At 37.8% G+C, this 108,842-nt stretch overlaps 3 protein-coding genes across 3 annotated transcripts; 1 reads left to right on the forward strand and 2 right to left on the reverse strand.

Annotated features, from left to right (window-relative positions):
• Nucleotides 1-31,680: 31,680 nt before the first annotated feature.
• LOC121388913 (DDB1- and CUL4-associated factor 11-like) lies at nucleotides 31,681-60,951 on the reverse strand. Its single transcript, XM_041520451.1, has 18 exons — nucleotides 60,820-60,951; nucleotides 58,234-58,421; nucleotides 54,190-54,278; nucleotides 52,429-52,460; nucleotides 50,486-50,581; nucleotides 49,153-49,217; nucleotides 48,241-48,341; nucleotides 47,698-47,800; nucleotides 46,724-46,767; nucleotides 45,826-45,949; nucleotides 44,429-44,486; nucleotides 43,227-43,319; nucleotides 42,172-42,264; nucleotides 39,206-39,295; nucleotides 38,783-38,846; nucleotides 36,778-36,930; nucleotides 35,169-35,275; nucleotides 31,681-32,417 (listed from the first exon to the last, which is right to left on the reverse strand). Exons 2-18 carry the CDS (start codon nucleotides 58,359-58,361, stop codon nucleotides 32,247-32,249), a joined length of 1,611 nt encoding a protein of 536 aa, XP_041376385.1. The 5' UTR covers nucleotides 58,362-58,421; nucleotides 60,820-60,951; the 3' UTR covers nucleotides 31,681-32,246.
• A 58-nt stretch (nucleotides 60,952-61,009) lies between these two features.
• Nucleotides 61,010-64,275, forward strand: LOC121388471 (elongation factor G, mitochondrial-like). Its single transcript, XM_041519820.1, has one exon. The coding sequence runs from the start codon at nucleotides 61,024-61,026 to the stop codon at nucleotides 63,259-63,261; it is 2,238 nt and encodes a 745-aa protein (XP_041375754.1). The 5' UTR covers nucleotides 61,010-61,023; the 3' UTR covers nucleotides 63,262-64,275.
• A 10,203-nt stretch (nucleotides 64,276-74,478) lies between these two features.
• On the reverse strand, nucleotides 74,479-106,552 carry LOC121389556 (ran-binding protein 9-like). Its single transcript, XM_041521227.1, has 12 exons — nucleotides 106,352-106,552; nucleotides 99,283-99,394; nucleotides 89,125-89,177; nucleotides 88,154-88,321; nucleotides 87,841-87,863; nucleotides 85,420-85,521; nucleotides 83,625-83,707; nucleotides 82,289-82,401; nucleotides 79,320-79,895; nucleotides 78,164-78,315; nucleotides 76,724-76,835; nucleotides 74,479-75,068 (listed from the first exon to the last, which is right to left on the reverse strand). The coding sequence occupies exons 1-12, from the start codon at nucleotides 106,533-106,535 to the stop codon at nucleotides 74,938-74,940; spliced, it is 1,809 nt and encodes a 602-aa protein (XP_041377161.1). The 5' UTR covers nucleotides 106,536-106,552; the 3' UTR covers nucleotides 74,479-74,937.
• Nucleotides 106,553-108,842: the final 2,290 nt, after the last annotated feature.

Consider the following 108,842-nt stretch of genomic DNA (forward strand, 5'->3'; position numbering starts at 1 on the left):
TTTGAGTCCATACAAAGATACAGGGAACGTACCATGGCACCCATCAAACACCCATCCTATATAAATACAGTATTGAATTTTAAAAAGTTACTTTTTTGTTTAACGACACCACTAAAGCACATTGATTTATTAATCATCCGCTATTTGGATGTCAAACATTTGGTAATTTAACATATAGTCTTAGAAAGGAAACCCGCTACATTTTTCCATTGTCAGCAAGGGATCTTTTATATGTACTATATCATAGACTGGATAGCACATACCACGGCCTTTGATATACCAATCGTTGTGCACTAGCTGAAACGAGAAATAGCCCAATGGACTCACCGACGGGGATCGATCCCAAACCGACTGCGCAACAAGCGAGCGCTTTACTGCTGGTCTACTATACGTCCAACCCGTAAATTTATAAAATGCCCGTGGTTCCGTACCGCCATGCCCCCGTCTTGTTATGGTCAGGTTGTGTTTCTAACACGAATTCATACAGCTGCTCGCTGTCGTAACTGATATAAACAAAAATATAAAAAATAATGAATCTTAGTTCTTACCAAATATATCGGACCATGATATTTCTGGAACATGTTCAACGTGATTCACCATTAGTCGATCAAAACTGATTGAAAGCCTGGCCAGATTTTTCCTGTAAAATATATATATTTTTTTTTTAAAGAACTAACAAACAACCAACCACAAAACAAAGCAAAGTAAAAGTGAAAACGCTACCATCATATGCTGTTGTTGTTGAAATTTTTAACATGCTCCTATACCACTAAGGTTTCGAGCATGTCTATCCCAAGTCCCGTCTCTGGATACCAGGGACTCGACTTGGACAGAAAATTTAAAGGACAATTTTGAATTTTAATCTAAATCCATAAAAAATAAAAGGACCAATTTAAACTTATACAAAATCAAAAAAGAATTTTTAATCGCATTCCTAAATATTATTTATTATATTATATGAACTCTAGTCTATAATTATTTTAGTCGCAATTTGATCGGGCTGTCTAATAAAAAATATTTTAACTTAATTTTATCAATTTACTTGCCCTATATCCGGGGGAAGAAAGGTATTGGTGGCATTGCTCTCAGGAAGGCCTTGCATAATATTTATTTTGAATTATATTTAATTTATTAAGAGGGTCCTCAATCATATCAGTAACCTTGGCGTGGGGGGGGGGGGGCGGCAGAAAATGGGTGGGGGGGACCGCCCTCGGACATACCTAACACTACCTAGGCCTAATCGCCTACGCTTTAGCGCCAAAACCCCTAACTTCCGGTGCCAGCCCCACCCCCTACACAAGGAACCTGACCCCCCCCCCCCCAGCCTCAGTGCCCTCCAGTCTCGATTTTCCTCTTCTTACATTATCCATTGCCGCCTTGTCCAAAGATTTATAAATTCTCCCAATTTTACTTCGTCTGGTGAGCCGATGTGAGTGAAACGTATTTGCCGATCCAGAAGTCCCGAGGCGCCTCTCTGTTGAACTCGAGAACATGAAGGTTACATCATTCAAAAGACGCTGTGACCCTTTAATGTATAAAAACCAAACGAGGGGGCAAAGAACAGGAGAACATTCAGTCTCCCCCGTCGGCATAGGAGCAGCGCACCGCCCTATCAAATTAAAATTTCATTTTATTTCAATATTAAAAATATACTCTTCAAAAGAAGAAACGCAAAACCACATTGTCGTAACATTTGGAGAATTGATTTAATTATTGAATGGTGAGTCCGATAATTACCAAATGTTGCAGGATTGTTCACAATTCACTCTAGTCCATTGTGAGTAAGTGATAGGATACACCACCAAGGTCAAGGTCATCTGGAGTCAATACCGGGTGTGGCCTCCGCGTGTGTTGACAACTGCCTGGCACCGCCTGCCCATTGAAGCAACCAGAGTACGGATGACGTCCCGGGGGATGGTGGCCCAAGGCTGCTGCCAGCTCGGGCAGGGTCTGGGGCTGTGGTTGTCGCTGTCGGAGGCGTCGGTCCAACTCGTCCCATAGATGCTCAATTGGGTTCAAATCCGGTGATATCGATGGCCAAGGAAGGACATTAATGTTGTTGTTCTGTAGGAAAGCCGTTGTGAGACGTGCTGTGCGAGGCCTGGCGTTGTCATGTTGGAACACTGCGTTGGCGTTGGCCATAACTGGAACGATGTGTGGCCGGAGGATCTGGTCAATGTAGCCCTGTGCATTCAGGTTGCCCTGCACGTGGACCAGGTCAGTTCTGCCAGTGTGTGAGATGGCTGCCCACACCATGACACTACACCCGCCGAATCTGTCCACTTCCTGCACGCAGTTTGCCGCATAACGTTCACCACGACGCCTATACACGCGACATCTTCCATCATGACGTCGGAGCAGAAATCGGGACTCGTCACTGAACCACACCTGTCTCCATCGCAGTTGAGGCCATTGTCGATGAATCTGGCACCACTGCAGTCGGAGTCGACGGTGTTGTGGTGTTAAGATAACACCTCGAACTGGACGTCTGGCACGAATTCCTACCTCACGTAGGCGGTTCCGTACGGTCTGGTCGGATATCCTGCGCAAACCTGGTATTGCTGCGGCTGTGGAGGTGGCAGTAGTCAATCGTTCCCGAAGGTGGCGTACCCGGATGTAGCGGTCCTGCCCGGGGGTAGTGACCCGTGGTCGACCGGATCTAGGGAGGTCACGTGTTGATCCATGGTGCTGGTAACGGTCCCACAGTCTGGAGATGGTGCTTGGGGACACATGGAATGCCCTGGCAACGGCCGTTCTGGATTCGCCTGCGTCTAGTCGGCCGATGGCATTGTTTCTCTGCGGTTCACTGAGACGTGGCATGTCCTGGATTGTCAACTGTCGGCCAGATACAGAGGCCAGGCAAGCGAACACCCTGCACTTTTATACTGTCGGTGTTCATGTTGCACGTGCAGACAACGCACGTGCAATGGTGACATGGTTTGCACGTGGCTGCGTTTTTGCGAATATTCACATTTTGGAACTTTATTGTACAGTAGCTGCGTTTTATCGAATGTAACCGTGGGAATGTGTTTGGGACATGCAATGACCTTATATTCACAAAGCATGAACCGGTAGGAAACATAAAATCGGAGTTATAAATCATTTGTACCCTTTTGCGATTCTTTTTTTGAAGAGTATATATAAGAAAACAAACATATTAAAAGACGAGCACGCTAGTAACCTAAACTAATAATTTAAAAACAAAAACATCAAATTAAAAATTCTATCGTTATATACAATATATGAAGCAGTCGCCGATTGGGAAAAATGTTACACCAGATAACATCTCCCACCCCCCCCCCCCCCGCCCACCCCCCCAACCCCCACCACCCCCCAGTCATGCAATCTGGGCTGTTTGTCCAGGACAGTGGGTTAGTTGGTTAATTAGAGAGAAGAAGAAGGTGTACTGGCCTTACACCTACCCACTGAGTCTGGGTGGGATCCGGTACCGAGCTGCGAACCCTATACCTATCAGCCTGTAGTCCGATGGCTTAGCCACTGAGCCACCGAGAACGGTACGGCCATCAAGTGCGATTATTATTTTTATTGTTTCAAACATGGAAGGTCAATTTGCAACTCAAATGATTTTACTGTGACCAGTGATGATGATAATCATATTGATGGTAATAAAACACCGAGCTCATAAAACATTACGGTTCAGGTACGTTCTCCTGGACACACAACTGACCTACTTAGACAGCGTATTCATGAGAAATGATATTGACTTCGACCGTGCGAAGAAACAAATGCCATCCTGACGTAGCAGACACTCCTCATGGTCAACGTCCACAGGTGTCATTTTATGTGCACTCCCCCCCCCCCCCCCGGGCGGGATGTAGTAGCGTAAAGCGTTAACTTGATGCGCAGTCGGTCTGGTGTAACAAAGGCCGTGGTATGTACTATGCTGTATGTGAGATGGTGCATATAAAAGATCCCTTGCTGCTAATCGAAAAGCGTAGTCCATGAAGTGGCGATATCGGGTTTCCTCTCTCAATATCTGTGTGGTCCTTAACCATATGTCTGACGCCATATAACCGTAAATAAAATGTGTTGGGCGAGTCGTTAAATAAAAACATTTACTTCTTTCTCACTAACCACTAACAACTAACCCAGACAGCCCAGATAGCTGAGGTGTGTGCCCAGGACAGCGTGCTTGAACCTTAATTGGATATAAGCACGAAAATAAGTTGAAATGAAATGGATGATCGCTTCGTGGAATGGGGCCCAGGACATTGGATTCTTCTAAAGCAGAAGACAATGGTTAAATTTCCCTGAACAAATTAAAACTCCAATATTATGCATATTTCTTATTTATTTTCTGACATTCAGACCATGTCAGAATTTTGTAACGCGCATGACTATTCCATCCATTATTACTGAATAAACACACACAAACTCCAACCAGGACTCGAACACCCATAGTCGAGAAATTGGGAAATAGGTCTACATTGTTTAACTCACAGAGCCAGTACGTAGCGATTAAAGCGATTTGGGATCGATCCCCGTTGGAGGGCCCATTGGGCTTTTTCTCGTTCCAGCCAGTGTACCATGACTGGTATATCAAAGGCCGTGGTATGTGTTATCCTGTCTATGGGATGGTGCATATAAAAGATCCCTTGTTACTCATGGAAAAATGTAGCGGGTTTCCTCTCTAAGACTATATGTCAGAATTTCCAAATGTTTGACATCCAATAGCTGATGATTAAAAATCAATGTGCTCTAGTGGTGTCTTTAGTACAGTCCCCTCGAAAAAAACCTTTAAACTGTGTATGAAAGAAAGTTACGACCCTGTAGGTAGGACTAGTCGATAAATTGGGCAATAGGTGTACATTGTTTAACTCAAGGAGCTGGTACACAGCCCAGTGTTAAAGCGGTCTGGGATCGATCCCCGTTGGAGGGCCCATTTGGGCTATTTCTCGTTCCAGCCAATGCACCACGACTGGTTTATCAAAGGCCGAGGTGTGTGCTAACCTGTCTGTGGGATGATGCATACACATGCATACACATTTAAAACGTCTCTTGCTACCAATGGAAAAAAAAGTAGTGGGTTTCCTCTCTAAGACTATATATGTAAAAATTACCAAATGTTTGACATACAATAGTCGATGATTAATATTATAAATCAATGTGCTCTAGTGGTGTCGTTAAACAAAATAAACTTGTAACTTTTGTTCAGCTCATATTGTTTGATCTTGAATTGTTGTACAACAAAAGACGATAAACATTAACGGCCGAATGTAGAAAACCTGTTTTAGACTTACACGCGTGTAACGACCGGAGTGTTCGAAAAATCGTGAAAAGGCGTACAAAATAATCGTCCAAAGTCCACTTCCGCAGTAACCGAGTGACTATACAGTGACTACATAAATTTACTATGCTTAAAGAAATGGTTTTATTTAACAACGCACTCAACACATTGTATTTACGGTTATATGGCGTCAGACATATGGTTAAGGACCACACAGATATTCAGAGAGGAAACCCGCTGTTGCCACTTTATGGGCTACTCTTTTCGATTAGCAGCATGGGATCTTTTATATGCACCATCCCACAGACAGGGTAGTACATACCACGGCCTTTGTTATACCAGTCGTGGTGCACTGGCTGGAACGAGAAATAGCCCAATCAGCTCACCGACGGGGATCGATCCTAGACCGACCGCGCATCGAGCGAGTGCTGGAACACTGGGCTACGTCCCGCTCCTTACTATTCTTAAACACCTGCGTTTGAGAAAAACAGGCTTCGTATTTTCGGCCCTAAGTATTTCAAACTGAAGCATAGTCAAATGAACAGGGCCCCGTTTCACGAAGCAATCTTAGCGCTGAGATCACCTTAGGTGAATAAGGTAGCTACGATCGCTTCGTAAAACGGGGTCCTGCTCTGGTAGACTTGCATCTTAGACCTAAAGTTCGCTAGAACGTGAACATTAAAGAAATTTCATTGCTTTATCTCTAGATTGACGAAATACCCTGGCTAGAAAAAAATGTCCTGGCCATTGGCTGTTCTATTTTCTAAACAAATAATCAACCTTTAGATCGACAATACCCAGCCCGTTGGCTGGAAAATAAAACAATTGGTGGCACATATCATTAAAATGGTTCTAGGGGTTTCTAGAGTACGCACATTGTTTATGCTGTACCCCTGTCTAAAAACCTAGGTTTATAATATTAATGTCAATAGTTTGTTTTGTTTAACCACACTACTAAAGCGCATTAATCATCGGCTATTGGATGTCGAACATTTGGTAAGTTTGATTCGTAGTCATCAGAGAAAACCCGCTACATTTTTCCTAACGCAGCAAGGGATCTTTTATACACACTTTCCCACAGACAGGAAACCACATACCAAGGCCTTTGACCAGTTGTGGTGCACTGGTTCCAACGAGAGAGAGAAAACAATATCCAGTCAGTTGAATGGATCCTCCAAGGTGGTTTGATCCTGCGACACAAACACCTCACGCGAGCACTCAACCGACTGAGCTAAACCCTACTCGTTTATAATGAGAAAGACAACCAAAATGACACCAGATGTACAAAACTGAATATTCTAAGCAATAAACTGCAATAAATTAATAAGGAATAACAGTTTAAGCTATGGCAGAATGCATCTAACCTAGAATAGCTGTAGATGACCAAAAAAACCCCCACGAAAAAACGAAAAAAAACAAAACACACAAAAAAATAAGAAAGAAAAAGAAAAAAGAGAAAAAAAGAGAAGAGAATTCTTCAGGTAGATAAAAAGAACATAAAAAGAAATGAAAATTCGGGTGTGGTTGAGGGCATCCAGAGGCGGATCTAGAGTGGGGATGGCAATTATAATTTTATTATATATTATTTTTCATTTTTACGATCCCTTCCAAACCTTCCCAAAAGTTCCCTTGCCATTCCGTCTCATGTCATTGGGCCCTCTAAGTGGATTTTCTGGATCCACCACTGGCATCTGCCCTCCTCTAGTTACGACCCTGATTTAGTCCAACTGTTTCACACCTACCTAAAAATAATGAATAACACATTTTCGATTCTTCACTGTCACATATGTGAACTGCAATGTAAAATTAACATATATAATATTCTATGTAACATTTACATGTATAACATTCTGTATGCATTTGTCTTTACATAATAATATAGCATTTAATATGTGAAATTTACAAAAATAACATTTTGTATGTGAAATGTAGATGTATAATATTCTATATTTAACATTTACATGTATAACATTCTGTATGTTAAATTTAGATACTAGTATATAATATTCTATATGTAAAATGTGCATTTATAATATACATATATATGAAAAATTTCAGTCGCGGATCCAAGGGGGGTGTCACAGGGGTCCCGTGATTTGGTAAAGAAATAAGGAAGGAAAAAAGAAAGAAAGAAATGTTTTATTTAACGACGCACTCAACACATTTTATTTACAGTTATATGGCGTCAGACATATGGTCAAGGACCACACAGATTTTGAGAGGAAACCCACTGTCGCCACTATATGGGCTACTCTTCCGATTAGCAGCAAGGGATCTTTTATTTGCGCTTCCCACAGGCAGGATAGCACAAACCATGGCCTTTGTTGAACCAGTTATGGATCACTGGTCGGTGCAAGTGGTTTACACCTACCCATTGAGCCTTGCGGAGCACTCACTCAGGGTTTGGAGTCGGTATCTGGATTAAAAATCCCATGCCTCGACTGGGGTCCGAACCCAGTACCTACTAGCCTGTAGACCGATGGCCTACCACGACGCCACCGAGGCCGGTCTAATAACTAAATGTTCATTGTTTCTTGTGACGTGTAAATATTATACCTTAAATTACATCCTTCACTTTAAAAAAAACAAAAAACAATAATGTTTAGGTTTTTTTTTAAAGAAGGATCATTACTGCAGGCCCGTAGCCAATGGAGGGTCGAGGGGTCGGTCGATCCCCCCCCCCCCTCCCCTTACCGGTAACAGTTTTTTTCCCCAATATGCCCCCGGTGCCTCACTATAAGCCTAAACGACCCCACCCCTCTCAAAATCCTGGCTACAGGCCTGTACTGTACCTGTACGCTGTTGTGCATTACCTTTGTTCCCCACTGGGCGCCAATCAAAAGGGAGGGTGCTGGGGTGTGCATTTTAACGGCATTTCGACATTTTCCGTTAAGTTACGAAAATAGCCGGACACGTTACCACAATAAAAACGTCAACAATCCCTTAACGTGATGTGACGTCAACAATGCGTTGACGTTGTTTTAATATGCTTATTGACATCAAAGCGATTCTACGTACTTTATTCTGACTGTTGTGTTAACTTCAGAAATGTGCAAACAAAATCGCTGTTTGTCATTTAATAGTCATATTTATATTAAATGGGTATAAATGTAAACTATTTGTCCATGGATTTAATACTACCTATGACGACAGCTAACTACTGTAATGTTCTGTTGCAATGTTTTCTACAAGTGTCGAGTGGATATATCAATAGAGGCAAGTGTTTGATTCATGATTGTTTGTTTGTTTGTTTGATTGTTTATCAGGACCGTTGAACTCGGAGTTGGAGATACTAGATCATAGACAGCGAGCTGCGTTCCACATGGTCTGTGTGTGTATGTGTGTGTATGGGCGTACTATACTAGATCGTAGACACCGAGCTGCGTTCCACATTGTCTGTGTGTGTATGTGTGTGTATGGGCGTACTATACTAGATCGTAGACAGCGAGCTGCGTTCCACATTGTCTGTGTGTGTATGTGTGTGTATGGGCGTACTATACTAGATCGTAGACACCGAGCTGCGTTCCACATTGTCTGTGTGTGTATGTGTGTGTATGGGCGTACTATACTAGATCGTAGACACCGAGCTGCGTTCCACATTGTCTGTGTGTGTATGTGTGTGTATGGGCGTACTATACTAGATCGTAGACAGCGAGCTGCGTTCCACATTGTCTGTGTGTGTATGTGTGTGTATGGGCGTACTATACTACATCGTAGACACCGAGCTGCGTTCCACATTGTCTGTGTGTGTATGTGTGTGTATGGGCGTACTATACTAGATCGTAGACACCGAGCTGCGTTCCACATTGTCTGTGTGTGTATGTGTGTGTATGGGCGTACTATACTAGATCGTAGACACCGAGCTGCGTTCCACATTGTCTGTGTGTGTATGTGTGTGAATGGGCGTACTATACTAGATCGTAGACACCGAGCTGCGTTCCACATTGTCTGTGTGTGTATGTGTGTGTATGGGCGTACTATACTAGATCGTAGACACCGAGCTGCGTTCCACATTGTCTGTGTGTGTATGTGTGTGTATGGGCGTACTATACTAGATCGTAGACACCGAGCTGCGTTCCACATTGTCTGTGTGTGTATGTGTGTGAATGGGCGTACTATACTAGATCGTAGACACCGAGCTGCGTTCCACATTGTCTGTGTGTGTATGGGCGTACTATACTAGATCGTAGACACCGAGCTGCGTTCCACATTGTCTGTGTGTGTATGTGTGTGTATGGGCGTACTATACTAGATCGTAGACACCGAGCTGCGTTCCACATTGTCTGTGTGTGTATGTGTGTGTATGGGCGTACTATACTAGATCGTAGACAGCGAGCTGCGTTCCACATTGTCTGTGTGTGTATGTGTGTGTATGGGCGTACTATACTAGATCGTAGACAGCGAGCTGCGTTCCACATTGTCTGTGTGTGTATGTGTGTGAATGGGCGTACTATACTAGATCGTAGACATCGAGCTGCGTTCCACATTGTCTGTGTGTGTATGTGTGTGTATGGGCGTACTATACTAGATCGTAGACAGCGAGCTGCGTTCCACATTGTCTGTGTGTGTATGTGTGTGTATGGGCGTACTATACTAGATCGTAGACATCGAGCTGCGTTCCACATTGTGTGTGTGTGTGTGTGTGTGTGTGTGTGTGTGTGTGTGTGTGTATGGGCGTACTATACTAGATCGTAGACGTCGAGCTGCGTTCCACGTTGTGTGTGTATGGGCGTACTATACTTGATCGTAGACATCGAGCTGTGTTCCATATTGTCTGTGTGTGTATGGGCGTGCTATACTAGATCATAGACAGCGAGCTGCGTTCCACATTGTGTGTGTGTGTGTGTGTGTGTGGGCGTACTATACTAGATCGTAGACATCGAGCTGCGTTCCACATTGTGTGTGTGTGTGTGTGTGTGCGTGTGTGTGTGTGTGTGTGTATGGGTGTACTATACTAGATCATAAACATCGAGCTGCGTTCCACATTGTCTGTGTGTGTATGGGGTACTATACTACATGATAGACATCGAGCTGTGTTCCACGTTGTCTGTGTGTGTGTGTGTGTGTGTGTGTGTGTGTGTGTGTGTGTGTGTGTATGTGTGTGTGTGTGGGCGTACTATACTAGATGATAGACATCGAGCTGTGTTCCACATTGATAAAGGTCATTGCGATCTTGGCACACGTCCAGAGGAAACCTCCACGTAAATCAGCTGCAATTGTCGATCCTGGGCCGACTTCACCGAGTCTTCTTTGGACCTCGTCTCACAAATTCTTTATTGGATTCAAATCGGAACTAGAGGCAGACAATGGCATGGTTCGAGTGTTGTGCTGCCGAATGAGGTACCTAATGAATGTGAACACGGACATTGTCTTGTCCTGCTGAAACATGCGGTTTTGATGACGGACAAAACATGGCACAATGTGAGGTATTAGGACAGGTGCTTGTCTCTTGTAGCTATCTGTGCCACACACCTGCCATTCCCCATCAGCTTCTAGCTGTGGGATTAGTCTGACCACTTTGGGGAGTGTTCAGTAGTTACTTCTGGCATTGTTAAGAGGCACTTGTAACTACCTACTATGCACCCCTACTACCGGCGGTCGTTAGTTAGTGCCGTGGGTCAGACCAGTTTTATTAGCGGCAGAGGACGAGGATGCCAAGTGAGTGCAGTGAAATACACAGAGACTGCGCCCGTGGAGGAAGTTGAGACAGGTAGACGATGGTATGGACAGCTCGGAAGACAAGAGTCGAAGGAAACTGACAGAAAGGGTCGAAACAGTTTGAAATCGTGAGAGAAACTGGAAAGTTTTTTTTTTTATATTAAGATAATGAGAATGATAGGCAGAGGGTGATAAATGAGAAAGATGAATGAATGTGTGAGCCAGCTCTGACGGGATTCGAACCACTGTCGTCATCTTGACTGTCTAGCAGCGTATCCACTAGACCATGGAGCTCACTAATGTATTAGGAATTGGTTGGTATCCCCGGAGAACAGTGTCCCATTATTCTGCACACTGGTCCAACTTTCTGGATGAGCCATGATGTATGCTCTGGCCACCCCACGGATCAGACACTCTCTCCATTATACAGGCGTCTGACTAACGTTCGCCCCTCTATCGCAAGACTCTGGCTGTCACCCGCCGTGGAAATACAGTGCCGACTTTCACCGGGGAAGACGACGGTTCTCCATTGCTGATGACGCCAACGATTGACGAGGTATAACCATCATTTCAATCGTTCCTTGATGCGCGGTCGGTCTGAGATCGATCCCCGTCGGTGGGCCTATTGGACTAAATATTTCTCGTTCCAGCCAGTGCACCAGGACTGGTATATAAAAGACCGTGGTATGTGTTATCCTGTCTGTGGGATGGTGCATATAAAAGATCCCTTGCTACTAATGGGAAAATGTAGCGGGTTTCCTCTCTAAGACTAAGTCAAAATTACCACGTTTGACATACAATAGCCGATGATTATTAAATCAATGTGCTCTAGTGGTGTCGTTAAATAAAACAAGCTTTAGTTCCTGCCGACGACGGGTTGTAAGGATGGTTCTCCAAGCAGGACAATGACAACAGAGGTGGTTGGCGGCCAACTGATGTCGGACAGTGTGGGCAATAATGGGTCGTTGATGACTTCCAAAATGGTTTGACGAACTCTCCCACTCGCTCTGGAGAATCGTTCCGCAGATGTTCACGCAGAATAAACCGATCTTGTCGAGGTATTATGACTCGAGGATGACCGATGTGCAGACGGTCGCAGGTGCTGTTGGTGGTATAAATATTGCTCCGATATTGCAGACGGTAACCGGCGTCGGCTGTTTAGTGGTTAAGCCATCGGACATAGGCTGGTAGGTAATGGGTTCGTATCCCAGTATCGGATCCGACCTAGAGTGAGTTTTAATGACTTAATGGGTAGGTGTAAGACCACTACACCTTCTTTTCTCTCAGTAACAACTAACCACTGACCTTCTTTCAAGGACAGACATCCCAGAAAGCTGAGGTTTGTGCCCAAGATAGCGTGCTTGTACCTTAATTGGATATAAGCACGAAAAAGAATGAATGAATGCAGACGGTAGATGATTCTGACTTCGACTCTACACGCATATAAAAATAAAATAATATGGACTCTACTGTAAATGGGTTAAATTAATAAATAATAATTTTTACAAAATATTGTCAACATTGAAATGTTAACATACCCAGATGTTGTTTGAATCTACAACCGCAGTGCCGCACAGCCGCTGTCTTTACACACTCCAGACGACACAGCAGGCGAGAGTAGGTCTTGGACGAGTTAAGAAAGTTGTCAAACGTGGCACTGTCCGTGTCTTCACATGTGTCTTCTCCAGAACTGAAGGATTTGTACGGCAATGGAAGAAATTTATACTGAAATAAGAGAATGAACTGAATGATTTGTACAGCAATGGAGAAACATGTACTGAAATAAGAGGATGAACTGAATTATTTGTACGGCAATCGAAGACACTTGTACTAAAATAAGATGAACTGAATTATTTGTACAGCAATCGAAGAAACTTGTACTAAACTAAGAGGATGAACTGAATGATTTGTACGGCAATGGAAGAAACTTGTACTGAAATAAAAGAATTAACTGAATGATTTGTACGGCAATAGAAGAAAATTGTACTGAAAGCAGAGGGTGGTTATTAAACAAAACCCGACCACGGGATCATGACATTCTGACTTGGACGTCTCGGTACATCTGAAAGCAGTGTTTTGTGCCACTATTTCTCATGAACGACCAGCATGATTAATAAACCCATGGACTCTGGACGAGATATTTGACTAGAGACATTCAAGGAGTAAATGTCACCACGACAAGACAGGTTGACAGATGTAATGAAGTGATACGAAGATAGATGACCCCCGACGTTGGCGATTCCGCATACAAAGGCGTCGCTGCTGACCAAACGACGGAAGCTCGCCATACTGGGGACTCTACGTCGACACAGGGTAGCTCACCCACACCAGGGACCCTAAGTGGACACAGGGTAGATCATCCACACCAGAGACCTTAAGTGGACACAGGGTAGCTCATCCACACCAGAGACCCTAAGTGGACACAGGGTAGCTCATCCACACCAGATACCCTAAGTGGACACAGGGTAGCTCGTCCACACCAGATACACTAAGTGGACGCAGGGTAGCTCATCCACACCAGATACCCTAAGTGGACACATGGTAGCTCATCCACAACAGGGACCCTAAGTGGACACAGAGTAGCTCACAACACCAGAGACCCGAAGTGGACACAGAGTAGCTCACCACACCAGAGACTCTACGTGGACACAGGGTATCTCACTTACACCAGAGACCCTAAGTGGACACAGAATAGCTCATCACACCAGAGATCCTAAGTGGACACAGGGTAGCTCACTCACACCAGAGACCCTAAGTGGACACAGAGTAGCTCACCACACCAGACACCCTAAGTGGACGCAGGGTAGCTCACCCACACCAGAGACTCTACGTGGACACAGGGTAGCTCACCCACACCAGGGACCCTAAGTGAACACAGGGTAGCTCACCCACACCAGGGACCCTAAGTGAACACAGGGTAGCTCACCCACACCAGGGACTCTACGTAGACACAGGGTAGCTCGCCACACCAGAGACTCTACGTGGACACAGAATAGCTCATCACACCAGAGACCCTAAGTGGACACAGAATAGCTCATCACACCAGAGATCCTAAGTGGACACAGGGTAGCTCACTCACACCAGAGACCCTAAGTGGACACAGAGTAGCTCACCACACCAGACACCCTAAGTGGACGCAGGGTAGCTCACCCACACCAGAGACTCTACGTGGACACAGGGTAGCTCACCCACACCAGGGACCCTAAGTGGACACAGGGTAGCTCACCCTCTCCACTGCAGTACCCTAAAATATTCCAAATAAAATGTGGTGAGTGGACGTTGAGCCTTGTGCTACACTCCCCGTAATACGCGCCTGCATTATGTAATATAGTAGCGGAACACACAGTCAATTTAGGGGCGGGGCGTAGCCCAGTATTAAAGTGCTCGCTTTGATGCGCGGTCGGTCTGGGCTATTGGGCTAATTCTCGCTCCAACCAGAGCACCACGACTGGTAAATCAAAGGCCGTGGTATGTGCTATTCTGTCTGTGGGAGAGCCCTTGCTACCAATGTAAAAATGTAGCGGGTTTTCTTTCTAAGACTATATGTCAAAATTACCAAATGTTTGACATCCAATAGCCGATGATTAATAAATCAATGTGCTCTAGCGGTGTCGTTAAACAAAATAAACTTTAAACTCACAGTAGATTTGGTCATCTTGATTTCAGTGAAGGTCCCCGGTGCTATGTTCATCTTCTGCTCCATTGATCCCGAGAAGTCAGGCTCGTGGATAAACACCTAGAACCGAACAACACCGCAGGGATCATTGTTAGTTTGTTACCAGTCTTCCCTTCATTCCATAGCCCTCCCATAGCAAACATAAAACACCAGTAAATATGAACACGTCTGTGTCCAATGTAGTTTGACGATTCGTTCCTTGGACACTCACACACACACACACACACACACACACACACACACACGCACAAAAACCCCCCCCCCAAAAAAAAAAAACACAAAAGTGGAGACAAAATTTAGAAAAGTTAAAAAAACCAGGCTCATACATAGCCACACAACTGCCAGTGCCCGACAATCACCAAAGCGACAGAGAGTAGGACACACGCCAATCAGGCATACCAGTCGTAGATCAAAGACTTTTTCACCTGGCGAAAAGGTGAATATAATATTGTTTCTTTGTGTGTGCGTGTGTTTCATTTTTTAATTAACGTTATAAACAACACATACTAATTGTGGAAGTAATGAAAATGTGCTATTTGTGATTTAACCATACTCCCAAACACATTCACACTTAATTATATGATAAAGGTCTAGCACTTGACACATTTACAATGTTGCTATGTTGAATGTTTTGGTTCATATTACATAATTACATATTTAAAAAAAGAAGATTTTTATGTAATAGGTTACACACACACACACACACACACACACACACACACACACACACACACAGAGATTATAAATATATATATACTTAACTCCAAAAGAAACGCGAATACGTAGATTGGAGGTTTTGAGTGCACTCATTGAAATACGTCCCAAAGTTCTTAAAATAATCGTTTCTATGAAAAACTTAAACAATTCGTAAAGATGAGATTTCATGTTATTGACATGTTAAAAATCGAGGTCGCATTGTCATTTGAAATGTCAAGGCCATGGCGCTTCTTCAATGGCGTCACATGCCACTCAAACATGTCCACTAATAGCGGGTGTGTCCGCCATTGCTGGCCATGACCGCCGCACACCTCCTACCCATGGAGAGGAAGAGGTTCCTGATGAAGGCCCTGGGCACGTTGTTGTAGGTGTCCACGACGGCCTGGCGGAGCTGTGCTGTGTCACCACGGGAGCAGGGCGTTGGTTCATCATGCGCTGAACCTCGTCCACACAAGTGCTCGATGGGGTTCAGATCCGGGCTTAAAGCTGGCCAGTCCATTGTGATGATTGTTGTGCTGTGCCAGGAATGCACACGTGTGTGGCCTGGCGTTGTCGTGCTGGTAAACCATCTGACGGTGACCCGCAAAAACACCACCACGTGAGCACTTCGATGTAGCGCTGTGCTGGTGATGACAGGTTGTACACGACGTCCCCCAGGAATGGCACCCCACAGCATGACGGAAGGCCCTCCCCAACGGTATCACCTCGACGCCTCCACACCCTCATACACCGTCGGCCCTATCTAAGCAGTAGCGGCTTTCGTCGGAGAAGACGATGTTCTGCCACTGTCGGTTCCGCCACTGTCGAGGCAGAACAGCCCAGTTGTGTCGTGCAAGGCGGTGTCGCTGTGTGAGACGTTGTCCAATGTACGGTCGACGACAGTTCAGATGGATGGCGATCAGACGACGTCGTACCGTGGTGTAGGAAACGGGGCGGTTCCCACTGTCTGCCGGGCTGTTGTGGTGGCTGGTACGAACCGATCACGCATGTGACGGACGATGTAACGGTCCTGGCGCTGTGACGTCAACGGCCGCTACGTGGACGGTCGACGACGTTGTTGTTCTGTAGAAATCGGTCTTGAGACGGTAGATGTCGAGACATGGACACCGAAAGCACGTGCAACCTGCCTGGCATCCATTCCGGCCTCCAAATAAAGCTCTATGTCTGGAATCAGCGTTAAGTCGTGGCATCGTTGTATCGCTACTCGTAAAATGAGTTGAACATTGCATACCCACCTGGTAGTGTTTCACGCATCTTTCATGATCCACCCATTCCAGATCGACAATTTCAGCACACGTCACACTCGTTTTTTTCATGCGTTATGTGGAATTGGATACGCTAACAAGATGGCTATTGAACTTATCGATTTGTACATAGTTTATTCAAATGTGGGTTTTTTTAATATTTTAAAATTTTCGCGTTTCTTTTGGAGTTAAGCATATATATATATAATGTACACACACACACACACACACACAGAGACGTGTGCTGTGTGTGTGTATGTACACACACACACACAGACGTGTGTTGTGTGTGTGTGTGTGTGTGTGTGTGTGTGTGCTACTTTTACGAGTTTAAGATTCGTGTGATTTAATTATAGACATGCAGATGTTGCTACTGAGCATAAAATGTCGCCAGATTATCTTTTAAACCACAAAAATTTAATAAACCAATTTATTTTATAACAAAACATGATTTATTCAATTAAATTTTTAAGTAAAATTATTAGAAAATTCCCCCGTGGCTTTTTGAAAATTCGCAGTTGAGGAATGTATTAAAACCTTAAAAATAACCATTAAAATGTCTGATATGTATGATGTATTACATTTAACACCTTAAAAATAACCATTAAAACGTTTATTTGCTGGTGCAAATGTATATTATTCAAAAACATTTACATGCTTTATGTACAATATTAATATGAGAGACGTGTAGTACACGGACAAGCAACTTGTTTTAATGTTCATTTTTTATTTTATTATTATTAATTTTTTTTTTTTTTAATCGAGTAACTCGAAAATGATCGATGTAAAGGTATCTGACGTCAAACATAGGATTGTTGTGGTATTAGAGCGGGAATCTTTGACTACCGTGTGGTGGGCTGCGATTGCCAGAAAATTACATAGCTTGGTCTCTGACTAGCCAGGGCTGAATATCTGTCCAAACGTCCGTCTAGTCCTCTACAGTCAGAGTACTCGGGCTAATATAATAGCCGTTACATTTGTACCGTTTTATTAATTAAATATACCAGTATACATGTTGATATTAAGCAATAATGTGCATTAAATATCGTTGAATATGCATACCAGTCTACATTAAATTAAGAGTATTTTAACATGCCCCTATACCACTAAGGTTTCAGGCATGTCCATCTAGGATCCGGTTTAAAAGCCTTGCCCAACCATCCCTTTAAACACCCGTGCTTATGGGTGGATGGGTGGGTGGCATCGTAAATTCAGCCCACAGTGTTTAAGGAAGAACACATACTGAAGCCAAACAAGGTGTCTGGAATATATAGGCTAATATTAGTAGCCCATATTCCAGACATTTTGTTAACGCTGTTTCAAAAACCCACCACCAGTCCTTCATATGTCGCTACCGTGGTAAACTCGCTCTGTTGCAGGTTGGCAATAACGTCCAGACTGTCATCTTTTCCCACACGAAATGCACGGACTGTCCCTTCGTCCGAGAAACTGTTGAAGGTGAAGCACTGCTTATTAATTCTCTGCCAGTCCGAGGATGAGTTCAAGTTAGAGTCTCCAGCTTGGCTCCACACGATGAATTCCCCCGGGTTAATAGCGTTCCGGAAGTCTGGACTTGGTTGGTCCGTCGTTGGGGTGCTGGCGTTTAGAACTCCAAACACTCGGTTGAAATGTTTCGCCAGATAAAAGTGAGACCATTCTGTGGAACGATTAATTTTGCTTTTGTAAAAGGGATTTGAATTGCAGAGTGTAACGGCAGGAAAATCCATTTCGTCGTAGCGGTTTAGACTGATGAGTGTTTTGAACGGATAGGTTTTGTACTTGGTGTAGTATTGGACAACTACAATCGCAAGGGATCCGGACATCACAAACACCAGCAAGCCCCATATTAAACTGGGGAAAAAAAACCCAGAAAAGAAAACAAAAAGTCATAAAGTGTGTTTTGTTTAACGACACCACTAGGACACCTTGATTTATTGATCATCGGGTATTGGATGTCAAACATTTGGTAATATTGACTCGTAGTCTTCAGAGGAAACCCAGTATATATTTCTATTAGTAGCAAAAGATTTTTTATATGTGCATTTTCCCACACATAGGACAGCAAATACCACGGCCTTTGATGATCAAAGTTTGATATATTACCAAATATTTGACATCCACTAGTTGATGATTAATAAATCAATGTGCTGTAGTGGTGTCGTTAAACAAAACAAACTTTTTTCCTCTCAGACTGTCAAAATTACCAAACGTTTGACATCCAATAGCCGATGATAATAAATCAATATGCTCTAGTGGTATCGTTAAACAAAACAAATATGTATGGTATGTACTGTATTGCCTTGTTCTATCAAGAGTAGCAAATTTTAATTAAGCATCTCAAACGAGAGCTCTACCCACTGAGCTAGATCCCATGTTTCCATTATCAGCAAGCGAGCTTTAATATGCACTTTCCCGGAGACAGGAAAACACATACCACGGCCTTTGACAGTTGTGGTGCACTGGGTGGAACGAGAAAAAAATTCATTTGAATGGATCCACCGAGGTGATTCGATCCTGCGACGCAACCACCTCGGGCCTCTCAGGTTAGAGAGACCGCTATGTGATATATGTAGTATTTCACGGCCATATCGCATATTTAAATTATTATTATGTAACTGACAAAGCCATTGGCACACTGAAACTCGAATCTCTGCCAAACCCAGAATCAATTGCTGCAGACTGGAAAAAAAGAGGAATATATGTTTAAAGACACCTCGGCACATTTTAAACTACAGTTCTTTGGTGTCTAGCGTATATATTGGGATCTTATAGTATAACATTATTAAAGGGACATTCCTGAGTTTGCTGCATTGCAAGATGTTTCCGACTAATAAAATATTTCTACGATTAAACTTACATATTAAATATATTTTCTTGTTTAAAATATCAGTGTCTGTATATTCAATGTGTTTCTGGTCGTCTTAATATTTGTAAGAAGCCCAAACCGGATTTTGTCTTCAAATAATTTCGTACGTACGAAAAAATATATTTTAGGAAATAAAATCAAATTTAACCTAGTAGAAATATTAGAACGATTAAAATCACGTTTAACATACAGCCACTAATATTTTATGCAGAAGAATATATTTGATATGTAATTACAATCGTTAAAACGTCTTTGTTAGTCGATAATATCGTAACAATTGCAGCAAACTTAGGAATGTCCCTTTTAAAGATACCTTGCTACTAATTTTTGAGTTCGCCGATAACACATATTTCACATAGTAACTACTAATACACACACTACGGGAAGAAACCCGACAGCACCCACTTTCAATAATGTTCCGGTTAAATACGTAGGTGCTGAAGGGTTTTATTCCTGTAGTGTGTGTATATTGGTGGTAACTACATGAAATATATTTATCAGCGAACTGGAAAATGATCATTGTAAAGGTATTTAGCGTCAAACATAGGCTTATTGTTGTATTAGAGCAGGAATCTTTGTCTACCGTGTGGTAGGCAGCCATTCCGTGTTTTTGCTATAGATATATATCTGGCTGAGAGAGCGATCATAACCGTTCAAACGTCCGTCTAGCTCTCGAACGACAGAGTAGTCGGGCTACCAGGGCCGTAGCTAGCGGGGGGGGGGGGGGGGGGGAAGGGAGGCAGTTGCCCCCTCCCAGAAAAAATCCGGAAAGCATTATAGAAACTTATAGAAAATTATCTTCTTAACTGTTTAAGGAGTTTTAGACTATTAACTACTCAGTTGCCCACCCCCCACCCACCCCCCCCCACCCCAAACAAAAAATCTTAGCTACGGCCCTGGCTACGTTCCGCCCTTGTACAAGACATAATCTGAAGGATGTTTTCACAAGGCCGTGACTGCTCTCATGAACTACTGTCAAATGATTTGTCTACAGGAGGAAGCCGTCTACAAAGACTGGTTTGACAATGTTATACCTGCACAAGACAGAACTCGATGAATGAATGAATAAATGAATGATTAACGACACCCCAGCACGAAAAATACATCGGCTATTGGGTGTCAAACTATGGTAATGCAAATAAATAAAGTGATGATCAACATCAATATAAAAATTCAAGACTTAAACAAAAACAGTGTAAAGAACTGTGCAAAAACACAAATATCACAGAATTTTACGGATACTGAATCTTACTCAAAACTTAAATTTTGTGCTGTATTGGCCATTCTCAAAGAGAATGTTACACCCCTGCACCACGGTGAGGTTACAGCACACGCAGGGGCAGAACTCGATGAATACTTTGACAACAGTGATGGCTTACACTCGTGAATCACTGTAAACACAGTAATGAAGGAAGGAAATGCTTTATTTAACGACGCACTCAACACATTTTACTTACGGTTATATGGCGTCGGACATATTAAGAACCACACATAATATATTGAGAGAGGAAACCCGCTGTCGCCACTTCATGGACTACTCTTTTTCGATTAACAGCAAGAGATCTTTTATATGCACTATCCCACAGACATGATAACACATACCACGGCCTCTGATATACCAGTCGTGGTGCACTGACTAGAGCGAGAAATAGCCCAATGGGCCCACCGACGGTGATCGATCCTAGACCGACTGCGCATCAAGCGAACGCTTTACCACTGGGCTACGTCCCGCTCTTACACAGTAGTGAGTCCAAGTGTTCGCGACTGTTGAGTATACCCTGCCATACGAGTGGCACCCATCATGGGTACAACTAAGATGGCAAGTCCGTGTGTTCTGTGTGAGTAAGCTACAAGATTGTTTTGAAAAAATGAAGAAAACTTATGCACAAAATCAAAATAGGGTATAGAATATGATGTCATTTTAGTATACATAAAATCAAAATGGGGTATAGCATCAGATATCATTAAATAGTATATTCAGATAGCCAAAAAACAAAACGTTGTAATGTTTAATTTAACGACACCCCCCCCCCCCCCCCAAAAAAAAAAAAAAAAAGGAAAAAAAGGACCCCCAAAACCCCAACCAAAAAACCCCCACCAAACAAACCAACCAAAAAACCCCAAAACAACCCACAACAACCCCCCTCCCCCCAAAAAAAATAAATAAAATAAAATAAAATCCCCCAACAAAACCAAATTAAACTAGCACACAAAAAAACCTGCACTACTAGGGTCACATTAACGGTGGTGGGGGTGCAGTATAAACGGAAACAGGTCACAGTGACGTATTTCTTCTACAGCTACACAAACAAAGGGAAGTTTTAAACTAAAGGGACACTTTTCATTTACTTCGGGGGGAGAAACTGTCCCTTGTTTCTCCTAAGTACGACTCTGTTAAGCAGCATTCATTTTACATTAAAACAAAAAATAATAATAAAATTGTCGTACAACTTACCGTTTAGCTAAACATTTTTTGTCACTTTGAATACTACTACATCCATGTAGTGACGTCTCACTCAGAAAGTCCGCCCATATTTTAGAAATACTTTTACCCGGCATTACAGTTTATATATATTTTTTTGCATACACTGTAAAACGATAAAACAACTAAGCAACAGAGAGTTACGCCCGCTGAAGAAAAAATTACTGAATATATGTATGCCTTTTATGATGTTATCTACTGTAGCAGGAACGTTTCAACACAATACTAGGGACGACGGGAGAGTTGGTGGGTTTTTTTTCCCCATACCAAGAATTCAAGAAATTAAATAAATATGAAATTATTTCCAGCAAACTTAACAGTCCCGTACCCGAACCCCGCACTTAACAATCTTTAGATAGGAGAGAAAAACTTATAATTCGAATGTCTCACCACACCCCCACATTTACGAATTAAATTATGATTAACTGCAACAATAATGTTATTCATCAAACAGGGATCAGCCATATTTGCAATCCCATTCACGATTTGTTTACAAGAGCTAGTAAGCATTAAAACGTTTTATGCGAAATCGATTTCCGATCATTCGGCAGTAGACAATCAAAACACAGTTGCTATGGTTCCAGGGAAAGTTGAAGGTAAAGACTTCACATCCATTAGCTGGGCAGCCACCAATCCAAACATTCCACTGTTTAGATAAATAATTCTTCATAGTCAAATCAGTTACGTGGGCCCAGATATCAAACACTATAAATTGTCTATTATACATCAAATCGAACATAATGGCATCGTTGATTAAAGGCGCAAACCCTAGTTTTAACCCGTAAAAAATGGACACTAAGTTTAGTTAATTAAAAACCTGTAACTCATTTGGATAAAATTACAACAGAGTGAGAGACGAGTATGTGAAGTTAAAACGGAAAATATCCTTAAAAATCGAATTGATAAACTTCTCAGACGCACGTGCGTTTTTAAAAATATGAAAAATGCGTTTTTTTGGTATTAGAAACACCAGGATGACCAGAAACACTTCATTTCTACGGAATTGTATAATCTAAAGAATAAAATATAAGTAATATTTGATTTCAGTGATCATAAACGGTTCTGATAGTGAAAAATATGCTGTAGTGTTTAAAAACTAGGGTCTGTCCCTTTAACTGCGTCTTTAACAAACGGAATATTCCTCTCAAACAGAACACTATTTGTCAACGTTGACCTGTTCATGCGGCTAACGTGTGCAGGTCTGCTTTATATTAGGTTCATCTCGTGGCATGACGTTTCTTACACACCCGATGGTGAGAACACCATGCGTTATTTTTGATAATGCATAGTTGTTTACACACGTACGTGTATTCGGGTACGGGTAAAGTTTTAACGTGCATATATGCCACGAGAGCTTCACGCACGCCTATCACGGGCTTAATCTCTGACTTTCGCCAGTGACTAAGTCCGGGACAGGATGGGGGGGGGGGGGGGGGGGGGGGAGAGTGGGTAAGTTTGAAGTGGGCAGAATTTGGGGGGGAGGGGGTTTACGATTTCAACATCTCCATTTAGTCTTTTTATCACTTTTGGCTTCACTTGCTTTGAACTTGAAAATCATCATACAAACACAACCCAAAAGGCTTCAAAACACTGGCCAAGGTATTTATTGTCGACCTACTGCCCATGCAAACCAGGATATCAAGGTGGCTAGGTATGTATTACAGTCAACTCTCGTTATAACGGCCATGTTGGTACCACACAGGTCTTGCCGTTGTAACGATCGTAGAGTTAGCTCTCTTAGTATGACAAGTGGTTTGGCAATCATGTGTAACACTAATAAATAATAAAGTAATGAAACAAACAAAACAAAAAACAAACAAACAATTGTTGTTATACATCTTGAGCGTGTTTAGGATGATTTTCTTTAATAAGAGTCACTTCTCTTTTTTCACTTATCGAAATTTGCGTGTGGCGTCGTGTCACGGGTGGGTGTGATATTTTCTCCCAATAAACAGCGCATTAAAACATTTCATGAAGCCAAAAGTGATAAAATGACTAAATGGAGATGTTGAAATCGTAAACCCCCTCCCCCCCAGACTAAGTGACTTAGTCTCTCTGGCTTCAATATACTTTTGTTACGGTCCCTAACTTCTAATTAACAAAAAGAGACTTGACAGGAACAACTCAACTCTGCATCAAGATATTAACAACAATACAAGTTGTTTAAAAAATCTCTACCTTGCACATCAAGCGCTGTGCGATCAGCCGTATACTAATCCGGTTGGTGTCAATCGTCTCTGGTCCGCATGCGGCCCGGTTCGGCTCAGTTTGGCAGCATATCAAAATGGGAATACAAGTTACAGGTTGCACTATACCAATTAATTTCCGGCTGGGTCGAAGTTCGAGGTGTACCGAACTTTTGATAGAGAAGTTAACACCACAAGTCCTGTGATTGGTTATAAATGTGAGTGTGTTGGTTGTAAAAAAAATTAGTTTCATCTGGGCTAAAAATGTATGCAATTTTATTTGATGTAGTACCACCGTGTCAAGTAGCCTTGTGCTTGGAACATGTATGGGGTACCTGTAAAAAAAAGTACTAAAATTTTGTGCGAAACTAGGGGTGTTGCAGAAACATCTGGTTATACCGAAAATGAGCCATGAAAGGTACCATTTTCTGCAGTTAATACTTTGAGGTAGGGGTTGTAGTACTGATATTTATGGGTCACAATTTGGTTGATATATTGCATATAGTGTTTTTAAACGCAAACGTTAACATGGTCGCCTATGGGATTTGAATTGGTATAGTCCAACCTACAGCTTTTTTTAGAGCAAGGGTCTTGCAAATTAGCAGTTATACATTTGTTAGAAGATTTGTATGCCGTTATAAAGATCAAGAAATGCATTAAAACAACACGCTTGTTGTCGCAAATTACTGCCGGTACCGGAAAACATTGTTTCACTATGTGCATTCATGAATAAATACTGTTTGTATCTTTTATATTACTACTGTCTTCCTTTGGTCTTTTCCAAACCTTGTTCTGTAACGTCAATTTGGATGAAGCCAAAGTCAACTGCCCATTTAGTCTTTTTGAGGGGGGTGGGGGGTCAGAATCAAGACTAAGTGACTTAGTCTCTCTGGCTTCAATATACTTTTGTTACGGTCCCTAACCAGGTCACCACTGCCATACATCCAATGAAAAACTACACGATGGAAATCGATTACATTGTGACGTATAGTTAACCGGACAATCATGGGTCTGTGACGCGTAAGTTAGCTACAAGTGCAACAGCTGTAAATACTTTTAGTCGAAAAAGATGTTAAAATTTGCTTAAAACCTGGTTTTTGAGGATATATAAGAAATATAATAATACATTCGTGTTCGTTATATACCATTTGAGATAAAAAAAAAAAAAAAGGGCATCCAACTGCCACTCATGTATTATTCTCTATATAACTGGTACAACAGGCCTCGATGGTGTTGTGGATAAGCCATCGGACTATAGGCTGGTAGGTACAGGGTTCGCAGCCCAGTACAGGCTCCCACCCAGAGCGAGCTTTAACCGTAAACGACTCAGTGGGTAGGTGTAAGACCACTACACCAGATTCAGAAAAAATATCAGATATCTTATCCAGTCATACTTTGTACAGATCAAGTGCAAAGACCTGCAAATTAATTTTAGAAAAGCGTCATGGTGTATTATACGTCAACTGAATTTTTTTTTTTTAACTGCATTGAGATAAATCGTTTATATATTTTTTATTTCATGTTAAATATTTATTTTAAATGTGTTTTAATGTAATATTTGTATATTTTATTTCTGTCGATTATTGATATTTTATTGTCTAGCATACTCTATATAGAGTGGCTCAGTGCTATTTTAGATTTCATTGTGTTTAGTGATGTTTTATGTTTTACCGGAGGTGAGACTTTAATAAACAATGTGTTTGTCTGTCTGTCTGTCTTGTCTCAATGCTGGGGTGTCGTTAAACATCTATTCTAGTCTTGTCTCAAATTCCTTACAACCAAAGGAATGGAAATGCATTTATTTAACAACACCTCAACGCATGTTACGGTACTTCAACACTTCATAAATAAAATTTTTTAATCCCTCCCCCCTCCCAAAAAAAAAAAAAATAATAATAATAACCCAGGTACGGCGGAAGCCAATAACTATTGGGGGGGGGGGGGGGGGACGGGGGGATAACAGATCGAGGGCGCAAAGCTAAATTTCTATGGGGGTTCGAGGGGTATTCTACTCGTAAAATTGGGAAAACTAGATGTCCTGAAATACAATCTACAAGTAAACTTCATCTCTGCCTTAAGATTTACTACCAAGAATATTTTTTATTTAGAATTATTTGGAGGGGGTAGATCCCCCCCCCCCCCCCCAGCCCCGCTGCTCCACCGTGCCTGAAAAAAGAAAGAAAACAAGCAAAACCCAATGGTATTAGGCATCATTATTTATTGAACTCATCTGCAGGAAATGCAGTTGGCACACAAATTCTGGAGTACTTGTTATTTCAAGGAGCGCATCTAAGTTGGATATTTGGAAAGGTATAAATTATTATATTTCTTACATATATTAAAACAAATTAAGCATCATTTTATTTCCACTACCACTTATTTAGGACAGTTGCTCTTGCACTTAACTTATACGACATAGGCAACAATCGGTTTATATTTCTTACATATATTAAAACAAATTAAGCATCATTTTATTTCCACTACCACTTATTTAGGACAGTTGCTCTTGCACTTAACTTATACGACATAGGCAACAATCGGTTTGAGTAGTTTTAATTTCAATGGGCCGTTTGGCTTTCACATATATACAGATGGCGGGACGTAGCCCAGTGGTAAAGTGCTCGCTCGATGTGCTGTCGGTCTGGGATCGATCCCCGTCGGTAGCCCCATTTGGCTATTTCCTATTCCAGCCAGTGCACCACGACTGGTATATCAAAGGCCGTGGTAAGTACTACTTTTTCTGTGGGCTGGTGCATATAAAAGATATCTAGCCACTAATGGAAAAAAAATGTAGCAGGTTTTCTCTCTGAAAGTATATATCAAAATTACCAAATGTTTGACATCAAGTAACCAATGATTAATAAATCAATGTGCTCTAGTGGTGTCGTTAGACAAAACAAACTTCTTCTTTGACATCTACATATAGGTCACCGTCATGGAGCAGCCAATCGGATGTGTTTAACACAGCTTATGCTGGGCACGTTGTGTGAAATAAATCTGACATGTTCTTCGAAATAAATGTGTAAGAAATTATATTTTGACTTGAAGTGTTAAACGTTTTGTTTGCCAAAGGACCACTTATTCGAATATGTGGTGCGAGTAACCAACCAGTGCAGTAATGGAGCAGACAGTTTAGTTCAAAGCACATCTCTTACATATATATATATATGAATGGCTGAATGTAAAATGTGTTTCTGATCGTCCTAGTGCTTGTACTATAGTCCGTCCCACAGGGAACACCTTTTTTCATACTATGGAATTCACTACAAGTTATTGATATCGGAGTCGATTGATTTATAAATTGCACACAAAAATAGTATATTGTGGTTATTTCCAAAACACTTTTGTTTTTCTTCTTACGTCAAACCAAATTGAAATTATTTATGAAAAACATGTTTATAGAATGATGGGACGAACTATAGATTTAAACTTCCTATTATATATTATTTTTATATGTACAAGGCAGGCTGCTTTTTACCCGAATTAAACGAAAATGCCCGAATCTGGACAACATTATTTATTCATATTAGCATTACTACCAAACAACTATATAGGGTAGCAAACGAATCACTGAACATTTTTATAATTCATTTTGCAGGTAGAATGATGGAAATACATGGTAAAACGTTCTCAGGTTAGCACATTTTACACAAATATCTCTATCATTTTTGCCCAAATTTGAAGTTTTGCTCCAGCACCTGGGGGAGGGGGGCAGATGTACCCCCTGCCACCGTATCGTGTACTCTTATGGTGGAAGGCTACACCAGTTATTAAGATTTACGAGTTATTTTAAATGAACTAATACAGATGCTATAATATCTACATGTATTTGAAGGTAGTGCCAATATTCCTGTGAACAATTTTTGTGCATTCGAGATTACAGATTCATGGAATTGGTCAAAAACGTCTGACTGCTGATTTAAATCAGTTTGAATAAAAATTATACAAACAGAAATGTAAAAATCACTAATACTTCCGATTATTACATATTAAATAATAATACAGTTCATAGCTGGCTGTATGTACATTGGGGAAAATCCACAAATAAAACATGAATAAATCACTGTACATTATCTACAGCTAGTGTAGCCAAAGTACTCTGACTGAAGAGAGCTAGACGGACATAATGAGAGCGTATAACCTTCCAAATGTCCGTCTAGCTCTCTTAGTCAGAGTACTCGGGCTACAGGTATTAGCCAATAAAAGCAGATCTATTATACATTTATATGTGTATAACAGATAGTTAAGTACCACATAATTGTAGTGACAACTTATATTACAGTACACATTCATGACACAAAGGAACAGCAAATTCACTTGTTGTTTTTAAAACACCTATATTATTTTATTCAAAACTCGGCTATTTCGATGTGAAAACCCTGATGTACTTTAATTCCAAGAATAGTATAATTCTGTCTGCACCACAAAGAAATGCAACCATAATACATGCATTTATAAACATGGAAACTACCAGACTGATACATATCACCAGGTATCACCAGATTTACCTAACATTTTGAAATACTGTCCATTTTAGACACTCCACAATTGTGTTTTTTCCCCGGATGTCCTTTGATGTTTCCGTAACACATAGTTATAATTTATATTGTCCAACAGCAGCAGAGCTTCATAGTTCCTTGGAGCTGTTCCAGTAATGATCACTTGCAGCTAGGGTCACCACGAGTACTCGAGTCCAGCAAGACTCGAGTCCATTCACATGACTCGAGTATCCATGCTAGGAAGAGCACTCTCATTTAATTATAAATTTTTATATCATTTTACCATACAAGGTATATGCTTGTAGCCAGTTACATTATAGGGCTATGCAAATGTGTGGCATTCAATACAATGGCATGATTTGGCATCCATGTTCAGCAGTGGAATTAAAATACCTATAACGCTATTTTACTTTATCATCCATTAAAGGCTTTTGTAGGAGAGATCACTGGCACTATAATTTGCGATATCTCCTGCGATTTAATCTTGATTGGTCAAATTTTAATCACAAGACAATGTTTTGTTACATCACTGTATTTGTTTCAGCGCTAAACCTACCATTAGCGACGTCACACCACTGCTGTTCTGATAGTTAACGAGTCTACCGCTGACATTCAACCCACATTACTAACATTGTTTATAACTGTCGCAAATGAAAAGAATGATAATGGATGATAAAAAGAATACCCCCCTCGTGTCTTGTGATATAATTTATCAGCACTCGTTGATAAAGGTATAAAGTCCTCGGCAAGCCTCGGATTTCATACTTTTATCAACTCGTGCTGATAAATTGTGATATCACAAGACACTCGGGGAGTATCCTCTATATATTTCTTATTCTGATTATCATCTAGTGTAAGTGTCGGGTACTCAGGTCACGGTCGAGTTTGACCCTCAAGTACTCGAGTCCAATATTTTGGACTCATTGGAGGCCGTACTTGCAACTTACAATTCCAGTCTGCAAAAACTCTTTTGTTACAGAGTGGGTTTTACAAAACAAATCTGTTCATTTTAAAAATGGTACTTGGAAGGAAGGAAATGGTTTATTTAACGATGCACTCAACACATTTTATTTACGGTTATATGGCGTCAGACATATGGTTAAGTACCACACAGATATAGAGAGAGGAAACCCGCTGTCGCCACTTCACGGGCTACTCTTTTTGAGTAGCAGCAAGGGATCTTTTATATGCACCATCCCATAGACAGGAAAGCACATACCACAGCCTTTGATGTACCAGTCGTGGTGCACTGGCTGGAGCAAGAAATAAATTGTTGGTTGGGTACTGAGATTGGCCCTAGAATTAGGATACACAATGGTCTAAAATAATGGCCCCCATTCAGAACACAGGCAACATATCAGCCGAAACCATCTCGTAAGTTTTTGGACGGAGAATAGGGAAACATTTCGGAAAAACAGCAGAAAAACCCGGAAACAATGTACAGATGATTAAAAATATGTAAAAAAACTTTCATATGTGTTGTTATAAATGCTTGGATTGGTTCAAATAATATCATGTGACTTAAAAAGAAAATGGCATTCATAACACCATGATTCACAATTGCTCACTACTCTTTGACAATGCTCAGAAAACACAATAGATAATTCCATCTGTTTTCTTTAAATCAAATTAAAAAAAAAAAAAAATTCTTTATTTGTTAATGTTCAGTTAGCAAATGTTATTGTTTAAAACTTTATATTATTAATGTATGAATGAATGTGACAATTACCGCATTTGGCTACTGACGGAAAATGCCAAACAGCAGAATGGGAATCCCCTTATTCAATGTATTAATTTCCCGAAAAGTCTGATTGTTACTTCATGGTATTTTATTTATGGTTATATGGATATAAAAATGGAAGTGGTAGTATTTTATATTGATGAAATATTTATATAGTCAGAATTTAAAAAATTGACTTTGACAATTTTTAATGTTGACTCTACACACTGATGTATGAACAGCTCTGTGCTAGCACTGTTCATACAGTGTTTAAAATGGTTTTGTGCTTCTTACTTCCATTTATTATCCACATAGTTCAAGATATACAGGGAAATATAACTAGTATGACACACGTGTCATAATGATTTCATGTGCACAACGAATGATGTAATTTTGTGAAGTGATGTCATAACTTAATGCGGCTTCCCCAGTCTTAGCTCTGTGTAATTGCTCACCAAAATGACGTCATTTTGGAAAATGGCAGCATTTTGTCTTCTCCTTTTGGTTACGTTTGAAGTGTTTTGATAGTCAGCCTATTCATAAAACAAAATTATTATGGATAATAAAAAAATTATTACATTTCCTTGTGAATCATACCGATTTACAAAAAATCGTGTCAGGATTCATGCATTACCCTTGTTCTCACTCGGACAATACAAGAAGTCGTCATTTTGTAAAATCAGTATGACACACAAGCTTGAATAACAATCTCTATGAATGTCAAAAATTATTATGTTCAGTTCTTAAATGGGGAGGACAAAATTTTATTTAAACAAAGCGTGCAAAAAGAAAAATAACAAAAAATAAATAATTACAGTGCCTCCTCCAAGTAATCAACTGTAGAACAGTCGCTGACTGAAGGTAGCGTCTCAGTGTAATAACATGTACAACACACAAACTTTGACAGCTTCAATTCAAGACACTGTGGATATTCCTCTTCATTAAAAGTGTACATATGTGAGGCCCAATTTCCATTAACGCAATTCCGTGCATGTTTTATCATGTGTGTTTCTGCAAGTGGAAATATGCATTTCCATATCTGCGTTTCCACAAGCAGATTACTATACAAAATTTTACGTTGTCAGAGTGTACTTTTAAGCCAAAAGTAAATGCTTCACGTTAGGATGTCAGCGCTCTGAAAAACTTGCACGCAGAACAATTGTTCATCCATCGACTTTTTTTCAGTGCACTGAATCGCGTATATGGTAATGGTACTATGGAAATGCATTGTATTGATAAACTCGCATGCGAAATCGCATTGATGGAAAATGGACCTAAGGTTGTGAGCTACATAAATCACATTTATTATTCAGTTATCTTCCTCTGAGACCAAGAGATATGTACACAGGAAGTGACTTCATTTCAAGACGCTATGAACATCTTATTCATAACAAATGTATTTACAAAATTACTCTACATTTATCACACAATTGTCACTGAATTATCTCCCCTATATTCAAGATATACACAGGAAGAGGCTTCATTTCAAGATGTTATCGACATCTTATTCATAACAAGTGTATTTACAAAATTACTCTTATTCATAACAAGTGTATTTACAAAATTACTCTACATTTATCACACAACTGTCACTGAGTTATCTCCCCTATATCCAAGATATATACAGGAAGTGGCTTCATTTCAAGACACTATGGACATCTTATTCATAACAAGTGTATTTACAAAATTACTCTTATTCATAACAAGTGTATTTTCAAAATTACTCAACATTTATCACACAACTGTCACTGAGTTATCTCCCCTATATCCAAGATATATACAGGAAGTGGCTTCATTTCAAGACACTATGGACATCTTATTCATAACAAGTGTATTTACAAAATTACTCTACATTTATCACACAAATTGGCACTGAGTTATCTGCCCTGGGAGACAACTCTAGTAAAAGTTGTTATCTGACAGCGCGTGTTTGCTGTGACGGAGTTGTCCTCAGTCGAACAGTCCCCGGAGATTCCTTCCAGCCGACATTCTCCGTTTTAGACGACTACTTCGACGCAATTGTGTTTTGGGATCATCTTCCAGGTCGCCACCACAACACATCTCAACATTGTCACTCATCTGCAGTTCCTCATAGTCCCATCGACCAATGGTACCATCCCACTGTAACAAGATATACACAAAATCCTGACAAGAGTTTCGTAAAATCAGTATGATTCACAAGTGAGTGTAATAATTTCTTTATTATCCACATTATTCCAAATATTATTTTCATGAATAACAAGTGGAACCATGTCAAAAAGTGTTTACACTGAAGAAGCCACGTTAAGTTATGACGTCGCTTCACAAAATTATGTCGCTTCACAAAATTATGTCATTCGCTGTGCATGTAAAATTATTATGACACACATGGGTCATACTGGTTATATTTCCCTGAATATCTTGAACTATGTGGATAATAATACCATTTATGACTCATGGAAACAAATAATATGAACTCATTGAAAATGCATCAACAGTTTTGTATGTTTTTCTCTGCAGACTTTTATATGGATTTTTCCATGCACAAACAACACGCATCAAAACACAGTAATAAATTACTGGCTGAAAATAGAGGTGGAAGGAGCACTGGCCCCAACAAACAGTGACGATTATGCATCAGTCCCCCGAGTTAAATGGCCAATTAATATATAACCTGGTATATTTTTCCATTAGTAGCAAGGGATCTTTTATGTACACCATCTCATAGACAGGATAGCACATACCACAGCCTTTGATATACCAGTCATGGTGCACTGGCTGGAATGATTCAAAGCACAGGGTCCGAGTTCTAGGGTTGAGTGACAAAGGGCTGATTTATGGGCTAACAAGATTGGTCAGGGACTGGATTATCACCCACTTCAGTGAGTACTTGCCCATACAAATAAAATAACATACAGTTAAAGTCTGGTGTCTGCCAAGTCTTCAAGGTGCAATTAATATTTTTAGTCAAATATTGTAGTGGATATTCAAGGAGGTACTCATCAGTGTGTTATATTTCATAAAATGGATACTCATGACAGTGTCACGTTTAGTGAAGTCATGTTTAGTGGATATTAACAGAGGTACTAGTGAGGGTGTTATGTTTAGTGGGTATTAACAGAGGTACTCATGAGGGTGTTATATTTAGTGGATATTAACAGAGGTACTAATGAGGGTGTTATGTTTAGTGGATATTAACAGAGGTACTCATGAGGGTGTTATGTTTAGTGGATATTAACAGAGGTACTCATGTATGTTTAGTGGATATTAACAGAGGTACTAGTGAGGGTGTTATGTTTAGTGGATATTAACAGAGGTACTAGTGAGGGTGTTATGTTTAGTGGATATTAACAGAGGTACTAGTGAGGGTGTTATGTTTAGTGGATATTAACAGAGGTACTCATGAGGGTGTTATGTTTAGTGGATATTAACAGAGGTACTAGTGAGGGTGTTATGTTTAGTGGATATTAACAGAGGTACTAGTGAGGGTGTTATGTTTAGTGGATATTAACAGAGGTACTAGTGAGGGTGTTATGTTTAGTGGGTATTAACAGAGGTACTAGTGAGGGTGTTATGTTTAGTGGATATTAACAGAGGTACTCATGAGGGTGTTATATTTAGTGGATATTAACAGAGGTACTAATGAGGGTGTTATGTTTAGTGGATATTAACAGAGGTACTCATGAGGGTGTTATGTTTAGTGGATATTAACAGAGGTACTCATGTATGTTTAGTGGATATTAACAGAGGTACTAGTGAGGGTGTTATGTTTAGTGGATATTAACAGAGGTACTAGTGAGGGTGTTATGTTTAGTGGATATTAACAGAGGTACTAGTGAGGGTGTTATGTTTAGTGGATATTAACAGAGGTACTCGTGAGGGTGTTATGTTTAGTGGATATTAACAGAGGTACTAGTGAGGGTGTTATGTTTAGTGGATATTAACAGAGGTACTAGTGAGGGTGTTATGTTTAGTGGATATTAACAGAGGTACTAATGAGGGTGTTATGTTTAGTGGATATTAACAGAGGTACCCATGAGGGTGTTATGTTTAGTGGATATTAACAGAGGTACTAGTGAGGGTGTTATGTTTAGTGGATATTAACAGAGGTACTAGTGAGGGTGTTATGTTTAGTGGATATTAACATAGGTACTAGTGAGGGTGTTATGTTTAGTGGATATTAACAGAGGTACTAGTGAGGGTGTTATGTTTAGTGGATATTAACAGAGGTACTCGTGAGGGTGTTATGTTTAGTGGATATTAACAGAGGTACTCGTGAGGGTGTTATGTTTAGTGGATATTAACAGAGGTACTCGTGAGGGTGTTATGTTTAGTGGATATTAACAGAGGTACTAGTGAGGGTGTTATGTTTAGTGGATATTAACAGAGGTACTAGTGAGGGTGTTATGTTTAGTGGATATTAACAGAGGTACTAGTGAGGGTGTTATGTTTAGTGGATATTAACACAGGTACTAGTGAGGGTGTTATGTTTAGTGGATATTAACACAGGTACTCATGAGGGTGTTATATTTAGTGGATATTCATGGAGGTACTCATGAGGGAGTTATTTTCAGAGAAGTGAATACTCACGGAGGTACTCATGAGGGTGTTATGTTTAGTGAAGTGAATACTCACGGAGGCACTCATGTGGGTGCTATGTTTAGTGAAGTGAATACTCACGGAGGCACTCATGTGGGTGCTATGTTTAGTGAAGTGAATACTCACGGAGGCACTCATGTGGGTGTTATGTTTAGTGAAGTGAATACTCACGGAGGCACTCATACGGGTGTTATGTTTAGTGAAGTGAATACTCACAGAGGTACTCATGAGGGTGTTGTGTTTAGTGGATTCTCATAATGAGGGTATTATGTTTAGTGTTTTGTGGATACTCACGGAGGTACTCATAAGCGAGTTGTCGAACGGATGCCATGACACATCTCGGACACATGCTTGGTGGCCTTCCAGCTTCTTGACAATCTTCCCGCTCAGCAGGTCGTAAACTGAAGAAGAAAAACATTCAAGTACGCTTTGTCATATCTTAACAGACCGCACGTGCCACAATATTATTACCATCAAACAAGGATTGGATCATGTCATACACATGTAGTTGAGAAAAAGGAAGGAACCGTTTTATTTAATGACACACTCAACACATTTTATTTATGGCTATATGGCGTCGGATATATGGTTAAGGACCACACAGATATTGAGGGAGGAAACCTGCTGTCACCACTTCATGGGTTACTCCTTTTGATTGGCAGCATCCGATAGACAGGATAGCACATACCACAGCCTTTGATGTACCAGTCATGGTGCACTGGCTGGAATGAGAAACAGCCCAGACCGACCGAACATCAAGAGAACGCTTTGCCACTGGGCGACATCTTGCCCGTAGTTGAGAAAGGTTTATTATTATTTAAAACTAAGCTATTGTATTTATAAGCTCCCATCCCCTTCTATATTCACCCAGGCCCATTGCTACTGCCCATGCACAATACAACTACCTCAGTTACTCAACCTTCACATTGTTAACAAATATACAATGTCATGTATCTAAATAAACTTAAGTTAATTTTTTTTAAAGGAAAATAACAAATATGTTTTATTTAGTATGAAATCTGTCCCCTAAAAAAAACCCATACGGTATCCCCTTATTGTAAGAGAATAAGATTACATTTTGTGTTCTATCATATTTATAAGAAAGAAAGAAATGTTTTATTTAACGATGCACTCAACACATTTTATTTATGGTTATATGGCGTCAGACATATGATTAAGGACCACACAAATTTTGAGAGGAAACCCACTGTCGCCACTACATGGGCTACTCTTCCGATTAGCAGCAAGGGATCTTTTATTTGCACTTCCCACAGGCAGGATAGCACAAACCATGGCCTTTGTTGAACCAGTTATTGATCACTGGTCGGTGCAAGTGGTTTACACCTACCCATTGAGCCTTGCGGAGCACTCACTCAGGGTTTGGAGTCGATATCTGGATTAAAAATCCCATGCCTCGACTGGGATCCGAACCCAGTACCTACTGGCCTGTAGACCGATGGCCTACCACGATGCCACCGAGGCCGGTCTATCATATGTATAAATGCACAAACCATAACCGTAATAATATCCAAAAATTCCTTTAAATAATTATTATTTTCTTTTGAAGATGGTAGATCACATTTAAAACCATAAAAATATCATAATTTTGTATGGTATGGTATAGGGATTAACATGCACATTCAGAGGAAGCTGTTTTGGTGCATGCCTGTCATGGGCACAGGTGCCAGCCTTGGCCAGCTCCTCTGTGCAGGACAGGAAAGGTTGGGGTGGGTGGGGGAAGGGACCACCTGCACTGGCAGGTGCAAGAGAGCAGCAGCAACCCGACTGGGATTAGTAGCAGGCAGAGGTAATTTTGTATGAGATGAAGCCTCCTATATAGCTTCAGTCCTTCTACTTAAAATATCATTCCTACGTGCCAAGAGTATTGAACTAATGAACTTACTGACAACGCATCCCGTGGCACAGCCACTGTAGATGTACCTCTGTCCAGTGGTGAACTGCGGGGAGAAGCGACACCGCACCAACGTGTGCAACACACAGTGGCCTTTGTACGTCATCACCGACGTGTCTCCACTCATCTTAGACTTCCGCGACACTGCAAAACAAATCACACTTCAATATCGGCTACATCACGGTTAATAGATATGTAGGCCAGAAAAATCACAGCATACATGTATATCATCACCAGTATCTATAATAAACCCATAAAAGAATACATGAAAAAAAATTAATGAATGAATGTATTACTGAGTAAATGAATGAAAAAATGAAAGAATGAATGAATGAATGAATGAAGAAAAATAAGACCCATTAGTTATTTGGTATCAAAGGTGAATGAAGAACTGAATCATACCAGTCAGTAGCTTAAATGTCTGTAAACAGTTAAATGAATAAGTTAAAGTTTGTTTTGTTTAACAACACCACTAGAGCACATTGATTTATTAATCATCGGCTATTGGATGTCAAATCTTGGTAATTCTGACATAGTCTTAAAGGCATATTGTCACAGACCACTGACCTATTTAATGGTCTAACAAAGTATTAACTGAACAAACATTATTTGATTTGTGCCTAAATGTACTTTATTCAACCATCTTCATAACCACCATACTCCATTTATTAATTATATTTTGTAAAAATAATTGAATTATGGTAATGGTCCATAATTCAAAAACTAAAATTGCCGAGGGGGTTGACATGCATTTCATTCCATCATGGTTCAGTTAAAGTGATGCGATAGCTAGATTTGGTTTCCAACAATTAATGTAATTTTTATTTATTACCCATTTTTAGAGAAATAAGGTCCTTAAATCCATGACAGTATGCCTTTAAGAGGGAAACTCGCTATTATTTTCCTTTAGTAGCAAGGGATTTTTCATATGCACCATCCCACAGACAGGATAGCAGATATCACGGCCTTTGATATACCAGTCGTGGTGCACTGGCTGGAATGAGAAATAGCCTAACTGACCCACCGACGGAGATTGATCCCAAACTGACTGTGCATCAAACAAACACTTTACCACTGGGCTACGTCCCACCCTACCACAAATGAGTATAGCATTCAGTTCTATTTGAATGCAGTCTGACCAAAAAGGTAAATGGTTTTGAAAAACTTTTAACTACATAATTTAAAAATATTAATACATATTAGGACCATTGAAACAGATTTGATGACTTGACTGTAAACATACATGTATTTAATATATTACAGGCTAACAAAGTCAGTCGAGATTTCCAATGGGCATATTACTATAAATCACAAAACGTTAGAGCATAACATTTTAGCGAAATTATTGAGGCCATGCAAGACACTCATGTTTAATGATCCTAAATTTAAAGAGATGTTCTGTCATCACATCCGTTTCAGTGGTCCAAATAGGAATTAATATTTTTATATTATTTAGTTAAAGTTTTTCAAAACCATTTACCTTTTTGGTCAGACTGCATTGAAATAAAACTGAATGCTATAATCATTTGTGGTAGGACGGGACATAGCCCAGTGGTAAAGTGCTTGTTTGATGCGCGATCGGTTTGGGATCGATCCTCGTCGGTGGGTGCAATGGGCTATTTCTCATTCCAGCCAATGCATCTCGACTGGTATATCAAAGGCTGTTGTATGTGCTATCCTGTCTGTGGGATGGTGCATATAAAAGATCCCTTGCTACTAATGGAAAAAATGTAATGGCTACATGCTATTGGTTAAACCAAAAGGCTAGCAAATAACAATTTTCTACTAAATGTAAGTTGTCTGTAAGCTGCATGACGTCAAAATTGATCAAATTTATTATTTCAGCCGATCCAAAACTGAAACTTAATTTTGTTTTAATGTCTGATATGTCGATATCACTAACATTTAATGTTGCTAGCACGTCACTTATTTGTGTTTCACTATAATTTTAAAATCACTAATATTTTATGATTTACAGCATATAAATTGTACTAACTTTTCCTTGGAACTTGTTGCCATCGGTAATCCCATCTCTGATTAGATACAGCTTTTTTTGTCGCCTACAACAAAATAAAAATATTGTCTAGTTATATTTCAAATAGTTCTGGTATTCACAAGGGAGACTTACAGGTGAAACAAATGACTCTTAAAACCTCTGTATTATTACTATAAAAGCACATTGAATACATGCCTAGGAGTTTTCCTGATTACCTGAAACCTGGGCCAAGTTCTAACAGACTGAGCAGAAAAACATCTGCAACTGCTTCATGGTCATGTCGGGAAGCAATCAGATACTAATAGTTTGAGAATGTTAGCGAAACTTTAGCTAGCTGAACTTGGGGCTGTTTACAGCTTAAAACATTTCTTTCTTTTCTATAAACCGATCTACACCTCTTGCCATGGACTTAAAAAAACATACCTCAACTGCATCTTTTGTCGAAAAGACCCGCACGTCCCAAAGTTTAATGGTCTGATCCTTAGAATTAGACACGAGGTATCTTGCATCCCTCTGTAAAGAGAAAACAGCAATGATTCCATGCATGCTGATGTCAGTGGATCAAATCCCATCAGGGGCTATGTCACACATTCACCATCTTTAAGTTATCTCTTTCTCATCTATAGCTCAATACATCTGAGTTAATGACCTTGTAAATTATCCTGAAAATCTATTTTGACTGTTGGTAGAGTACTCGTCTGAGATGATTGGGTTGTAGGATCAAATCTCGTCAACAGACCCATTAGGTTTTTCCTGTTTGTGGGAAAGTGTATATAAAACATCCGTTGTTGCTAACAGAAAAACGTAGTAGAGCTCTGAAGACCACGTGTCAGATAATCAAATGTCCGACATCCAACAGCTGATGATTAATCAATGTGCTCTAATGGTGCCATTAAACAAAACAAACCTTGAACTATTTTGACTTGTTTAACTACACAAAAGTAATGTTTAGCAACACCCCAGCACGTGGTTTAACCAGTGTCACACTCACTGATGTAGTAGTGAAAGAAATGTTTTATTTAACGACGCACTCAACATATTTTATTTACGGTTATATGGCGTCAGACATATGGTTAAGGACCACACAGTTTTTGAGAGGAAACCCGCTGTCGCCACTACATGGGCTACTCTTTCCGATTAGCAGCAAGGGATCTTTTATTTGCGCTTCCCACAGGAAGGATAGCACAAACCATGGCCTTTGTGGAACCAGTTATGGATCACTGGTAGGTGCAAGTGGTTTACACCTACCCATTGAGCCTTGCGGAGCACTCACTCAGGGTTTGGAATCAGTATCTGGATTAAAAATCCCATGCCTCAACTGGGATCCGAACCCAGTACCTACCAGCCTGTAGACCGATGGCCTAACCATGACGCCACCGAGGCCGGTGACCTAGTAGTGAAGCCACTGATTTAATGCTAGAAAGTACTGGGTTCGCATCCCAGTACTGGCTTCCACCCAAAGTGAATTTTAATTACTCCATGGGAAGCTGTAACATTACACTGTGTCACTAACCAGTAACAACTATACATTATCCCCTGTCCTGGACAGGAAGGAAATGTTTTATTTAATGACACACTAAACACATTTTATTGACAGTTATATGGCGTCGGACATAAGGTTAAGAACCACACATACATGTATACTGAGACAGGAAACTTGCTGTCGCTACTTCATGGGCTACTCTTTTCGATTAGCAGCAAGGGATCTTTTATATGCACCATCCCATAGACAGGATAGCACATACTATGGCCTTTGATGTACCAATCGTGGTGCATTGGCTGAAGCGAGAAATAGCCCAATGGGCCCACTGATGGGGATCTATCCCCAACCGACCGTGCATCAAGCGTGCGCTTTACTACTGGGCTACGTCTCGCCCCTGTCCGGGACAGACAGCCAAGTTTCATCTATAGGGATTAAACTAAAGGATTCGTTACCTAAACCAATTTTGAAAGTTTTTTTGCCATAGACAAAAAGCCCATCTATGGCAATTGTGAGCCTGTGCACATTAATATGAAACCAGTAACTTTTGATAGAAACAAAATAAGAAATAAAAAATAAAAGCGGTTCAACTGATGGCTATAATCTTTATCCAGCAGCAAAGACTGGAGAAAACTGAGTGTTTTCTCTTTTATAGATACATTACCTGTCCTCAACAAGTGCACCTTCCCTCCACGCAAGTGGTCTGGTCCGAACATCCCAACAGCCAATGGGATGGCCTAAAATTATTCACTGTATTCTCCCTGCGTGGAGGGGGGGAGGTGCATTTGTTGAGGACAGGTAATGTTAAAAAGAAAACTGCCATTGGTAAAGACCCTGCTCTACAGCAATTCATACTGTAGCTATGACAGTTGTTCATAGATGCCAACCTTTACTGTAAGACTGTGGACAAAAATCCATAAGAAATCCATGGCATAAGCGAGCTGCAAAAGGACGGGGAACTGATGATTTTAAATTCAAGGCAACATGAAAATGAAAATCGAAACTATTAACAAGTACAGTTTAGATTAGCGCACATATATCTGCTAGGTGGCACCTCTCGTCCAAAATAAATACGACAAAATGGCCGTTTCCCGAGCTGCAAAAGGACGGGGAACAGATGATTTTAAATTCAAGGCAACATGAAAATGAAAATTGAGACAAAATGGCCATTTCCCGATTCACGAAAGGACAACGAAAATCACGAAGGATCACGAAGGATGGCTTACTAAGATCATAACGAGTCATGTAAAAATAATAAAAAAAACCCACCTGAAAATGCGTGTTACCCGTAAGGAATTTGTCCTACACCCGTAAGACTGTCAAATGCTAAAAAATCTGTACGTCTTACGGGTGATCCGTAAGAGCTGACATGTATGGTTGTTGTCAGTGCTGAGATTAAGTTCAATAGCCTGCTGATCTAAAGAGCTGACATGTATGGTTGTTGTCAGTGCTGAGATTAAGTTCAATAGCCTGCTGATCTAAAGTCTGACTATGATGACTGTAAACACCATACTCTTTTATATAGCCAGGCGGGATGTAGGCCAGTGGTAAAGTGCTCGCTCAATGCGCGGTCGGTCTGGGATCGATCCCGTCGGTGGGCCCATTGGGCTATTTCTCGTTCCAGCCAATACACCACGACTGGTATATCAAAGGTCATGGTATGTACTACTCTATCTGTGGGATGATGCATATAAAAGATCCCTTGCTGCTAATCGGAAAGAGTAGCCCATAAAATGGCGACAACGGGTTTCCTCTCTCAATATCTGTTTGTCCTTAACCATATGTCTGACGCCATATAACTGTAAATAAAATGTGTCGAGTGTGTCGTTAAATAAAACATTTCCTTTTATATAGCAACAGAACATCACATACCATAATGTTTAATCATTGGAATAAAAAGAATACGTACCTTGGAATCAATAAATGTGACACCATCATGGTGCCCGGCCATTACGCCTACTGGAACCGGGTTAGACTCCTGTAATGTGCGTCGATCCCAAACCTATAAAAACCCCAAGCATTTTGAGAGTACAGCGAAAGAAATTTTCATGTCTTCTAAGTTCAAGGGCCATTATTCTATATGATTTTATTGTTTAGATTTCCATTTTCGTACATCCGAAGTGTTCCTGGTCATCCTGGTGTTTCTAATATCACAAAATGTATCTTTCATATTTTAAAAAAAACACATGCATCTGAGAAGTAATCGTTATGGAGTCTTGAGTACCAGTCTATTTTTACGGGTATTTTACTGTGTCGAAGTCACAGACTCTTCTTTCACTCTGTTGTAACTTTATCCAAATGTGCCACAGGTTTGTAGATTAAGCAAGGTTGAAACTTAGTGTCCCATTTTCACAGGCTGAAACTATTGTCTGCGCCTTTAATCTGATTTACAGTAAAGCAGGGGCCCTATTTTCGAAGCCATCTTAGTGCTACAGGTTGTGACGTCACTACAGCGCACGCCATAGCGACATCATAGCTTACGATGACTTCACGATTTCGTAGGCTAAGATAGCTTCGAAAATATGGGCCCAGGGCTTCTAGAATTCTTATAAAATCCACTAGCCATGGGATCAATGATTTAAAAATATTACTTGCCACAATTAAAAATTCACTAGCCCTACTTTACTTTAACTTAATACAATTTTACTAAATAATAGTAATAATCAGATATGTCACCTAAAGAAGGAGATAGAGCTTAAAAACACTAACATTGGGTGTTGGGGTGGAGGCAGAATATTCATACTTACAAAATAGACAAAACTGCAACATTTGACCCAAAAAGATTCACTAGCCATCAGGCATGGCAATAGCAGTTATTTACTAGCCCAGCATTGAATATCACTAGCCATGGGAGTAGGGCTACCACAATCTAGAAGCCCTGTACTAGCCCAGCATTGAATATCACTAGCCATGGGAGTGGGGCTACCATAATCTAGAAGCCCTGAGTAAACTGAGGAGCAATACCTTGACGAGTCCATCGTCTCCTCCACTGAAGAGGATCTGGGAGCTGTCGTCGGCGAACGACACAGCATTGACGTCGTCATCGTGGCACTCAATCTGCAAATACAGTGTACAACCTGAATACAAACATTCACTCTCACTCAGTGATACTGCACTTTCACAATGACACGCTGGGGTACAAAATAAGATTTATTTCTATTGGCCTTGTGGACTAGTCATAAGCGTATGAGAGATGTGGGGGGGGGGGGGGGGGGGGAGGGGAAACTGGTTTAGAGCAAATCCTCAAATTCAGGCAAAACAAACGGAGATATTCGGGCAAAATAAACTTAGCTAAAACATTTTCACCATGTATTTCCATCATTGTACTGACAATATTATTTGTAATCCATGTAACAATGTGTAGTAATTCGTTTCAACACTGTATAGCTGTTTTGTGGTAATGGTAATCAGGGCTGGACTCTAGCAGTGGCCCAGGGTGTTTTGGCTACCAAATGTTTGCTCGAGCTACCAGATGTCTAAACCTGGTAGTCCACTGGGCTGCTATATATTTGTTTTACACATCCAGTTACTCTGCAATCAACATGTACAAGTGTGTATTTTCACGGTATATTTCTCATGATTTTAAAAAAACCTAAAACATTTTTAAATAAATAATAAATGAGTTTAATATTTTCTCTCATTTTCTAAAAGTATTAAAATTATGGGGCCATCTATTTTTACTGGGGGGCTACCAGATTTTATAACCTGGTAGCCCAGTTGGCTACCGCTGACAAAAGTTATGGTCAAGATCTGCAGTAATATGAAAACATTTTGTTACACAGATTGACATTTTCATTTAATTTGGCCAAAAATCAGCCTGACAAACTGTAGCAATTTGTTTAATTATATAGTTGATTTTTTAATTAATATAAAGTGAACATTGGAAAATATCTACTTGCAACCCTGACAATTGAAAAAATGGCCATGCAAAAACATATGATGGTCAGTATTACAAAAACTAATAATTATCTACGAAAAGTGACATAGAAAATTGAAAGTTATATGTAAAAAATAAATATCAGCCTCGGTCTAAATCAATATTATTTTTGTTTCGCTGGATAAATCATCATATCTGTCACATCACAGTACCATATCAGTTACTGGTTAATTAACATAATTTTATTATATTAAAAATACAGTACTATTTACTGAAAACAAAGTCCTACCCTTAATGTGCGTTGGTTGCTCTCTCTATCAAAAACATATAGGCACCGGTCATTGGCACTGTAATAAACAAACACTGTCAGCAACAAGAAAACCCCATTACAGATCACCAGGAAGGAAGGAAGGAAATGTTTTATTTAACGACGCACTCGACATATTTTATTCATGGTTATATGGCGTCGAACATATGGTTAAGGACCACACAGATATTAAGAGAAGAAACCCGCTGTGGGACAGACTGACAGACTGACAGATGGACAGACAGACCAGACAGACAGACAGACAGACATTTTATTTAGTTATATGGTGTCAGACAACACAGATATTGAGAGAGGAAACCCGCTGTCGCCACTTCATGGGCTACTCTTTCTGATTAGCAGCAAGGGTTCTTTTATATGCACCATCCCACAGACAGGATAGTAAACACCATGGCCTTTGTTACACCAGTTGTGGAGCACTGGCTGGAACAAGAAATAGCCCGATGGGCCCACTGACAAGGAACGATCCTAGCTCAATCGTGCATCAAGCGAGCGCTTTACCACTGGGCTACGTCCCACCCGAGATCACCAGGAAGTACCTATGAAGTGATCTCAGCACTAAGATCACCTTAGTGTATAAGGTAGCTATGCACTTACGGCGATCTCAGCGCTAAGATCACCTTAGTGTATAAGGTAGCTATGCACTTAGGCGATCTCAACGCTAAGATCACCTTAGAGTATAAGGTAGCTATGCACTTATGGCAATCTCAGCGCTAAGATCACCTTTTATGGTTGGTGATAAAACATATATGTATATAAGGTTGATTTACAAAGCCTGTTTTTCTTAAACACAGGTATTTAAGCATTGAAAATATATGTAGTAGACATGTTTAAAACAGCCCATAGTGTATACCACACAACAAAACTAAGCTTACAATTTATTAATTGCTAAATGGAATTATTGATAGCATTCCATAACTTCACCAGAAGTTGTTGCTAACAAGGGCCCCGTTCCATGAAAGAATCATCTAAGTTAATTGTAGTGACCTAAGATGATTTTTACGGCTGGCACAAGTAAACTTTATAGCCGTGCCACAAAGCAACCTTACGGTAATCGTAAGTGCTCCTTTAATGATTAATATCTTCTATGCGAAGAAGTATGAATTAGTTATATAATACATTGGCTTCTAACTATTTGAAACATCCACACAAGATTTCTAAATATTCTATCTCACCCGTTCATGATTTCTAAATATTTTATCTCACCATTTCACGATTTCTAAATATTTTATTTCACCCGCCCATGATATTTAGATATTTTATCTCACCCGCCCATGATTTTTAAATATTTTATCTCACCCGCCCATGATTTCTAAATATTTTATCTCACCCACCCACGATTTCTAAATATTTTATCTCACCCGCCCATGATTTCTTGGTTGTCCGATGAGAACATGAGAGAGAATATACAGAAACTGTGTTCTCCAGGGAGAAGATGGAGAGCTTCGTGGATGTCGTGTTCTCCGTAGATGTTGCATAGGTGAACTGAAATACACAATAACATGCTGCATAGGTGAACTGAAATACACAATCAACATGTTGCATAGGTGAACTGAATTACACAATAACATGTTGCATAGGTGAACTGAAATAAACAACCAACATGTTGAATAGGTGAACTGAAATACAATCAACATGTTGCACGGGTGAACTGAAATAAACAACGTTGAATAGGTGAACTGAAATGCACAATCAACATGTTGCATAGGTGAACTGAAATACACAATCAACATGTTGCACAGGTGAACTGAAATACACAATCAACATATTGAAAAGGTGAACTGAAAAAAACAATCAACATGTTGAATAAGTGAACTGAAATACACCATCAATGTGTTGCATAGGTGAACTGAAATACACAATCAACATGCCATATGCAAACGGTGTATGGAAGAAAAAAAAAAAGAGAAAAAAACAACAATTAAGCCCTTTTTAGATTGTCAATTCTGCCCAAAGCTAACAAATCAGGGTTTCTGCCTGAGGGTAAAATGAATATGGCACCACAACCAAATTTGTTTGCAGATATATATTTTTTTAAGTAGACCTTTGGACAAAATTAATAACTCTTATCATCACTATATGATTTTTTTAAACTCTAACCCTAAACCTAACCCTTTTCTTTCTGGGGGAAGATTCTATCGACTGTAGTTGCATTCAGCACACACATTGTAAATATTAAATTTCATAGCGCCATACCCAACAATTTCTTTCTGACAGAAACGCTGCATATGTAATACCTAATTCCTTTTTAATACTTACTGCAGTCCGACCAACTGGAATAAATCAGAAAGTTGCCATCAGGACTGAAAAGAAGAAAAGAAAAAGTTACAAGTATATGCTTGCTTAAATGAAGAATTAACTTGTTACATTAAGACCACCATTAGAATTAACCAATCTGCTCTAGTGGTGTCATTAAGCAAAACAAACTTTAAACTATTAGAATAGGCAGGCAGTAAGTAGTAAACATTTGGCCTGGCTGGTAAAATTTTGATTTTTAATAAACAGTAGCTTAAAATTACAAAGAACTATACAGCGCAGGCATGTGTGTGTGTGTGTGGCCTCCTACTCAAGCATTTTATCTTTTTTTCTTAATATATTAATACACTTCGCTCACTACTGACTAAGACGTGCCTTCTGTGAATCTTACAAACATTCCAAAACCTTAAACTACAGGTACTATGTAGTTTGCTAAAAACTGAGAGGTGAGAACAACATTTCACCACAAAACCACATAAAAGGCCATCAGAAATTAACGTGAACACACAAACTTTAACATTAACACTTTATATATATAAAACATGGTTTAAGCCATCATTCACCAAATGAGATTTCAAATTTAGTTACAGATTCTATGAACAATTTAGGCCAAATTGCTAATTAGTGGGATTTTGGTTAAATCATGCATATGCACATACATGCACACATAAAGTTTGTTGTGTTTAATGACATGGATGATGTCAAACATTTGGTAATTTTGACATATAGTCTTAGAGGAAACCTGCTACATTTTTTTCATTAGTAGCAAGGGATCTTTCATATGCACCATCCCACAGACAGGACAGCAAATACCACTGCCTTTGATATACCAGTCGTGGTGCACTGGCGGGGATTGATCCTTGACTGACCGTGTAACAAACAAGTGCTTTACCACTGGGCTACTTCCGCCCCCATGAACACATAAAAATACACAAACAAATGAACATACACATGTGAAAATAAACAGTGACACGAACCTAAATGCAGTGTCCAGTACACTCCAACCAACATCACGGGCTCGTATTACTTTAAACAAGCGGAATTGCTCGTTGGTCGTATCGTATATCCTTATATACTGATCTAAAAAAGGTAAAAATAATATTATTATGTAATACAAATAAAACAGTACTAAACAGGATTCAAGTGACGTCAACTTGTTCAATCTTTTCGAATGCACTGAATACTAGATGAGATAGCATTAAATTTTATTTAGGCAAGTCATTACCAGATACAGAATTTAATGAAAAAGAGTGCTGGGGAAGAATAAGTGCTAATATCAACAATGAACATCAGGCTGCATTTAAACAGGTGTTACATTGACATCTGACGGAGGAGCTGGCAAACGTTGACACCTGCGCCCATGACAGGCGTGCGCTACAACAGCTTGTTCTGAATATGCACTTAAAAACCTATGACCTGACCTGATATCTGATCACCAACAAATGAGTTTGCTAGAATGCTCTTTCTTGTTTTATGTTTTAATATGAGCTTAACCTCATCAGGTTTCTACTCTAATTTACCTTGGGAAGCAGTGAGGAAGATATCTCCTTGTAACGAGTAAGTGCCACAGAAAGCCTTCTGATGATAGGACGCCATTTTGGTCATCCGGTTTGGCAGGAACCTGAAATAGTAATACACACGTGATAAAACATAACACACTGGACCATTTTATTGTATAATCATCCATTATGCACAGAAAAATATTCCTGCTAAATAATCTTGCCAGCAGTGAATAAATAGACTGCAGAAATATTTAATAAGTGATGCATCATATCATAATTTGCGCCAAAATGTCCATTACCAGTTGTAGCAATGGAGCCAAATGTAACAGTAAATTCTATTCAACATCTTTAAGTTAGCATTTTTAAAAGGTAAAACCAGTTGATGACTAACATGGTGTCATTGTGACACTTGATAGATAGAGAAGAAACCCACTGCCACCACACCTTTAATCAGTGGCTATCATAGGTATCATAGCAGCAAGGATTCTTCTACAGGCACATTTCTTACAGACAGGATAGCACATACCACAGATCATGATATACAAATTCTTAAAACACTGATTTTAATGGGAAATATTCCATTGATTGTTTGAAACATATTTTATTGCTTTTTAAGAAGAACAAATGGATTAGGCACAAGTTATACACTTACTAGGCATTCTCCATACTTTTTTATTTTTATTGAAACATAGTGTAATATTCCATTCAGGAGCAAGAGTTCTTTTAAAAGCACATTTCCCACAAACATGAAAGGATATACCATAACCGATGAAATACTAGTTGTTAAACACTACTTTGTAATAGGAAATAGACTGACTGATCCACCAAGGAGAATCAATCCTACAACCAAGTATACATAAGGCAAGAATCCCACCAATGAGATACATATACATCGTCATTGTTAGTGTACCATATCAAACTGCGACATACTTAGAATTTATCAAACATCGATCACCATGTGTAAAGTGCTGCTGTTTGTTGAAACCAATTTCTCTCTGAAAATATATTAAATATTTACATACATTACGTATCATATGCAGAGGATTCATCACAAGTATTTTTTAATATGGGAAATATCAACTGAGTCTATGTTTATCGGTATTGGTCGAGGCTCTGCCAAGACGAATACTTAATAACTAGACGAGGTTGATATTTTACATATTAAAAAAACTGAGTAGTTAATTCTATTTATCCTATAACAGATATAAAATAACATTTTAATTAAATTTTTAGTAAATCACAGTACTAAAGTCGCTTCCATCGGTAATATGATGTCATCACGATCAGCACAAATTAGGTTGTGACACCTTACCTACAGACCTTGCAAATTTGTATACCATTATCAACCGGGTTAATACATTAAATTATCACATGGGTTTATGACATGGAAATCATGGGTAAATTATAGGATAAAAACAGATATCTTCATAAACGTATGAGATGGAGTGGGGGAGAGGGGCAACTACTCTCCCAATGCTGGAGCAAATCTTAAAATTCAGTCAAAAAAGGAATGTGACATTCGGGCAAAATGAGATGGCCTCAAACCATTTCACCGTGTATTTCCACAATTCTACTCACAATATCAGTTGTAATGCATGGATAAATGCGTAGAAATTTGTTTGCAACTCTATACAGCTGTTTCGTAGTCATGCTAATATGAATAAATGTTGTTATCCCAATTCTGGCATTTTTGTTTAATTTGTTTACCTGATTAATCATATGTAAATGTTTATCCGTGTTTGCCTGATGAGTATAAATGTTTACCTGATTAATCGTGTGTAAATGTTTGTCCATGTTTACTTGATGAGTATAAATGTTTACCTGATTAATTTGTGTGTAAATGTTTATCCATGTTTACCTGACGAGTATGTTTACCTGATTAATCATGTGTAAATGTTTGTCCATGTTTACCTGACAAGTATAAATGTTTACCTGATTAATCATGTTTGTAAATGTTTACCTGACGAGTATAAATGTTTACCTGATTAATCGTGTGTAAATGTGTCCATGTTTACATGATGAGTATAAATGTTTACCTGATTAATCGTGTGTAAATGTTTGTCCATGTTTACCTTACAAGTATAAATGTTTACCTGATTAATCATGTGTAATGTTTGTCCATGTTTACCTGACAAGTATAAATGTTTACCTGATTAATCGTGTGTAAATGTTTGTCCATGTTTACCTGACGAGTATAAATGTTTACCCGATTAACAATGTGCAAATGTTTGTCCATGTTTACCTGACAAGTATAAATGTTTACCTGATTAATCATATGTGTAATTGTGGGAATGTTGAGTCGGGAACTCTTGGGACTTCTTCCTGACTGAATCATGACTAACTGACTGATGTCATTCTCCTTAAAATAGACATTTTAAAATATTGTAAATCTTTAGCTAGATGGATTTTGAATAATGAATAGGATCTAGTTTTATAATAAAAATCTATCTTTGTCAAGTTATAGACAGGCACGGTGGGGCAAAAATTCTGAATCAAAAATATTATTGGTAGTAAATCTTAAGACAGAGATACATTTTACTTGTAGAATGCAGGAAATTGCATATCAGGACATCTAGTTTTCAAACTTTTACGGGGAGCATACCCCCCGAATCCCCTAGAAACTTTACTTTGCGCCTTTGATCTCAGTCAGCCCCCTAATGTCTACTTGCTTCCACCGTGCCTGATAAATCAATAAGAAACAGAGAGACTATGAAAATATCATGAAATTATTCACTGGCTATTGAAGGAAGGAAAAACATTTAATAAATCAGCAAACAATATTTCAAAATCTTTGGTAAATGAAAGCCACTTTTTACCAACATATCCAATTGCTCAGCCACGTCAATTAAATTTATGTAACTGGTGAATAAGTTAAATCATCATATTACTGTTTTGTACGCTTGGGGGCAACATCTCAGTAACAAAACTGCATATCTAAAAGTGGCTGGATTTCACAGGTAGCTGGGTAACACAAGAGATATCACAGGCCTATAGGGTATACATGTATTAAAACATTTACTAAATTCATAACGTAAAACTGATACTCTTGATTGTTACATACATTAGATAAGAATATAAATACTAATTGCAGGGATGTGAGAGGGGCTTACTGCTCACCTTCTTTCTTCCCAAGTCAAACAAAGGCTTTCAAATAGCATATCCTGGACTGGCCAATCACAGTGAAGCTGACGAAATCCAGTCACGGGAATGTACTACGCGTGAATACTACTTGCGATCGTGCGATACTACTTTTTTTTTGTTTTTTTTTTGTTTGTTTTTGTTTTTAGATGAAATGGAATAGTGCATTTACATGTTTCCGTGTAGCTCTCACATTTCCTGTAATTGAATTAACACTTATCATACTTACTGTTATGTTACTTGTATCTAGGTTTGGATAAGCTATCCCAGGCCTACATGACTTATTAAAACATTTACAATATTTGTAACATATTAATTAAACTGATACTCTGATTGTTATATATATTAGATAAGAAATATTATAAATATCATATGAATGTAATACTTATCATACTTACTGTGATGTTACTCATATCTGGATTTGGATAAGGTATCCCAAGCCCACACAGCTTATTAAAACACTTATATGTACAATATTTGTAACATATTAAACCAATAGTCTGATTGTTACCTATATTAGTTAAGAATATAAATATTATATGAACATAACACTTATCATACTTACTGTTATGTTACTCATATCTGGTTTTGGATAAGCTATCCCAGGTCTACATGACTTATTAAAACATTTACAATATTTGTAACATATTAATTAAATCGATACTCTTATTGTTACATATATTAGATAAGAAATATTATAAATATCATATGAATGTAATACTTATCATACTTACTGTGATGTTACTCATATCTGGATTTGGATAAGTTATCCCAAGCCCACACAGCTTATTAAAACACTTACATGTACAATATTTGTAACATATCAAATTGATACTGTGCTTGTTATATATATTAGATATGAATATAAATATCATATGAATGTAACACTTATCATACTTACTGTGATGTTACTCGTATCTGGATTTGGATAAGTTATCCCAAGCCCACACAGCTTATTAAAACACTTACATGTACAATATTTGTAACATATCAAATTGATACTGTGCTTGTTATATATATTAGATATGAATATAAATATCATATGAATGTAACACTTATCATACTTACTGTTATGTTACTCGTATCTGGATTTGGGTCAACTAAAACAGAAATATGAAAAGCCATACAAACATGAGAACCATGTGTGCATTCTGTCTGGTCTCTGGTTTAATCTAGTCACAAAGTAATCAAATTAATAATGTTCCACTGAGAAATACATATATACACAAAGAAACAAGTTAAGCAGCCCCTGTATTTTTCAGAATGACTTGTCTTACGAGGTTTGGCGTTGAAAGCCTGATAACATAACCTCGGAAAAACAAATGTATTTTGCAAGAATACATCTTTGAGAATAAGAAAACATAACAAGTGTATCCAGTTTTGAAATTTTAATCATGATTCTGAGAAGCATTCCAATATGCTGTATTTGACCCAAAAACTGAGGCACAATAAGTATGAAGGTGCAGAGTCAGAAACACAAGTCAACATCATGATTGATGATGAAAAATGTCATTTGAAGTCTACATATGACATTCATGACACAAACCATCAATAGCGGGTAAACCCACCACGTGCCCGGATGACAGCTTCCACCCTTCGTCTCATCCCTCCAGTAAGTCATCTGATCTGCTGCATGGGCAACTGCTGCCATTCTCGATGAAGAGCTGCCTCTAATTGTGCCAGAGTCTGTACAGGTGGGGTCAGTGCCTGTACTCTACGCTCCAAGATGTCCCAAGCATGCTCTAGCGGGTTTAGGTCAGGACTCATGGCCGGCCAGGGAAGGGTCGTCACAGCTTCAGTTTGGAGTAAAGCTGTTACTGCTCGGGAACGATGTGGCTTAGCGTTGTCATCCATGTACAGAGGTCTGGTGGCGAGTGGATGGTTGTCAAAATGCGGAACAACAACTGGTTGCAGTACGTTACGAATATACCAATCACCATTGACGTTGCCTTGGATGGTGACAAGATCCAGCTTACAATCATGTGACAGGCAACCCCAAACCATTACTGAACCTCCACCACACGGGGTCGTAGGTCGTATGTTCCTGGGTGTGTAGGCAGCATTTTTATGCCTCCAAACTCTCAATCGGCCATCTGTGACATGGAGCAGGAACTGGCTTTCGTCGGACCAATGGACTCTTCGCCAGGACCTCAGATTCCAACCTCTCCATGCCAAACACCATGCTAAACGGCGTCTCTCATGATGATCAGCAAGAAAGGGACGCTTGATGACCCTTCTGGCCTTCAATCCCACAAATTTCAGACGATTCCTCACTGTTCTGGCTGACATCCATCTATTGGGTAACCATTGGCTCTTCAGAACAGGAGACGTAGCAAAGGGTTGACAAAATAAAAAGTATTCAAACCAACCAAATTGTGTTATGATGTTTGAATTAGCTTTCTGAGCAAATTAAAAGTTAAAGTTTGTTTTGTTTAATGAAACCACTAGAGCACATTGATTAATTAATCATCGGCTACTGGATTAATTCTGACATTTAGTTTTAGAGAGGAATCCCACTACATTTTTCCATTAGTAGCAAGGGATCTTTTATATTTATCATCTCACAGGCAGGATAGCACATACCACAGCCTTTGATATACCAGTAATGATGCACTGACTGGAACGAGAAATTGCCCAGTGGGCCCACTGATGGGGATCGATCCTAGACTGCACATCCAACTGCACATCAAGCGAGCAAATTAGTAAAGAAATATATCTGACAAATGCAACTTTAATTTGCATTTGTTGATTTGGTAAACAATAGCTTGACCCCTTCAGGACAAATCCTGTATTAAGTGAAGTGATAAATGATGTAATTGGATGTACTACCAAGTGGAGGTCTCGATGGGCCACAGAATTCAGCATCAGAGTCGTCATCGTCCGGTGGGTCATCAGATGAGAAGATTCGTATCTGACCACTGGAAAACAGATTGAAAGAAATGTTTTATTTAACGATGCACTCAACACATTTTATTTACGGTTATATGGCGTCAGACATATGGTTAAGGACCAAACAGATTTTGAGAGGAAACCCGCTGTCGCCACTACATGGGCTACTCTTTCCGATTAGCAGCAAGGGATCTTTTATTTGTGCTTCCCACAGGCTGTCATTGTTTGGATTTTCGTGACTAATTTGGTTTAGATTATCAGTGCATATATATTAAACAAACTTTGACATTAAATACATTATTTGGTTTAGACTATCGGTGAATATATATTAAACAAACTTTCACATTAAATACATCATTTGGTTTAGACTATCAGTGCATATATATTAAACAAGGTTTTCATCATCCTATAGTCCTTTCCATATGATAGGGAACATCTTTTTTCATTCTGAGCCAACTGTTTTCTAAATTGCACATAAATTTGTAAAAAAAAAAATATTATTTTCAAAACACTTTTACTTTTCTTCTTATATCAAACCAAACTGAAATTAGTTACAAAAAACATATTTGTACGTGGATGGGACAAACTATAGAAGCTGTTCTGTTTCTAATGCTCAGACTTCATATTTCTTAATATATATATTATTTCGTAATTCCATATGTACGAAACTGTTGGTAGGTAAAATACTGTATGTACTATTACAAACAACACAATGACCAGAAACACACTGCATATAAAGACACCAGTTGATATTGTAAGATTCTAGTAATAATTAAAATACATTTCTTTCATAAGTGTAGTCATTACACTGGCTCTACAAGATGAAATACATGCCACAATCACAGGACACACATTATAGTTTTTTTTTTATAAACACAGGGTTCGAACTTAAGAATTTGTCAACCACGACATTTCTTTTAAAAATTGCTGTATATGACACGCAGGGCTCGAAACTTGCCAAAATATATGGTGGCCCAAAAACAAATATCTGGGCCACTAAAATTTCATTTTCAGTGGCCCAAACTTACTTTAGGTAGCCCAAACACGAAATATTCATATTTCAGGTTTTAAGCGAAATATTTAAGTAAGCATATGGAATGTGCTTCTAGATAGCAAAGATACCAACATATATGATAATGAAATGAAAAATTAAAAGAAAACACTGGCTTGAGCAAATTATTTACTTATCTTGTACATATTTTACAAAATATCTGAACTTACTAAAACATTTTTACATCATCAACGGAAAATTGCATGGCATGACTCATCTCCCAGGGATAGCTCACGTATAATACAAAAAACTAACTGAGCTACATAACTGTTATTCACGTTTTAGCGAAGTGTAACTGTTGTTCATGTGTCCAGTGTTTAATATAAGTATTTGTACGAAATAGATACAAATGAAGTGTGGGTAAGGTTTGTCTTATCCTGATAGAACCTAACTTCATTTGCGACAGACAGAACTGAAAAACAAATTAAAATTCCGTGGCATGCTTGCTTTTTTCCGTTGCTTCTTGCTGTGCATTTAAGAAAATAATTCCACCCGGCAGAGGACATCATGATCATGATTTTACTCCGAAAATGGTAACAATTCATTGCATTAGTAAATTCAATAGACACCAAATTAACTGGCCAATTAAAACCCCCAATTAAAACGAGATTTAAAAAACCAAAAACAAAACAGAAATCAGAACACCACAAAGCATGTAACAAAAACTAAGATGGCATTAGGGAATGTTAGGATTTGATCACGTATTCGGCCGAGATGTTCCAAATGGTTACGAACTGGATCAGAATGACTGCATTTGGTCTACATCATTGTCTATAATATAAATAAATGTTGGCAAATTATGGTAAGCCGACATGTTATACAATTATTAATAGTAGCTCATATATTATAGAAAGAAGATCGCCCAAATAATATTATTTGGGTGACTGACACCATTATTTTTCAATATTTAAGTTGCCCAAACAGAGCTTTGGTTGCATTTGGCAACCTGGCCACAGGGCGTTTTGAGCCCTGATGACACGGCCCACCGATGGAAATTTTGAGCCTGCCTACGGCAATTTTTTAAATGGTCACTTTTGCAGCAACTAAATATGACATAATCATCAACATAATTTGACAGATATAAATATTCTGAAAAGCTCGAGTTAAGTTGACAGATATAAAAACTCTCAACAGCTTGAGTCTAGAAAGAAACTTTTAAAATTATAACAAAAATAAATCTACTGTATGTATTTCAAAACAGAAAATATGTTTGCAACTGTAGCACTTTCAGATTATAGTGAATGCGAGAGACCAAACAAATGTAGACTAAAGAATTATCTGTATGTAAATAAAGATAAATAAATGTGACTTGACACTTTTTATAAAAATATGCCTAGTCATCTTCACACATTTGTGCTTAGAGATACATGTGTAGTCTTCATTCACTGTCATAGCAAAGCATGGCTTTGTAAGTTTGTGGCTTAATTAGCTAGTACAACATGGTTACAAACCTGGCTTATTGTGTGTAGAAAGTTCACTACATATACAAGCTGACATTTGTTTCATAGTGTACAAAAACCATGTCAGTGTAATATGTGCGCACACACAAACAACACACTGGTGTACCAAAGGCTGTGGTATGTCCTATCTTGCCTGTGGGATGGTGCATATAAAAGAGTATGTGATTCTAATTGAAAAGAGTAGCCAATGGAGTTGCAGCAGTGGGTTTCCTATCTCATTATTTGTGCAGTCCAATGCCAAAAATGTATAACTGTAAATAAAAATGCATACTTTTTTTTTTTTTTTAAGTTTTTTCTTTCCCACCACTGGAGTTGTGGAGCTCTATAACTAGAACAGGAAATAACACACTGGATTTACTGAAGGCAAATGATCCTAAAATTCATCACACCTCAATATGGCAGAGATTGGTCCTATGACTACATTCCGAGCTCTCTAACCCCTGAACTACATTACATTCACACCTTTAATGAGTGGTACAAAACGTCTGACAAGATACACTAGTATTGAAGGCAGATTTTGTACAAACATTGTGATAAGATACGGTAGAACTGAAGACAGATTTTATACAAACCTTCTGATAAGATACACTAGTACTGAAGACCTATTTTGTATAAACCTAATAACATATGCTAGAATTGAAAGCAGATTTTGTACAAACATTCTGATTAGATACGCTGGTATTGAAGGCAGATTTTTCTCCTATCCCTAGCTATGCAAGACAGACCCATTCCATGACGTCAGCCCATACGGAATAAATCTGTCTTGTATAGGCTATGAAGTCCTTGGTAATATATGACTTCATATTAATGCAAGTTGGTTAGTTTTAGATCAATATTCTGTTATTAAAACCTTCATTATAAAAGCTATCTTGTTAATTTGTAGTGTTACATTATAATCAACACATGAAACATAATATGATAATATTATTGTGTGGTTTATTTATAATAAAACAGTCAAATAAGGAAGTTACTTTTTCAGCCATCTTTCTTTGTTCGAGTAAAACAATAGTGTATTTATCGAATGGAGTGGAGAAAAACACTCCATCATATCTAGTCATATGGGATAGAATAAGTACATCCTCGGTGGTGGAAATTTCGACCCTGGAACTCATAAAGCCTCATCCTGGGTCGAAATTTACACCACCGAGGGTGCACTCTTTCTATCCCACATGACCACATATGATGGAGTCTATTACTACAAACCTTCTGATAAGATATGCTAGTATTGAAGACAGATCTTGTACAAACCTTCTGATAAGATACGCTAGTATTGAAGACAGATCTTGTACAAACCTTCTGATAAGATACGCTAGTATTGAAGACAGATCTTGTACAAACCTTCTGATAAGATACGCTAGTATTGAATGCAGATCTTGTACAAACCTTCTGATAAGATACGCTAGTATTGAATGCAGATCTTGTACAAACCTTCTGATAAGATACGCTAGTATTGAAGGCAGATCTTGTACAAACCTTCTGATAAGATACGCTAGTATTGAAGGCAGATCTTGGTCTCCGTCATCATCACGGTTACTCGAGTCACTGCCGTCGTGGTTTTCATTGCTTGACATTCTCCTCCGCCGGGAGTGGTTAGAACCCATCAAGAGAAATTACCATTCTTCACTCTCATTGCTTCAGCTTCATCAGTGAGAACTGGGTTCCTGTCATTGACATCAGATGAAAATTATTATTAATGATCAGGAAGTTCACTATCTTTGAATGTAGAAAGCTGTTAGAGGATGTACAACACCAAATCAAATCTCATAGACAACAATAGTAACATATGTGGTTAAAATTCCTCCCTGCTGCTTTTCATTCAACATAAACACCACAGATATAAATACTACCCCCTCACCCGTAAAGTAAATTAAAAAAAATTCAAGGTTAAGCTGCTCATTTCAGAGATAATGGGTAGAGTCTATCACTACCCTAGTTCCACATAACATTTGAGTACTTTTTATAACTGTCAACATGTATATAACAAATTAAAGGTAAGCCCACAAATTGGTGAACATTTTAAAGCTGATATTAGCATTTTCATTAATTCACATGTAATAAAAACCTAGTTAGAATGACAGATTCAGCCCTTGAAATTCAGATCATTGTGCAACAACAATTTAGTATACAAAATAATAAAGTAAATACCTGATGATGCTGATAAAAATGTCATATCAGATAATTTCACATTTTTTGCAACAGTTTTTTGTGTGGCTGCATTACTGATTGCCACTGTGAATTTCAGAGATGCACATATGCACTGAACTGACCTCAGGCAAATCTGTCAACCCAGATCTTTGCTAAATTCAAGAGAATCTCACCAAAATCTTACTGGGTAAAATAAATAAAAATACCCCCCCCCCCCCCCCCCCCCTCCCAATCATCACAATATGTCACATTACAGTGTTAAAAGAGTTTGTGCTTGCTAGGTGTAAGGCAGTTGTAGTAGGCTGCATGTAGTTGGAAGACAAGTACTGAGGACTTTTTTTTTTAGACCAGAGCATCATACAGTCAAAAGTAAATTTTTTAATACACGGGAAATTATTATTTTATATTAATTGAAATTTACACAATTGTTCACATGGTTCCATTTTTTACCTGAGGTGATAGAAATGACAGTGGAGAATTTTATTAGATCCTTTTTAGTTTTATTCATTGTATATCGTCAACATCCCTAACTGTGTTATGCTTCAAATTCCGTTCATTTTGTTTTCTCGTGAACAGTTCGCGCAATCAACATCCGATTTGTTGTCATCGGCATGTCGTTCATTTATGAGGTTTTTCTTCACAGTTCAGGAAATTTTTTATCAACAATAAAGTTCAGAAAAGTAAGTATCTAAATACAAAACTTTACAAACCCCAAAAACCATTAATTTTACTAAGTCGTTTTTGTTTATTCCTTAACATTACTAATATCGGGTCCACATGACTCGTAGAAATTGACTTAATATGGAGAAAGATGAATTAACATTCGGTGTATGTCAGATGACCTCACACGTGCCAGATCAACATGGCCAAAGCATTTAATTTTTACGATTTTTAAGACCCTTGTTGTTAGAATTTGTTTTCAATTATTACATTCGATCTGCAAAAGGTATGCTACATTTTTGTGCCTCTATTGTAGTGAATACCCGGTAGTATTCATAATCCATTCATAATAATTGTAAATAATTTTGAGTGTATAAATTGTGTTAACGCGGACGGGACCAGAAAGCTTGACAAATTGAATTTTTCCTTTAAAAAAAATATTAAACTAAGTGTTCGTCAACTGTGCATAGTTAAGAAACATATTTTTTCATGTAGTGGCCTTAAAAATGAAAAATGATGAACCGCACATGCCTGTTAATTACGATACTTTTTGCAAATGCAGGAGCCTGAACACAGTTAAAAACGTCGCACTCTTTCCTGTTTACCGGAGGGTGTTTCACTTTTGTTTACTAGAATGGATTTGTTTTACATCCACATTGTTGATTTTTTTACGTTAATTGATTGCAATCTTATTTTGTTTCACGTATCGTAGCTGGAAAATGTAGAATAATATTTCCGTAAATTTTATATCGTATTTGTGTTTTTGTCATTAGGTGAACGCAGTTTGGGACATCGATGGTAGACGGAATTGAAGAAGTGACACTCTCCACCCCAACTTCACATTGTATCAGTCCTACTAGTTTGCCATTTTAATTATAATTTAAGATTGGTGATTCAGGGTCGAACACCTCCACCCACCCCACCCCCACCCCCCACCCCCTCCAAGCAAATTTCCTTTTTTTTTCAATATATCTTCTGAATCTGGGTTTGCATGACTTGACACATTCCACATCCCAACATTTTACTGCCACAAAACTGACACGCCCTTTACACACTCGTGCTGTAAAAACTAATATCTATTGATATACCCCAAATTACAAACCCTTCCTCCCTTATAGAAACATAGTGTTCCAATGCCAGTAGTTTTATTATATTTTTTGGTCATGGTCTTGTGAACAGCATGTACAAAACCAAACAGGCTAACGTATAAGTCTTTAACTGGTGAATTATTAAATAAGTGTTTATTTCCGTTACCTACAACAGACTGGGCTTCCTAGGGAAAATTAACAATTAAATGAAAAACGAAGGACACGGTCCAGAAAAGATGGTTTTGTAGACTCTCAGTCTTTCCAAAATGTCAAAACAAGACGATAACCCAAATTTCAGATCTACTTATCTCCTCTTTAGTCGCTCTTTCGCCAGTGAACGTGACTTCCGTTTGGAATGAGGGTCGCAATCATGTTGAGACCATGTGCATGTTCTCGTTTGTTGCTTTTACGTCAGATAAAGCCATCAAGAACGATACTAGCAGCATGCTATTCTGTGAGAAAAGTAGGAGAAGTAGAAAAAGATGTCACAAAAATACGGAACATTGGCATATCCGCTCACATCGATTCTGGAAAGACTACTTTGACAGAACGTTTGCTCTTCTACTCCGGTCGTCTACACGAGATGCATGAAGTGAAAGGTAAAGATCAAGTGGGCGCAAAAATGGACTTCATGGAACTGGAACGACAGAGGGGAATTACGATCCAGTCGGCAGCAACGTACGTTCACTGGAAAGACATAAACATTAACATCATTGACACCCCGGGTCACGTGGATTTTACAGTAGAGGTTGAACGGGCATTGCGTGTTCTGGACGGTGCTGTGCTAGTGTTGTGTGCAGTTGGAGGTGTCCAATCTCAGACCTTCACAGTAAACAGACAAATGAAGAGGTATGATGTTCCGTTTATCGCGTTTATCAACAAACTCGACAGACAAGGTTCCAACCCACACCGGGTTTTGTCTCAACTAAGGTCAAAGCTGGGTCATAATGCAGCATTCATTCAGTTACCTATTGGACTTGAATCAAATCAGAAAGGCATTGTTGATCTCATTCGTCAAAAAGCTATATATTTTGAAGAACCACTGGGAATTAATATCATAGAAGATGAAATTCCCCAGGAAATGAGAGCCGAGGCAGCTGAAAGACGTCAGGAAATGATAGAACATATTGCAAATGCGGATGAACACATTGGTGAGATATTTCTAGAGGAGAAAACGCCCACAGAGGCCGACATTCTAGCTGCAGTGCGGAGGACTTGCATAAAGAGAACATTCATCCCTGTAATGATGGGTACAGCATTAAAAAACAAGGGGGTTCAGTTATTACTGGATGCAGTGGTGGACTTCATGCCTAATCCAAAAGAGGTGGCAAACTATTGTCTTGACAATTCACAGGGGATCGATAAAGCTGTCAAGGTTTTGATGGATCCAACCCGAACAGCTGATAATCCTTTTATTGGCCTGGCTTTCAAACTGGAAGCAGGCCGGTTTGGTCAGCTAACTTACATCCGTGTGTACCAGGGAGGGTTAAAAAAAGGAGACACTATTTTTAATACAAGGACACAGAAGAAGACCAAACTATCGAGACTTGTCAGAATGAACGCGGATGAGATGGAGGAGATCACCGAAGCCTTTGCGGGAGATATCTGTGCTCTGTTCGGCATCGACTGTGCTAGTGGCGACACCTTTGTCACCAAGGGAAACATGCACCTGTTGATGGAGTCCATGTTTATAGCAGAGCCAGTTATATCCATGTCGATCAAACCAGCCAAGCAGCAAGATGTTGATAATTTCTCGAAAGGAATTGCCAGATTCACAAAGGAAGATCCTACTTTCCGAATCCACTGGGACAATGACAGCAAGCAGACCATTGCATCTGGTATGGGAGAACTTCACCTGGATGTGTATTCCCAGCGACTGGAGCGTGAATACAATGCTCCTTGCGTATTAGGCAAGCCTAAAGTTGCTTTCAGAGAGTCTATGGTCGAACCTGCCGAGTTTGACTATGTCCACAAAAAGCAGACAGGAGGTCAAGGTCAGTATGGCAGAATCATTGGTGTGATGGAGCCATTGCCACCAGAAGAAAACACAAAGATTGAATTTTCAGATGAGACCGCTGGAACCAACATCCCAAAACAGTATGTTCCATCAATAGAGAAGGGTTTTCGCAAAGCATGTGAGAAAGGAGCACTGTCTGGCCATAAGGTGGCTGGTGTTAGATTCCGCCTGATGGATGGTAATCACCATCCTGTAGACTCTAGTGACTTGGCCTTCCAGACTGCTGCTGAGCTGGCCGTTAAGGAACTCTACCAGTCTGGCCAGTGGATGCTTCTCGAGCCGGTGATGCTCGTGGAAGCTACTGCACCTCTCGAGTTCCAGGGTCCTGTGATGGCAAGCTTGGCCAAGAGACACGCCATCATCACTGGGACGGATTCGGTGGAGGGCTATTTTTCAGTGTTTTGTGAGGTTCCTCTTAACGAGATGTTTGGCTACGCATCCGAACTGCGGTCGCTGACTCAGGGTAAAGGGGAGTTTACGATGGAGTACAGCCGATACTGTCCCGCCCTGCCAGAAACTCAGGAAGAACAGATTGAGCTCTTTGAACAGTCGAGGGGAGCAGGCCAGGACAAAAAGAAGAAACGAAACTGATGACATCAGCAAAATTACTTCAACGGTTATCAAGACAGTGCATTGTTATTTATGTTTTTAGTTGTTACCAATTACCTACAGAGACTTTTGTCAAATGGGGGTATTCACATATTTATGTACCAGTGTTGTCTATCAAATACGGTCAATCCTAGTTTTAAAATATGGTCCTGTGTTAGTTACAAAGTCTTTAAAAATTATTTGTCGAGTGTGCTAACAAAATGACTGAAATTTTAAATTAATACATTAACATGTACACTGTCAGCAAACTTAAATTTTGTTTTAGTCTTAAATTATGTGTGGTATACATGTTAAATCTACAAAAAAAATTGACTGGTACTTGTATGCAGTGTACAATCCAGTGTGAAGGATCGATGCACCTGTATACAGGGGCATAGTGACAGGACATACATTGGGGAGGGATCGAGGGTACAGAAAACCTCAGCTTTATAACTCATTTATGTACATGTAAATTACATTGTAATTGCACTTTATGGATGACCCAGGGTGCAGAAATGGAAAATATTTAAACAGCCCGCCAGACCAGACCAACTAAAATTTACTAGCCCGCCAGAATTTCTACTAGTCTGCCAATCTATAGAACAATATATTATTACCAATATTGTAATATACAGTGACTTCACTTCAAATGATATATATAGATATATTGACAAAACAATATTACCGTAGTAACACTTGGGAAGTGATCATCATCACGTGTCGAACAAAATAAAAAAGACAAGACCGTCGGGCTGGTAGTTGCATTTTTTAAATAGTCTGTAAGAATTTTTACTCCCATTTGGCGAGCAGGTGGGTACTTTCTGCAGCCCTGTGACCCTAATTGTAACTTTAACTTGATTGGATTTTTAATGTATAATTTAATAGATGGTTGTATACATGTGTACATACTAGTACATATACATTACATAAAGCATGTAAAAAAAATTTTTATTTAACAAAGTGTGTTACTTGTTAATGAGATTTGTGTTTTAACTGTATAAATATTTGTACTATTAATGTTTTAACTACATTTTGTTCTACATGTAGCAGTCGTCTTAACAACACGACATGCTCAAATACTGGAGGTGGGACGAAGCCCAGTGGTAAAACATTCGCCAGATGAGTTGTCGGTCTAGGATTGATCCCTGTCGGGGCCCACTGGGCTATTTCTTGTCCCAGCTAGTGCACCAGACTGGTATATCAAATGCTGTGGTATGTGCTATCCTGTCTGTGCGATGGTGCATATAAAAGATCCCTTGCTATAAATGTAGCGGGTTTCCTGTCAGACTAGGGGGTGGGGGACGTAGCCCAGTGGTAAAGTGGTCGGTCTAGGGGTCTAGGGTCTATCTGCCTCTATTGCTGGGCCCATAGGTCTATTTCTTGTTCCAGCCAGTGAATCACGACTGGTATACCAACGGTCTTGGTATATGCTATCCTGACTCTGGGATGGTGCATATAAAAGATCCCTTGCTACTAATGGAAAAATGTAGCAAAATTACCAAATGTTTGACATCCAATAGTAGATGATTAATAAATCAGTGCTCTAGTGGTATCGTTAAACAAAACAAATCTGTATGGTATGTAAGGTGTTGCCTTGTTCTATCAAGAGTAGCTTGTGTGTCAGCAGCAGGTTGTGTCTCAAACATACACTGTACAGGCTGCAAATTTAGCAGAAATCTGTCCTTTCACAAATCTAATTCAGAGATTGCTTTCTAATCCTTTTTATCGTTCCAGCGAGTGAGACTGGTTTGTCATAGACCATGGTATGTGCTATCCTGTCTGTAGGATGGTACAAGCAAGAATGTAGCAGGTTTCCCCTCTTAAGACTACGTCAAAATTACCAGATGTTTGACATCCAATAGGCGATGATTAATAAATCAATGTGCTTTAGTGTTGTAGTTAAAAAACAACAACTTTTCTTCTACTTTTCTTTCAAACTCCCCTCCCCAGGTAACATGGAGGCATTTATTTATATGTCACAAAAGTATCCAGCTTTAAAACTGTTATATAAAAGAAAAATAACACAAATTAACAAATGTATGTAGCAACTTATTTTATTACATATCACACATTCGTCACAAGTATGGTATTCTCCAATTCATTGATTCTTCAAGTAAAACACTTTAAAAAAAAGAAATCGTATTTACATTAATTACAAATGTAACACATTTTTCCTTAAAAATAAATTAACCAATTGCATTAAATGACAGTACCTTTCAACCTTACTCGTAAAGCAAACAGAAATTCTGTGATGTATTTATTGACTGCTGAATACATACTACATGACAATATTTTTTAATGATTAAGCAAAACTGATCCATGACACTAAGTCCGTCAATAACCTGAGCACATAAAGTATATCCGTAACATAGTGATACATTAACCATTTTCATTTATACATGATATATATTTTTTTATCTTTAAGGACCACAAGAATAATATATATGTAATTTAAAAAATTGCAGTTTAATTAAAAGTAATATAAATCCCAATAAATTCTTGGTGATAATGTTTACATGTTGATACTGTAGAATATGCAGAACTGGTGTACTGTGTATAGTTGGGGGCTGTTGGAGCTATAGTGGATTTAGGGAGGGAAGGGGCGCTGCACACACCCAAGTCCTATAATTATTCTTGTGTATGAAGCAGACCTGCAAATGTACCAAACGTGACATTTTAACATTGTACATTTAACATTGTAACCCCAATAAAACCTTACCAGTAATCACCCTCCCCTGTCCTCATGGAGTACTATGTAAAGCAACAAAATGGTATTTATGGTATAATATACTTTCAGATTTTGGTAACTTCAAATGAAATCAAAATAAAATAAGGTCAAGGGACTATAGGCACATTTATTGATATGCACACAAACCTAAATAAAAACTGCTATGTTTTTTCTACAATCCATTATTAAAGATATTCATCAGCTGCATAGAAACAGCAATCACTCAACATTAGCTAAATGTTAGCCAGAATGTTTTACCCACACTGCAGGTTAATCTAGGCTTGTATTATATTTTTAATGCAACAAATGTCATTACCTCACAGATGAAAGAAAGGATTAGACAACTCCAAAATCATAGTAAAACCCCTATTATATATTGCAGGAAAACTAATTTAGACTGTACTGCTCGGATTTTCATTGTATGAAAATAACTAATCTGGACATTGGCAAAATCATACTGTCCGAATTAAGAAATGTTTCAATAAACCTAGTCTATTAGTTAATAATCAATTTGAATTAAATACTTTGAAACATTTTATGGCATAATTATGTCTACATATAAAAGTTCTCAGAATGCAATTTTTTTTTCATTTCTTTCGGAAGCATCCAGCCCAGGAAATACTAATTTAAATTAATACTTTTGAGTTTTGCATTCCTGTGCGATTCTTAAACAAGGGGGAAGTCCAGCACACACACCCTTTCATCCCCTACTGCTCCTGCTTCCAATATAATGTTTATTGGTTAGTTAACAGTTTAACAATTATGAACATTTTTATTTGCGAAGCATACATTTTTATCAACTCTAAATTCTTCAGTATTTAATAAACATTCACTTTCTCGCACACACTTTTACCTAATAAATACACTCTTTGAGAGAAAAAAACAAAACATTTCTAATTTAATACAGGATTAGCAGTAAGAAGGTAAAAGTGACAAAATATACATTTAATATACAATATATTTGAGTTTCATTCATTTGAACAATATATATCAAAAGTCTGTCACGTCATAACCATAAATAATACATCTTTGCTTTATTCAATAAAGCTGACCTGCAACTAAGATGAGGTTTCGGTATTTCAATATACACATAATATGTAACATCAAAACGACACAAATCTATAGCAATCCACCTTGTACTTTCTGTTTCACTTTGTACTCCATCACCCATTATTCAAAATGCTAAATATCTTGTCAGGGGTAAGCTTTCATGCAATGACTCGCAGCTTGGGCTTATTGTTATTATTACTTAAAAAAAGAAAGAAAAAAAGAAAAGTAAATGAATTTGTAATAGGCTATGAGCAATTCAGTTTATTTAACTGAAAGGAACCCTGTAAACTGTGGGCATGAAAATGACAATTACTTTTACTATAATATTAATATTTGTAACTTTCAAATGTCAGAGACTGCGCAATGGTTTTATAATTAAAAATAATGATATCCTGACATTCATGTTCAAGTACAACAATTATATACGTAGCTCTCCTTTCTAGTTTAACAGAAATATTAAATATAGTCGAATGTTTATAAAAAGTATGTTTCTTTAATATAGTAAACATATTCCTACATCACAAAAGCATCCTGTTTAAAGTAATCACCGTAAAACTGTGATGTATATATATGCAACTCTCAGTGTGCATGTTCCAAAATAAATGCTTCATTATTTTGGTAATGCATACATGTATTGTAACGATACACAAGAATGACCAAATCCGTGTAATAAACTTCATATTACATGCACTGTAAACTAAAATTTAAATCGAATATGATATTTTCTTTTATAAAAAATCAAATGGCTGTTATTTGAACAGATACATGTAGTTGGGCCAAGTCATTCATGTGAGACTAATATAAATTTGTGACAAATGATGACTGAAACTGTTAAAAAACCCACAACGTATTCACATTAAATGAAGCTAATTAGAAATGAAAACAAACCTAATGAGTGATTGCACATTTTCCTGTGAATATGTTACTAGTATTGTATTTGAACTAACATATCAAATGAACCAAAGCAATACGAGTTGTATACACATCATATGTCGTATCAATAATGAAAGGTATCCAGTAAATATATTCGGCAACTTTGTCAGAATCGGCTCCTCTTGTAGTCGCAACACATGCAAGATTAACAAACACAATCCATTAAAAACACAGTAATATAATGTACATTCACAGTTCAAGCCTGATGAGATGCACATTGAAATATGTAAACAGCTGTGTGGATAGTAGTACATACTGTGTCCAGTTGTAACAGTCCAATATTCAGAGTATGGTATGATCAAAAAACAGGTATCACAAATTCAGTTCAATTAACTGAAAACTACTTGCACAGACCAAACTGCTATTATAGTAATTACAAATTACTTTAATAGTTACACACTTCGGCAAAACTATAATTTTAAAAAATATGCTCAACAACCTGAAAATGTCACGCTTTTCATGAAATCAAATTCTATGTACTTTTTCTGCTTTTTAAGATGCTGTCATTTCCTGTTGTCCACATGACTCAAAGTAACTCACTGTAAGTATCTTAAAAGCATGTATGTTAAAAACAATTAACTTCACAAGTCAAAAGGGATATTCTGACCTGAGGCATCACAGTATTATGGTTGTGAATGTTTTCACGGTTACTGAAAACAAACGTATCAACTTGCACACTCCAAATATTTCTCCACATTAGACCACTTCAACCCCACCCCAGCCTAAAAACAGATTTGTGTAACCAGATAATGTTCTCCGTTTTCCGTAAGTAATGAAGTTCCTTAGAAATGAAATATTTCACAAAGATGACCGGTCTGCTGAATATTAACATCTCTGGTACACTTCGCTGCTTGCATGTGCTGCAGAAATGGTGGTCTGGAGAAAACGTCCTTTGTAAATCATTGAATACAAATACAAAAGGTGTTCCAAATTGTATAAAATTGCATAGTTAGCAGTGGAATTTAATACATAATGTGGTTGTTTTACACAAACAAATCCATGCACACATAAAAAAGCAGAAGAAAAACAAGAAAAACAAAAATCCTCATAATTCGTGACCTGAGATAAAGTGCTGTGTAACATTATTCAAACTAAATTATACTGATGGAAAGGAACAAGGGAACCATGCAAATAGCTACAGAAGTTTGTTCTTGTTTAACAACACCACTACAGCACATTGATTTTTTAATCATCGGCTATTGGATGTCAAACATTTGGTCATTTTGACATAGTCTTGGAGAGGAAACCTGCTACATTTTTCCATTTGTAGCAAAGGGATCATTTATATGCACCATCCTACAGACAGGATCGTACATACCACAATCTTTGATATACCAGTCGTGATGTACAACTAGGCTACGTCCCTCCCCCAAATAGTAACAAAGAATAGTTACTGCAACCAAAACCCCCAATACATGTCATAGACGTAGTGTCCGAAGTTGACCATGTTATTTGCAGTTAGTCTGAAGCTACTCACATTAAATTCCACATTAACATGCAACCAGGCTTCCTATTGACCTGATAACCCCTACCTGATAATTCAGTGTTATCATGTCACTAGGAAATAAGTTGTGCGCATGACGGATGTTTCCTCAATTTTCAAGCATCCATTTACAGCAATAATTGTTGAACTGCATGAATAAATATAACATTTACACTTTCTATGACATCAAATTACCTCTTATTTTTCAATTCTCAATTATTCACTACCATTTGAAATTAGCCAGTGTTTTAAATTAAACATTTTGAAACAAAAAAGCAAGTAGCTTCCTGCAAAGAATGTTTACATTGGAACATCGTCCGACATCACAGTCACTAGCAGCCAGTGATGTAGATGATCTTCAGATCACACATAAACTTTTTTATTTTTCACTGAAAAAGGTACAAAAATTGTAATGTTGTGACACAACAGACTTTGAAATATAATCAATTTTTTTTATTTAAAGTTTGGAAACACATGTTTAGGCTGGCTATGCCACTCCCAAGATGTTTTCGGGCACCTGCTATTCTCCGACTTCCGGTAGTAGTTTCTACATAACACTATACCATTTTTGACTGAAACATATTACAAAAATATAACTTGAAAGGGGTTGCATGATAAAAAAAATATCAGGTAACTATGTTTTGATATCGTAGTTATTTGGCTCGGTTCAATAACAGTGTAACAAGCTCGCTGAAGCTTGCCTGTTACACTGTTATCTAAACCTCGCCAAATAACCACGATATTAAAACGTAATCACCTGATATTCTATATTTATCACTTTGTTTCAAGAGACAGGCCCCGGGACGGACATGCTCGAAATCTAGTGGTAATTGAGCATGTAAACATTATTCGCACTCACACTCAAATATAGACATTACTATGCTAAAATTAAATTATTTCCTTCCATTAGTGTGAGTGTGTATCTATATATCTATATATATATACACACACACATAGGGTGTTTCATAATATCGGTCCTTATAAGAAACTGTTTTTGCTTTATCAATTTTTAAGATATTAAACCTATTTATGCACCATCACGAAGTAGATGGAAAGTTTTACCAACATAAAATTGTGGGAAATCAACTGAAGTCATGATGTCATCAATGACGTCACTTCGTGTTGGTTTGTTTTCAAAATGGTACTGTCCAAAGACCAGTGTTGTGAAGTTGTTAAATTGTACTACCAAAGTAAATCATTAAAAACAGTGGTTAAAACGATGAAAAAGAATCATCCAGACCTAGGGCAGTTGAACACTAAACAGATCCAGAGAATTGTAAAAAGATTTGAAGACTTGGGATCAGTAGAAGACAGGCGGCACGAAAATCCTGGACGCCCAAGATCTAAGAAATGCTGAAACCGTTGAACAAGTGAAAGCTGCGAGGAAATTAATTCCAGCATTGAGAAGGAAAGGTATAAACATTGATGATATACGGTTTCAACAAGATGGGGCTACCCCCCACACAGCCGGTGATGTGACTGAATGGCTATCACAAACATTCGGGCGCAACTTCATTTCTTTCAGGACTGACCAGGACTGGCTACCACACTCGTCCCCATGACTTTTTCTCGTGGGGATATCTGAAAGATAGGATGTATAGCCCTACTCTTGCCAATACCAATGAACTGAAAGTTGCAATCAAGAGGGAGATCCGTGCCATTCACAGAGAAACGTGCGCTAATGTCATCAATAACTTTATACAGACGTAACGTCATAATTGCCCAAAATGGACGTCATGTAGAACATATTTTATGAATGGGCACTGAAACAAACATATTGGCTGTCATGACGGTAATGCCCAAGTATTATACATCAAATAAATCTTTATTATTTCTGCCATAAGGCTATGCTTTCCAATTTATTGCAGACTGATGTGTGTAGAAAATAAAACTGTACAACATAAGGTCAGATAATATGAAACACCCTGTATATATATATATATATATATATATATATATATATTGAGAGAATTACTAAGTTCCAAGTGTATGACTGTACAAAAGATCAGAGAAATTTCAGACATTAAATTTTATTAACAAAAAAATAAATATGTCATTTAGAAACCTGTTAACTGTTCGTCACTAGTCATGAGTTATTACAACACTTTTACGACTTCTGTCATAAATGTTTGCTTTTCACAGACACACTTCTACAAAGCATATACATGAAAGGTGCAGGTTTGTTTTCTCACGATGGTAATTTTCTTGATCAGTTTCCTATTTCAAATGCATCCAAGAGAAAATGCAAATTGGTAAACTGTCCATTTGACTATACATGTACAAGTACTACAACTGTCAGCCTATTTACAAGCCATGGTCCAAAATTTATAAAAATTTCAGCAGACACATCATAACATCACTCACAAATATGACCTCACTGACACTTCTCTTTTTTGCTCACATTTAACATACACACAAAAAAAACTCAGAAAAGAAGAGAGAAAAAAAAAGAAGAAAAACCCAGAAAGGTTCTGAATAACATGGTATCATCAGAAAAGGAAGGAAGGAAATGTTTTATTTAACGATGCATTCAACACATTTTATTTACGGTCATATGGCGTCAGACATATGGTTATGGACCACACAGATATTGAGAGGAAACCCACTGTCGCCACTTCATGGGCTACTCTTTTCGATTAGCAGCAAGGTATCTTTTATATGCACCATCCCACAGACAGGATAGCACATACCACAGCCTTTGATATACCAGTTGTGGAGCACTGGCTGGAACAAGAAATAGCCCAATGGGCCCACCGATGAGGGTAGATCCCAGACCAACCACACATCAAGTGAACGCTTTATTACTGGGCTACGTCACCCCCCTCATCAGAAAATGAACCAGAACCCGATTCTGTTTCAATCTCTCAAGTACAACTCGTGTGGGTATATGATTTGGTCATAGTCTAAATATATATAATGTTCAAAACACAAGTGGCACTTGGAATAGATTATGTGAAACATCAAACATGATTCCAAAGGCTAAAACACTGAAACATATACCAACTCAAAGATTCCAAAATTACAGGTTTTTATTTGGCAGTGGGTACCAGACATGAAGTACTAGCTGGGATGGTAGAAAACCTCAAATTCATTAAGTACGTTTGTTCCTGTGACCAATTGCATCACAGGCAAGTGCTCTACCATTGAGCTACATTCTGCCCCATCCCTCAACCTAAGTAACGAAGATTTTCTTTGCTGTCATTCTAAGATACAAGATGCTAACTTAGCAGTGATACTAGAACCTGCTAGTTGTTATCATTAAGATTGTCAGAGCTGCAGTTCAACTTGACTGACCAATCAGATTTCACCAACAAGACAGACATGACCTAAATGCTGACCAATCAGATTTTATGAGACCAACAGAACTATAGTTCAACTTGACTGACCAATCAGATTTCACCAACAAGACATGACCTAAATGCTGACCAATCAGATTTTAAGAGACTAACAGAACTGTATTTCAACTTGACTGACCAATCAGATTTCATCAACAAGACAGACATGACCTAAATGCTGACCAATCAGATTTCACCAATAAGGCTGACATGACCAATCAGATTTTATGAGACTAACATACCTATAGTTCAACTTGACTGACCAATCAGATTTCATGAGACCAACAGACCTCGCCTGAATGATGCAACTACAAGTGAATGAGATCACATCTGAGAGGACTATGAGTGCTGTAACTAGATTCTACGTCAATAAAACACAATGCAGTTCAATCTTATTTCTAAAACTAGCAGCTATTGAGATCAGACGGTTATGATTAGTTGCTGCCATGCTTCAAGTAGTTCTGTGTCCATCTACCTCCATTTCCACATATTTGTGTGTGTGGTTTACATGTGTATGTATGGTGTGTTAGCATTTGATTTTATGTGTGTATGTATCAGATACATTTGTATGTATATATGTAAATCTGTATGCATCTATATATACTTGTGACTGCACTTGTATGTTCGTGTTTGTATGCATGTGTTTTCATATTTATATATTGTACTTAACATTATGGATGGCACACCAGAAACGTAGGAGGCCAACATAGAATTATTTTAATTTACCTTTTTTCATGGTTACCATGGTAACAAAATGGCAATTGAAGCACCAAATTGGATAAACAAACATACAATCTTCAACTAACTTTTTTAATTGACATATTATTAAAGGTGTTATATAATGGTAGGGTACCACCAATAATAAATGACTTAATTTACAAATAGATACAAAATAAGGAGGAAAATCTTTAAATATATTGCCAACTGAACTAAAAAAATTATTATGTGAATAACAGCTTAAAATCAGATTTTTGCTAATTTTGAGTACTGGCACGCAGGTATTTGTGCATTTCATATTTTTAGATCGAGCTGACCAAACTGAAAGTGGGTACGAATCTGACGATTTCTGTGTTTTGTCTCTAGACTGTACTAGATGTGCAGGTTTCCTCTAGATTCTGTAACATGCAGTTGTCCCTATGCATATTTATGGGTTTTGTCTCTAGACTGTATTAGGTGCAGGTGTTGCTCTTCAGATTTCTTTCATTTTTCTCTAGATTTTGTCTTATGCTGATTTCTGTGTATTGCTCTCTAAATTCTGTCACATACAGGTGCTGCTATGCAGATTTCTGTGTACTGGTCTCTAAATTTTGTCACATACAGGTGCTGCTATGCAGATTTCTGTGTTTTGTCTCTAGATTGTATTATGTGCAGGTGTTGTTTTGCCAATTTCTTTCATTTCCCCTAGATTTTATCACATGTGAATAATTGTGTTTTGACTCTAGATTCTGTCACATACAGGTGACGCTATGCAGATTTTTGTGTTTTGTCTCTAGATTCTGTCACATACAGGTGACGCTATGTAGATTTTTGTGTATTGTCTCTAGATTCTGTCACATACAGGTGACGCTATGTAGATTTCTGTGTATTGTCTCTAGATTCTGTCACATACAGGTGACGCTATGTAGATTTCTGTGTATTGTCTCTAGATTCTGTCACATACAGGTGACGCTATATAGATTTCTGTGTATTGTCTCTAGATTCTGTCACATACAGGTGACGCTATGCAGATTTTTGTGTTTTGTCTCTAGATTCTGTCACATACAGGTGACGCTATGTAGATTTCTGTGTATTGTCTCTAGATTCTGTCACATACAGGTGACGCTATGTAGATTTCTGTGTATTGTCTCTAGATTCTGTCACATACAGGTGACACTATGTAGATTTCTGTGTATTGTCTCTAGATTCTGTCACATACAGGTGATGCTATGTAGATTTCTGTATTTAGTCTCTAGATTTTGTCACATACAGGCGATGCTATGCAGATTTCTTTGTTTTGTCCTAAGATTTGGTCACATACAGGTGACGCTATGTTGAATTTCTGTGTTTTGACTCTAGATTCTGTTACGTGCAGGTGTTGCAATGCAGATGTCTTGACCGTCTCCATGAAGCAATATGTCTGAGTTAGCCTAGATGTCTAATGAGTCTCTTTGTCAGTGCAGGTAGTCGGAAACACTGGTGAAAGCACAAGTCCCAATGGATTCCTTTGACATGAGCTTCATGCACTGGGTTGCATGAGCAATAGCAACTTCCAGTGGAGGTTGTTTAGGCAAACCATTGGATTCTGAAAAAGTGAACAAAACAACATTATTACAAAGAGGTCTGAAAATTTAAATGAACCAGTTATAAATGTATACTAAAGTTGAAAAAAAGAAAGAAATGTTTTATTTAACGACACACTCAACACATTTTATCTACGGTTATATTGCGTCAGACATATGGTTAAGGACCACACAGATATGGAGAGAGAAAATCCACTGAAAATTTAAATGAACCAGTGATAAATGTATACTAAAGTTGAAAAAAAGAAAGAAATGTTTTATTTAACGACGCACTCAACACATTTTATCTACGGTTATATGGCGTCAGACATATGGTTAAGGACCACACAGATATGGAGAGAGGAAATTCACTTTCTGTTAAGAAACCAACTACAGTCGACCTTCGATAACTCAAACTTCGATCTTTCGTAAACGTCGATCTCTCGAAGTGAAACGGCGGTCCCGGCCGAACTGCTATACAAACTAGTAATAACAGACTTCGAACACTCAAACTTCGAACATTCGAAAAACTCTATCTCTCAAAGTAATTTTGTGGTCCCACCATAAAAAAAAAGAAGGGATATTGGACTTCCAAAACTCGAAGTTTGTGGAGTGACTGAGCCTTTTAACTGTACCGGTAATACTTTAAAGAAAAATGAATTGTCACCCAAGCCAAGCGTGAGTGCCCCGACTGGTCTCGGCTATCGATGATACACACGGTAATTACAGAATAATAGATCGCCGACTATGCGGAACGAAATGATCCTACATGCCTGCATTGGGTTGTCGGTGTTTGTACACGGCAGCGGGCCTCATTACACAAAGTACGGATAGTCTTGTAATCTTCAAAGAACTGTTGTAATAACAATTAACGCTGTTTCTTTGCAGAACCGTGAACATTCGGAAGAAATGCTGCTTAATCTGTGCAAGATTACAGACACAGTAATGAAAGACGACTTTTTAAGCAAGTGTGCCAAACAATCTCTAATTACAAAAAATTTCGGATAGTTCTGCTCTTTGTGCTTTGTGATTTGAGAGCTATAAATTATTTTGTACTGTTGTGAATGTTTTATATGTAAAAAAAGAGTACATAACCTAGTGCTATTTGGCATACAGCGTTTTGATTTGTTATGTTATGTCTCGCTATGTTAGTGAGGGTTTTTAAAATGATTTTTGTGATTTACAATAATTTTGCTATTTATATTCTGTATTTTTTATTTGATAAACAAACGTACTTAGTGCTAATCGACATTCAGTATTTTAATTTATTACAACGTTACGTTCCGCCTTGTTTTGACATTTGAAAAATATATCAACTTTAATTTATCGCTTACTTCCGGTTATATGTAAGTACGTGCTTTCAGTTTTCGTTTTTTTTTTTTTTACTTTACTGTCAATTAATACAATAAAAGTACATATAGATGTACGTCAAATTGATCGGATTTATCTCATTTCCGTTAATATTTACTTAGTTTTATCATATACACAGAAGAAAGGTGCTAACATCCGATATCAACGAAATGATAATACTGCAATGCAGTTTCACTTTGAGGTCTGCTGTACGAATTTCGAACACTCGAACTCCCTGAAACTCAAACTATTTCGTCGTCCCCTTCAACTTCGAGTTAACGAAGTTTGACTGTAGATGACTTTATAGTTGATGCACGTCCCGACTCACCTAAAATGGCACTATTTAAGGCTGCACATACTGACTCTCTTTGAACTGGCTGTAGCTGGTAACCCACCGGACTTGACCACGGGTCGGAGTACGCCAGTAAACTGAATGCATCCTGGTAAACAAGTGGAAACATTTATGTCAAATACAATATAAACATTTACTCTCATCACAGGGGGAAGATGGAATGTAAATTGCAACTAGATAATCTACTGTACTCTTTTTGGAAATCTTCAATAATTACATCAGGCCTACAACACAGTGCTAGCTTTGCGTAAGCAGATAATTTTCGCTAAAATTAACCATTAAAAGAAAAAAATAGCTAAAACACAATTGTTTTCAAACGAAATATCAATTATTACAGGATATTACAGCAAATTAAAATAAAATTTGCCAAATGTTTTAAAAATTCACAATTGGCGATTTTGGCGAGTACAAGAGCTAGCCGCAAAAAGGGAAAGTGATTATAGATGTCATATGACTGCAGTTAAAATACATGTTAAAAGCATAATATGTGTAGTGGGAAGAGGTTAAAGAATTGTCTGATTTTGTTTTATGTAATTACTGAACGACTCGCAGCTATATGAATTGTGCTCATTTCTTCTGAAATGTAGTGAAATTTCAGCTAATTTTTGTGTGAATAAACCTATATTGAAGGTGCTATAAATGCTAATTGAGACAGCATTAACATATTAACATTTCGTAACAATGTCCTAATTTACTCATTATCATAACAATGTCCTAATTTACTAATTATATAGTACCATAATGATCTGAAAAGTCCATTTAAAAACTTAAAACATTTAGAACCTGAATGTACTAAATGTGATATGGTAATACTCTATTTAGTTTTTGTTCCTAGTTAATAAAATCTTGTATTACATACCTATTTAACCTTACTATAGTAAAAAAGACCATTCTGACCATGCTATAAAAACAAATCTTTTATTGAACTTATGTGTACTACAAAATCTTCCATGCATAGTTATGTATTCACTCATAAACAACATGGAAAAAGTGGTATGTGGTTCTATACATGTATACGGAAGACACTGTTTACAGTTAGTACAAGAAAGAAATGTTTTATTTAACAACGCACTCAACACATTTTATTTACAGTTATATGGCGTCAGACATATGGTTAAGGACCACACAGATATTGAGAGAGGAAACCCACTGTCGCCACTTCATGGGCTACTCTTTTCGATTAGCAACAAGGGTTCTTTTATATGCACCATCCCACAGACAGGGTAGTACATACCACAGCTTTTGATATGCCAGTCGTGGTGCACTGGCTGGAACGAGAAATAGCCCAATGGGCCCACCAACGGGGATCGATCCCAGACCGACTGTGCATGGAGCGAGCGCTTTACCACTGGGCTATGTCCCATCCACGTTTAGTACAAATTACATCTCAAAAATGATGTTCATCTCGATAAATACCTGTAGGGCTTTCTTGTTGGCTTCATTTTTACCAAACTCTCTTCTTAGCTGTAAGCTTGTGGCTTGAAGTTCCCTGCCGTAACGAAGCATTTTTTCTACTGCAGTCTGACTACCACCACATAACTGTCGACGATTTGAAGGCGAGTCTACTTCTACAGTAAATAAGCAGAAATATTTAACTGTAACAGGATATAACACGTATAATCCACATTAGCAGAAACTGATAAGCAATGTGTGTCTAATAAAACAATCACAATCGGACATAGCATAAAAAAAATACATTGTCATCTAACAGGAAAAGCAAGAAATGCTTGAATACAGTACTAATCAAAATAAAGGTAAACTGGGAATTCCGAAATTAGCTTTAATTTAACGTCCACGGTGATAAAAATCTGGACACAAATTGTGTTTCAAATGTAAAAGCTGTAAAAAGATTTTGAAAAGTTTGAGGTCATTGTGAGCTTTCCATCAAGACCAAGGACAGGCATAGTTTAGGCAAGCATCGAAATAAGTAAAAATATACAGAGAAAGGTACATGTACTTCATTCTCCACAAAAGTTTATTAAACTGAAACTACATTAGCAAAAGTCTGATCAGCCAAGTGTTATTTAGATACACATGTACAGTATCAGTACAGTGAGAACAGGGACATGAATGAACACCACAGTATCAGTGTGTATAGTGAAGGGATTTAATGTTAATAATAATGGAAATATGCTAATGTGTTTTAGGTTACCTGGCGCCTACTTCACTAAATGCAATGCTAAAAGACTTGCAAAGATGCTTTGGTGTCTAAAAGAGCGCAAGAGACCTTTGTGAATTAGGCCCCAGGTCTGTATTTTGTGATAACATGTACATGGGTTATCAGATATATTTATTATTTCGATGCTTATTTACGGATAGAACAAAATATACAGAAGAATCTTGTTGGGTCGAATGCCGAAGGGTCGAATACACCACCATGCTCGAACAAAAAATGAGATCCCGAGTTACACTTAAACAATGTTTACCTAATGGGTAAGTCAAGCTACCCGATGGGTCGAACACTTTTTCGAGCACCGATGTGGTTCGAGCCAACAAGATTCAACTGTAGAATTAAAAAACAAAAAGAGAGTAAATATTCAGCTTTGCTAGTGTGTGTATTTAAAACACTTACCCATGTCTTCTGTGTGACACTCGTGTAAACTGCCGTTCATGCACACACTTTGAGAGTTCCCGTTTTTCACCAACATCATCCCCCCACCCTCGCCCTTCCCATCAGACATCTCTACATCGTCATTGTCTATCACTTGTGAACTCGTGCCATTCATCATTAAGTGTTCCGAGTTTGCCGAGTTCATTTGCTCCTCTAGTCTGCGTAACTCCGACAGACTGTGCGAATTCTGTTGTGGTGAACTCTGGTTCTGTGAAGTGTTTCCCTTCGCGCTGGCTCGACTCGGGCTGTTGCCACGGGAACCAGTCCTTTGTGAATATAACAACTGGGAGCCCCCTAAGTGCACCGGGCTCATGTTTGGACTTGATCGGTTGCTGCCATTGCCGTTGTGGCAGGACTTTGGGCTGCGTATTGCCGCACCGCGCACCTCACTGTCCGTGCCGTTGACCATCTCGATAAACTGTCTACACTTGAGGGTGAACAACAAGTTGGGGCTCCTCTCCAGCAGGCCCGGGTACAGCTGCTGCGTCGCCTCGATCGCTTCTCCAATTCTACCGGCTAGCACTAGCCTCTGTATTCCTGGGAAAGGAAAGGAATGTTTGTTCAACAACACATCAGAAACAGTTTCAATTACAGCAGGGCTAGCTCTGGGTGACCAGAAAATTTCGTCAAATCATTTATTTAAACATTAAAAAATTATTACATGAAATTTATTCGCCAAATTAAAACAAAATTTCGCCAATTGTTTCTAAAATTTGCAATTGGCGAAGTTGGTAACAGAGCTAGCCCTGTATAGATAGATGGTGTCTAACATAATATGATTATTTCAACACCTGGTTGTAGAGATGAAATCGGCTGCCACCACACAGGCTACTCCTTTTCTAAAAAGCATTAGGGTATCTTTTATATGCACTTTACTGTAAAGACACTGAACATAATTAAACTGTAATGGTAAATCTCGGGAAATAGTCTAGTGAATTGTGTTAATCATGCAATTTGTTTTAGCTCTAATACAAATTGAAGGCCTGATGTAGTTCAGTGGTAGAATGCTTACCTAAAGTGCAATGGGTCGTATATGGATGACCTTGGGGTTTTATTCCTAATACATCAAAGGTCATGGTAAGCATTATCCTCTCCATGGGAAAAAGAGCACACAAAGATATTTTGCTAGTTTTTTCATTAACAGTACCGGTTAGCCTATGTAGCAGAAGCAGATTTCTTCGATGGAAGAGTAAAAATATTCAATTATTAATGGCTATAAGTTGAACAAGAGACAAGAGAGAAAAATTTGATTAAGATTACATTATAAACTATAGCAATAGGTCTCGTGAAACCTGTTTCTACCACACAGACTACTTCTAGCAGCAAACTATATTTTATATGTACTTTCCCACAAACAGGGGCAAGATATACCTCAGTGGTACAGCATATATACTTGAGGTACAAAAGGTTGCAGGATCAATACCCAGGCATTAACATAGATAACAAAAGTGCTTTTTTTCTGAAAGTGGGCTCAAGTCACCAAGTTGCCTGCCGACAGTCTTGAAAGGTTGCTGTAAGTCTTGAAAGGTAGCTGTAAGTCTTGAAATGTTGCTGTATTTAGTAATAATATGGACAAAATCCAATTTCAAGAACAAAAACACACAACTGACATCAAAGCATCGACGTTTTTAGTGTCATAGTTCACTTAGCACGTTGTCAGTCTCTACAACTCTAGTTTTACTTTGGTGTAAGACTGTACATTAATGGATGCCGTGCTATTTGAAGTTAACCAGTATCTCTGTTTGGTTCTCACCTATATTATTTTCAGTAATGCCAAAAATACAAAATGATTATTACTTTTATTTTAATATAAAGATACATTAATTACAGCTAGTTACTACTAACGTGCTTGAATGGACATTATTTACCGTATTTTCCCATGTATTATGCGCACCGGTGTATAATGTGCACCCCCCACTTTGAACATTTATTCCAAGAAAAAAAACATGAACCACAATATAATGCGCACCGTTTTTTTAAACCACAAAATTGACAGTGAATGCAAGATGTACCGCTTTCCCCGTCACCAAAATTAACGAAAAGAGAAAGAAGCGGTATATTCAAGAAACCAAGAAACAAAACTTAAGTTAGGTATTTGAGTACATAGACCTACATGTCACATTAAACAAACGCTAGTACACGTGCATAAATCAAAACAAAGTTATATACCCCATACACTGTAAATGACTAATAAATATATGAAAACAAAAATACAACATATTACATTTCGTTCTCGTGGCCAACGTGAATGCGCGAGATTTCAAAATTTATAATAGTGTGGTATATTTCCGGTTTGCCGGAAATGGCCGAAAATCTCATGAAAATTAAAAATATTTACGGTCCAGTTTTGTCATTTTTGTGCACTTTTTGGCGAGGTATGGATACTTTTGTAGATTTATTTTGCATTTATTACAACCATCACAAGTGAAAAACGATTTTTAAGAGGGTTCTGGCGTTTCGTTGTAATGAACACTGTCAATAACCTGTAAAGTACCGTAAACTACCTATCTGCGATTTTTCATGGGTGATCGCTGGACATTTTTAAAAGATATTTTTTCTATTGCTATATATAGTGCGCACCCCCATTTTTAACCTGTATTTTCTGGAAAATAAGTGCGCATAATACACGGGAAAATACGGTATTTGTTTTGCTTAAATTTTATTACAAGTTGTAGTAAGTACTTGATACAAAATATCTTAAAATCTGAACCTTTCCGAATGAATGTGGAACATGAAGAAACATAATTTATAAATGTTCATGGGAACATTAAACTTCTCCCTTTTCTTCTGGGACAGACATCAACCGTATGCCAACCTGTCTATGGGGAAAGCGGTGGTAAACAAAAAAAAAGACAGAAGTGTAACAGACAATGACAGAATGATTAAGCGATTAGTTCCTTATACAGGCTTATCAAAAACTATGTGCTCACTCTGTCGGTTTTTAATTGAGGTAATTTCTTCGGTGATAGGTTGTCCGGTTGCTCTGGCAAACGCCTCAGCGGTTGAGCAGTAACCATGGTGGACTAAATAGGTGGACACGATCCTGAAACAAGGAACAAGTTCACTCATAGGAAGATGGCAATGTACGGTTATGGAACAAGTTCTATCATTGGAAGATGAAAATATACGGTTATGGAACAAGTTCTATCATAGGAAGATGGAAATATAGGGTTATGGAACAAGTTCACTCATTGGAAGATGAAAATATATGGTTATGGAACAAGTTCACTCATAGGCAGATGGAAATGTACTGTTATGTGGTTACCGTCGTAAATGGACTCTTCTGCATTTGCTGCCTCTGTAAAATAATTCCGCTTAACAGAATTCTGACTAATGAGGGTTTCTGCCAGAGGGTAAAATGGGTATGCACCATACCCAATTTTTTTGGCACATTTTATTTGTTTTAAGTTAAGCTTTTGAGAAAATTAATTACTCTTAACATTACTGTACGATTTTCTTAACACTAACCCTAAACTTAACCCATTTTTTTTTCTGGGGAAGGTTCCTCATACCCCCCTGTTGACTATGGTTGAATTTAATTCCATAGCGCCATACTCAAAAATTTCTTTCTGGCAGAAACACTGCTAATAGATCCTTTCCACCAACTAAATTACACATTAAATATCCATGTATTTTCTTGCTTGTGTACACAATGGACTGTTGGTCCCATTAACATTTGTAATAACTCAAGCTTCATTTTACATCCTAATACTTAATTTCTCACCCATAAAAGGATCTGTTAGTTGAAAACATATCACAGTAGCAATAAACTTGGGACCCATCAGGCACAAAATAATTACAGTGCCTCCTGCCTCAAAAGTTATCAATTCTGAAGTCCATCCTTATGTTAAAAATATAACATTTTTTTTTTTTTTAAATATCAGTACTGATTATTCTTCAAATTTCTCTAGGCATTAAAACCATGAATAATATGAAATTTACAAATCTAGTAAGTTTAATAAATGCATGAAAATATATACTCAACACTACCATCTCAATGTAAAAATTAGACGTTCCCTTGGACAATTTACGATCTTTTTCCTAAAATGAATATAGGTCTACCCAATTTCGACATACAGGCACTAAATATTTTATGAAGCTTCCTATAAAAACATCCCAAATGGTCCTACTACTTTGTGTTTACGTCACCTCAATACCAAGGTATTATTACTTTATTTCAACTGTCCTTTATATACAGGTTTTGTTATACAAGGTGCCCATTATAATGAGTTGAGCTGCGTATATAAATTAAGTATAAATCGGTACTGTTGTAAGGCGGTCTGCCATTCTCCTCTGCGGTCGGTGACAGGAAATCTCTCCACTGTTAACTTGGTTTTCATACGCCACTCCTGACATGGAAAAAATAAAAAGAATTTTAATGTTAATTATAATGCATCTCTACTATGTTACGGTAAAAACTTAGAAAGTTGTTGTCAGACACTATTTTCGACTTACTAGGTTATGCCACTACTTTTAAAGGAAGGAAGGAAATGTTTTATTTAATGACACACTCAACACATTTTATTTTATGGTCATATGGCGTCGTCATATGGTTAAGGACCACACAGATATCGAGAGAGGAAACCTGCTGTCACCACTTCATGGGCTACTCTTTTCGATTAGCAGCAAGGGATCTTTTATATGCACCATCCCACAGACAGGGAAGTATATACCACGGCCTTGATATGTCAGTCGTGGTGCACTGGCTGGAATGAGAAATAGCTCAATGGGCCCACCGACGGGGATCGATCCTAGACCGACTGTGCATCGAGCGAAAGGTCTACCACATGCCCCGCCCTTACTTTTAAAGATGCAGTTTCTTTAAATTAAGGTCTATAATAAAGATGATATAAAACACGACACGTTACAATGATTAACGGTATTGTAATCCCATGATGCCCGTTTTCCCAGATTATTCACAATGTGTTAAACACGACTTGCTAATGCTAGGTATTAACACCTATAGAGAATATGTATAAATATTATAAAGTAAAGAACAGAAACAAAATACTGTTACAGTAATAATGCAAAATAAAACAATACCAGTACATGAGCATTTTAATATCCAATACCTACATGTATAGGTGGGCCTGTATAATTCAGCAACTATTGTTACAGTAACAGTTGTTACTTCTGTCAGGTATTGATTTTATGTAGTAGTTCTTGTGCTATGAAACTAATAACGGGTATTTAGGTATGTATTTACTTATGTAGAAATTGCAGTACGGTATGTAAAGAATTTAAAACTGAAAAACATATAAACACCCAATATGTCACTCTAATTACAACCTACTGTTTAATTAAAGTGTGTGTGTGTGTGGGGGGGCGTTGGCAGTTGGGGGAGGTTGGAAGGGCCAATGGATTAAAACATGAAAATAGTTTGTAAATGATTTTCATTGAAAGCCAAATTTAATAACAAAGTTTTTAACGGATTTTTTTTTACATTGTCAACCAAATGTCAAATACTTTAAAAACTAAATGACAAAAAATCTTTAAGCCATAAGTTTAAAGTTAAGTTAAAAACTATTATTTATTTAGATTAACCAGGTTTCTGCATTTGACAGGTATATATTCCAAATAGGATTCGAGTCCAAGGTACATACACAAATAATTTTAAGATCCTTAGGTTTGTTTGTTATGTTCAACGACACCACTGGAGCACATTGATTAATTAATCATCAGCTATTGGATGTCAAACATTCAGTAATTCTGACACATAGTCATTAGAGGAAACCCGCTACATTTTTCCTAATGCAACAAGGGATCTTTTATATGCACTTTCCCCCAGACAGGAAAACACATACCACAGGCTTTGACCAATTGTGGTGCCCTGGCTGGAATGAGAAAAAAACAATCAGTTGAATGGATCAACCGAGTTGTGGCCCTTGGCCGTCCTGAACAGGGCCAATCATCCACATTTTTTATTTATTGATATTGGGCCCACAATCGGTTAATGACTGAATGTGACACATTAAGTCTACGGGCATATGTTACTATTGCCATCTATGGGATTTGATTTGGTAGTATACACCCTAGTAGACTGAGACAGAGTGATACTGACCTTCATGTAATCTTCAATGTCAAATATGAATGGACTCTGTCCAAAGTTTGCCTCCACAACCTCCCCGGGAGTCTGCAGGCCGATCGTGGGATACAGCTTGGCCTGAAAAGAAGGAATGTATGGTTTACTACCACCTCAGCACAAAGTTTAATCGCACACTATTAGGTAATGAGTACACTAATACATTATAGACTGAAATGGCCTTTGATCAGGGATTTAGATTGATCAAAATCGTGGCGATAACCGGTGTGCCCAAAATACATCTATATGCCTAAAATAATCACACACATTAACTACAAACACGCTGACCCCGAAATATTTCACCTCAAAACCAATGAACTATTATGAATATTATATTAAAATAACTTGAAATGCATTTCTGAATATTGGCAACTTTCCAGCAGCCGTTAATGACAGTACTGAACTAAAACGACCTTCCTGCACTGAGAAAAGACAAAAGTCCCCATTGTGCACAAATGAGTGAGACCTACAGCCTTGCTTTGATGTACCTGCCATGAAGTACTGCCTGGGAAAGAAGGAAGGAAATGTTTTATTTAATGACACACTCAACACATTTTATTTACGTTTATATGGCGTCAAACATAGGGTTAAGGACCACGCAGCTACTGAGGGAGGAAACCCGCTGTTGCCGTTTCATGGGCTACTCTTTTCAATTAGTAGCAAGGGATCTTTTATATGCACCATCCCATAGACAGGATAGCACATACCATGACCTTTGATGTACCAGTCGTGGTTCACTGGCTGGATCGAGAAATAACCCAATGGGCCCACCGATGGGGATCGATCCCAAACTGACAGCACATCAAGCGAGTGCTTCACCACTGGGCTACATCTCACCCAGCTGGGAAAGAAAACATTGGATCCACCAAGGGAGTCTACAGATCCTAATGAAGCACCTCAGGTGAGCAGGGTTTCACATGATGGGGGGGGGGGAGATATCCCACCCATCAATCTGAAGAGCAGTGGGTTTTTAAAGGTAATTTTTAGCTCTTAGCATAACATTTTCTTAGAAAATACTAGGTAGAGAGAATATGTTAATTAGCAAATGTTAATTATCTAGCTGTTTTGCATGTTTTTGGCTCGGAAAGAACAGCCAATAGGCGGATGAAAGTTGGTTTCAAGTAAATCAACCAATGAGCGTTAGGTTGTATACAAATGTAGGACGCTGTTAATTCAGCTATTTTGAAAAAAAATACCAATGTGGTTTGCAATTGAGTAAGAAATTGGATTTTTGACAATAATTACACCTGCATATGTTGACGTTTTGCTTTTATGTTAATATAGTTGACAGTGTATTATTATTTACTTCTTTGCCACCTGAAATCATCGGCTATATATTATGGCTGCTGGCACATGCGCAGTCAAATGATAAACAACGCCGACAAGAGGAAATTTTTAAACGTATAAATTATCAAAATAAGTTATAAGATGGAATACATATTTATTTTGTCCAAATTTGTGACGATTTTCACGTTTAGTGCATCAGTATAGATCAATTCTGTCGACTGTTTTGGCTGCTGGATTGTGTTCCGAGATGCCAGGAAATTGCATTTCTGCCGGTACGACCCCCTGGCGAAAACCCTGGTGAGCACTTTACCACTGAGCTACATCTCTTCCGTGAATATAGAGAAATTTGTTTTGTTTAACGTCACCACTAGAGACATTGATTTATTAATAATCGGCTATTGAATGTCAACTTCCATGAATAAGAATATTATGACCCATAACACCTCAGGTGAACAAAGTACATGCACCACTTAGCTACACTCCACCTCAAATGTTATCAACATAAATATAGCATTCTAAGTTCTACAATATGCAAGACAATGTCCTTAAAAGACAGTTAAAACTTTAAGCTGGCCACCTACAGTTCTTCACACAGGGAACGGCTTTTTTCATACTATGAAATTTACTACAAGTTATTTATTTTTCTGCCGATTGTTTTCTAATTGCACACAAAAAATTGTGGGGTTTTTTTTGTTATTTCCAAATCACTTTTACTTTTTTTCTTATGTCAAATCAAACTGAAATTATTTACAAAAATAATTTTTATAATAGGATGGGATGGACTGTAGTATTGTCAGCTTAGCAACAGGTTACTTGAGATTATTTGCTCAGCTGTTACCTAATAATTTCACATCACAGATGAGTTAAGTGCAGAGCTAGTTTGCTTATGACTAACACAAAACCACAATTTTTATACCATGTATTTTTAATTTTCTGTTTCCATTGGTCAGTTGTTTTTTTCACCTCAGCACACAGTAATATTATTGTCTAGACTGAAGAGAGGCAAAAACTCCACCAAAATCGGTTGCACGTGTTTAGAGAGTTTCAAGTAATGTTACACTCAGCCGAGTTTCAGACTGAATCAGAACTAAATAATCAGAATAGACCACTTACCGGTAGATCTGTGAATGCAACACCTGTAAGAGAAAGTTGAAATGATTAGGAACACATGTTTATAAAAATGAGCAAATATTAATTTCAGATCAAATTCATATTGCTTATTGAAAACAGTTAATGCATTAAAAAAAAGAAGATAGGAAATCACATCCCTATGACTATTACCGACAATTAACTGACCTGCATACGTCATATGTTGATTTTCAAGTCTGACTGGCTCAAAGCCGTAGAATTTTAGAATTCAGGGAAGTCCGTTTGGAGCAAAATCATAAATAAGTTTGTCAACTTAGTAATCTTGATTAACACATACCTAGATTTACCCCATTCTTAGTATAGAAGCAGGTACTGTCAATAAGATTGACACAACAGCCAATCACATCGCCCGTAGTAAACGTCGGCCCATAAAATTGGCCTGTGCCGGATGAGCAGAATGAGTTCCCATCATCTCCATGGTAACCATATGAATGCTTTTGCCATCCTGTAAAGATAAAATTTTAACACAATGCACATATAAAAAAGAAATAAAATCTTCACTTAACAAAGCTAATTAAAATGTTTATCTCATCAAATATGTTACAAAATTCTCACAACGTTTCAGCAGTTTCCCGCTGCCTTTCTCAAGGATGGCAATTTTCATTAACTACGTAATGTTCATTCTGGTATATTTAGAAATGACCATTTGATACAATAAATATAACATTTACATGATGTCACGAAGTTCTTTGAAGAGTGACATCAGTATAGACCTATATATATTTCTGCATTGGTACATGTATATACAAATGTGTTTATCAAATATTTTTATTTCTGTGGCTATTATCTCGACAAGAACGCCAGCTCATATATTAATAATATGCATTCAATGTATTGAACCATGTAGCAAAATAAATTCCTACTAGTCCCATATGTAACTTTGGGTGGACCCCACTGGTTACATATGGAATCCTGACTATTCAGTCAAAACCTGCCCAGATGCATCATAAAAATGTAAGTATGTATATATACATCAGTTGTAAGATCTATTTTTTTATTTACATTAATTAGTGTTTGGGAAATCCAGTTCTTACCAGGGTATATGTTTTGTGTGCGGTCTATTCAAGGATATTGAATTGAGACAAAATTACTGTCTAATTAATTGTGTATTCAACTGTCAAATGTCGGGGTGGGGGGTGGTGTGTGTGTGTGTGTGTAAAAAAAGCTACCATTTCCAAAGAAGGTCTCGTATAATATATAAATAATATATCATTTTGTACACCTTGTAGATTTTGTATACATACACACCTGGAAGACTGTTCATATTAACACCTTGAGCAGATAATCCTATACCCATAAATCTGAAAAGAGAAGGATACACTACATTAATCTATGGTTCGCATCACTATTCAGTTTCATCACGGAATATGAGGTCAGGGTTTCTGCCAGAGGGTAAAGCGGGTATGGTAGTATACCCAAATCTTTCTTTCTGGCAGAAACACTGAAGTGGATTCATGATGATAAAAAAAAGCTCCCCACCCGCAACTGGCCCTGGTCGGACTGCTGGTGATCTCTTGCACTTACCAGCACGGGCGGTCCTGTTCTAGATGGAGTAGCTGGCATGGGCCAACACCTGCGTCCATGACAGGCATGCGCTACAACAGTTTGTTCTGAATGTGCATGTTAAGCCATATGACCTGACCTGACCTGATTAAAAAACCCAAACATTTTACATCAATTGGCAAATTTTATATCTATATCTAGACATCAACAGTTCAGATAGCAAAGAAGGGGAAAGTATAGGGTATCATTAGCAAATGAATATTTTATCAACCAGTTTGGATTTCAATACAAAAATTCAAATACCGAGCTGGTGATACATGAACAACAAAGGGACGCATTGTACTTGGAAATTTTAATTTGATATACATCATTACAAGTAAACATCATGATATGTATCTATAGTCAGTGACAAGATGTCACATTGTGATGTTCCAAACATGACAAAAAAAGAAGTAAAGAATAAAATTTTCAAGAGAGCACCATTTTTGCAACTAGCCATGGCATACAAGTATCTCCAAAACTACCAGAAATTGAGAAAGCATTTTGCAGAAATCCATTCTACCACCCAAGAATTTTCTTCAACATCCTTTTCCCAGTTAAATGTGAGAGTGTTACCTTAAGTTGTGGGAATATTTTGATTTAAAAAACTTACTTAATGAGTTATAATTTATTGAAAACCACATGTAGCATTTAACATTTTAGCACTGTGCATCAATCTCTGAAACTTGCATCGTGAATCATAACATGTTATCTGGAGTTGTCATGGATCATGTACATATATGACCCCCATACGTATATATATACACGAACATGAACTTTGCATACACGTTTATGACACTGTATGAGATTGTGTACATGTATTTTTGTGTTTCTATATTTATAAAGTCTTGTAATTAAGTCTTATGCATACATTCTAAAATCAAGTGACATAAACAATGTCTAATAAAAACACTTGTAACAATGTTCTTTGTTTGGTTTTTTAAACAGGTATTAATGTCTAAAGCAGGTATACGCTTGGTTAGTTTCCTTTGTTTACCTTTCCAAGTCATTGACCTTTGTTTGACACTGAAAAGACTACTTAAGGACAGAGCTGTGTTAATGCCTCAATGTGACATTCCCCTTCCCCTCCACACACAAAGTTTAAGTTTATTTCAGATTAAAAAAACACACATTATATATCATCATTGTGCATTTTTATATTTGTTGTTTTGGGGGTCATGGGGTGGGGTGCAAAAGTTTGTTTTGTTTAACGACAACATTGGAGCACATTGATTAATTAATCATTGGCTATTGGATGTCAAACATTTGGTAATCAGTGGAAACCGATACATGTTTTCTAATGTGGCACTTTCCAACAGACAGAAAAGCACATACCATGGCCTTTGACCAGTTGTGGTGCACTGGTTACAACTAGAAAAAAACCCCAATCAGTTGAATGGATACCACTGAGGTGATTTGATCCTGTGATGCAAGCACCTCAGATGAGCACTCAATCGACTGAGCTAAATTTTGCCCCCACCCCCAGGTGCAAATACAAGTACCGTAGGTGTAATGATAAAACTAAAAAAGCAATATTTGTTTAAAGACACATGAACAGCACATTTTAAAATACATGTATAGCAAAGTTTCATATTTAACAGGGAATGGTGGTTAATGGTGCCAGTTATCGGGGAGTCTAGAAACACAGGTGATAAAACCCAGCACACCGTATCTATCAGTGCTGTCTCCACACACACACACAAACACACACACACACACACACACACACACACACACATACACCAGACAAGGGGTTTAACTGTTCGTTGTTATTGACACAGAAGTCAGAGCTTATACATCCCCATGTACTTGTTAAAACTCACTCTGTTAGAGCCAGGGGGTGGGGCATAGCCCAGTGGTAAAGCATTTACTCGATGCACGATCTGTCTGGGATCGATCACCATCAGTAGGCCCATTGGGCTATTTCTTTCTCCAGCCAGTGCACCACAACTGGTACATCAAAGGCTGTGGTATGTGCTATCCGGTCTATGAGATGGCACATATAAAAGATCCCTTGCTACTATTGAAAAATGTACCAAGTTTCCTCTCTAACTAAATGTCAAAATTCACCAAATGTTTAATATCCAATAGCCGGCGATTAATAAATCAATGTGCTCTAGTGGTGTTGTTAAACAAAACAAACTTCTTCTTCTGTTAGAGCCAGTACTGGGATGTGAATCTAGTACCTACATTATACATGACATTTTTGGTACTAGCTGACAACTTGACCACTATATTAAGTGCTTTGGCTTGTAGGATCAAATCATTATCTGATTGAGTTTTCCCTGTCCCTACCAGTATCCCACAACTGGTATATCAAAGACCATGGTGTGTGCTGTCCTGTCTTGGCAAGTACATATAAAACTTCCCTTGCTGCTTGGATCTAATAGCAATGATTAATAAATCAATGTGCTCTACTAGTGATGTTAAAGAAAAATGATTTTTTTATTATCACATAATAAATGTGTTCATGTACATGCTACTGAGACCGCTGATGGCTACTTGCTACTTGGCAGGTGACTTAATGCGTTTATATTTAAAGTGTATGTACATGTGTGTAAGCAGGGTCAACCACATTTTTATTAGTGCCATGTCAATGAAGCATGACCAGCACAAAAACATTTTATATCGGGTATCAAATCTATAGCACAGCCTACAGTACAATGTATGAACCTTGCACTTAAAAGTTATATTGCCTTTTCAAAGTTGATAAATCTACAAACTCAAGGCTTGAACTGACACTCGGTGACAGAAAGCAAGAGACGAATGTCACTCAAAATACACAAATTAAATAGGCTTTCAGATAATCAATGTTACAAGCGGCTAGCACTGTATCCAACTATTCAGATATATACAGAAATTAGTATCAACTATGTTTAACTATAGGTGACCAATATTATATTATTAAATTACATATCGAAAAAAAAGACAAAGAAATTAGTTTAAATTTACATAAAATAAGAGTAAAGTTTTTTATTTAAAATATTTATATCAGTACAAGTAAAGTGGTCTAGAAATGGTGTTTCTAGACTAAAATGTTCATTAGCAGAGATCAGAAATTACAGAAATAAACAAAGCGTGTGGTAACCAATGCACTCTGCGATTTGCAGTGATGAAGCAAGACGTCTGTGTGCTCTCGAATAGCCCCCCCACCGGAGGAACTTATTGCAAGCTATGGAGCATTATTGGAATACTGCGTCGCTTACACCGGATCACAAGCAACCGTGACTTTGGTGCACGGTGATGCGGTAGTACAGAAGAGGAGGAGGAGACGAAGGAAGAGGAAAAGCACGCCAAGGGCGGCTTACGGGGGACCAAAACTGGCGGCTCAACCACCAGCGTCGGTCCCGTCTGTGATGCCGCTCCCAGCCTAAGTTGACTGAACCAACCCAGCCGGACCAGCCGACCACTCCGAGGACGGATCTCAATGCAGCGATGTGAGACACCCTGTGATGGCCCACCATCACCATCACCCTGCTGCCTTTTCGCAAATGGCTGATTTCACCAGTCCAGCCAGTTCAGCAGTTTGGAGCCATTGGGAAGCGGAAGGCCATCGCTCAGCCAAGCAACCAGCCCGACAAGGCAAGACCTCCATCTACACCAGCAACTCCCCCTGTCGACCTGGAAGCTGTGTAGAAAGTACATACAGATCGGCAAGATCAGGTCCGGCTTCCAGAGGTGTGTGCAGGGGGACACATGGGATCCAGTGAAGCTGATGGGTGGATTTTTAGACAAGGAGCTGAAACAACTGCCAGATGGAAGCGCTTACGAGCTACACACCATCAAGTCTGCAGCCGGCAAGACGGGGCTTGTACTTACTCAGTGCAGAGAAGGTGTCTACAGACAAGCAGTCCTGGTTAGAGAGATGGATAGCCACACCATCCATAGGATCATCAAGGCCCTTTTCGGCACTGACTATAGTAGTGTCATCACCATCCTTGAAGATCAGAAATGGAAGCACCTCATCCCCACCTTTGCCGGTTCTCCACTTCTCAGCTCCGCGTAAGCACCAACCTTTCCAGGTTTATGTGGTGTATTTTGTGTTTAACAAGATTTTGTGGATAATGATGTACCAATCTGGACTTTCTTGACACAATGGTAACGTAACTTGAACGACCGTTCTTGACCTATTTTGATGCCGGACGTAGTTTATTGTGGATGATGATAAAGTATATATATATTGATTTCTTTCTCAAAATAAACACAAACACAAAGCTCATTTTAAAGCAAAAGTTCTGTAGCTAATATATACATTTAACATTACAGTATACATAATAGATTTTTTCATTTAGTGTATATATATGTCAAATGAATTTATGCCCTCGTTTCTATGGACACATTGCAATAGCATGCATTGTTTGTAATCCATACATATATATGTTTACTGTATACTTAAATATGAATGCATGTACCAACAATGTACTATACATGTATACAATGTAATTACATGTACACAAACATATACAGGGCACACATCTGCATGTATATTATACTTGTATGTACATCTATCTACTTCTTGACCCTATAGGATTACATCAGAACATGATGCATGTGTTTATCTCAGTAGATTATGTCCGAGTTGCAGGTTGCCAGGATATATAGCTATGTTTTGTATCATAAACACATACGCATGTACAGGTACTTGTGTGCACAGAAGAGAGACTAGTAATCTGGACACATGCCAGGTAAACAAAAATTGTCACTTCTATTTATAGCTTCCTCAAGCAATGTGTTCCACAGACCAACAAACAAACACAGAATCCCATGCCTGCAGCTATACAAAACTTACACTGTATATAATGTATTGTACATGCACAGCTGTAGACAGCAGGGAAATGTAGTGTAATACGTAGTACACACTTTTATTAATTAGTAACAGGCAGCCGTAGAGTTTTCCCTAGAAAAATTGGCAAGGCAAGGCATGGTAGACTAAACACTTTTGGGACATTTTCACCATTTTCATGGCATATTTTTTTCAATGAGCTGGAGACAAAAACATTTAATTGAAATAAAAATAAATGTAATTAATATGCTTGCTTTAATAAATCAATGGCAAAATATATATAACATGCATATTGTGTTAATTAATAAAACATTTCTGAGCATTTTATAAAGGTAGTTTTAGAATTAATAATTGAAAAAGGCTTGCTTAATCTCAGGGCAGCATGTCACTGATTAAGGCGAGATGACACAAGATTATTGAGGCATGGTGCTACACAAGCTAGGGAAAACACTAAGCCGCCTACATGTATCTCATGTATAGCTGCATTTAATATTGTACAAAAATAACCTGGATTAAGCAGCTACCTGTTCTAAGATGATGTTTCCACTACTAAGTTTGACGATTGATAAACACAAAATTGATTGTACAAACATAAATGTATCCATGGACATTATACATACTCAAAACGATTATACAAATTACACTATTTACATAATAAATTACATACAGTATACTATACATGTGTGTAAGACATGAAATTAATGAATACATATGTATACATATATGTATGAAATAATGTGAGAACAAACGTCAGCCAAAAATGTGGATATTAATCAAAGCAAGGACGACTACCCAACATATTGTCTTTAGTTAGCATAACAACGTATGGTAATGCAAGGTAACGTTTGTTTTGTTTAATGACACCACTAGGACACTGATTTATCAATCACCAGCTATTGGTAATTGTGACATATAGTCTTAGAGAGGAAACCAGCTACATTTTTCCATTAGTAGCAAGGGATCTTTTATATGCACCATCCAACAAACATGACAGCACATACCACAGCAACTGATATACCAGTGTGGTACGCTGGCTGACAAAAAAATTGCCCAATGGGCCATAAATAAGAATCAATTCTAGACTGACTGGCCATCAGGTGAGTGCTATGTCACCAGTTGGGCTACATCCCACACCCATGAAATGGGAGAAAAAATAAGAAGTTAAAATTTGTTTTGTTTAACAACACCACTAGAGCACACTGATTTGACATGAAACAGGAAATCACTTGCTATCGTTGAGGTGTATCCAGCATACATTAGTGTTGGGAATCAGTTGGAATTTCATCATCGATTATAATTGGATACAGGGAACACTTTGCTTTGAAAATCTTAATTAGCAATATTTCTAGTCAATTGAAAATTGATTAGCAACTACTTTTTAATGTTTTAAAATTGCGCAGAGATCTCTGAACCGTGCGTAGTGAATTGCAACACGATACTGAACAAAATATTCCCCAGGTTAGCACCAACTGATCAACTTTTGATTACTCAATCTGTTAAAATTATTTGAACACTTAAGTAGGATTTGAATTATAGGCCCATGGATGAATCTGTTGTCGTGTGTACTTTACGAAGTTAAAAGCTTGTTTTTGTTTAATGACACCATTAGAGCACATTGATTTATTAATCATCAGCTATTGGATATCAAACATTTGGTAATTTTTACAAATAGTCTTAGGAAACCCGATATATTTTTCCATCAGCAGCAACGGATCTTTTATATGCCTCATTCCACACATGATAGCACATACCACAGCCTTTGATATACCAGTCGTGGATGACTGGCTTGAACGAGAAATAGCCCAAATGGGCTCACTGACGGGGATCGCTGTTCCTTACAAATGGCTAATTTTACTTTTAATAACCATTTAACAAAATATTTTACTTTATATAATTATATACACATGAAAACAAACCCAAACCTCGGCATAAGAGAAATTAATTTACATCAATTCTATTATCAAAACTGGAATCATTTTTTTCCTACACAATTAATTATGGATTTTTATAATGGATCATCACATCAGTAGAGCCAAACCAATCAATTTTTATTTATAATCGATCTTTGGAACATCACTAGCATAGATTCATAATGATGATATGATGTATTTGACAATAAACAATTTGCTATCTTAGACATCTATAGATTTGTTCTTGAAATAAAATACAAGATGTGTCAAGTATTATTATGGTCACTTTGACTTTTCACTCCTTCTAATAACTTGGAACTGGAGCCAAGTTTTGGTGGGGGTGGGGGTGGAGGGAAAAGAAGAAAAAGAGTGCCATTTCACTGGCTAGATTAGCCTGATATAATGCATCATGTGGGTCAAATTCAGTTTGACTGCAGAGATATATATCAGATTATGCCTGACAATTTTTTTCTTCTTCTTTTTTAAATTTAGGTTAAAATTGTAAATCGTCATTTTAAATTGGTCAGATTAACTTTTGTTTATTTGATAAACTGGTGACATGCAGTAAACAACAGCTGGGATGGTCATATAATACAATATCATATACCATACTCCTTGAAGGGAATTCACAAATGTTGTGGCGAGGGCTGGCATTTACATGCATACATGGACATAAACAATGAAAGATACTGGCTATGGAATTACGTATGAAGGCCACTCCGATTGATGTCATTACATTAGTGTTTTCCCTAGCTTGTTTTAGCATGGTGCAGTACCATGCCTCAATAGTCTAGCACCATCTTGCCCTGAGATTAAACAAGCCTTTTTTCACAAATTAATTCTAAAATTGCCTTTATAAAACACTCAAAAAGGTATTATTAATTAATAAAATATGCATTTTATATCTTTTGCCATTCATTTATTAAAGCAAGCACATAAATTACATTAATGTTTATGTCAATTAATTTGTGTGTATTTTTAATGAAAAACAAGTGCCCCGAAAATGGTGAAAGTGCCCCAAAAGTGTTTGGTCTACCATGCCTTGCCAAATTTCTAGGTAACTCACTATTACATTAACATGGGAAAGAGGTTACTCTGCCTAGTGTGAAAAACAATGCTCAAAATTCATTTCCAGGAATCGATTCCCGTCAGTGGCCCCACAACTGGTGTAACAAAGGCTGTGGTATGTACTATCCAGTCTGTGTGATGGTGCATATAAAAGATCCCTTGCTGCTAATGGAAAAGAGTAGTCCATGAAGTGGCGACAGCAGGTTTCCTCTCTCAATATCTGTGTGGTCCATAACCATATGTCTGATGCCATATAACCGTATTTAAAATGAGTTGAGTGTGTCGTTAAATAAAAACATTTCCTTCCTTCATTTCCATAAATTAGTCACAAAATAAGAAAGAGTTTAGGATTTATATTTATAATTATTGAGGAATTCTTTATGTATACATGATACATACATGAATGTATTTATGGAATACTTAGAGAATAATTAAGTGAATGAATGTTGTAAACCCGAGCATTCACGAGGGACAGATAATTCGTAACTCCTCATAGTGAGTTGGTTACTCTCTTTATTACCCATTGTCAATTTTAACTGATTTTAAATTCCTCTACCGTTTATAACAAAGCCATCAGCCATTATGTCATATAATCCTACACGTAATGTAAGTGACGTCATAACATAACGGCGTTCTTTTTACAACCAAATGTTTACAGTACAAAATAATACGACTGTAGTTGCATTAGAAAATAATAATTTTTATATACTACTAAAGCCGCTGTTTATGAAAATTTACCATTTCATGTTTACAAAACAAATGAATCAATCAATTTATTTCTGTAAATCTTTATAGATTGTATAACGTATGTGTAATCAGACTTATGAATGAAAACATTATATGAATGAAAGTGAAATTCCGGCAAATGGCAAGAAACCAACCAAATGTCGTGATTTTGAAGCCAGCCAATCAGTGGCTGTAGAAACAAGCTACACACTGTGCAGAAATTGATTTTTTTTTTACCCCATATATTTGAGCCCATATGGGTAATATTATCAAATATAAGCTGGAAAGCAAAAGCTACTTGTGAAACTCACGGTCAGGAAGCATACTGTGTATTTTGAGTGAAATTTTCTGCCCACTCCCTGTCAATTATGAGTCTTGGTTAAGCCATGAATCTACAACTTGTATCCATAATATCCACATCATAAACCAATTTGATATTTACCATTAATAACTCAGTTAATAATGTTTTGCTGTCAATGTGTCATATTTTTTTGTCCAGCCAATAAGACTTGTATACCTTCAGGAGCGTAACGTTTTATGAGATTTACTTGAAGTGCATGACGTCAAAACTAAATTTTGTGTTAATCGCGATGACATCACATTACCAGTGAGGGGACTTCAGAACGTTTTATTTTAGAAGTGTTATACTATAGGATAAATAGAATTCGTTATTCATGTTTTTTAATATGTAAAATATCAACCATGTCTAGTTAATCGGTATTTGTCTTGGCAGAGCCCCGACAAATACCGATTAATATACATTCAGTTGATATTTTACATATTAAAAAACACTTGTGACGAATTCTCTGTGTATACAATGTACATTTTCAAAGTTTGCCAACTCTGCTTTTCTGCCACTCACCAAATTCAACAATTGCAAATTTTAAAGAATAATTGGCAAATTTTATTTTAATTTGGCGAAAATATTTAAAGTAATAATTGATGTTTTGTTGGAAAATAACTGGGTTTTGCTTCTTTTTTTTTAATAGATAATTTGACGAAAATATTTAAAGTAATAATTGATGTTTTGTTGGAAAATAACTGGGTTTTGCTTCTTTTTTTTTAATAGATAATTTGGCGAAAATATTTAAAGTAATAATTGATGTTTTGTTGGAAAATAACTGGGTTTTGCTTCTTTTTTTTTAATAGATAATTTGGCGAAAATATTTAAAGTAATAATTGATGTTTTGTTGGAAAATAACTGGGTTTTGCTTCTTTTTTTTAAATAGATAATTTGGCGAAAATATTTAAAGTAATAACTGATGTTTTGTTGGAAAATAACTGGGTTTTGCTCACCCAGAGCTAGCCCTGCTTTTACTGATAAGTTGAATCATAAGCACGTAACTGTACATATGTGAATCTCTTCCAATCACTTACCCATCTCTGCCTTTACTGATGATCTTCACCTCAAAGTAATATACCCCGCAGGCCACGGGAATAGGGTGGGTTGCTCGAACGCTGGCCGCATCTTTTGGCGTCTTGCCAACACCTACAAATACAACACATTCGATAGGTTAATGAAATACATGTACATGTACGCCATAAGATTTCACAAAATATGTTTCAGTCAATTAAAATACTTTCCATGTCTGCTTCTATTACTGCTAAAAGTGACCTATGTTTTATATGACAATAGTTATACATAGTCTTGTATCTGAATGGGCTTGGAATAATACAAGTTTATTAACACATTTATTCAATTGTAGGATCAATTCGTATCGGTAGTCCGACTGGGATATTTCTCATTCTAGCCAGTACACCATGATTGTTATACCAAAGGCCGTGGTATGTACTACCTGTCTGTGGGAGAATGCATATAAAAGAACCCATGATACTACGAGTACTAATTAAAAAAATGAAACTGGTTTACTCTCTAAGACTATATCATGTAAAAAATTACCAAATATTTGACATCCACTAGTTAATGATTAATAAATCAATGTGCTGTAGTGGTGTTGTTAAACAAAACAAAACACTTTTAATATATATGTACTAGCGAAAAAAGTTCTTGTGTGCATCGAATGAATATATAATACAGAAGTGCATTTACTTGAAAGTCTGGCCATGAACATTTTAGATAATGATTACAAGTGTAACCATTCCCTTTGTCTAGCCAGTGCACCGCGACTGGTATATCAAAGGCCGTTGTACATGTATGTGCCATCCTGTCTGTAGGATGGTGCATATAAAAGATCCCTTGCTACTAATGGAAAAATGTAGCCGGGTTCATCTCTATGACTGTGTCAAAATGACCAAATGTTTGACATCCAATAGTCGATGATTAATAAATCAATGTGCTCTACATTGTATCGTTAAACAAAACAAACTTTCTTTCCATTCCCTCTGATATTCCAGAGATTTTCTGTTACATGTAATTCAGACATGATTGCGTACCCTTCAAAAAAAAAAACCCCAGATTTTATTCGAACATAGCGATGTTAATGAAGAATGAGAGATGGTCACTAAAGTACTGTCAGGAAATAGAATAAAAATTATTTTCATCGATTATTTCTTACATATTAAACTAACAAGTAAATATTTTGTAAATATCTATTTAATGATAGTCTACCTAATTTAGCATTTAATTACTTGTTTGGGCGCTCATTGATGTTCAAGGTGGTGTTTACTCTTGAAGTTAAAAGAAAAATGTTAGTAAACAGGTGATTTGTGCACTTTATTGGAACAGACTATAACAAATTTTGGTCAACATGTGTCAATTTCATTGCTGTTACAATATGTGAGGCACTGTTTCTGATGATGGTTTACCCCATATCCCTCTCCAAAACAAAATATTTGTAGTCATTTATAAGAAACGTTTTAGCAAAACTGTCAAGAACCATTATAAGTGATCCATTATACCGGTATTAAAGGTGCTATCTCAATGTTGCACAATGACAGCTATTGCTAATCTTTTTTTTTTTTTATATATATATATATATAAAATTTTGATTTAACATTTAAAGAAGACACCTTTAACAATATGCCCATAAATGATTATAGGAAATAATTTTATCTACTGGTAGAAAATACATTTTTATTAGAGAATCTTTATCACAGCTCGCAATAACTATGATATAGCACCTTTAAATTGTTGCAAGATTGTGTGAATTTCTAATGTACTTATATTGAATTTATATTCAGTAAATATGCTTGTCATAATTAATAATTTATGCTGCAATTCAAAATAATTAGTTAACTTGCAGTTTTAAATTAAAAGTTTGTTTAACTAAGGGTAAATGAAACTGACACATATCATCAAAATGTGTTATAGTCTGTTCCAATAAAGGTCACAAATCACCTGTTTACTGATATCTTTAGTTTAAATTCAAGAATAAACACTATCTTGTACATCAATGAGAGCCCAAACAAGTAAATGCTAAATTAGGTAGAATATCATTGAATGGGTATTTACAACATATTAACTTGTCAGTTATATGAAAGTAATAATTGATGAAAATAATTTTTGTTCTATTTCCGACAGTACTTTAGTTAAAAATTATAACAAGTGGAAAATAAAAATCGGTAATGGAATATTAAAAAAGCGGAAATCTGTTTTATAATGGAAAAAATAATCATCATGTCTGATAACTGCACTCTATACTATTCACACTTTATGCACACAGCTTGCCGTATGCACATTTCAGGTCACATGTTCCTGTTTGATGTAAATTTTCTTATCATTGGACTGCAAAATGATATATGTATGGCTTCTCATCACTTAAAAAAACACTCTTGGTGGTATCTGATTCTCAACAACATGATGTCAACACCCCTCAGAAAATAGACATCTTCGAGCAATTGGTATGCTTAAAGTTGATATGGCACAAAACACTGTTGTTAGACACTGTGGTGTTCAACAGCACACGATACAGTGATGTTATCAATGGTTTAAGTAATGTACTAGAGATCTTCTGTATTTGGGGAGCCTACTGTGAAGACACGTTTGTGAAATGCCATAGATGTATATCCATGTGTACCAGGCTAGTACACCTATGGAATCATTTGGAAATGACAAGAAGTCTGATATCCCGAAACATCCATGAATTAAAGCCGCACACCCTAGTTCCATCCAGCGAAAATAAATTATAATTTGGTTAATCTACAAACCTGTAACACACTTAGATCACGTTTTTATCAAATGGAGTGAAAAAGCAGGTTTTATATCGATAAATACCATGGGAATCCCCATGTCCCAATTGCTTGAAATAATTTTGAAAGTTAGTATTCTGATGTCACCGGTAGATGTCGCTCGAAGCACAACAATGCCTACAAATTTCACAGACTTGGGGTGCATTTCTTTCACCTCTTCTGGACATGTTCCAACTGTTCTGTCCTGGTTGTATCCCCTCTCCAGATATCGTAAGACTTAGCAAAATTATTGGTTTTAAGGGTTTGTAACATTTTGTATTGAGACACTTACTTGTCTGAACTTTATTGTTACTGAAAATCTTCACGAACTGTGAAGAAAAATCTCACAAATGAACAACAAATCGGATGTTGATTGTGCGATTGTGCACGAGAAAACATTTGCCGAACCAAAATGATAACGGTCACGTGATATACCAACGTCTGTGTCATTGAAATGGAAATATCCCCTCTAAAAATAGATTAGACCTTGTCTGCTCAAAGTTTTTTCTCAGACGTGCGTGCGATTTTATGAAATACGAAAAATAAAATCTAAGTAAAGTGCAATTTTATTTGTGAAAAAATGGGTTTAATAGCGAAAAACAACGCCGTAATGGTTAACAACTAGCCGTAACTAGGGTGTGTCCCTTTATGACAAATTAGTAGAAAACTGTACGCAACCAGTTACATGATTACAAACGATGACCACAACGGAATAAACAGTATCGATACAAAAATTGTGTTTTATGAGTCAAATGCATTATTCAGTTGCAAATAATTGCAATGACAATTTTACATTGTAATTCAAAATATATAAATGAAAATGTGTTTGGCAATAAGTTCAATCCTATGGACTATATAGTAAAATACTTTATTTTTGCATTTGAATAAAATTTGTTAAAATGAATTCCACGCGAAATTAAAGGTTGACGAAAATTGGTCATTAAAAAAAAAAATAGTCTTGTTCAATGAGACCTGAGACCTTGTTAGTTTCTGTTGCACAGGACTAATAGTAACAATGCATCACTTAAAACTTAAAAAAAAAAAAAAAACCCCAGAAAAAACCCAATAGATAATATATTATAAGATAATAAACAATTTACTAAGTTTTGTATGGTCTCTAAATATAAAATTATATCTTGACTAAAAAACAAAAATTGCATTTTTAACCGGCCTCGATGGCATCATGGTTATGCCATCAGTCTACAGGCTGGTAGGTACTGAGTTCGGATCCCAGTCGAGGCATGGGATCTTTATTCCAGATACTGACTCCAAACCCTGAGCAAGGCTCAATGGGTAGGTGTAAACCACTTGCACCGACCAGTGATCCATAACTGGTCCAAGAAAGGCCATGGTTTGTGCTATCCTGCCTGTGGGAAGCGCAAATAAAAGATCCCTTGCTGCCTGTCGTAAAAGAGTAGCCTATGACAGCGGGTTTCCTCTAAAAAAACCAGTATCAGAATGACCATATGTTTGACGTCCAATAGCCGATGATAAGATAAAAAATCAATGTGCTCTAGTGGCGTCGTTAAATAAAACAAAATTTTACTTTACTTTTACCATGCCATGTTAGCGTGTTGGGTCTGGAATACTTGGGCAATGTGTCCCCCAGGATTTGAGTTCAAAGAGTTGGCAAAATAATTTGGGGGAGAGAATGCTAGGGATAGTCTATCTGGTAGTTTATTATGCCATGATTGGCCGAAATGCTTTATGGGTCATTTGGATTACCAACAATGTGCGGAAACGTTTAAACATGTACCATTCGAAATTTAAAAAAAAAAAAAAAAAAAAAAAATGAACTGCAGTTCGCAAATTGGGAAACGGTGCAACGAACCATGGACCTAAAACCGTGGTTTTCGGTAAATCGAATAATCGTCCCATCCCTAATTAGAACGGGAATCTTTGTCTACCATTTCATGTTTTCGCTATAGAATAATCTATGACTGAGATAGCGATCATAACCATACAAATGTCTGTCTAGCTCTTTAAACAACAAGAGTACTAGGGTTAAAATCTCAGCTGAAGATTCACAAATAACTGTGGGCTTCTACAGGTCTATATAAGTAGGGACAGCAGGTAACTCAGGGCTTGACCGTAACTTTTTTTCAGTGATAGCCAGCTACCAGGTTATAAAATATGGTAGCTTTGAGTAAAAATTGGTAGCCTCATAATTTTAATAAATTTTAAAAAGAGAAAAAGGTAAATAATATATGGGCTGTCTGTCCAGGACAGTGGGCTAGTTGTTCTAAAGTTGGTTTGTGGTTAGTGAGAGGGAAGATGGTGTAGTGGCCTTACACCTACCCATTGGGCTCTTAAGAACTTGCTCTGGGTTGGAGCCGGTACTGGGCTGCGAACCCTATACCTACCAGCCTGTAGTCCAATGACTTAACTACTGTATCACTTTCAAAAAATGTAGTCCAATGACTTAACTACTGTATCACTTTCGAAACTACAAAGAAAACCTACCACAAGCCAGGTCATGATTCGTTCACACTCCTGGTTCACTAATCAACCAATCAACAGGACTGGTCACAATAAAGTTCATTTCCAAAAAATTCATCTGTTCACACCCACTTTAGTAAACTGTAACCTTTGCTTTTATCAAACTGCTTCCAAATTATTTGTATTAGTCTACTATGTGCAGAAATGGAAAACATTTCACTAGCCCGCCGGATCAGAACCAACTAGAATTTACTAGCCCGCCAGAATTTCTACTAGTCCCAGCCTGATTTTTTAACAATATCTTTATAATAGCATGCCCCCGAACACAACATTTTGGCTCACTTCGGGCCGTCGTTGAGATATAAATTGCTGTAGGTAGAGAGCATTACTGATGGCACTTTTGTGCCGTCGGTAAAACTCCTCAACAATGGCAAAATATATACACCAGGTGTATATAATCTGCCAATATTTAACATTTTCACATTTGAAATATGTTTACATACAGCAAAATAACCTTTCAGTCATATTTATTTTCTGCAAATGTCACTTTAAAAAATAATTGCCATAGGCATGCTCAAAATGGCCATTGGTTGGCTGTTTCACCCGTTAGTTATAACGGCATTTCAATGTATCAATTGGCGAAAACGGTGTTGGGGTGTTAAAACCTGAAAATGTTTGGTCCGAACATCAATTAAATGTTGAATTTAATGTAAACAACGCATGTTTGTAACAGTTTTAGCTATACATTTAATTTTGTGCTTCCATTTAAGCCATACCCATAGATTTTAGTGCTGTTTGAGCCAACGCTAGGTTTCATTTTGTCCAATTTGGTTCTGTTTTCGTTTGGGGCCGTTTTGACACAGTTCCATTTTTGCTATAACATGTTTCCGGAATATCAAGCATGCACAGTTCGAAACTCCAAAGTAGTCTATTGGCAATATGGTTCATGTATCACTGTGTATTTCAACATCATTCTGAACCGTTTGTTTGAATGGTTTGTAATTCTGGCATGGCAGACGTGGAGTCATGGATTCAATGCTAAAATAATAAAATAACAAAACAAATACAATTTGGCCAGAAAAAAACCCCAAAATGCCTATTGGATTGGTAGTTGCATTTTTTTACTCGTCCATCAGCATTTTTACTTGCATTTGGCGTGCGGGCGAGTACTTTCTGCACCCATGCACTGACAAATATACTCATTTATTTCAATGTGAAATATTATACAATCGCCATTTGTGAGTCAGACTAGGGGAGCCATTGACACTGTTACAGCGACTCATCATAGCAGAGCGCGCACAAGAAAGGTGGAATTTCAGACACCAATAAATTAACCTTCTTGTTGATTGTAGAATCTAGTTACTAGTAGTAGCCTGGCAGACTATCGGGTTTAGACATCTGGTAGTTTAAGCAAGAAATTGGAAGCAAAAAGTACAACTCTGGACTACCGCTAAGATCGAGCCCTGTAGGTTCCTTCCGAGCTTCTCTCATTATTTTACACATGTAACATGTATGGATCACATTAACTATAAGTTAGACAAGATATAATTATTGTAGTTTAAAATCATGTGCTAAGGTGCTGCCAAACGAAATCATAAAAATAGATTTTCCTTTCTTGAAATCCTCAGTTGAATACTTAAATCGGAGGTGGGGAGGGGGGGGGGGGTTATAATAAATAATAGACTGTTTATAAAAACTATTTAAAACAAAAAAACCCAATACAATTTCAGAATTTATACTCATTCGTCGAAGAAAACTAGATAAAGTCAGAAAATCGACCCGTCTCTCCCCTTAACGCACATAGTAACATTCTATTTATAAAATAAAATACTGTCAATAATGTCATTGTTCTCGTTCCGAGTCGTAGCCATAGGCCTACCTTTATAATGAGCTCGCAAGTTGTTTTGTGATAATCCAATGAAGTTGAATTTATCTTTTGGACTCCATGATCGAGGTATTGGAGTGTCCTCTTCATTAACAGCGGGATACAAAAGTTTTAGCCGATCTGTGGATTCCTGAGTAATTTGTAGTTCACCTAAATTTGTTCTTCCAGTGGTCGCCATCTTCTTTCTGCAACCTTAAACAAAACCCGGATGTGACGTATCCTCGAGCCAATGTTAAGATTTCTAACAAAATTGTTCATTGGATATATATTATTCATTAGCCAATCGTTTTTTGTGTTATAAATGAACGCCTTGAAATTATTGGTATAGTACTAAACTGCGTATATTTTAACAGATTCGTTTATTTTAATGCTGTGTGTGTGTGTGCGCGTGTGCGTGTGCGTGTGCGTGTATTATAACGCACGCCTGTCATGGGCGGTCATTCTGAGGAACTGCTAGCTCTTCCATCCAGCACAGGGTTATCACCAATAATAATAAAACAAAATTATACTTCGTCTTTAGGAGGGGTGGGATTTAGCTCAGTCGGTTGAGTGCTCGCTTGAAGTGCTTGCATCGCAGGATCGAACCACCTCGGTGGATCCATTCAGCTGACTGGGTTTTTCTCGTTCCAACCAGTACACCACAACTAGAAAAAGGCCGTGGTATGTGTTTTCCTGTCTGTAGGAAAATGCATATAAAAGATCCGGCCTTTGCCGCATAAGGAAAATTGTAGCGGGTTTCCTCTGATCAATGACTACGAGTCAGAATTACCAAATGTTTGACATCCGATGATTAACTAATCAGTGTGCTTCAGTAATGTCGTTACACAAAACAAACGTCTCTCGTCTTTAGGAGGACTGCCACTTACAGGCTGGTGTGACAAATCTCAAGCTGTTTCAGTTGTGTAACGGCAAGCATACAAATAATACATACATGTATACACCGTAGGAACGGCAGGAATTAAATGCACATGATTTTTTTTTTTTTTTTTTTGCTTAGGTAAGCTCAATTGTTTTCGTTATCAATGTCCCATTTTTGTAAATATCTTAAAACATAAGAAACTATTGTATTCGAAATTTTACGCTGTAAAAGAAAGATATAAGATAATATTATATGCGAAGTTAGCGACTCAATGTTAAAAAAAAAAAAAGTGATGTTTTTGCTTTCTTCAGTAATGTTAGATAAATACTAGGGCATCCGCGAGTCCAAAATATTTGACTCGTGTAGGCCTACTCGAGGATCAAACTCGACCCGGACCCGAGTACTCGACACTTATACTAGACGATAATAAGAGTAAGGCATAAAGTAAAATAGCAGTATGTATCTTAATTCTTGTGCTGAACATGTTTGCCAAATCATGCCATTGTATTGCATTTCACATATTCGACTTTTGTTTTCCCTCCATGTCTCATAGCCCTATAATATAACCGGCGGCAAGCATATGGCAAAATTACGTAAAACTATAATTAAAGGGACATTCCCGAGTTTGCTGCAATGTTTAAGATGTTATCGAGTAACAGAGACTTATTGACGATTGTACTCGCATATCAAATATATTTTTCTGCATAAAATATTAGTGGCTGTATATTAAACGTGTTTCTGATCGTTATAATATTTGTACTAGGTTAAATTTCATTTTATTTCCTAAAAAAGATTTTTTCGTACGTACGAAATTATTTGAAGACAAAATCCAGTTTGGGCTTCTTACAAATATTAAGACGACCAGAAACACATTGAATATTCAGACACTGATAATCTAAACAAAAAAATATATTTAATATGTAAGTTTAATCATAGAAATATTTTTTTTAGTCGGAAACATCTTACAATGCAGCAAACTCGGGAATGTCCCTTTAAACGAGAGTGCTCTTCCTTGCACGGATACTAGAGTCCTGTGAACTGACTCGAGTCTTGCTAGAGTCGATCCGTGCCCGAGTACTCGTGGAGATCCTAATAAATACTGCAACATATGAAAATATATACTGAATTTGACATATAGGATACAAAATATAGTCTATTTAGATTAAGCATGTAAACTTTTCAAGTCTTACCGCCAATATTAACTGAAATATTGCATTTATAAAATGGGTTGTTGAAAAATCAAGTGTACGACGCGCACACCATGCCGGTTTTGATATATGCATGCAATGATAATATCCGATGTGCGCAAACGATGAGTAAATCTTGTCCTACTTGTGACACTCACCACAAACTGTCAGATTAATTGTACTGGGAAACCTATTGTACTTATGTGAGAAAGTGACATTGCAATTTACATGCAGTTATCGTGTGTAATGTATGGGTTTTTTTTAAATTACCACTCTGGGCGTGAAGAAAATGACTTTGTAGTGGAGACAACCTTTCCTTCGTCGCAAAAAATTAGCTAACATTATACACTGTCGTATATATAGTAAAAAATGTAGCAGGTTTCCTCTGATGACTACATGACTGACTTTGTGACATTGACTTTGTAGTGGAGACGACCGT

The sequence above is a fragment of the Gigantopelta aegis genome, chromosome 14 (assembly GCF_016097555.1).
Source record: "Gigantopelta aegis isolate Gae_Host chromosome 14, Gae_host_genome, whole genome shotgun sequence".
Classification (NCBI taxonomy): Eukaryota; Metazoa; Mollusca; class Gastropoda; order Neomphalida; family Peltospiridae; genus Gigantopelta; species Gigantopelta aegis.

Bases quoted from the DNA above. Each gene is read 5' to 3' on its own strand.
- LOC121388471 (XM_041519820.1), top strand. From the start codon at position 61,024: ATGTTGAGACCATGTGCATGTTCTCGTTTGTTGCTTTTACGTCAGATA.
- LOC121389556 (XM_041521227.1), bottom strand. From the start codon at position 106,535: ATGGCGACCACTGGAAGAACAAATTTAGGTGAACTACAAATTACTCAG. The intron at 85,522-87,840 runs GTAAGTGGTCTA...CCTTCTTTTCAG, and splicing joins TTGCATTCACAGATCTACCG to GCCAAGCTGTATCCCACGAT. The intron at 83,708-85,419 runs GTCAGTATCACT...TTTCCATGTCAG, and splicing joins ACATTGAAGATTACATGAAG to GAGTGGCGTATGAAAACCAA.
- LOC121388913 (XM_041520451.1), bottom strand. From the start codon at position 58,361: ATGGGTTCTAACCACTCCCGGCGGAGGAGAATGTCAAGCAATGAAAAC. The intron at 54,279-58,233 runs GTTTGTACAAGA...TCTGTTTTCCAG, and splicing joins CTAGCGTATCTTATCAGAAG to TGGTCAGATACGAATCTTCT. The intron at 44,487-45,825 runs GTGAGATAAAAT...TGTTTATTACAG, and splicing joins AACCAAGAAATCATGGGCGG to TGCCAATGACCGGTGCCTAT.